Below are 139,072 nucleotides of genomic sequence, written 5' to 3' on the forward strand. Positions count from 1 at the left end.
GAAGTGGAGGAAGTGGACGGAGTGGAAGAAGTGGAAGAAGAAATGGACGAATCGGACGAGGTGGACGAAGTTGACGAAGTCGAGGAAGTGGAGGAAGTCCAGGAAGTGCAGGAAGTATAGGAAGTTGGGGAAGTTGAGGAAGTTGACGAAAAGTTGATGAACTGGAGGAAGTGGAGGAAGTGGAGAAAGTGGGGAAGGGGAAGAAGTGGAGGAAGTGGAGGATGTGGAGGAAGTCGTGGAAGTTGACGAAGTGGACGAAGTGGAGGAAGTGGACGAAATGGAAGAAGTGGAGGAAGTGGACGAAGTGGAGGAAATGGATGAATGGATGAAGTGGACAAAGTCGACGAAGTGGCAAAGTGGAGGATGTAGAGGAAGTGGACGATGTGGAGGAAGTGGACGATGTGGAAGAAGAAGTGGAGGAAGTGGAGGAAGTTGACGAATGGACGAAGTTTACAAAGTGGACAAAGTCGACGAAGTGGAAGAAGGGGTAGAAGCGGAAGAAGAAGTGGACGAAGTGAACGAAGTGGACAAAGTCGACGAAGTGGACGAAATGGAGGAAGTCAAGGAAGTGCAGGAAGGGGAGGAAGTGGAGGAAGTGAAGGAAGTGGAGGAAGTGGAGGAAGTTGACGAAGTGGAGGAAGTTAACGAAGTTGACGAAGTGGAGGAAGTTGACGAAGTGGATGAAGTTGACGAAGTGGACGAAGTGGACGAAATGGACGAAGTGGAGGAAGTGGAGGAAGTGGAGGAAGTGGAGGCAGTGGACGAAGTGGAGGAAGCGGACGAATTGGAGGAAGTGGAGGAAGTGGATGAAGTGGACTAAGTGGAGGAAGTGGACGAAGTTGAGGAAGTTGACAAAGAGGACGAAGTAGACGAAGTTGACGAAGTGGACGAAGTGGACGAAGTAGAGAAAGTGGAGGAAGTTGAGGAAGTGGATGAAGTGGACGAAGTGGATGAAGTTGACGAAGTGGACGAAGTGGACGAAATGGACGAAGTGGAGGAAGTGGAGGAAGTGGAGGAAGTGGAGGCAGTGGACGAAGTGGAGGAAGCGGACGAATTGGAGGAAGTGGAGGAAGTGGATGAAGTGGACTAAGTGGAGGAAGTGGACGAAGTTGAGGAAGTTGACAAAGAGGACGAAGTAGACGAAGTTGACGAAGTGGACGAAGTGGACGAAGTAGAGAAAGTGGAGGAAGTTGAGGAAGTGGATGAAGTGGACGAAGTTGACGAAGAGGACGAAATGTAAGAAATGGACGAAGTGGAGGAAGTGGACGAAGTGGAAGAAGTGGAGGAAGTGGAGGAAGTAGAAGAAGTGGAGGAAGTGGAGCAAGGGGAGGAAGTAAAGGAAGTTGGGGAAGTGGAGGAAGTGGACGAAGTTGAGGAACATGACGATGTGGACGAAGTGGACGAAGCGGACGAAGTGGACGAAGCGGACGAAGCGGACGAAGTGGAGGAACTGGATGAAGTGGAGGAAGTGGTGGAAGTGGAGGAAGTGGAGGAAGAGGAGGAAGTGGACCATGTGGACGAAGAGGAAGAAGAAGTGGACGAAATAGGCGAAGTGGAGGAAGTGGAGGAAGTCGACGAAGTAGACGAAGTGGAGGAAGTTGGAAGTGAAGGATGTTGACTAAGTGGATGAAGCTGACAAAGTGGACGAAGTTGACGAACTTGACAAAGTGGATGAAGTTGACAAAGTCGAGGAAGTGGAGGAAGTGGAGCAAGTAAAGGAAATGGACGAGCTGGACGAAGCGGAGGAAGTGGACGAAGTGGAGGAAGTAGAGGAAGTGGAGGAAGTGGAGGATGTGGCCGAAGACCAAGAAGTTGACGATGTCGACGAAGTGGACGAAGTGGATGAAGTGGACGAAGTGGACGAGGTTGACAATTTGGACGAAGTTGACGAAGAGGACGAAGTGGAAGAAGTGTACGAAGTGGACTAAGTGGACGAAATGGACGAAGTGGAGGAAGTGGACGGAGTGGAAGAAGTGGAAGAAGAAATGGACGAGGTGGACTAAGTTGACGAAGTGGAGGAAGTGGAGGAAGTGGTGGAAGTTGGGGAAGTGGACGAAGTGGACGAAGTTGACGAATTTGACGAAGTGGACTAAGTTGACGAAGTTGACGTAGTGGACGAAGTGGGCTAAGTAGAGGAAGTGGATGAAGTGGACGAATTGGAGGAAGAGGACGAAGTGGAGTAAGTCGAGGAAGTGGAGGAGGAAGTGGAGGAAGTTGACGAAGTGGAAGAAGTGGAAGAAGAAGTGGATGAAATGGACGAAGTGGACGAAGTTGACGATGTGGAGGAAGTGGATGAAGGAGAGGAAGTGGAGGAAGTGGTGGAAGTGGAGAAAGTGGAGGAAGTGGACGCTATGGACGAAGTGGACGAAGGGGAAGAATAACGGAAGGAAGTGGAAGAAGTGGAGGAAGTGGAGGAAGTGGACGAAGTGGAAGAAGTTGACGAACTTAATGAAGTTGAGGATGTGGACGAAGGTTTCGAAGTCTACGAAGTGGAGGAAGTGGTCGAAGTGCACGAGGTGGACGAAACGGACGAACTGGAGGAAGTGGACGAACTGGAGGAAGTAGAGGAGGAAGTGGAGGAGATTGACGAAGTGGAAGAAGTGGAAGAAGAAGTGGAGGAAATGGACTAAGTGGACGAACTTTACGAAGTTGACGATGTGGACGAAGTGGACGAAGTGGAGGAGGTGGAGAAAGTGGAGGAAGTGGTGGAAGTGGAGGAAGTATGGGAAGTGGACGAAGAGGAAGAAGAAGTGGAGGAAGTGGAGGAAGTTGGGGAAGTTGAGGAAGTTGACGAAGTGGACGTAGTTGACGAATTTGACGAAGTGGATGAAGTGGACGAAGTTGGCGAAGTGGACGAAGTGGAGTAAGTGGACGAAGGGGAGGAAGTGGAGGAAGTGGACGAAGTTGGCAAAGTGGACAAACTGGACGAAGGGGGCGAAGTTGACGAAGTGGAGGAAGTGGAGGAAGTGGAGGAAGTGGACGAAGTGAAGGAAGTAGAGGAAGTGGAGGAAGTGGAGGAAGTGGAGGAAGTCGAGGAAGTGGGTGAAGTGGACGATGTGGACGAAGAGGAAGTGGAGGAAGTTTGGGAAGTGGAGGAAGTTGACCAAGTGGACGAAGTTGAGGAAGTTGACGAAGTTGAGGAATTTGACTAAGAGGACGAAGTGGACGGAGTGGACGAAATGGACGAAGTGGAGGAAGTGGACGAAGTTGACGAGGTGGACGAAGTGGACTAAGTGGACGAAGTGGAGGAAGTGGATGAACTGGACGAAGTGGACGAAGTGGACGAAGTTGGCGAAGTTGACAAAGTGGACGAAGTTGTCGAACTGGAGGAAGTGGAGGAAGTGGAGGAAGTGGAGGAAGTGGAGGAAGTAGAGGATGTCGACGAAGTGGAAGAATAACTGGAGGAAGTGGAATACGGGGAGGAAGTGGACCAAGTGGAGGAAGTTGACGAAGTGGAAGAAGTTGACGAACTTGACGAAGTGTACAAAATGGACGAAGTTGACGATGTGGACGAAGTTGACGAAGTGGACAAAGTGTACGAAGCAGACGAAGTGGAGGAAGTGGACGAAGTGGAAGAAGTAGAGGAGGAAGTGGACGAAGTTGACAATATGGAAGAAGTGGAAGAAGAAGTGGACGAAATGGACGAAGTTGACGAAGTGGACGAAGGGGGAGAATAAGAGAAGGAAGTGGAAGAAGTGGAGGAAGTAGAGGAAGTTGACGAAGTGGAAGAAGTTGACGAACTTGACGAAGTTGAGGATGTGGACGAAGGTTACGAAGTCGACGACGTGGAGGAAGTGGTCGAAGTGCACGAAGTGGACAAAGTGGACGAAACAGACAAAGTGGAGGAGGTGGACGAACTGGAGGAAGTCGAGGAGGAAATGGAGGAGGTTGGCGAAGTGTAAGAAGTGGAAGAAGAAGTGGACGAAATGGACGAAGTGGACGAAGTGGACGAAGTGGACGAAGTGGACGAAGTGGACGAAGTGGACGAACTTGACGAAGTTGACGATGTGGACGAAGTGGAGAAGGTGGAGGAAGTTGAGGAAGTTGTGGAAGTGGAGGAAGTATGGCAAGTGGATGAAGAGGAAGAAGAAGTGGAGGAAGTGGAGGAAGTTGGGGAAGTGGAGGAAGTTGACGAAGTGGACGAAGTTGACGAATTTGACAAAGTGGACGAAGTGGACGAAGTGGACGAAGTGGAGTAAGTGGACGAATGGGAGGAAGTGGATGAAGTGGACGAAGTGGACGAAGTTGGCAAAGTTGACAAACTGGACGAAGTGGGCGAAGTTGACGAAGTGGAGGAAGTGGAGGAAGTGGACGATGTGGACGAAATGGACGAAGTGGACGAAGTTGGCGAAGTTGACAAAGTGGACGAAGTTGTCGAACTGGAGGAAGTGGAGGAAGTGGAGAAAGTGGAGGAAGTGGAGGAAGTGGAGGAAGTGGAGGAAGTGGAGGAAGTGGAGGAAGTGGAGGATGTCGACGAAGTGGAGGAAGTGGACGAAGTGGATGAAGTGGACGAAGTGGACGAAGTTGGCGAAGTTGACAAAGTGGACGAAGTTGTCGAACTAGAGGAAGTGGAGGAAGTGGAGAAAGTGGAAGAAGTGGACGAGGTGGACGAAGTGGAGGAAGTGGACGACGTGGAGGAAGTAGAGGAAGTGGAGGAAGTGGAGGAAGTGGAGGAAGTGGAGGATGTCGACGAAGTGGACGGAGTGGAAGAATAACTGGAGGAAGTGGAATACGGGGAGGAAGTGGAGCAAGTGGAGGAACTTGACGAAGTGTACGAAATGGACGAAGTTGACGATGTGGACGAAGTTGACGAAGTGGACGAAGTTGACGAAGTGGAAAAAGTGTACAAAGTGGAGGAAGTGGAGGAAGTAGAGGAGGAAGTGGAGGAAGTGGAGGAAGTTGACGAAGTTGACAATTTGGAGGAAGTGGAGGAAGTGGAGGAAGTGGAGGAAGTGAAGGAAGTGGAGGAAGTGGAGGAAGTGGACGATATGGACGAAGTGGACGAAGTGCAAGAATAATTGGAGGAAGTAGAAGAAGTGGAGGAAGTGGAGGAAGTTGACGAAGTGGAAGAAGTTGACGAACTTAACGAAGTGGACGACGTGGATTATGTCGACGAGGTGGACGAAGGTTACGAAGTGGACGAAGTGGAGGAAGCGGACGAAGTGGAGGAGGTAGAGGAGGAAGTCCTGGACGAAATCGACGAAGTGGACGAAGTTGAAAAAAGGTTGACGAAGTGGACGAAGTGGACGAATTGGAGGAAGTGGAGAAAGTGGAGGAAGTGGACGAAGTGGAGGAAGTGGACGAAGTGGAGGAAGTAGAGGAAGTGGAGGAAGTGGAGGAAGTGGAGGATGTGGACGAAGTGGAAGAATAACTGGAGGAAGTGGAATACGGGGAGGAAGTGGAGGAAGTTGACGAAGTTGAAGAAGTTGACGAACTTGATAAAGTGTACGAAATGGACGAAGTTGACGACGTGGACGAAGTTGACGAAGTGGACGAAGTTGACAAAGTGGACAAAGTGTACGTAGTGGACGAAGTTGAGGAAGTGGACGAAGTGGAGGAAGTGGACGAAATGGAGGAAGTGGAGGAAGTAGAGGAGGAAGTGGAGGAAGTGGAGGAAGTGGAGGAAGTGGAGGAAGTTGACAAAGAGGACGAAGTAGACGAAGTTGACGAAGTGGACGAAGTGGACGAAGTAGAGAAAGTGGAGGAAGTTGAGGAAGTGGATGACGTGGACGAAGTGGAGGAAGCGGACGAATTGGAGGAAGTGGAGGAAGTGGATGAAGTGGACTAAGTGGAGGAAGTGGACGAAGTTGAGGAAGTTGACAAAGAGGACGAAGTAGACGAAGTTGACGAAGTGGACGAAGTAGAGAAAGTGGAGGAAGTTGAGGAAGTGGATGAAGTGGACGAAGTTGACGAAGAGGACGAAATGTAAGAAATGGACGAAGTGGAGGAAGTGGAGGAAGTGGAAGAAGTGGAGGAAGTGGAGGAAGTAGAAGAAGTGGAGGAAGTGGAGCAAGGGGAGGAAGTAAAGGAAGTTGGGGAAGTGGAGGAAGTGGACGAAGTTGAGGAACATGACGATGTGGACGAAGTGGACGAAGCGGACGAAGTGGACGAAGCGGACGAAGCGGACGAAGTGGAGGAACTGGATGAAGTGGAGGAAGTGGTGGAAGTGGAGGAAGTGGAGGAAGAGGAGGAAGTGGACCATGTGGACGAAGAGGAAGAAGAAGTGGACGAAATAGGCGAAGTGGAGGAAGTGGAGGAAGTCGACGAAGTAGACGAAGTAGACGAAGTGGAGGAAGTTGGAAGTGAAGGATGTTGACTAAGTGGATGAAGCTGACGAAGTGGACGAAGTTGACGAACTTGACAAAGTGGATGAAGTTGACAAAGTCGAGGAAGTGGAGGAAGTGGAGCAAGTAAAGGAAATGGACGAGCTGGACGAAGCGGAGGAAGTGGACGAAGTGGAGGAAGTAGAGGAAGTGGAGGAAGTGGAGGATGTGGCCGAAGACCAAGAAGTTGACGATGTCGACGAAGTGGACGAAGTGGATGAAGTGGACGAAGTGGACGAGGTTGACAATTTGGACGAAGTTGACGAAGAGGACGAAGTGGAAGAAGTGTACGAAGTGGACTAAGTGGACGAAATGGACGAAGTGGAGGAAGTGGACGGAGTGGAAGAAGTGGAAGAAGAAATGGACGAGGTGGACTAAGTTGACGAAGTGGAGGAAGTGGAGGAAGTGGTGGAAGTTGGGGAAGTGGACGAAGTGGACGAAGTTGACGAATTTGACGAAGTGGACTAAGTTGACGAAGTTGACGTAGTGGACGAAGTGGACGAAGTGGGCTAAGTAGAGGAAGTGGATGAAGTGGACGAATTGGAGGAAGAGGACGAAGTGGAGTAAGTCGAGGAAGTGGAGGAGGAAGTGGAGGAAGTTGACGAAGTGGAAGAAGTGGAAGAAGAAGTGGATGAAATGGACGAAGTGGACGAAGTTGACGATGTGGAGGAAGTGGATGAAGGAGAGGAAGTGGAGGAAGTGGTGGAAGTGGAGAAAGTGGAGGAAGTGGACGCTATGGACGAAGTGGACGAAGGGGAAGAATAACTGAAGGAAATGGAAGAAGTGGAGGAAGTGGAGGAAGTGGACGAAGTGGAAGAAGTTGACGAACTTGATGAAGTTGAGGATGTGGACGAAGGTTTCGAAGTCTACGAAGTGGAGGAAGTGGTCGAAGTGCACGAGGTGGACGAAACGGACGAACTGGAGGAAGTGGACGAACTGGAGGAAGTAGAGGAGGAAGTGGAGGAGATTGACGAAGTGGAAGAAGTGGAAGAAGAAGTGGAGGAAATGGACGAAGTGGACGAACTTTACGAAGTGGACGATGTGGACGAAGTGGACGAAGTGGAGGAGGTGGAGAAAGTGGAGGAAGTGGTGGAAGTGGAGGAAGTATGGGAAGTGGACGAAGAGGAAGAAGAAGTGGAGGAAGTGGAGGAAGTTGGGGAAGTTGAGGAAGTTGACGAAGTGGACGTAGTTGACGAATTTGACGAAGTGGATGAAGTGGACGAAGTGAACGAAGTGGACGAAGTTGGCGAAGTGGACGAAGTGGAGTAAGTGGACGAAGGGGAGGAAGTGGATGAAGTGGACGAAGTTGGCAAAGTGGACAAACTGGACGAAGGGGGCGAAGTTGACGAAGTGGAGGAAGTGGAGGAAGTGGACGAAGTGGACGAAGTGAAGGAAGTAGAGGAAGTGGAGGAAGTGGAGGAAGTGGAGGAAGTGGAGGAAGTGGGTGAAGTGGACGATGTGGACGAAGAGGAAGTGGAGGAAGTTTGGGAAGTGGAGGAAGTTGACCAAGTGGACGAAGTTGAGGAAGTTGACGAAGTTGATGAATTTGACTAAGAGGACGAAGTGGACGGAGTGGACGAAATGGACGAAGTGGAGGAAGTGGACGAAGTTGACGAGGTGGACGAAGTGGACTAAGTGGACGAAGTGGAGGAAGTGGATGAACTGGACGAAGTGGACGAAGTTGGCGAAGTTGACAAAGTGGACGAAGTTGTCGAACTGGAGGAAGTGGAGGAAGTGGAGGAAGTGGAGGAAGTGGAGGAAGTAGAGGATGTCGACGAAGTGGAAGAATAACTGGAGGAAGTGGAATACGGGGAGGAAGTGGACCAAGTGGAGGAAGTTGACGAAGTGGAAGAAGTTGACGAACTTGACGAAGTGTACAAAATGGACGAAGTTGACGATGTGGACGAAGTTGACGAAGTGGACAAAGTGTACGAAGCAGACGAAGTGGAGGAAGTGGACGAAGTGGAAGAAGTAGAGGAGGAAGTGGACGAAGTTGACAATATGGAAGAAGTGGAAGAAGAAGTGGACGAAATGGACGAAGTTGACGAAGTGGATGAAGGGGGAGAATAAGAGAAGGAAGTGGAAGAAGTGGAGGAAGTAGAGGAAGTTGACGAAGTGGAAGAAGTTGACGAACTTGACGAAGTTGAGGATGTGGACGAAGGTTACGAAGTCGACGACGTGGAGGAAGTGGTCGAAGTGCACGAAGTGGACAAAGTGGACGAAACAGACAAAGTGGAGGAGGTGGACGAACTGGAGGAAGTCGAGGAGGAAATGGAGGAGGTTGGCGAAGTGTAAGAAGTGGAAGAAGAAGTGGACGAAATGGACGAAGTGGACGAAGTGGACGAACTTGACGAAGTTGACGATGTGGACGAAGTGGAGAAGGTGGAGGAAGTTGAGGAAGTTGTGGAAGTGGAGGAAGTATGGCAAGTGGATGAAGAGGAAGAAGAAGTGGAGGAAGTGGAGGAAGTTGGGGAAGTGGAGGAAGTTGACGAAGTGGACGAAGTTGACGAATTTGACAAAGTGGACGAAGTGGACGAAGTGGAGTAAGTGGACGAATGGAAGGAAGTGGATGAAGTGGACGAAGTGGACGAAGTTGGCAAAGTTGACAAACTGGACGAAGTGGGCGAAGTTGACGAAGTGGAGGAAGTGGACGATGTGGACGAAATGGACGAAGTGGACGAAGTTGGCGAAGTTGACAAAGTGGACGAAGTGGTCGAACTGGAGGAAGTGGAGGAAGTGGAGAAAGTGGAGGAAGTGGAGGAGGTGGAGGAAGTAGAGGAAGTGGAGGAAGTGGAGGAAGTGGAGGAAGTGGAGGATGTCGACGAAGTGGAGGAAGTGGACGAAGTGGATGAAGTGGACGAAGTGGACGAAGTTGGCGAAGTTGACAAAGTGGACGAAGTTGTCGAACTAGAGGAAGTGGAGGAAGTGGAGAAAGTGGAAGAAGTGGACGAGGTGGACGAAGTGGAGGAAGTGGACGACGTGGAGGAAGTAGACGAAGTGGAGGAAGTGGAGGAAGTGGAGGAAGTGGAGGATGTCGACGAAGTGGACGGAGTGGAAGAATAACTGGAGGAAGTGGAATACGGGGAGGAAGTGGAGCAAGTGGAGGAACTTGACGAAGTGTACGAAATGGACGAAGTTGACGATGTGGACGAAGTTGACGAAGTGGACGAAGTTGACGAAGTGGAAAAAGTGTACAAAGTGGAGGAAGTGGAGGAAGTAGAGGAGGAAGTGGAGGAAGTGGACGAAGTTGACGAAGTTGACAATTTGGAGGAAGTGGAGGAAGTGGAGGAAGTGGAGGAAGTGAAGGAAGTGGAGGAAGTGGAGGAAGTGGACGATATGGACGAAGTGGACGAAGTGCAAGAATAATTGGAGGAAGTAGAAGAAGTGGAGGAAGTGGAGGAAGTTGACGAAGTGGAAGAAGTTGACGAACTTAACGAAGTGGACGACGTGGATTATGTCGACGAGGTGGACGAAGGTTACGAAGTGGACGAAGTGGAGGAAGCGGACGAAGTGGAGGAGGTAGAGGAGGAAGTCCTGGACGAAATCGACGAAGTGGACGAAGTGGACGAATTGGAGGAAGTGGAGAAAGTGGAGGAAGTGGACGAGGTGGACGGAGTGGAGGAAGTGGACGAAGTGGAGGAAGTAGAGGAAGTGGAGGAAGTGGAGGAAGTGGAGGATGTGGACGAAGTGGACGAAGTGGAAGAATAACTGGAGGAAGTGGAATACGGGGAGGAAGTGGAGGAAGTTGACGAAGTTGAAGAAGTTGACGAACTTGATAAAGTGTACGAAATGGACGAAGTTGACGACGTGGACGAAGTTGACGAAGTGGACGAAGTTGACAAAGTGGACAAAGTGTACGTAGTGGACGAAGTTGAGGAAGTGGACGAAGTGGAGGAAGTGGACGAAATGGAGGAAGTGGAGGAAGTAGAGGAGGAAGTGGAGGAAGTGGAGGAAGTTGACAAAGAGGACGAAGTTGACGAAGTGGACGAAGTTGACGAAGTAGAGAAAGTGGAGGAAGTTGAGGAAGTGGATGAAGTGGACGAAGTGGAGGAAGCGGACGAATTGGAGGAAGTGGAGGAAGTGGATGAAGTGGACTAAGTGGAGGAAGTGGACGAAGTTGAGGAAGTTGACAAAGAGGACGAAGTAGACGAAGTTGACGAAGTGGACGAAGTGGACGAAGTAGAGAAAGTGGAGGAAGTTGAGGAAGTGGATGAAGTGGACGAAGTTGACGAAGAGGACGAAATGTAAGAAATGGACGAAGTGGAGGAAGTGGAGGAAGTGGAAGAAGTGGAGGAAGTGGAGGAAGTAGAAGAAGTGGAGGAAGTGGAGCAAGGGGAGGAAGTAAAGGAAGTTGGGGAAGTGGAGGAAGTGGACGAAGTTGAGGAACATGACGATGTGGACGAAGTGGACGAAGCGGACGAAGTGGACGAAGCGGACGAAGCGGACGAAGTGGAGGAACTGGATGAAGTGGAGGAAGTGGTGGAAGTGGAGGAAGTGGAGGAAGAGGAGGAAGTGGACCATGTGGACGAAGAGGAAGAAGAAGTGGACGAAATAGGCGAAGTGGAGGAAGTGGAGGAAGTCGACGAAGTAGACGAAGTGGAGGAAGTTGGAAGTGAAGGATGTTGACTAAGTGGATGAAGCTGACGAAGTGGACGAAGTTGACGAACTTGACAAAGTGGATGAAGTTGACAAAGTCGAGGAAGTGGAGGAAGTGGAGCAAGTAAAGGAAATGGACGAGCTGGACGAAGCGGAGGAAGTGGAGGAAGTAGAGGAAGTGGAGGAAGTGGAGGATGTGGCCGAAGACCAAGAAGTTGACGATGTCGACGAAGTGGACGAAGTGGATGAAGTGGACGAAGTGGACGAGGTTGACAATTTGGACGAAGTTGACGAAGAGGACGAAGTGGAAGAAGTGTACGAAGTGGACTAAGTGGACGAAATGGACGAAGTGGAGGAAGTGGACGGAGTGGAAGAAGTGGAAGAAGAAATGGACGAGGTGGACTAAGTTGACGAAGTGGAGGAAGTGGAGGAAGTGGTGGAAGTTGGGGAAGTGGACGAAGTTGACGAATTTGACGAAGTGGACTAAGTTGACGAAGTTGACGTAGTGGACGAAGTGGACGAAGTGGGCTAAGTAGAGGAAGTGGATGAAGTGGACGAATTGGAGGAAGAGGACGAAGTGGAGTAAGTCGAGGAAGTGGAGGAGGAAGTGGAGGAAGTTGACGAAGTGGAAGAAGTGGAAGAAGAAGTGGATGAAATGGACGAAGTGGACGAAGTTGACGATGTGGAGGAAGTGGATGAAGGAGAGGAAGTGGAGGAAGTGGTGGAAGTGGAGAAAGTGGAGGAAGTGGACGCTATGGACGAAGTGGACGAAGGGGAAGAATAACTGAAGGAAGTGGAAGAAGTGGAGGAAGTGGAGGAAGTGGACGAAGTGGAAGAAGTTGACGAACTTGATGAAGTTGAGGATGTGGACGAAGGTTTCGAAGTCTACGAAGTGGAGGAAGTGGTCGAAGTGCACGAGGTGGACGAACTGGAGGAAGTAGAGGAGGAAGTGGAGGAGATTGACGAAGTGGAAGAAGTGGAAGAAGAAGTGGACGAAATGGACGAAGTGGACGAACTTTACGAAGTTGACGATGTGGACGAAGTGGACGAAGAGGAAGAAGAAGTGGAGGAAGTGGAGGAAGTTGGGGAAGTTGAGGAAGTTGACGAAGTGGACGTAGTTGACGAATTTGACGAAGTGGATGAAGTGGACGAAGTGAACGAAGTGGACGAAGTTGGCGAAGTGGACGAAGTGGAGTAAGTGGACGAAGGGGAGGAAGTGGATGAAGTGGACGAAGTTGGCAAAGTGGACAAACTGGACGAAGGGGGCGAAGTTGACGAAGTGGAGGAAGTGGAGGAAGTGGACGAAGTGGACGAAGTGAAGTAAGTAGAGGAAGTGGAGGAAGTGGAGGAAGTGGAGGAAGTGGAGGAAGTGGGTGAAGTGGACGATGTGGACGAAGAGGAAGTGGAGGAAGTTTGGGAAGTGGAGGAAGTTGACCAAGTGGACGAAGTTGAGGAAGTTGACGAAGTTGAGGAATTTGACTAAGAGGACGAAGTGGACGGAGTGGACGAAATGGACGAAGTGGAGGAAGTGGACGAAGTTGACGAGGTGGACGAAGTGGACTAAGTGGACGAAGTGGAGGAAGTGGATGAACTGGACGAAGTGGACGAAGTTGGCGAAGTTGACAAAGTGGACGAAGTTGTCGAACTGGAGGAAGTGGAGGAAGTGGAGGAAGTGGAGGAAGTAGAGGATGTCGACGAAGTGGAAGAATAACTGGAGGAAGTGGAATACGGGGAGGAAGTGGACCAAGTGGAGGAAGTTGACGAAGTGGAAGAAGTTGACGAACTTGACGAAGTGTACAAAATGGACGAAGTTGACGATGTGGACGAAGTTGACGAAGTGGACAAAGTGTACGAAGCAGACGAAGTGGAGGAAGTGGACGAAGTGGAAGAAGTAGAGGAGGAAGTGGACGAAGTTGACAATATGGAAGAAGTGGAAGAAGAAGTGGACGAAATGGACGAAGTTGACGAAGTGGACGAAGGGAAAGAATAAGAGAAGGAAGTGGAAGAAGTGGAGGAAGTAGAGGAAGTTGACGAAGTGGAAGAAGTTGACGAACTTGACGAAGTTGAGGATGTGGACGAAGGTTACGAAGTCGACGACGTGGAGGAAGTGGTCGAAGTGCACGAAGTGGACAAAGTGGACGAAACAGACAAAGTGGAGGAGGTGGACGAACTGGAGGAAGTCGAGGAGGAAATGGAGGAGGTTGGCGAAGTGTAAGAAGTGGAAGAAGAAGTGGACGAAATGGACGAAGTGGACGAACTTGACGAAGTTGACGATGTGGACGAAGTGGAGAAGGTGGAGGAAGTTGAGGAAGTTGTGGAAGTGGAGGAAGTATGGCAAGTGGATGAAGAGGAAGAAGAAGTGGAGGAAGTGGAGGAAGTTGGGGAAGTGGAGGAAGTTGACGAAGTGGACGAAGTTGACGAATTTGACAAAGTGGACGAAGTGGACGAAGTGGACGAAGTGGAGTAAGTGGACGAATGGGAGGAAGTGGATGAAGTGGACGAAGTGGACGAAGTTGGCAAAGTTGACAAACTGGACGAAGTGGGCGAAGTTGACGAAGTGGAGGAAGTGGAGGAAGTGGACGATGTGGACGAAATGGACGAAGTGGACGAAGTTGGCGAAGTTGACAAAGTGGACGAAGTTGTCGAACTGGAGGAAGTGGAGGAAGTGGAGAAAGTGGAGGAAGTGGAGGAAGTGGAGGAAGTAGAGGAAGTGGAGGAAGTGGAGGAAGTGGAGGAAGTGGAGGATGTCGACGAAGTGGAGGAAGTGGACGAAGTGGATGAAGTGGACGAAGTTGGCGAAGTTGACAAAGTGGACGAAGTTGTCGAACTAGAGGAAGTGGAGGAAGTGGAGAAAGTGGAAGAAGTGGACGAGGTGGACGAAGTGGAGGAAGTGGACGACGTGGAGGAAGTAGAGGAAGTGGAGGAAGTGGAGGAAGTGGAGGATGTCGACGAAGTGGACGGAGTGGAAGAATAACTGGAGGAAGTGGAATACGGGGAGGAAGTGGAGCAAGTGGAGGAACTTGACGAAGTGTACGAAATGGACGAAGTTGACGATGTGGACGAAGTTGACGAAGTGGACGAAGTTGACGAAGTGGAAAAAGTGTACAAAGTGGAGGAAGTGGAGGAAGTGGAGGAAGTAGAGGAGGAAGTGGAGGAAGTGGAGGAAGTTGACGAAGTTGACAATTTGGAGGAAGTGGAGGAAGTGGAGGAAGTGGAGGAAGTGAAGGAAGTGGAGGAAGTGGAGGAAGTGGACGATATGGACGAAGTGGACGAAGTGCAAGAATAATTGGAGGAAGTAGAAGAAGTGGAGGAAGTGGAGGAAGTTGACGAAGTGGAAGAAGTTGACGAACTTAACGAAGTGGACGACGTGGATTATGTCGACGAGGTGGACGAAGGTTACGAAGTGGACGAAGTGGAGGAAGCGGACAAAGTGGAGGAGGTAGAGGAGGAAGTCCTGGACGAAATCGACGAAGTGGACGAAGTTGAAAAAAAGTTGACGAAGTGGACGAAGTGAACGAATTGGAGGAAGTGGAGAAAGTGGAGGAAGTGGACGAGGTGGACGAAGTGGAGGAAGTGGACGAAGTGGAGGAAGTAGAGGAAGTGGAGGAAGTGGAGGAAGTGGAGGATGTGGACGAAGTGGACGAAGTGGAAGAATAACTGGAGGAAGTGGAATACGGGGAGGAAGTGGAGGAAGTTGACGAAGTTGAAGAAGTTGACGAACTTGATAAAGTGTACGAAATGGACGAAGTTGACGACGTGGACGAAGTTGACGAAGTGGACGAAGTTGACAAAGTGGACAAAGTGTACGTAGTGGACGAAGTTGAGGAAGTGGACGAAGTGGAGGAAGTGGACGAAATGGAGGAAGTGGAGGAAGTAGAGGAGGAAGTGGAGGAAGTTGACAAAGAGGACGAAGTAGACGAAGTTGACGAAGTGGACGAAGTGGACGAAGTAGAGAAAGTGGAGGAAGTTGAGGAAGTGGATGAAGTGGACGAAGTGGAGGAAGCGGACGAATTGGAGGAAGTGGAGGAAGTGGATGAAGTGGACTAAGTGGAGGAAGTGGACGAAGTTGAGGAAGTTGACAAAGAGGACGAAGTAGACGAAGTTGACGAAGTGGACGAAGTGGACGAAGTAGAGAAAGTGGAGGAAGTTGAGGAAGTGGATGAAGTGGACGAAGTTGACGAAGAGGACGAAATGTAAGAAATGGACGAAGTGGAGGAAGTGGAGGAAGTGGAAGAAGTGGAGGAAGTGGAGGAAGTAGAAGAAGTGGAGGAAGTGGAGCAAGGGGAGGAAGTAAAGGAAGTTGGGGAAGTGGAGGAAGTGGACGAAGTTGAGGAACATGACGATGTGGACGAAGTGGACGAAGCGGACGAAGTGGACGAAGCGGACGAAGCGGACGAAGTGGAGGAACTGGATGAAGTGGAGGAAGTGGTGGAAGTGGAGGAAGTGGAGGAAGAGGAGGAAGTGGACCATGTGGACGAAGAGGAAGAAGAAGTGGACGAAATAGGCGAAGTGGAGGAAGTGGAGGAAGTCGACGAAGTAGACGAAGTGGAGGAAGTTGGAAGTGAAGGATGTTGACTAAGTGGATGAAGCTGACGAAGTGGACGAAGTTGACGAACTTGACAAAGTGGATGAAGTTGACAAAGTCGAGGAAGTGGAGGAAGTGGAGCAAGTAAAGGAAATGGACGAGCTGGACGAAGCGGAGGAAGTGGACGAAGTGGAGGAAGTAGAGGAAGTGGAGGAAGTGGAGGATGTGGCCGAAGACCAAGAAGTTGACGATGTCGACGAAGTGGACGAAGTGGATGAAGTGGACGAAGTGGACGAGGTTGACAATTTGGACGAAGTTGACGAAGAGGACGAAGTGGAAGAAGTGTACGAAGTGGACTAAGTGGACGAAATGGACGAAGTGGAGGAAGTGGACGGAGTGGAAGAAGTGGAAGAAGAAATGGACGAGGTGGACTAAGTTGACGAAGTGGAGGAAGTGGAGGAAGTGGTGGAAGTTGGGGAAGTGGACGAAGTGGACGAAGTTGACGAATTTGACGAAGTGGACTAAGTTGACGAAGTTGACGTAGTGGACGAAGTGGACGAAGTGGGCTAAGTAGAGGAAGTGGATGAAGTGGACGAATTGGAGGAAGAGGACGAAGTGGAGTAAGTCGAGGAAGTGGAGGAGGAAGTGGAGGAAGTTGACGAAGTGGAAGAAGTGGAAGAAGAAGTGGATGAAATGGACGAAGTGGACGAAGTTGACGATGTGGAGGAAGTGGATGAAGGAGAGGAAGTGGAGGAAGTGGTGGAAGTGGAGAAAGTGGAGGAAGTGGACGCTATGGACGAAGTGGACGAAGGGGAAGAATAACTGAAGGAAGTGGAAGAAGTGGAGGAAGTGGAGGAAGTGGACGAAGTGGAAGAAGTTGACGAACTTGATGAAGTTGAGGATGTGGACGAAGGTTTCGAAGTCTACGAAGTGGAGGAAGTGGTCGAAGTGCACGAGGTGGACGAACTGGAGGAAGTAGAGGAGGAAGTGGAGGAGATTGACGAAGTGGAAGAAGTGGAAGAAGAAGTGGACGAAGTGGACGAACTTTACGAAGTTGACGATGTGGACGAAGTGGACGAAGTGGAGGAGGTGGAGAAAGTGGAGGAAGTGGTGGAAGTGGAGGAAGTATGGGAAGTGGACGAAGAGGAAGAAGAAGTGGAGGAAGTGGAGGAAGTTGGGGAAGTTGAGGAAGTTGACGAAGTGGACGTAGTTGACGAATTTGACGAAGTGGATGAAGTGGACGAAGTGAACGAAGTGGACGAAGTTGGCGAAGTGGACGAAGTGGAGTAAGTGGACGAAGGGGAGGAAGTGGATGAAGTGGACGAAGTTGGCAAAGTGGACAAACTGGACGAAGGGGGCGAAGTTGACGAAGTGGAGGAAGTGGAGGAAGTGGACGAAGTGGACGAAGTGAAGGAAGTAGAGGAAGTGGAGGAAGTGGAGGAAGTGGAGGAAGTGGAGGAAGTGGGTGAAGTGGACGATGTGGACGAAGAGGAAGTGGAGGAAGTTTGGGAAGTGGAGGAAGTTGACCAAGTGGACGAAGTTGAGGAAGTTGACGAAGTTGAGGAATTTGACTAAGAGGACGAAGTGGACGGAGTGGACGAAATGGACGAAGTGGAGGAAGTGGACGAAGTTGACGAGGTGGACGAAGTGGACTAAGTGGACGAAGTGGAGGAAGTGGATGAACTGGACGAAGTGGACGAAGTGGACGAAGTTGGCGAAGTTGACAAAGTGGACGAAGTTGTCGAACTGGAGGAAGTGGAGGAAGTGGAGGAAGTGGAGGAAGTAGAGGATGTCGACGAAGTGGAAGAATAACTGGAGGAAGTGGAATACGGGGAGGAAGTGGACCAAGTGGAGGAAGTTGACGAAGTGGAAGAAGTTGACGAACTTGACGAAGTGTACAAAATGGACGAAGTTGACGATGTGGACGAAGTTGACGAAGTGGACAAAGTGTACGAAGCAGACGAAGTGGAGGAAGTGGACGAAGTGGAAGAAGTAGAGGAGGAAGTGGACGAAGTTGACAATGTGGAAGAAGTGGAAGAAGAGTGGACGAAATGGACGAAGTTGACGAAGTGGACGAAGGGAAAGAATAAGAGAAGGAAGTGGAAGAAGTGGAGGAAGTAGAGGAAGTTGACGAAGTGGAAGAAGTTGACGAACTTGACGAAGTTGAGGATGTGGACGAAGGTTACGAAGTCGACGACGTGGAGGAAGTGGTCGAAGTGCACGAAGTGGACAAAGTGGACGAAACAGACAAAGTGGAGGAGGTGGACGAACTGGAGGAAGTCGAGGAGGAAATGGAGGAGGTTGGCGAAGTGTAAGAAGTGGAAGAAGAAGTGGACGAAATGGACGAAGTGGACGAAGTGGACGAACTTGACGAAGTTGACGATGTGGACGAAGTGGAGAAGGTGGAGGAAGTTGAGGAAGTTGTGGAAGTGGAGGAAGTATGGCAAGTGGATGAAGAGGAAGAAGAAGTGGAGGAAGTGGAGGAAGTTGGGGAAGTGGAGGAAGTTGACGAAGTGGACGAAGTTGACGAATTTGACAAAGTGGACGAAGTGGACGAAGTGGACAAGTGGAGTAAGTGGACGAATGGGAGGAAGTGGATGAAGTGGACGAAGTGGACGAAGTTGGCAAAGTTGACAAACTGGACGAAGTGGGCGAAGTTGACGAAGTGGAGGAAGTGGAGGAAGTGGACGATGTGGACGAAATGGACGAAGTGGACGAAGTTGGCGAAGTTGACAAAGTGGACGAAGTTGTCGAACTGGAGGAAGTGGAGGAAGTGGAGAAAGTGGAGGAAGTGGAGGAAGTGGAGGAAGTAGAGGAAGTGGAGGAAGTGGAGGAAGTGGAGGAAGTGGAGGATGTCGACGAAGTGGAGGAAGTGGACGAAGTGGATGAAGTGGACGAAGTGGACGAAGTTGGCGAAGTTGACAAAGTGGACGAAGTTGTCGAACTAGAGGAAGTGGAGGAAGTGGAGAAAGTGGAAGAAGTGGACGAGGTGGACGAAGTGGAGGAAGTGGACGACGTGGAGGAAGTAGAGGAAGTGGAGGAAGTGGAGGAAGTGGAGGATGTCGACGAAGTGGACGGAGTGGAAGAATAACTGGAGGAAGTGGAATACGGGGAGGAAGTGGAGCAAGTGGAGGAACTTGACGAAGTGTACGAAATGGACGAAGTTGACGATGTGGACGAAGTTGACGAAGTGGACGAAGTTGACGAAGTGGAAAAAGTGTACAAAGTGGAGGAAGTGGAGGAAGTGGAGGAAGTAGAGGAGGAAGTGGAGGAAGTGGAGGAAGTTGACGAAGTTGACAATTTGGAGGAAGTGGAGGAAGTGGAGGAAGTGGAGGAAGTGAAGGAAGTGGAGGAAGTGGAGGAAGTGGACGATATGGACGAAGTGGACGAAGTGCAAGAATAATTGGAGGAAGTAGAAGAAGTGGAGGAAGTGGAGGAAGTTGACGAAGTGGAAGAAGTTGACGAACTTAACGACGTGGATTATGTCGACGAGGTGGACGAAGGTTACGAAGTGGACGAAGTGGAGGAAGCGGACGAAGTGGAGGAGGTAGAGGAGGAAGTCCTGGACGAAATCGACGAAGTGGACGAAGTTGAAAAAAAGTTGACGAAGTGGACGAAGTGAACGAATTGGAGGAAGTGGAGAAAGTGGAGGAAGTGGACGAGGTGGACGAAGTGGAGGAAGTGGACGAAGTGGAGGAAGTAGAGGAAGTGGAGGAAGTGGAGGAAGTGGAGGATGTGGACGAAGTGGACGAAGTGGAAGAATAACTGGAGGAAGTGGAATACGGGGAGGAAGTGGAGGAAGTTGACGAAGTTGAAGAAGTTGACGAACTTGATAAAGTGTACGAAATGGACGAAGTTGACGACGTGGACGAAGTTGACGAAGTGGACGAAGTTGACAAAGTGGACAAAGTGTACGTAGTGGACGAAGTTGAGGAAGTGGACGAAGTGGAGGAAGTGGACGAAATGGAGGAAGTGGAGGAAGTAGAGGAGGAAGTGGAGGAAGTTGACAAAGAGACGAAGTAGACGAAGTTGACGAAGTGGACGAAGTGGACGAAGTAGAGAAAGTGGAGGAAGTTGAGGAAGTGGATGAAGTGGACGAAGTGGAGGAAGCGGACGAATTGGAGGAAGTGGAGGAAGTGGATGAAGTGGACTAAGTGGAGGAAGTGGACGAAGTTGAGGAAGTTGACAAAGAGGACGAAGTAGACGAAGTTGACGAAGTGGACGAAGTGGACGAAGTAGAGAAAGTGGAGGAAGTTGAGGAAGTGGATGAAGTGGACGAAGTTGACGAAGAGGACGAAATGTAAGAAATGGACGAAGTGGAGGAAGTGGAGGAAGTGGAAGAAGTGGAGGAAGTGGAGGAAGTAGAAGAAGTGGAGGAAGTGGAGCAAGGGGAGGAAGTAAAGGAAGTTGGGGAAGTGGAGGAAGTGGACGAAGTTGAGGAACATGACGATGTGGACGAAGTGGACGAAGCGGACGAAGTGGACGAAGCGGACGAAGCGGACGAAGTGGAGGAACTGGATGAAGTGGAGGAAGTGGTGGAAGTGGAGGAAGTGGAGGAAGAGGAGGAAGTGGACCATGTGGACGAAGAGGAAGAAGAAGTGGACGAAATAGGCGAAGTGGAGGAAGTGGAGGAAGTCGACGAAGTAGACGAAGTGGAGGAAGTTGGAAGTGAAGGATGTTGACTAAGTGGATGAAGCTGACGAAGTGGACGAAGTTGACGAACTTGACAAAGTGGATGAAGTTGACAAAGTCGAGGAAGTGGAGGAAGTGGAGCAAGTAAAGGAAATGGACGAGCTGGACGAAGCGGAGGAAGTGGACGAAGTGGAGGAAGTAGAGGAAGTGGAGGAAGTGGGGATGTGGCCGAAGACCAAGAAGTTGACGATGTCGACGAAGTGGACGAAGTGGATGAAGTGGACGAAGTGGACGAGGTTGACAATTTGGACGAAGTTGACGAAGAGGACGAAGTGGAAGAAGTGTACGAAGTGGACTAAGTGGACGAAATGGACGAAGTGGAGGAAGTGGACGGAGTGGAAGAAGTGGAAGAAGAAATGGACGAGGTGGACTAAGTTGACGAAGTGGAGGAAGTGGAGGAAGTGGTGGAAGTTGGGGAAGTGGACGAAGTGGACGAAGTTGACGAATTTGACGAAGTGGACTAAGTTGACGAAGTTGACGTAGTGGACGAATGGACGAAGTGGGCTAAGTAGAGGAAGTGGATGAAGTGGACGAATTGGAGGAAGAGGACGAAGTGGAGTAAGTCGAGGAAGTGGAGGAGGAAGTGGAGGAAGTTGACGAAGTGGAAGAAGTGGAAGAAGAAGTGGATGAAATGGACGAAGTGGACGAAGTTGACGATGTGGAGGAAGTGGATGAAGGAGAGGAAGTGGAGGAAGTGGTGGAAGTGGAGAAAGTGGAGGAAGTGGACGCTATGGACGAAGTGGACGAAGGGGAAGAATAACTGAAGGAAGTGGAAGAAGTGGAGGAAGTGGAGGAAGTGGACGAAGTGGAAGAAGTTGACGAACTTGATGAAGTTGAGGATGTGGACGAAGGTTTCGAAGTCTACGAAGTGGAGGAAGTGGTCGAAGTGCACGAGGTGGACGAACTGGAGGAAGTAGAGGAGGAAGTGGAGGAGATTGACGAAGTGGAAGAAGTGGAAGAAGAAGTGGACGAAATGGACGAAGTGGACGAACTTTACGAAGTTGACGATGTGGACGAAGTGGACGAAAGTGGAGGAGGTGGAGAAAGTGGAGGAAGTGGTGGAAGTGGAGGAAGTATGGGAAGTGGACGAAGAGGAAGAAGAAGTGGAGGAAGTGGAGGAAGTTGGGGAAGTTGAGGAAGTTGACGAAGTGGACGTAGTTGACGAATTTGACGAAGTGGATGAAGTGGACGAAGTGAACGAAGTGGACGAAGTTGGCGAAGTGGACGAAGTGGAGTAAGTGGACGAAGGGGAGGAAGTGGATGAAGTGGACGAAGTTGGCAAAGTGGACAAACTGGACGAAGGGGGCGAAGTTGACGAAGTGGAGGAAGTGGAGGAAGTGGACGAAGTGGACGAAGTGAAGGAAGTAGAGGAAGTGGAGGAAGTGGAGGAAGTGGAGGAAGTGGAGGAAGTGGGTGAAGTGGACGATGTGGACGAAGAGGAAGTGGAGGAAGTTTGGGAAGTGGAGGAAGTTGACCAAGTGGACGAAGTTGAGGAAGTTGACGAAGTTGAGGAATTTGACTAAGAGGACGAAGTGGACGGAGTGGACGAAATGGACGAAGTGGAGGAAGTGGACGAAGTTGACGAGGTGGACGAAGTGGACTAAGTGGACGAAGTGGAGGAAGTGGATGAACTGGACGAAGTGGACGAAGTGGACGAAGTTGGCGAAGTTGACAAAGTGGACGAAGTTGTCGAAGTGGAGGAAGTGGAGGAAGTGGAGGAAGTGGAGGAAGTAGAGGATGTCGACGAAGTGGAAGAATAACTGGAGGAAGTGGAATACGGGGAGGAAGTGGACCAAGTGGAGGAAGTTGACGAAGTGGAAGAAGTTGACGAACTTGACGAAGTGTACAAAATGGACGAAGTTGACGATGTGGACGAAGTTGACGAAGTGGACAAAGTGTACGAAGCAGACGAAGTGGAGGAAGTGGACGAAGTGGAAGAAGTAGAGGAGGAAGTGGACGAAGTTGACAATATGGAAGAAGTGGAAGAAGAAGTGGACGAAATGGACGAAGTTGACGAAGTGGACGAAGGGAAAGAATAAGAGAAGGAAGTGGAAGAAGTGGAGGAAGTAGAGGAAGTTGACGAAGTGGAAGAAGTTGACGAACTTGACGAAGTTGAGGATGTGGACGAAGGTTACGAAGTCGACGACGTGGAGGAAGTGGTCGAAGTGCACGAAGTGGACAAAGTGGACGAAACAGACAAAGTGGAGGAGGTGGACGAACTGGAGGAAGTCGAGGAGGAAATGGAGGAGGTTGGCGAAGTGTAAGAAGTGGAAGAAGAAGTGGCCGAAATGGACGAAGTGGACGAAGTGGACGAACTTGACGAAGTTGACGATATGGACGAAGTGGAGAAGGTGGAGGAAGTTGAGGAAGTTGTGGAAGTGGAGGAAGTATGGCAAGTGGATGAAGAGGAAGAAGAAGTGGAGGAAGTGGAGGAAGTTGGGGAAGTGGAGGAAGTTGACGAAGTGGACGAAGTTGACGAATTTGACAAAGTGGACGAAGTGGACGAAGTGGACAAAGTGGAGTAAGTGGACGAATGGGAGGAAGTGGATGAAGTGGACGAAGTGGACGAAGTTGGCAAAGTTGACAAACTGGACGAAGTGGGCGAAGTTGACGAAGTGGAGGAAGTGGAGGAAGTGGACGATGTGGACGAAATGGACGAAGTGGACGAAGTTGGCGAAGTTGACAAAGTGGACGAAGTTGGTCGAACTGGAGGAAGTGGAGGAAGTGGAGAAGTGAGGAAGTGGAGGAAGTGGAGGAAGTAGAAGTGGAGGAAGTGGAGGGGGAAAGTGGAGGATGTCGACGAAGTGGAGGAAGTGGACGAAGTGGATGAAGTGGACGAAGTGGACGAAGTTGGCGAAGTTGACAAAGTGGACGAAGTTGTCGAACTAGAGGAATGTGGAGGAAGTGGAGAAAGTGGAAGAAGTGGACGAGGTGGACGAAGTGAGGAAGTGGACGACGTGGAGGAAGTAGAGGAAGTGGAGGAAGTGGAGGAAGTGGAGGATGTCGACGAAGTGGACGGTGGAAGAATAACTGGAGGAAGTGGAATACGGGGAGGAAGTGGAGCAAGTGGAGGAACTTGACGAAGTGTACGAATGGACGAAGTTGACGATGTGGACGAAGTTGACGAAGTGGACGAAGTTGACGAAGTGGAAAAAGTGTACAAAGTGGAGGAAGTGGAGGAAGTGGAGAAGTAGAGGAGGAAGTGGAGGAAGTGGAGGAAGTTGACGAAGTTGACAATTTGGAGGAAGTGGAGGAAGTGGAGGAAGTGGAGGAAGTGAAGGAAGTGGAGGAAGTGGGGAAGTGGACGATATGGACGAAGTGGACGAAGTGCAAGAATAATTGGAGGAAGTAGAAGAAGTGGAGGAAGTGGAGGAAGTTGACGAAGTGGAAGATTGACGAACTTAACGACGTGGATTATGTCGACGAGGTGGACGAAGGTTACGAAGTGGACGAAGTGGAGGAAGCGGACGAAGTGGAGGAGGTAGAGGAGGAAGTCCTGGACGAAATCGACGAAGTGGACGAAGTTGAAAAAAATTGACGAAGTGGACGAAGTGAACGAATTGGAGGAAGTGGAGAAAGTGGAGGAAGTGACGAGGTGGACGAAGTGGAGGAAGTGGACGAAGTGGAGGAAGTAGAGGAAGTGGAGGAAGTGGAGGAAGTGGAGGATGTGGACGAAGTGGACGAAGTGGAAGAATAACTGGAGGAAGTGGAATACGGGGAGGAAGTGGAGGAAGTTGACGAAGTTGAAGAAGTTGACGAACTTGATAAAGTGTACGAAATGGACGAAGTTGACGACGTGGACGAAGTTGACGAAGTGGACGAAGTTGACAAAGTGGACAAAGTGTACGTAGTGGACGAAGTTGAGGAAGTGGACGAAGTGGAGGAAGTGGACGAAATGGAGGAAGTGGAGGAAGTAGAGGAGGAAGTGGAGGAAGTTGACAAAGAGGACGAAGTAGACGAAGTTGACGAAGTGGACGAAGTGGACGAAGTAAGAAAGTGGAGGAAGTTGAGGAAGTGGATGAAGTGGACGAAGTGGAGGAAGCGGACGAATTGGAGGAAGTGGAGGAAGTGGATGAAGTGGACTAAGTGGAGGAAGTGACGAAGTTGAGGAAGTTGACAAAGAGGACGAAGTTAGACGAAGTTGACGAAGTGGACGAAGTGGACGAAGTAGAGAAAGTGGAGGAAGTTGAGGAAGTGGAGAAGTGGACGAAGTTGACGAAGAGGACGAAATGTAAGAAATGGACGAAGTGGAGGAAGTGGAGGAAGTGGAAGAAGTGGAGGAAGTGAGGAAGTAGAAGAAGTGGAGGAAGTGGAGCAAGGGAGGAAGTAAAGGAAGTTGGGGAAGTGGAGGAAGTGGACGAAGTTGAGGACATGACGATGTGGACGAAGTGGACGAAGCGGACGAAGTGGACGAAGCGGACGAAGCGGACGAAGTGGAGGAACTGGATGAAGTGGAGGAAGTGGTGGAAGTGGAGGAAGTGGAGGAAGAGGAGGAAGTGGACCATGTGGACGAAGAGGAAGAAGAAGTGGACGAAATAGGCGAAGTGGAGGAAGTCGACGAAGTAGACGAAGTGGAGGAAGTTGGAAGTGAAGGATGTTGACTAAGTGGATGAAGCTGACGAAGTGGACGAAGTTGACGAACTTGACAAAGTGGATGAAGTTGACAAAGTCGAGGAAGTGGAGGAAGTGGAGCAAGTAAAGGAAATGGACGAGCTGGACGAAGCGGAGGAAGTGGACGAAGTGGAGGAAGTAGAGGAAGTGGAGGAAGTGGAGGATGTGGCCGAAGACCAAGAAGTTGACGATGTCGACGAAGTGGACGAAGTGGATGAAGTGGACGAAGTGGACGAGGTTGACAATTTGGACGAAGTTGACGAAGAGGACGAAGTGGAAGAAGTGTACGAAGTGGACTAAGTGGACGAAATGGACGAAGTGGAGGAAGTGGACGGAGTGGAAGAAGTGGAAGAAGAAATGGACGAGGTGGACTAAGTTGACGAAGTGGAGGAAGTGGAGGAAGTGGTGGAAGTTGGGGAAGTGGACGAAGTTGACGAATTTGACGAAGTGGACTAAGTTGACGAAGTTGACGTAGTGGACGAAGTGGACGAAGTGGCTAAGTAGAGGAAGTGGATGAAGTGGACGAATTGGAGGAAGAGGACGAAGTGGAGTAAGTCGAGGAAGTGGAGGAGGAAGTGGAGGAAGTTGACGAAGTGGAAGAAGTGGAAGAAGAAGTGATGAAATGGACGAAGTGGACGAAGTTGACGATGTGGAGGAAGTGGATGAAGGAGAGGAAGTGGGAAGTGGTGGAAGTGGAGAAAGTGGAGGAAGTGGACGCTATGGACGAAGTGGACGAAGGGGAAGAATAACTGAAGGAAGTGGAAGAAGTGGAGGAAGTGGACGAAGTGGAAGAAGTTGACGAACTTGATGAAGTTGAGGATGTGGACGAAGGTTTCGAAGTCTACGAAGTGGAGGAAGTGGTCGAAGTGCACGAGGTGGACGAACTGGAGGAAGTAGAGGAGGAAGTGGAGGAGATTGACGAAGTGGAAGAAGTGGAAGAAGAGTGGACGAAATGGACGAAGTGGACGAACTTTACGAAGTTGACGATGTGGACGAAGTGGACGAAGTGGAGGAGGTGGAGAAGTGGAGGAAGTGGTGGAAGTGGAGGAAGTATGGGAAGTGGACGAAGAGGAAGAAGAAGTCGAGGAAGTGGAGGAAGTTGGGGAAGTTGAGGAAGTTGACGAAGTGGACGTAGTTGACAAATTTGACGAAGTAGATGAAGTGGACGAAGTGAACGAAGTGGACGAAGTTGGCGAAGTGGACGAAGTGGAGTAAGTGGACGAAGGGGAGGAAGTGGATGAAGTGGACGAAGTTGGCAAAGTGGACAAACTGGACGAAGGGGGCGAAGTTGACGAAGTGGAGGAAGTGGAGGAAGTGGACGAAGTGGACGAGTGAAGGAAGTAGAGGAAGTGGAGGAAGTGGAGGAAGTGGAGGAAGTGGAGGAAGTGGGTGAAGTGGACGATGTGGACGAAGAGGAAGTGGAGGAAGTTTGGGAAGTGGAGGAAGTTGACCAAGTGGACGAAGTTGAGGAAGTTGACGAAGTTGAGGAATTTGACTAAGAGGACGAAGTGGACGGAGTGGACGAAATGGACGAAGTGGAGGAAGTGGACGAAGTTGACGAGGTGGACGAAGTGGACTAAGTGGACGAAGTGGAGGAAGTGATGAACTGACTGGACGAAGTGGACGAAGTTGGCGAAGTTGACAAAGTGGACGAAGTTGTCGAACTGGAGGAAGTGGAGGAAGTGGAGGAAGTAGAGGATGTCGACGAAGTGGAAGAATAACTGGAGGAAGTGGAATACGGGGAGGAAGTGGACCAAGTGGAGGAAGTTGACGAAGTGGAAGAAGTTGACGAACTTGACGAAGTGTACAAAATGGACGAAGTTGACGATGTGGACGAAGTTGACGAAGTGGACAAAGTGTACGAAGCAGACGAAGTGGAGGAAGTGGACGAAGTGGAAGAAGTAGAGGAGGAAGTGGACGAAGTTGACAATGTGGAAGAAGTGGAAGAAGAAGTGGACGAAATGGACGAAGTTGACGAAGTGGACGAAGGGAAAGAATAAGAGAAGGAAGTGGAAGAAGTGGAGGAAGTAGAGGAAGTTGACGAAGTGGAAGAAGTTGACGAACTTGACGAAGTTGAGGATGTGGACGAAGGTTACGAAGTCGACGACGTGGAGGAAGTGGTCGAAGTGCACGAAGTGGACAAAGTGGACGAAACAGACAAAGTGGAGGAGGTGGACGAACTGGAGGAAGTCGAGGAGGAAATGGAGGAGGTTGGCGAAGTGTAAGAAGTGGAAGAAGAAGTGGACGAAATGGACGAAGTGGACGAAGTGGACGAACTTGACGAAGTTGACGATGTGGACGAAGTGGAGAAGGTGGAGGAAGTTGAGGAAGTTGTGGAAGTGGAGGAAGTATGGCAAGTGGATGAAGAGGAAGAAGAAGTGGAGGAAGTGGAGGAAGTTGGGGAAGTGGAGGAAGTTGACGAAGTGGACGAATTTGACAAAGTGGACGAAGTGGACGAAGTGGACAAAGTGGAGTAAGTGGACGAATGGGAGGAAGTGGATGAAGTGGACGAAGTGGACGAAGTTGGCAAAGTTGACAAACTGGACGAAGTGGGCGAAGTTGACGAAGTGGAGGAAGTGGAGGAAGTGGACGATGTGGACGAAATGGACGAAGTGGACGAAGTTGGCGAAGTTGACAAAGTGGACGAAGTTGTCGAACTGGAGGAAGTGGAGGAAGTGGAGAAAGTGGAGGAAGTGGAGGAAGTGGAGGAAGTAGAGGAAGTGGAGGAAGTGGAGGAAGTGGAGGAAGTGGAGGATGTCGACGAAGTGGAGGAAGTGGACGAAGTGGATGAAGTGGACGAAGTGGACGAAGTTGGCGAAGTTGACAAAGTGGACGAAGTTGTCGAACTAGAGGAAGTGGAGGAAGTGGAGAAAGTGGAAGAAGTGGACGAGGTGGACGAAGTGGAGGAAGTGGACGACGTGGAGGAAGTAGAGGAAGTGGAGGAAGTGGAGGAAGTGGAGGAAGTGGAGGAAGTGGAGGATGTCGACGAAGTGGACGGAGTGGAAGAATAACTGGAGGAAGTGGAATACGGGGAGGAAGTGGAGCAAGTGGAGGAACTTGACGAAGTGTACGAAATGGACGAAGTTGACGATGTGGACGAAGTTGACGAAGTGGACGAAGTTGACCAAGTGGAAAAAGTGTACAAAGTGGAGGAAGTGGAGGAAGTGGAGGAAGTAGAGGAGGAAGTGGAGGAGGAAGTGGAGGAAGTGGACGAAGTTGACGAAGTGGAGGAAGTGGAGGAAGTGGAGGAAGTGAAGGAAGTGGAGGAAGTGGAGGAAGTGAACGATATGGACGAAGTGGACGAAGTGCAAGAATAATTGGAGGAAGTAGAAGAAGTGGAGGAAGTGGAGGAAGTGGAGGAAGTTGACGAAGTGGAAGAAGTTGACGAACTTAACGAAGTGGACGACGTGGATTATGTCGACGAGGTGGACGAAGGTTACGAAGTGGACGAAGTGGAGGAAGCGGACGAAGTGGAGGAGGTAGAGGAGGAAGTCCTGGACGAAATCGACGAAGTGGACGAAGTTGAAAAAAAGTTGACGAAGTGGACGAAGTGGACGAAGTGTACGAAGTGGACGAATTGGAGGAAGTAGAAAAAGTGGAGGAAGTGGACGAGGTGGACGAAGTGGAGGAAGTGGACGAAGTGGAGGAAGTAGAGGAAGTGGAGGAAGTGGAGGAAGTGGAGGATGTGGACGAAGTGGACGAAGTGGAAGAATAACTGGAGGAAGTGGAATACGGGGAGGAAGTGGAGGAAGTTGACGAAGTTGAAGAAGTTGACGAACTTGATAAAGTGTACGAAATGGACGAAGTTGACGACGTGGACGAAGTTGACGAAGTGGACGAAGTTGACAAAGTGGACAAAGTGTACGTAGTGGACGAAGTTGAGGAAGTGGACGAAGTGGAGGAAGTGGACGAAATGGAGGAAGTGGAGGAAGTAGAGGAGGAAGTGGAGGAAGTTGACAAAGAGGACGAAGTAGACGAAGTTGACGAAGTGGACGAAGTGGACGAAGTAGAGAAAGTGGAGGAAGTTGAGGAAGTGGATGAAGTGGACGAAGTGGAGGAAGCGGACGAATTGGAGGAAGTGGAGGAAGTGGATGAAGTGGACTAAGTGGAGGAAGTGGACGAAGTTGAGGAAGTTGACAAAGAGGACGAAGTAGACGAAGTTGACGAAGTGGACGAAGTGGACGAAGTAGAGAAAGTGGAGGAAGTTGAGGAAGTGGATGAAGTGGACGAAGTTGACGAAGAGGACGAAATGTAAGAAATGGACGAAGTGGAGGAAGTGGAGGAAGTGGAAGAAGTGGAGGAAGTGGAGGAAGTAGAAGAAGTGGAGGAAGTGGAGCAAGGGGAGGAAGTAAAGGAAGTTGGGGAAGTGGAGGAAGTGGACGAAGTTGAGGAACATGACGATGTGGACGAAGTGGACGAAGCGGACGAAGTGGACGAAGCGGACGAAGCGGACGAAGTGGAGGAACTGGATGAAGTGGAGGAAGTGGTGGAAGTGGAGGAAGTGGAGGAAGAGGAGGAAGTGGACCATGTGGACGAAGAGGAAGAAGAAGTGGACGAAATAGGCGAAGTGGAGGAAGTGGAGGAAGTCGACGAAGTAGACGAAGTGGAGGAAGTTGGAAGTGAAGGATGTTGACTAAGTGGATGAAGCTGACGAAGTGGACGAAGTTGACGAACTTGACAAAGTGGATGAAGTTGACAAAGTCGAGGAAGTGGAGGAAGTGGAGCAAGTAAAGGAAATGGACGAGATGGACGAAGCGGAGGAAGTGGACGAAGTGGAGGAAGTAGAGGAAGTGGAGGAAGTGGAGGATGTGGCCGAAGACCAAGAAGTTGACGATGTCGACGAAGTGGACGAAGTGGATGAAGTGGACGAAGTGGACGAGGTTGACAATTTGGACGAAGTTGACGAAGAGGACGAAGTGGAAGAAGTGTACGAAGTGGACTAAGTGGACGAAATGGACGAAGTGGAGGAAGTGGACGGAGTGGAAGAAGTGGAAGAAGAAATGGACGAGGTGGACTAAGTTGACGAAGTGGAGGAAGTGGAGGAAGTGGTGGAAGTTGGGGAAGTGGACGAAGTGGACGAAGTTGACGAATTTGACGAAGTGGACTAAGTTGACGAAGTTGACGTAGTGGACAAAGTGGACGAAGTGGGCTAAGTAGAGGAAGTGGATGAAGTGGACGAATTGGAGGAAGAGGACGAAGTGGAGTAAGTCGAGGAAGTGGAGGAGGAAGTGGAGGAAGTTGACGAAGTGGAAGAAGTGGAAGAAGAAGTGGATGAAATGGACGAAGTGGACGAAGTTGACGATGTGGAGGAAGTGGATGAAGGAGAGGAAGTGGAGGAAGTGGTGGAAGTGGAGAAAGTGGAGGAAGTGGACGCTATGGACGAAGTGGACGAAGGGGAAGAATAACTGAAGGAAGTGGAAGAAGTGGAGGAAGTGGAGGAAGTGGAGGAAGTGGAAGAAGTTGACGAACTTGATGAAGTTGAGGATGTGGACGAAGGTTTCGAAGTCTACGAAGTGGAGGAAGTGGTCGAAGTGCACGAGGTGGACGAAACGGACGAACTGGAGGAAGTGGACGAACTGGAGGAAGTAGAGGAGGAAGTGGAGGAGATTGACGAAGTGGAAGAAGTGGAAGAAGAAGTGGACGAAATGGACGAAGTGGACGAACTTTACGAAGTTGACGATGTGGACGAAGTGGACGAAGTGGAGGAGGTGGAGAAAGTGGAGGAAGTGGTGGAAGTGGAGGAAGTATGGGAAGTGGACGAAGAGGAAGAAGAAGTGGAGGAAGTGGAGGAAGTTGGGGAAGTTGAGGAAGTTGACGAAGTGGACGTAGTTGACGAATTTGACGAAGTGGATGAAGTGGACGAAGTTGGCGAAGTGGACGAAGTGGAGTAAGTGGACGAAGGGGAGGAAGTGGATGAAGTGGACGAAGTTGGCAAAGTGGACAAACTGGACGAAGGGGGCGAAGTTGACGAAGTGGAGGAAGTGGAGGCAGTGGACGAAGTGGACGAAGTGAAGGAAGTAGAGGAAGTGGAGGAAGTGGAGGAAGTGGAGGAAGTGGAGGAAGTGGGTGAAGTGGACGATGTGGACGAAGAGGAAGTGGAGGAAGTTTGGGAAGTGGAGGAAGTTGACCAAGTGGACGAAGTTGAGGAAGTTGACGAAGTTGAGGAATTTGACTAAGAGGACGAAGTGGACGGAGTGGACGAAATGGACGAAGTGGAGGAAGTGGACGAAGTTGACGAGGTGGACGAAGTGGACTAAGTGGACGAAGTGGAGGAAGTGGATGAACTGGACGAAGTGGACGAAGTTGGCGAAGTTGACAAAGTGGACGAAGTTGTCGAACTGAGGAAGTGGAGGAAGTGGAGGAAGTGGAGGAAGTAGAGGATGTCGACGAAGTGGAAGAATAACTGGAGGAAGTGGAATACGGGGAGGAAGTGGACCAAGTGGAGGAAGTTGACGAAGTGGAAGAAGTTGACGAACTTTACGAAGTGTACAAAATGGACGAAGTTGACGATGTGGACGAAGTTGACGAAGTGGACAAAGTGTACGAAGCAGACGAAGTGGAGGAAGTGGACGAAGTGGAAGAAGTAGAGGAGGAAGTGGACGAAGTTGACAATGTGGAAGAAGTGGAAGAAGAAGTGGACGAAATGGACGAAGTTGACGAAGTGGACGAAGGGGGAGAATAAGAGAAGGAAGTGGAAGAAGTGGAGGAAGTAGAGGAAGTTGACGAAGTGGAAGAAGTTGACGAACTTGACGAAGTTGAGGATGTGGACGAAGGTTACGAAGTCGACGACGTGGAGGAAGTGGTCGAAGTGCACGAAGTGGACAAAGTGGACGAAACAGACGAAGTGGAGGAGGTGGACGAACTGGAGGAAGTCGAGGAGGAAATGGAGGAGGTTGGCGAAGTGTAAGAAGTGGAAGAAGAAGTGGACGAAATGGACGAAGTGGACGAAGTGGACGAACTTGACGAAGTTGACGATGTGGACGAAGTGGAGAAGGTGGAGGAAGTTGAGGAAGTTGTGGAAGTGGAGGAAGTATGGCAAGTGGATGAAGAGGAAGAAGAAGTGGAGGAAGTGGAGGAAGTTGGGGAAGTGGAGGAAGTTGACGAAGTGGACGAAGTTGACGAATTTGACGAAGTGGACGAAGTGGACGAAGTGGACGAAGTGGAGTAAGTGGACGAATGGGAGGAAGTGGATGAAGTGGACGAAGTGGACGAAGTTGGCAAAGTTGACAAACTGGACGAAGTGGGCGAAGTTGACGAAGTGGAGGAAGTGGAGGAAGTGGACGATGTGGACGAAATGGACGAAGTGGACGAAGTTGGCGAAGTTGACAAAGTGGACGAAGTTGTCGAACTGGAGGAAGTGGAGGAAGTGGAGAAAGTGGAGGAAGTGGAGGAAGTGGAGGAAGTAGAGGAAGTGGAGGAAGTGGAGGAAGTGGAGGAAGTGGAGGATGTCGACGAAGTGGAGGAAGTGGACGAAGTGGATGAAGTGGACGAAGTGGACGAAGTTGGCGAAGTTGACAAAGTGGACGAAGTTGTCGAACTAGAGGAAGTGGAGGAAGTGGAGAAAGTGGAAGAAGTGGACGAGGTGGACGAAGTGGAGGAAGTGGACGACGTGGAGGAAGTAGAGGAAGTGGAGGAAGTGGAGGAAGTGGAGGAAGTGGAGGAAGTGGAGGATGTCGACGAAGTGGACGGAGTGGAAGAATAACTGGAGGAAGTGGAATACGGGGAGGAAGTGGAGCAAGTGGAGGAACTTGACGAAGTGTACGAAATGGACGAAGTTGACGATGTGGACGAAGTTGACGAAGTGGACGAAGTTGACCAAGTGGAAAAAGTGTACAAAGTGGAGGAAGTGGAGGAAGTGGAGGAAGTAGAGGAGGAAGTGGAGGAGGAAGTGGAGGAAGTGGACGAAGTTGACGAAGTGGAGGAAGTGGAGGAAGTGGAGGAAGTGAAGGAAGTGGAGGAAGTGGAGGAAGTGAACGATATGGACGAAGTGGACGAAGTGCAAGAATAATTGGAGGAAGTAGAAGAAGTGGAGGAAGTGGAGGAAGTGGAGGAAGTTGACGAAGTGGAAGAAGTTGACGAACTTAACGAAGTGGACGACGTGGATTATGTCGACGAGGTGGACGAAGGTTACGAAGTGGACGAAGTGGAGGAAGCGGACGAAGTGGAGGAGGTAGAGGAGGAAGTCCTGGACGAAATCGACGAAGTGGACGAAGTTGAAAAAAAGTTGACGAAGTGGACGAAGTGGACGAAGTGTACGAAGTGGACGAATTGGAGGAAGTGGAGAAAGTGGAGGAAGTGGACGAGGTGGACGAAGTGGAGGAAGTGGAGGAAGTGGAGGAAGTGGAGGAAGTGGAGGATGTGGACGAAGTGGACGAAGTGGAAGAATAACTGGAGGAAGTGGAATACGGGGAGGAAGTGGAGGAAGTTGACGAAGTTGAAGAAGTTGACGAACTTGATAAAGTGTACGAAATGGACGAAGTTGAAGATGTGGACGAAGTTGACGAAGTGGACGAAGTTGACAAAGTGGACAAAGTGTACGTAGTGGACGAAGTTGAGGAAGTGGAGGAAGTGGAGGAAGTGGACGAAATGGAGGAAGTGGAGGAAGTAGAGGAGGAAGTGGAGGAAGTGGAGGAAGTGGAGGAAGTTGACAAAGAGGACGAAGTAGACGAAGTTGACGAAGTGGACGAAGTGGACGAAGTAGAGAAAGTGGAGGAAGTTGAGGAAGTGGATGAAGTGGACGAAGTGGAGGAAGCGGACGAATTGGAGGAAGTGGAGGAAGTGGATGAAGTGGACTAAGTGGAGGAAGTGGACGAAGTTGAGGAAGTTGACAAAGAGGACGAAGTAGACGAAGTTGACGAAGTGGACGAAGTGGACGAAGTAGAGAAAGTGGAGGAAGTTGAGGAAGTGGATGAAGTGGACGAAGTTGACGAAGAGGACGAAATGTAAGAAATGGACGAAGTGGAGGAAGTGGAGGAAGTGGAAGAAGTGGAGGAAGTGGAGGAAGTAGAAGAAGTGGAGCAAGTGGAGCAAGGGGAGGAAGTAAAGGAAGTTGGGGAAGTGGAGGAAGTGGACGAAGTTGAGGAACATGACGATGTGGACGAAGTGGACGAAGCGGACGAAGTGGACGTAGCGGACGAAGCGGACGAAGTGGAGGAACTGGATGAAGTGGAGGAAGTGGTGGAAGTGGAGGAAGTGGAGGAAGACGAGGAAGTGGACCATGTGGACGAAGAGGAAGAAGAAGTGGACGAAATAGGCGAAGTGGAGGAAGTGGAGGAAGTCGACGAAGTAGACGAAGTGGAGGAAGTTGGAAGTGAAGGATGTTGACTAAGTGGATGAAGCTGACGAAGTGGACGAAGTTGACGAACTTGACAAAGTGGATGAAGTTGACAAAGTCGAGGAAGTGGAGGAAGTGGAGCAAGTAAAGGAAATGGACGAGCTGGACGAAGCGGAGGAAGTGGACGAAGTGGAGGAAGTAGAGGAAGTGGAGGAAGTGGAGGATGTGGCCGAAGACCAAGAAGTTGACGAAGTTGACGATGTCGACGAAGTGGACGAAGTGGATGAAGTGGACGAAGTGGACGAGGTTGACAATTTGGACGAAGTTGACGAAGAGGACGAAGTGGAAGAAGTGTACGAAGTGGACTAAGTGGACGAAATGGACGAAGTGGAGGAAGTGGACGGAGTGGAAGAAGTGGAAGAAGAAATGGACGAGGTGGACTAAGTTGACGAAGTGGAGGAAGTGGAGGAAGTGGTGGAAGTTGGGGAAGTGGACAAAGTGGACGAAGTTGACGAATTTGACGAAGTGGACTAAGTTGACGAAGTTGACGTAGTGGACGAAGTGGGCTAAGTAGAGGAAGTGGATGAAGTGGACGAATTGGAGGAAGAGGACGAAGTGGAGTAAGTCGAGGAAGTGGAGGAGGAAGTGGAGGAAGTTGACGAAGTGGAAGAAGTGGAAGAAGAAGTGGATGAAATGGACGAAGTGGACGAAGTTGACGATGTGGAGGAAGTGGATGAAGGAGAGGAAGTGGAGGAAGTGGTGGAAGTGGAGAAAGTGGAGGAAGTGGACGCTATGGACGAAGTGGACGAAGGGGAAGAATAACTGAAGGAAGTGGAAGAAGTGGAGGAAGTGGAGGAAGTGGAGGAAGTGGAAGAAGTTGACGAACATGATGAAGTTGAGGATGTGGACGAAGGTTTCGAAGTCTACGAAGTGGAGGAAGTGGTCGAAGTGCACGAGGTGGACGAAACGGACGAACTGGAGGAAGTGGACGAACTGGAGGAAGTAGAGGAGGAAGTGGAGGAGATTGACGAAGTGGAAGAAGTGGAAGAAGAAGTGGACGAAATGGACGAAGTGGACGAACTTTACGAAGTTGACGATGTGGACGAAGTGGAGGAGGTGGAGAAAGTGGAGGAAGTGGTGGAAGTGGAGGAAGTATGGGAAGTGGACGAAGAGGAAGAAGAAGTGGAGGAAGTGGAGGAAGTTGGGGAAGTTGAGGAAGTTGACGAAGTGGACGTAGTTGACGAATTTGACGAAGTGGATGAAGTGGACGAAGTGAACGAAGTGGACGAAGTTGGCGAAGTGGACGAAGTGGAGTAAGTGGACGAAGGGGAGGAAGTGGATGAAGTGGACGAAGTTGGCAAAGTGGACAAACTGGACGAAGGGGGCGAAGTTGACGAAGTGGAGGAAGTGGAGGAAGTGGACGAAGTGGACGAAGTGAAGGAAGTAGAGGAAGTGGAGGAAGTGGAGGAAGTGGAGGAAGTGGAGGAAGTGGGTGAAGTGGACGATGTGGACGAAGAGGAAGTGGAGGAAGTTTGGGAAGTGGAGGAAGTTGACCAAGTGGACGAAGTTGAGGAAGTTGACGAAGTTGAGGAATTTGACTAAGAGGACGAAGTGGACGAAATGGACGAAGTGGAGGAAGTGGACGAAGTTGACGAGGTGGACGAAGTGGACTAAGAGGAAGAAGTGGAGGAAGTGGATGAACTGGACGAAGTGGACGAAGTGGACGAAGTTGGCGAAGTTGACAAAGTGGACGAAGTTGTCGAACTGGAGGAAGTGGAGGAAGTGGAGGAAGTGGAGGAAGTGGAGGAAGTAGAGGATGTGGACGAAGTGGAAGAATAACTGGAAGAAGTGGAATACGGGGAGGAAGTGGACCAAGTGGAGGAAGTTGACGAAGTGGAAGAAGTTGACGAACTTGACGAAGTGTACAAAATGGACGAAGTTGACGATGTGGACGAAGTTGACGAAGTGGACAAAGTGTACGAAGCAGACGAAGTGGAGGAAGTGGACGAAGTGGAAGAAGTAGAGGAGGAAGTGGACGAAGTTGACAATGTGGAAGAAGTGGAAGAAGAAGTGGACGAAATGGACGAAGTTGACGAAGTGGACGAAGGGGGAGAATAAGAGAAGGAAGTGGAAGAAGTGGAGGAAGTAGAGGAAGTTGACGAAGTGGAAGAAGTTGACGAACTTGACGAAGTTGAGGATGTGGACGAAGGTTACGAAGTCGACGACGTGGAGGAAGTGGTCGAAGTGCACGAAGTGGACAAAGTGGACGAAACAGACGAAGTGGAGGAGGTGGACGAACTGGAGGAAGTCGATGAGGAAATGGAGGAGGTTGGCGAAGTGTAAGAAGTGGAAGAAGAAGTGGACGAAATGGACGAAGTGGACGAAGTGGACGAACTTGACGAAGTTGACGATGTGGACGAAGCGGAGAAGGTGGAGGAAGTTGAGGAAGTTGTGGAAGTGGAGGAAGTATGGCAAGTGGATGAAGAGGAAGAAGAAGTGGAGGAAGTGGAGGAAGTTGGGGAAGTGGAGGAAGTTGACGAAGTGGACGAAGTTGACGAATTTGACGAAGTGGACGAAGTGGACGAAGTGGAGTAAGTGGACGAATGGGAGGAAGTGGATGAAGTGGACGAAGTGGACGAAGTTGGCAAAGTTGACAAACTGGACGAAGTGGGCGAAGTTGACGAAGTGGAGGAAGTGGAGGAAGTGGACGATGTGGACGAAATGGACGAAGTGGACGAAGTTGGCGAAGTTGACAAAGTGGACGAAGTTGTCGAACTAGAGGAAGTGGAGGAAGTGGAGAAAGTGGAGGAAGTGGAGGAAGTGGAGGAAGTAGAGGAAGTGGAGGAAGTGGAGGAAGTGGAGGATGTCGACGAAGTGGAGGAAGTGGACGAAGTGGATGAAGTGGACGAAGTGGACGAAGTTGGCGAAGTTGACAAAGTGGACGAAGTTGTCGAACTAGAGGAAGTGGAGGAAGTGGAGAAAGTGGAAGAAGTGAACGAGGTGGACGAAGTGGAGGAAGTGGACGACGTGGAGGAAGTAGAGGAAGTGGAGGAAGTGGAGGAAGTGGAGGAAGTGGAGGATGTCGACGAAGTGGACGGAGTGGAAGAATAACTGGAGGAAGTGGAATACGGGGAGGAAGTGGAGCAAGTGGAGGAACTTGACGAAGTGTACGAAATGGACGAAGTTGACGATGTGGACGAAGTTGACGATGTGGACGAAGTGGACGAAGTTGACGAAGTGGAAAAAGTGTACAAAGTGGAGGAAGTGGAGGAAGTGGAGGAAGTAGAGGAGGAAGTGGAGGAAGTGGACGAAGTTGACGAAGTTGACAATTTGGAGGAAGTGGAGGAAGTGGAGGAAGTGAAGGAAGTGGAGGAAGTGGAGGAAGTGGACGATATGGACGAAGTGGACGAAGTGCAAGAATAATTGGAGGAAGTAGAAGAAGTGGAGGAAGTGGAGGAAGTTGACGAAGTGGAAGAAGTTGACGAACTTAACGAAGTGGACGACGTGGATTATGTCGACGAGGTGGACGAAGGTTACGAAGTGGACGAAGTGGAGGAAGCGGACGAAGTGGAGGAGGTAGAGGAGGAAGTCCTGGACGAAATCGACGAAGTGGACGAAGTTGAAAAAAAGTTGACGAAGTGGACGAAGTGTACGAAGTGGACGAATTGGAGGAAGTGGAGAAAGTGGAGGAAGTGGACGAGGTGGACGAAGTGGAGGAAGTGGACGAAGTGGAGGAAGTAGAGGAAGTGGAGGAAGTGGAGGAAGTGGAGGATGTGGACGAAGTGGACGAAGTGGAAGAATAACTGGAGGAAGTGGAATACGGGGAGGAAGTGGAGGAAGTTGACGAAGTTGAAGAAGTTGACGAACTTGATAAAGTGTACGAAATGGACGAAGTTGACGATGTGGACGAAGTTGACGAAGTGGACGAAGTTGACAAAGTGGACAAAGTGTACGTAGTGGACGAAGTTGAGGAAGTGGACGAAGTGGAGGAAGTGGACGAAATGGAGGAAGTAGAGGAGGAAGTGGAGGAAGTAGAGGAGGAAGTGGAGGAAGTTGACAAAATGGAAGAAGTGGACGAAATGGACGAAGTGGACGAAGTGGACGAAGTTGACGATATGGACGAAGTGAACGAAGTTGAGGAAGTGGAGGAAGGGGAGGAAGCGGAGGAACTGAAGGAAGTGGAGGAAGTGGATGATATGGACGAAGTGGACGAAGTGCAAGAATAAGTGGAGTAAGTGGAAGAAGTGGAGGAAGTGGAGGAAGTTGACGAAGTGGAAGAAGTTGATGAACTTGACGAAGTGGAGAACGTGGATGAAGTCGACGATGTGGACGAAGGTTACGAAGGGGACGAAGTGGAGGAAGTGGACGAAGTGTACGAAGTGGAGGAAGTGGACGAAACGGACGAAGTGGAGGAAGTGGACGAAGTGGAGGAAGTAGAGGAGGACGTCGTGGACGAAATCGGCGAAGTTGGCGAAGTTGGCGAAGTGGACGAAGTTGACGAAGTGGAGGAAGAGGAGGAAGTGGACGAGGTGGAGGAAGTGGAGGAAGTGCAGGAAACCGAGGAAGGGGGCAAGAGGAGGATGTGGAGGAAGTAGAGGACGTTGACGAATTGGACGAAGTGGACGAAGTGGACGATGTGGACGAAGTTGACCAAGTGGACGAAGTCGACGATGTGGACGAAGTTGACGAAGTGGACGAAGGTAACGACGTGGACGAAGTGGACGAAGGTAACGATGTGGACGATGTGGAGGAAGTGGGCGAAGTGTACGAAGTGGACGAAGTGGACGAAGTGGACGAAGTGGAGGAAGTGGAGGAAGTGGAGGAAGTGGAGGAAGTGGAGGAAGCGGAGGAGGAAGTGGAGGATGTCGAGGAAGTGGACGGAGTGGAAGAACGGGAAGAAGAAATCGACGAAATGGACGAGGTGGACGAAGTTGAGGAAGTGGAGGAAGTGGAGGAAGTGGTGGAAGGGGAGGAAGTGGATGATGTGGACGAAGAGGAAGAGGAAGAGGACGAAGTGGAGGAAGTGGAGGAAGTGGAGGAAGTGGAGGAAGTGGTGGAAGTGGAGGACGTGGACGATGTGGACGAAGAGGAAGAAGAACAGGACGAAATGAAGGAAGTGGAGGAAGCGGAGGACGTTGGGGAAGTGGACGAAGTTTACGAAGTGGAGGAAGTGGACGAAGATGACGAAGTGGAAGAAGTGGACGAAGTGGACGAAGTGGACGAAGTTAGCGAAGTGGACCAAGTGGACGAAGTGGACGAAGTTGACTAAGTTGACGAAGTGGAGGAAGTGGAGGAAGTGGAGGAAGTACAGGAAGTGGACGAAGTGGAGGAAGAGGAGGAAGAGGGGGATGTGGAGGAAGAGGGGAAGTGGATGATGTGGACGAAGAGGAAGTGGAGGAAGTTGACGAAGTGGACGAGGTTGGGGAAGTTGGCTAAGTTGACAAAGTGGACGAAGTTGACGAAGTGGAGGAAGTGGACGAGGTGGAGGAAGTGGAGGAAACCGAGGAAGGGGGGAAGAGGAGGATGTCGAGGAAGTAGACGACGTGGACGAAGTCGACGATGTGGACGAAGTTGACCAAGTGGACGAAGTTGACCAAGTGGACGAAGTTGACGATGTGGACGAAGTTGACGAATTGGACGAAGTTGACGATGTGGACGAAGTGGACGAAGTTGACGATGTCGACGAAGTGGGCGAAGTGTACGAAGTGGAGGAAGTGGACAAAATGGACGAAGTGGAGGAAGTGGAGGAAGTTGAGGAAGCGGAGGAGGAAGCAGAGGATGTCGAGGAAGTGGACGGAGTGGAAGAACGGGAAGAAGAAACCGACGAAATGGACGAGGTAGACGAAGTTGACGAAGTGGAGGTAGTGGTGGAAGGGGAGGAAGTGGACGATGTGGACGAAGAGGAAGAGGAAGAGGACGAAGTGGACGAAGTGGACGAAGTTGAGGAAGTGGTGGAAGTGGAGGAAGTGGACGATGTGGTCGAAGAGGAAGAAGAACAGGACGAAGTGGAGGAAGTCGAGCAAGTGGAGGAAGTGGAGGAAGTAGACTAAGTCGAGTAAATCGAGGAAGTGGAGGAAGTGGACGAAGTGGAAGAAGTGGAGGAAGTGGAGGAAGTGGACGAAGTTGATGAAGTGGACGAGGTGGACGAAGTGGTGGAAGTGGAGGAAGTGGAGGATGTGGTTGAAATGGAGGAAGTGGAGGAAGTGCTGGAAGTGGTTGACGAAATGGAGGCAGTGGAGGAAGGGGAGGAAAGGGAGGAAGTGGAGGAAGTGGAGGAAATGGAGGATGTGGACGAAGAGGACGAAGTGGAAGAAGAAGTGGAGGAAGTCGAAGAAGGGGAGGAAGTGGAGGAAGTGGAGGAAGTGGAGGATGTCGACGAAGTGGACGGAGTGGAAGAATAATTGGAGGAAGTGGAGCAAGTGGAGGAAGTTGACGAAGTGGAAGAAGTTGACGAAGTGTACGAAATGGACGAAGTTGACGATGTGGACGAAGTTGACGAAGTGGACAAAGTGTACAAAGTGGACGAAGTGGAGGAAGTGGACGAAGTGGAGGAAGTAGGGGAGAAAGTGGAGGAAGTGGAGGAAGTGGAGGAAGAGGAGGTAGTGGAGGAAGTGAAGGAAGTGGAGGAAGTGGAGGAAGTGGACGATATGGACAAAGTGGACGAAGTGCAAGAATAATTGGACGAAGTGGAGCAAGTGGAGCAAGTGGAGGAAGTGGAGGAAGTGGACGACGTTGGTGAAGTGGACGAAGTTGACGAAGTGGAGGAAGTGGACGAAGATGACGAAGTGGAAGAAGTGGACGAAGTGGACGAAGTTAGCGAAGTGGACCAAGTGGACGAAGTTGACGAAGTTGACGAAGTGGAGGAAGTGGAGGAAGTGGAGGAAGTGGAGGAAGTACAGGAAGTGGACGAAGTGGAGGAAGAGGAGGAAGTGGGGGATGTGGAGGAAGAGGGGGAAGTGGACGATGTGGACGAAGAGGAAGTGGAGGAAGTTGACGAAGTGGACGAAGTTGACAAAGTGGACGAAGTGGAGGAAGTGGAGGAAGTGGACAAGGTGGAGGAAGTGGAGGAAGTGGAGGAGGGGGAGGAAGTGGAGGAAACCGAGGAAGGGGGGAAGAGGAGGATATCGAGGAAGTAGACGACGTGGACGAAGTGGACGAAGTCGACGATGTGGACGAAGTTGACCAAGTGGACGAAGTTGACCAAGTGGACGAAGTTGACGATGTGGACGAAGTTGACGAAGTGGACGAAGTTGACGAAGTGGACGAAGTTGACGAAGTGGACGAAGTTGACGATGTCGACGAAGTGGGCGAAGTGTACGAAGTGGACGAAGTGGACGAAATGGACGAAGTGGAGCAAGTGGAGCAAGTGGAGGAAGCGGAGGAGGAAGCGGAGGATGTCGAGGAAGTGGACGAAGTGGAAGAACGGGAAGAAGAAACCGACGAAATGGACTAGGTAGACGAAGTTGACGAAGTGGAGGAAGTGGAGGAAGTGGCGGAAGGGGAGGAAGTGGACGAAGAGGAAGAGGAAGAGGACGAAGTGGACGAAGTGGAGGATGTGGTGGAAGTGAAGGAAGTGGACGAAGAGGAAGAAGAACAGGACGAAGTGGAGGAAGTCGAGCAAGTGGAGGAAGTGGAGGAAGTAGAAGAAGTGGAGGAAGTAGAAGAAGTGGAGGAAGTGGACGATGTTGACGAATTTGACGAAGTGGACTAAGTTGACAAAGTGGACGAAGTTGACGTAGTGGATGAAGTGGACGGACTGGAGGGAAATGAGGAAGTGGACGAAGTGGACGAAGTGGACGAATTGGACGAAGTAGGGGAAGTGGAGGAAGTAGACTAAGTCGAGTAAATCGAGGAAGTGGAGGAAGTGGACGAAGTGGAGGAAGTGGAGGAAGTGGATGAAGTTGATGAAGTGGACGAGGTGGACGAAGTGGAGGAAGTGGAGGAAGTGGAGGATGTGGTTGAAATGGAGGAAGTGGAGGAAGTGCTGGAAGTGGTTGACGAAATGGAGGTTGTGGAGGAAGGGGAGGAAGGGGAGGAAGTGGCGGAAGTGGAGGAAATGGAGGATGTGGACGAAGAGAACGAAGTGGAAGAAGAAGTGGAGGAAGTTGAAGAAGGGGAGGAAGTGGAGGAAGTGGAGGAAGTGGAGGAGGTTGACGAAGTGGACGAAGTGGATGAATTTTACGATGTGGACGAAGTTGACGAGGTGGACGAAGTTGACGATGTGGACGAAGTTGACCAAGTGGACGAAGTAGACAAAGTGGACGAAATGGACTAAGTGGAGGAAGTAGAGGAGGAAGTGGAGGAAGTGGAGGGAGTGGAGGAAGTGGGGGAAGTGGGGGAAGTGGACGATGTAGACGAAGAGGAAATGGAGGAAGTTGACGAAGTGGAGGAAGTTGATGAATTTCACGAAGTTGACGAATTTGACGAAGTTGACGAACTTGACGAAGGGGATGAAGTGGACGAAGTGGACAAAATGGACGAAGTGGAGGAAGTCGAGGAATTTGGGAAAGTGGAGGAAGTTGACGAAGTAGACGAAGTTGAAGAATTGCACGAAGTTGACGAATCTGACCAAGTGGACGAAGTGGACGAAATGGACGAAGTAGAGAAAGTGGACGAAGTTGACGAGGTGGTCGAAGTGGAGGAAGTGGAGGAAGTGGAGGAAGTAGAAGAAATTGAGAAAGTGGAGGAAGTGGAGGAAGTGCAGGAAGTGCAGGAAGTTGGGGAAGTGGAGGAAGTGGACGAAGTGGACGAAGTTGGCGAAGTTGACAAAGTGGACGAAGTTGACGAAGTGGAGGAAGTGGAGGAAGTGGGCGACGTGGAGGAAGTGGACGAGGTGGACGAAGTGGAGGAAGTAGAGCAAGTGGTGGAAGTGGCGGAAGTGGAGGAGGTGGAGGAATTGGAGGAAGTGGAGGAAGAGGAGGAACTCGAGGAAATGGACGAAGTGGAGGAAGTAGAGGAAGTGGAGGAAGTTGACGAAGTGGACGAAGTTGACGAAGAGGACGAAGTTGACGAAGTGGACGAAGGGGAGGAAGTGGAGGAAGCGGAGGAAGTGGAGGAATTGGAGGAAGTGGACAATGTGGACGAAGTGGAGGAAGTGGAACAAGGGTAGGAAGTGGAGGAAATTGAGGAAGTGGTTGACGAAGTGGACGAAGTGGAGGAAGTCGAGGAAGTCGAGGAAGTTGACGAAGTGGACGAAGTGGAGGAAGCGGAGGAAGTGGAGGAAGTGGTTGACGAAGTGGAGAAATGGAGGAAGTGGACGATGTGGACGAAGTGGACGAAGTGGAAGAAGAAGTGGAGGAAGTGGAAGAAGTGGAGGAAGTGGAGGAAGTGGAGGAAGTGGAGGAAGTGGGGGAAGTGGACGATGTGGATGAAGAGGAAGTGGAGGAAGTGGAGGAAGTTGGGGAAGTGGAGGAAGTGGACGAAGTGGATGCAGTCGACGAAGTGGACGAAGTTGACGAATTGGACGAAGTTGATGAATTTGACGAAGTGGACGGATTGGAGGGAAATGAGGAAGTGGAGGAAGTGGACGAAGTTGTCGAAGTGGACGATGTGGACGAATTGGACCGTGTGGACGAAGTGTTTGAAGTGGACGAGGTGGACGAAGTGGAGGAAGTAGAGGAGGAAGCGGAAGAAGTTAACGAAGTGGAAGAAGTGGAAGAAGAAGTGGACGAAATGGACGAAGTGGACGAAGTAGACGAAGTGGATGATGTGAACGAAGTGGAGGAGGTGGAGGAAGTGCTGGAAGTGGAGGAAGTGGAGGAAGTGGGGGAAGTGGAGGAAGTGGAGGAAGTGGAGGAAGTCGAAGAAGTGGAGGAAGTGGAGGAAGTTGGAGAAGTGGAGGAAGTTGATGAAGTGGACGAAGCTGACGAATTTGACGAAGTGGACGAAGTGGACGAAATGGATGAAGTGGAGGAAGAGGAGGAAGTGGACGAAGTTGGCGAAGTTGACAAAGTTGACGAAGGGGAGGAAGTGGGGGAAGTGGACGATGTGGACAAAGAGGAAGTGGAGGAAGTGGAGGAAGGAGAGGAAGTAGAAGAAGTGGAGCAAGTGGAGCAAGTGGAGAAAGTGGAGGAAGTTGAGGAAGTGGAGGAAGTTGACGAAGTGGACGAAATGGACGAAGTGGAGGAAGTGGACGAAGTGGAGGAAGTCGATGAAGTGGACGAAGAGGAGGAAGTGGACGAAGTTGGCAAAGTGGAGGAAGTGGAGGAAGTGGAGGAAGTGGAGGAAGTGGAGGAAGTAGAGTAAGTGGAGGAAGTGGAGGAAGGGGCGGAGGTGGAGGAAGTGGACGAAGTGGACGAAGTGGACGAAGTGGAGGAAGTTCACGAAGAGGACGAAGTGGACGAAGTGGAAGGAGAAGTGGAGGAAGTGGTTGACGAAGTGGACGAAGTGGAGGAAGTGGGGAGAGTGGAGGAAGTCGACGAAGTGGCCGAAGTGGAGGAAGGGGAGGAAGTGGAGGAAGTGGTTGAGGAAGTGGAGGAAGTGGACGAAGTGGAGAAAGTGGAGGAAGTGGACGAAGTGGACGAAGTGCACGTAGTGGATGAAGTGAACGGACTGGAACGAAATGAGGAAGTGGACGAAGTTGAGGAAGTGGACGAATTGGACGAAGTGGAGGAAGTGAAGGAAGTGGACTAAGTCGAGTAAATCGAGGAAGTGGACGAAGTGGAAGAGGTGGAGGAAGTGGAGGAAGTGGATGAAGTTGATGAACTGGACGAGGTGGAGGAAGTGGAGGCAGTGGAGGAGGTGGTTGAAGGGGAGGAAGTGGAGGAAGTGGTTGACAAAGTGGAGGAAGTGGACGAAGTTGAGGAGGTGGACGAAGTGGAGGCAGTGTAGAAGGGGAGGAAGTGGAGGAAGTGGAGGAAATGGACGATGTGGACGAAGAGGACGAAGTGTAAGAAGAAGTGGAGGAAGTCGAAGAAGGGGAGGAAGTGGAGGAAGTGGAGGAAGTTGAAGAAGAGCAAGAAGTTGACGAAGTGGACGAAGTGGATGAAGTTTACGATGTGGACGAAGTGGACCAAGTGGATGAAGTGGACGAAGTTGGTGATGAGGACGAAGTTGACGAAGTTGACCAAGTGGACGAAGTAGACAAAGTGGACGAAATGGACAAAGTGGAGGAAGTGGAGGAAGTAGAGGAGGAAGTGGAGGAAGTGGAGGGAGTGGAGGAAGTGGGGGAAGTGGACGATGTGGACGAAGAGGAAATGGAGGAAGTTGACGAAGTTGAGGAATTTGATGAGTTTGCGAAGTTGACGAATTTGACGAAGTTGACGAATTTGACGAAGTGGATGAAGTGGACAAAATGGACGAAATGGAGGAAGTCGAGGAATTTGGGAAAGTGGAGGAAGTGGACGAAGTGCACGAAGTGGACGAATTTGACGAGGTGGTCGAAGTGGAGGAAGTGGAGGAAGTGGGGGTAGTGGACAATGTGGACGAAGAGGAAGAAGAAGTGGAGGAAGTGGAGGAAGTAGAAGAAATTGAGGAAGTGGAGGAAGTGGAGGAAGTTGGGGAAGTGGAGGAAGTTGACGAAGTGGACGAAGTTGTCGAATTTGACGAAGTGGACGAAGTTGGCGAAGTTGACAAAGTGGCCGAAGTTGACGAAGTGGAGGAAGTGGAGGAAGTTGACGAAGTGGACAAAGCTGACGAAGAGGACGAAGTGGACGAAGTGGAGGAAGTGGAGGAAGCGGAGGAAGTGGAGGATTTGGAGGAAGTGGACGATGTGGATGAAGTGGAGGAAGTGGAACAAGGGGAGGAAGTGGAGGAAGTGGAGGAAGTTGAGGAAGTGGTTGACGAAGTGGAGGGAGTGGAGGAAGTCGACGAAGTTGACGAAGTGGAGGAAGTGGACGAAGTGGAGGAAGGAAAGGAAGTGGAGGAAGTGGTTGACGAAGTGGAGGAAGTGGACGATCTGGACGCAGTGGAAGAAGAAGTGGAGGAAGTGGAAGAAGTGGAGGAAGTGGAGGAAGTGGAGGAAGTGGAGGAAGTTGACGAAGAGGAAGAAGTTGACGAAGTTGATGAAGTGGATGAAGTTGACGATGTGGACGAAGGTTACGAAGTGGACGAAATGGACGAAGTGGAGAAAGTGGAGGAAGTGGAGGAGGTCGACGAAGTGGAGGAAGTGGAGGAAGTGGGTGAAGTGGACGATGTGGACGAAGAGGAAGTGGAGGATGTGGATGAAGTGGGGGAAGTTGACGAAGTGGACGAAGTCAACGAATTTGACAAAGTGGATGAAGTGGAGGAAGTGGACGAAATGGACGAAGTGGAGGAAGTGGAGGAAGTGAAGGAAGTGGACGAAATGGACTAAATGGAGGAAGTGGACGAAGTTGACGAAGTGGAGGAAGTAGACGAAGTGGAGGAAGTGGAGGAAGTAGAGGAAGTGGAGGAAGTGGAGGAAGTGGGGGAAGTGGACAATGTGGACGAAGAGGAAGAAGAAGTGGAGGAAGTGGAGGAAGTGGAAGAAGTGAAGGAAGTCGAAGAGGTGGAGGAAGTTGAGGAAGTGGAGGAAGTTGGGGAAGTGGAGGAAGTTGACGAAGTGGACGAAGTTGACGAATTTGACGAAGTGGACGAAGTGGAGGAAATGGACGAAGTGGAGGAAGAGGAGGAAGTGGACGAAGTGGAGCAAGTGATAGAAGTGGAGGAAGTGGAGGAGGTGGAGGAAGTGGACGAAGATGGCGAAGTTGACAAAGTTGACGAAGTGGAGGAAGTGGAGGAAGTGGGGGAAGTGGACGATGTGGACGAAGAGGAAGTGGAGGAAGTGGAGGAAGTAGAGGAAGTAGAAGAAGTGGAGGAAGTGGAGGAAGTGGAGGAAGTGGAGGAAGTGGAGGAAGTGGAGGAAGTGGAGGAAATTGAGGAAGTAGAGGAGGAAGTAGAGGAAGTCGAGGAAATGGAGGAAGTAGAAGAAATTGAGGAAGTGGAGGAAGTGGAGCAAGTGCAGGAAGTGGAGGAAGTTGGGGAAGGTGGGGAAGTGGAGCAAGTGGGGGAAGTGGACGATGTGGACGAAGAGGAAATGGAGGAAGTGGATGAAGTTGGGGAAGTTGACGAAGTGGACGAAGTCAACGAATTTGACAAAGTGGAGGAAGTGGACGAAATGGACGAAGTGGAGGAAGTGGACGAAGTTGACGAAGTGGAGGAAGTGGAGGAAGTGGAGGAAGTGAAGGAAGTAGAGGAAGTGGAGGAAGTGGAGTAAGTGGGGGAAGTGGACGATGTGGACGAAGAGGATGAAGAAGTGGAGGAAGTGGAGGAAGTGGAAGAAGTGGAGGAAGTCGAAGAAGTGGAGGAAGTGGAGGAAGTTGGGGAAGTGGAGGAAGTGGAGGAAGTGGACGAAGTGGAGGAAGAGGAGGAAGTGGACGAAGTGGAGCAAGTGGATGAAGTGGAGGAAGTGGAGGAGGTGGAGGAAGTGGAGGAAGTTGGCGAAGTTGACAAAGTTGACGAAGTGGAGGAAGTGGTCGAAGTGGGGGAAGGGGACGATGTGGACGAAGAGGAAGTGGAGGAACTGGAGGAAGTAGAGGAAGTAGAGGAAGTAGAAGAAGTGGAGGAAGTGGAGGAAGTGGAGGAAGTGGAGGAAGTTGAGGAAGTGGAGGAAGTTGACGAAGTGGACGAAGTTGACGAATTTGACGAAGTGGACGAAGTGGACGAAATGGACGAAGTGGAGGAAGTGGACGAAGTGGAGGAAGTGGAGGAAGTGCACGAAGAGGAAGAAGTGGACGAAGTTGGCAAAGTGGAGGAAGTGGAGGAAGTAGAGGAAGTGGAGGAAGTGGAGGAAGGGGAGGAAGGGGAGGAGGTGGAGGAAGTGGAGGAAGTGGAGGAAGTGGAGGAAGTAGACGAAGTGGAGGAAGTGGACGAAGTGGAGGAAGTCGACGAAGTTCACGAAGAGGACGAAGTGGACGAAATGGAAGAAGAAGTGGAGGAAGTGGTTGACGAAGTGGACGAAGTGGAGGAAGTGGAGGAAGAGGAGGAAGTCGACGAAGTGGCCGAAGTGGAGGAATGGGAGGAGGTGGAGAAAGTGGTTGATGAAGTGGACGAAGTGGAGAAAGTGGAGGAAGTGGACGAAGTTGACGAAGTGGAGGAAGTGGAGGAAGTGCAGAAAGTGGAGGAAGTGGAGGAAGTGGAGGAAGTAGACGAAGTGCAGGAAGTAGACGAAGTGGAGGAAGTGGACGAAGTGGAGGAAGTCGACGAAGTTCACGAAGAGGACGAAGTGGACGAAATGGAAGAAGAAGTGGAGGAAGTGGTTGACGAAGTGGACGAAGTGGAGGAAGTGGAGGAAGAGGAGGAAGTCGACGAAGTGGCCGAAGTGGAGGAATGGGAGGAGGTGGAGAAAGTGGAGGAAGTGGACGAAGTGGAGAAAGTGGAGGAAGTGGACGAAGTTGACGAAGTGGAGGAAGTGGAGGAAGTGCGGAAAGTGGAGGAAGTGGAGGAAGTGGAGGAAGTGGACGATGTGGAGGAAGTGGACGATGTGGACGAAGTGGTAGAAGAAGTGGAGGAAGGCGAGGAAGTGGAGGAAGCGCAGGAAGTTGACGAAGTGGATGAAGTTGACGAAGTGGACGAAGTGGACGAAGTGGACGTGGTGGACGGAGCGGACGAAGTGGACGAAGCGGACGAAGCGGACGAAGTGGACGAAGCGGACAAAGTGGACGAAGTGGAGGAAGTGGATGAAGTGGAGGAAGTGGTGGAAGTGGGGGAAGTGGAGGAAGAGGAGGAAGTGGACCATGTGGACGAAGAGGAAGAAGAAGTGGACGAAATAGACGAAGTGGACGAAGTGGAGTAAGTGGAGGATGTGGAAGAAGTGGAGGAAGTGGAGGAAGTAGAAGAAGTGGAGGAAGTGAAGGAAGTGGAGGAAGTGGAGGAAGTTGGGGAAGTTGAGCAAGTTGACGAAGTGGAAGAAGTTGACAAATTTGACGAAGTGGACGAAGTGGAAGAAGTGGACGAAGTGGAGGAAGTGGAGGAAGTGGTGGAAGTGGAGGAAGTGGTAGAAGCAGAGGAAGTGGAGGAAGTGGAGGAAATGGACGAAGTGGACAAAGTGGATGAATAAGTGGAGGAAGTGGAAGAAGTGGAGGAAGTTGACGAAGTGGAAGAAGTTGACGAAGTTGACGAAGTGGACGAAGTTGACGATGTGGACGAAGTTGACGATGTGGACGAAGTTGACGAAGTGGACGAAGTGTACGAAGTGGACGAAGTGCACGAAACGGACGAAGTGGAGGAAGTGAAAAAGTGGAGGAAGTGGAGGAAGTTGACGAAGTGGAAGAAGTGGAAGAAGAAGTGGAGGAAATGTGGACTAAGTGGAGGAATTGGTGGAAGTGGACGATGTGGACTAAGTGGAGGAATTGGTGGAAAGGGAGGAAGTGGAAGAAGTAAAAGAAGTGAAGGAAGTTGACGATGTAGAGGAAGTGGAAGAAGTTGACGATGTAGAGGAAGTGGAAGAAGTTGGCGAAGTCGACAAAGTGGACAAAGTTGATTAAGTTGACGAAGTGGAGGAAGTGGACGAAGTGGAGGAAGTGGACGAAGTAGAGGAAGTGGAGGAAGCGGAGGAAGTGGGTGAAGTGGACGATATGGACGAAGAGGAAGTGGAGGAAGTTGGAAGTGGAGGAAGTTGACTAAGTGGACGAAGTTGACGAAGTTGACAAAGTGGATGAAGTTGACAAAGTGAAGGAAGTGGAGGAAGTGGAGCAAGTAAAGGAAGTGGACGAGGTGGACAAAGCGGAGGAAGTGGACGAAGTGGAGGAAGTAGAGGAAGTGGAGGAAGTGGAGGAAGTGGAGGATGTGGACGAAGACGACGAAGTGGAGGAAGTGGACGAAGTTCACGAAGTGGACGAAGTGGAGGAATTGGAGGAAGTGCAGGAAGTGGAGGAAGTGGAGGAAGCGGAGGAAGTGGAGGAAGTGGAGGAAGTGGAAGAAGAAGTGGAGGAAGTGGAAGAAGGGGAGGAAGTGGAGGAAGTTGACGAAGAGGAAGAAGTTGACGAAGTTGACGAAGTGGATGAAGTTGACGATGTGGACGAAGTTGATGAAGTGGACGAAGTGGACGAAGTTGACGATGTGGACGAAGGTGACGAAGTGGAGGAAGTGGACGAAATGGAGGAAGTGGAGGAAGTAGAGGAGGAAGTGGAGGAAGTCGAGGAAGTGGACGGAGTGGAAGAAGTGGAAGAAGTAATGGACGAAATGGACGAAGTGGACGAAGTTGACGAAGTGGACGAAGTGGACGAAGTGGACGAAGTGGACGATGTGGACGAAGAGGAAGAAGAAGAGGACGAAGAGGACAAAGTGGAGGAACTGGAGGAAGTGGACGAAGTTGACGAAGAGGACGAACTGGAGGAAGTGGAGGAAGTGGACGAAGGGGAGGAAGTGGAGGAAGGGGAGGAAGGGGAGGAAATGGAGGAAGTGGACGATGTGGACGAAGTGGAAGAAGAAGTAGAGGAATTGGAGGAAGGCAAGGAAGTGGAGGAAGTGGACGATGTGGACGAAATGGACGAAGTGGAAGACGAAGTGGAGGAAGTGGAAGAAGGGGAGGAAGTTGACAAAGTGGAAGAAGTGGACGAAATGGACGAAGTGGACGAAGTTGACGATATGGACGAAGTGGAGGAAGTGGAGGAAGGGGAGGAAGCGGAGGAACTGAAGGAAGTGGAGGAAGTGGAGGAAGTGGACGATATGGACGAAGTGCAAGAATAAGTGGAGTAAGTGGAAGAAGTGGAGGAAGTGGAGGAAGTTGACGAAGTGGAAGAAGTTGATGAACTTGACGAAGTGGAGAACGTGGATGGAGTCGACGATGTGGACGAAGGTTACGAAGGGGACGAAGTGGAGGAAGTGGACGAAGTGTACGAAGTGGACGAAGTGGACGAAACGGACGAAGTGGAGGAAGTGGAGGAAGTAGAGGAGGACGTCGTGGACGAAATCGGCGAAGTTGGCGAAGTTGGCGAAGTGGACGAAGTTGACGAAGTGGAGGAAGAGGAGGAAGTGGACGAGGTGGAGGAAGTGGAGGAAGTGCAGGAAACCGAGGAAGGGGGGAAGAGGAGGATGTGGAGGAAGTAGAGGACGTTGACGAATTGGACGAAGTGGACGATGTGGACGAAGTTGACCAAGTGGACGAAGTCGACGATGTGGACGAAGTTGACGAAGTGGACGAAGGTAACGATGTGGATGAAGTGGACGAAGGTAACGATGTGGACGAAGTGGACGAAGTGGGCGAAGTGTACGAAGTGGACGAAGTGGACGAAATGGACGAAGTGGAGGAGGTGGAGGAAGTGGATGAAGCGGAGGAGGAAGTGGAGGATGTCGAGGAAGTGGACGGAGTGGAAGAACGGGAAGAAGAAATCGACGAAATGGACGAGGTGGACGAAGTTGACGAAGTGGAGGAAGTGGAGGAAGTGGTGGAAGGGGAGGAAGTGGATGATGTGGACGAAGAGGAAGAGGAAGTGGAGGAAGTGGTGGAAGGGGAGGAAGTGGATGATGTGGACGAAGAGGAAGAGGAAGAGGACGAAGTGGAGGAAGTGGAGGAAGTGGAGGAAGTGGAGGAAGTGGAGGAAGTGGTGGAAGTGGAGGAAGTGGACGATGTGGACGAAGAGGAAGAAGAACAGGACGAAATGGAGGAAGTGGAGGACGTTGGGGAAGTGGACGAAGTTGACGAAGTGGAGGAAGTGGACGAAGATGACGAAGTGGAAGAAGTGGACGAAGTGGACGAAGTTAGCGAAGTGGACCAAGTGGACGAAGTGGACGAAGTTGACGAAGTTGACGAAGTGGAGGAAGTGGAGGAAGTGGAGGAAGAGGAGGAAGAGGGGGATGTGGAGGAAGAGGGGGAAGTGGATGATGTGGACGAAGAGGAAGTGGAGGAAGTTGACAAAGTGGACGAGGTTGGCGAAGTTGGCTAAGTTGACAAAGTGGACGAAGTTGACGAAGTGGAGGAAGTGGAGGAAGTGGACGAGGTGGAGGAAGTGGAGGAAACCGAGGAAGGGGGGAAGAGGAGGATGTCGAGGAAGTAGACGACGTGGACGAAGTCGACGATGTGGACGAAGTTGACCAAGTGGACGAAGTTGACGATGTGGACGAAGTTGACGAATTGGACGAAGTTGACGATGTGGACGAAGTGGACGAAGTTGACGATGTCGACGAAGTGGGCGAAGTGTACGAAGTGGAGGAAGTGGACAAAATGGACGAAGTGGAGGAAGTGGAGGAAGTGGAGGAAGCGGAGGAGGAAGCAGAGGATGTCGAGGAAGTGGACGGAGTGGAAGAACGGGAAGAAGAAACCGACGAAATGGACGAGGTAGACGAAGTTGACGAAGTGGAGAAAGTGGTGGAAGGGGAGGAAGTGGACGATGTGGACGAAGAGGAAGAGGAAGAGGACGAAGTGGACGAAGTTGAGGAAGTGGTGGAAGTTGAGGAAGTGGACGATGTGGTCGAAGAGGAAGAAGAACAGGACGAAGTGGAGGAAGTCGAGCAAGTGGAGGAAGTGGAGGAAGTAGAAGAAGTGGAGGAAGTGGACGATGTTGACGAATTTGACGAAGTGGACTAAGTTGACGAAGTGGACGAAGTTGACGTAGTGGATGAAGTGGACGGACTGGAGGGAAATGAGGAAGTGGACGAAGTTGGCGAAGTGGACGAAGTGGACGAATTGGACGAAGTAGGGGAAGTGGAGGAAGTAGACTAAGTCGAGTAAATCGAGGAAGTGGAGGAAGTGGACGAAGTGGAAGAAGTGGAGGAAGTGGAGGAAGTGGATGAAGTTGATGAAGTGGACGAGGTGGACGAAGTGGTGGAAGTGGAGGATGTGGTTGAAATGGAGGAAGTGGAGGAAGTGGTTGACGAAATGGAGGCAGTGGAGGAACGGGAGGAAGGGGAGGAAGTGGAGGAAGTGGAGGAAATGGAGGATGTGGACGAAGAGGACGAAGTGGAAGAGGAAGTGGAGGAAGTCGAAGAAGGGGAGGAAGTGGAGGAAGTGGAGGAAGTGGAGGAAGTGGAAGAAGTAGAGGAAGTGGAGGAAGTGGAGGAAGTGGAGGAAGTAGAGGATGTCGACGAAGTGGACGGAGTGGAAGAATAACTGGAGGAAGTGGAATACGGGGAGGAAGTGGAGCAAGTGGAGGAAGTTGACGAAGTGGAAGAAGTTGACGAAGTGTACGAAAGGGACGAAGTTGACGATGTGGACGAAGTTGACGAAGTGGACAAAGTGTACAAAGTGGACGAAGTGGAGGAAGTGGACGAAGTGGAGGAAGTAGAGGGGGAAGTGGAGGAAGTGGAGGAAGTGGAGGAAGAGGAGGTAGTGGAGGAAGTGAAGGAAGTGGACGATATGGACGAAGTGGACGAAGTGCAAGAATAATTCGACGAAGTGGAGGAAGTGGAGGAAGTGGACGACGTTGGTGAAGTGGACGAAGTTGACGAAGTGGAGGAAGTGGACGAAGATGACGAAGTGGAAGAAGTGGACGAAGTGGACGAAGTTAGCGAAGTGGACCAAGTGGACGAAGTTCACGAAGTGGAGGAAGTGGAGGAAGTGGAGGAAGTGGAGGAAGTACAGGAAGTGGACGAAGTGGAGCAAGAGGAGGAAGTGGGGGATGTGGAGGAAGAGGGGGAAGTGGACGATGTGGACGAAGAGGAAGTGGAGGAAGTTGACAAAGTGGACGAAGTGGAGGAAGTGGAGGAAGTGGACAAGGTGGAGGAAGTGGAGGAAATGGAGGAGGGGGAGGAAATGGAGGAAACCGAGGAAGGGGGGAAGAGGAGGATATCGAGGAAGTAGACGACGTGGACGAAGTGGACGAAGTCGACGATGTGGACGAAGTTGACGAAGTGGACGAAGTTGACGATGTGGACGAAGTTGACGAAGTGGACGAAGTTGACGAAGTGGACGAAGTTGACGAAGTGGACGAAGTTCACGATGTGGACGAAGTGGACGAAGTTGACGATGTCGACGAAGTGGGCGAAGTGTACGAAGTGGACGAAGTGGACGAAATGGACGAAGTGGACGAAGTGGAGGAAGTGGAGGAAGCGGAGGAGGAAGCGGAGGATGTCGAGGAAGTGGACGAAGTGGAAGAACGGGAAGAAGAAACCGACGAAATGGACTAGGTAGACGAAGTTGACGAAGTGGAGGAAGTGGAGGAAGTGGCGGAAGGGGAGGAAGTTGACGATGTGGACGAAGAGGAAGAGGAAGAGGACGAAGTGGACGAAGTGGACGAAGTGGAGGAAGTGGTGGAAGTGAAGGAAGTGGACGATGTGGACGAAGAGGAAGAAGAACAGGACGAAGTGGAGGAAGTCGAGCAAGTGGAGGAAGTGGAGGAAGTAGAAGAAGTGGAGGAAGTGGACGATGTTGACGAATTTGACGAAGTGGACTAAGTTGACAAAGTGGACGAAGTTGACGAAGTGGACGAAGTTGACGTAGTGGATGAAGTGGACGGACTGGAGGGAAATGAGGAAGTGGACGAAGTTGACGAAGTGGACGAAGTGGACGAATTGGACGAAGTAGGGGAAGTGGAGGAAGTAGACTAAGTCGAGTAAATCGAGGAAGTGGAGGAAGTGGAGGAAGTGGAGGAAGTGGATGAAGTTGATGAAGTGGACGAGGTGGACGAAGTGGAGGAAGTGGAGGAAGTGGAGGATGTGGTTGAAATGGAGGAAGTGGAGGAAGTGCTGGAAGTGGTTGACGAAATGGAGGCTGTGGAGGAAGGGGAGGAAGGGGAGGAAGTGGAGGAAATGGAGGATGTGGACGAAGAGAACGAAGTGGAAGAAGAAGTGGAGGAAATCGAAGAAGGGGAGGAAGTGGAGGAAGTGGAGGAAGTGGAGGAGGTTGACGAAGTGGATGAAGTGGATGAATTTTACGATGTGGACGAAGTTGACGAGGTGGACGAAGTTGACGATGTGGACGAAGTTGACCAAGTGGACGAAGTAGACAAAGTGGACGAAATGGACTAAGTGGAGGAAGTAGAGGAGGAAGTGGAGGAAGTGGAGGGAGTGGAGGAAGTGGGGGAAGTGGACGATGTAGACGAAGAGGAAATGGAGGAAGTTGACGAAGTGGAGGAAGTTGATGAATTTGACGAAGTTGACGAATTTGACGAAGTTGACGAACTTGACGAAGGGGATGAAGTGGACGAAGTGGACAAAATGGACGAAGTGGAGGAAGTCGAGGAATTTGGGAAAGTGGAGGAAGTTGACGAATCTGACCAAGTGGACGAAGTGGACAAAATGGACGAAGTAGAGAAAGTGGACGAAGTTGACGAGGTGGTCGAAGTGGAGGAAGTGGAGGAAGTGGAGGAAGTAGAAGAAATTGAGAAAGTGGAGCAAGTGGAGGAAGTGCAGGTAGTGCAGGAAGTTGGGGAAGTGGAGGAAGTGGACGAAGTGGACGAAGTTGGCGAAGTTGACAAAGTGGACGAAGTTGACGAAGTGGAGGAAGTGGAGGAAGTGGGCGACGTGGAGGAAGTGGACGAGGTGGACGAAGTGGAGGAAGTAGAGCAAGTGGTGGAAGTGGCGGAAGTGGAGGAGGTGGAGGAATTGGAGGAAGTGGAGGAAGAGGAGGAACGGGAGGAAATGGACGAAGTGGAGGAAGTAGAGGAAGTGGAGGAAGTTGACGAAGTGGACGAAGTTGACGAAGAGGACGAAGTTGACGAAGTGGACGAAGGGGAGGAAGTGGAGGAAGCGGAGGAAGTGGAGGAAGTGGAGGAAGTGGACAATGTGGACGAAGTGGAGGAAGTGGAACAAGGGGAGGAAGTGGAGGAAATTGAGGAAGTGGTTGACGAAGTGGACGAAGTGGAGGAAGTCGAGGAAGTCGAGGAAGTTGACGAAGTGGACGAAGTGGAGGAAGCGGAGGAAGTGGAGGAAGTGGTTGACGAAGTGGAGAAATGGAGGAAGTGGACGATGTGGACGAAGTGGAAGAAGAAGTGGAGGAAGTGGAAGAAGTGGAGGAAGTGGAGGAAGTGGAGGAAGTGGAGGAAGTGGGGGAAGTGGACGATGTGGATGAAGAGGAAGTGGAGGAAGTGGAGGAAGTTGGGGAAGTGGAGGAAGTTGACGAAGTGGATGAAGTGGACGAAGTGGACGAATTGGACGAAGTTGATGAATTTGACGAAGTGGACGGATTGGAGGGAAATGAGGAAGTGGAGGAAGTGGACGAAGTTGTCGAAGTGGACGATGTGGACGAATTGGACCGTGTGGACGAAGTGTTTGAAGTGGACGAGGTGGACGAAGTGGAGGAAGTAGAGGAGGTAGCGGAAGAAGTTGATGAAGTGGAAGAAGTGGAAGAAGAAGTGGACGAAATGGACGAAGTGGACGAAGTAGACGAAGTGGATGATGTGAACGATGTGGACGAAGAGGACGCAGTGGACGAAGAGGAGGAGGTGGAGGAAGTGCTGGAAGTGGAGGAAGTGGAGGAAGTGGGGGAAGTGGAGGAAGTGGAGGAAGTGGAGGAAGTCGAAGAAGTGGAGGAAGTGGAGGAAGTGGAGGAAGTTGGGGAAGTGGAGGAAGTTGACGAAGTGGACGAAGTTGACGAATTTGACGAAGTGGACGAAGTGGACGAAATGGACGAAGTGGAGGAAGAGGATGAAGTGGACGAAGTTGACAAAGTTGACGAAGGGGAGGAAGTGGGGGAAGTGGACGATGTGGACAAAGAGGAAGTGGAGGAAGTGGAGGAAGTAGAGGAAGTAGAAGAAGTGGAGCAAGTGGAGAAAGTGGAGGAAGTTGAGGAAGTGGAGGAACTTGACGAAGTGGACGAAGTTGACGAAGTGGACGAAGTGGATGAAGTGGACGAAATGGACGAAGTGGAGGAAGTGGACGAAGTGGAGGAAGTCGATGAAGTGGACGAAGAGGAGGAGGAAGTGGACGAAGTTGGCAAAGTGGAGGAAGTGGAGGAAGTGGAGGAAGTAGAGTAAGTGGAGGAAGTGGAGGAAGGGGCGGAAGTGGAGGAAGTGGACGAAGTGGAGGAAGTTCACGAAGAGGACGAAGTGGAAGGAGAAGTGGAGGAAGTGGTTGACGAAGTGGACGAAGTGGAGGAAGTGGGGGAAGTGGAGGAAGTCGACGAAGTGGCCGAAATGGAGGAAGGGGAGGAAGTGGTTGAGGAAGTGGAGGAAGTGGACGAAGTGGAGAAAGTGGAGGAAGTGGACGAAGTGCACATAGTGGATGAAGTGAACGGACTGGAAGGAAATGAGGAAGTGGACGAATTGGACGAAGTGGAGGAAGTGAAGGAAGTGGACTAAGTCGAGTAAATCGAGGAAGTGGACGAAGTGGAAGAGGTGGAGGAAGTGGAGGAAGTGGATGAAGTTGATGAACTGGACGAGGTCGAGGAAGTGGAGGAAGTGGAGGAGGTGGTTGAAGGGGAGGAAGTGGAGGAAGTGCAGGAAGTGGTTGACAAAGTGGAGGAAGTGGACGAAGTTGAGGAGGTGGACGAAGTGGAGGCAGTGTAGAAGGGGAGGAAGTGGAGGAAGTGGAGGAAATGGAGGATGTGGACGAAGAGGACGAAGTGGAAGAAGAAGTGGAGGAAGTCGAAGAAGGGGAGGAAGTGGAGGAAGTGGAGGAAGTTGACGAAGAGCAAGAAGTTGACGAAGTGGACGAAGTGGATGAAGTTTACGATGTGGACGAAGTGGACCATGTGGACGAAGTGGACGAAGTTGATGATGAGGACGAAGTTGACGAAGTTGACCAAGTGGACGAAGTAGACAAAGTGGACGAAATGGACAAAGTGGAGGAAGTGGAGGAAGTAGAGGAGGAAGTGGAGGAAGTGGAGGGAGTGGAGGAAGTGGGGGAAGTGGACGATGTGGACGAAGAGGAAATGGAGGAAGTTGACGAAGTGGAGGAATTTGATGAGTTTGCGAAGTTGACGAATTTGACGAAGTGGACGAAGTTGACGAAGTTGACGAAGTGGATGAAGTGGACAAAATGGACGAAATGGAGGAAGTCGAGGAATTTGGGAAAGTGGAGGAAGTGGACGAAGTGGAGGAAGTGGACGAATTTGACGAGGTGGTCGAAGTGGAGGAAGTAGAGGAAGTGGGGGTAGTGGACAATGTGGACGAAGAGGAAGAAGAAGTGGAGGAAGTGGAGGAAGTAGAAGAAATTGAGCAAGTGGAGGAAGTGGAGGAAGTGGAGGAAGTTGGGGAAGTGGAGGAAGTTGACGAAGTGGACGAAGTTGTCGAATTTGACGAAGTGGACGAAGTTGGCGAAGTTGACAAAGTGGCCGAAGTTGACGAAGTGGAGGAAGTGGAGGAAGTTGACGAAGTGGACAAAGCTGATGAAGAGGACGAAGTGGACGAAGTGGAGGAAGTGGAGGAAGCAGAGGAAGTGGAGGAATTGGAGGAAGTGGACGATGTGGATGAAGTGGAGGAAGTGGAACAAGGGGAGGAAGTGGAGGAAGTTGAGGAAGTGGTTGACGAAGTGGAGGAAGTGGAGGAAGTCGACGAAGTTGACGAATTGGAGGAAGTGGAGGAAGTCGACGAAGTTGACGAAGTGGAGGAAGTGGACGAAGTGGAGGAAGGAAAGGAAGTGGAGGAAGTGGTTGACGAAGTGGAGGAAGTGGACGATGTGGACGATGTGGAAGAAGTGGAGGAAGTGGAGGAAGTGGAGGAAGTTGACGAAGAGGAAGAAGTTGACGAAGTTGATGAAGTGGATGAAGTTGACGATGTGGACGAAGGTTACGAAGTGGACGAAGTGGACGAAATGGACGAAGTGGAGAAAGTGGAGGAAGTGGAGGAAGTCGACGAAGTGGAGGAAGTGGAGGAAGTGGGTGAAGTGGACGATGTGGACGAAGAGGAAGTGGAGGATGTGGATGAAGTGGGGGAAGTTGACGAAGTGGACGAAGTCAACGAATTTGACAAAGTGGATGAAGTGGAGGAAGTGGACGAAATGGACGAAGTGGAGGAAGTGGAGGAAGTGGACGAAGTTGACGAAGTGGAGGAAGTGGACGAAGTGGAGGAAGTGGAGGAAGTAGAGGAAGTGGAGGAAGTGGAGGAAGTGGGGGAAGTGGACAATGTGGACGAAGAGGAAGAAGAAGTGGAGGAAGTGGAAGAAGTGGAGGAAGTCGAAGAAGTGGAGGAAGTGGAGGAAGTTGAGGAAGTGGAGGAAGTTGGGGAAGTGAAGGAAGTTGACGAAGTGGACGAAGTTGACGAATTTGACGATGTGGACGAAGTGGAGGAAATGGACGAAGTGGAGGAAGAGGAGGAAGTGGAGGAAGTGGAGCAAGTGATAGAAGTGGAGGAAGTGGAGGAGATGGACGAAGTGGACGAAGTTGGCGAAGTTGACAAAGTTGATGAAGTGGAGGAAGTGGAGGAAGTGGGGGAAGTGGACGATGTGGACGAAGAGGAAGTGGAGGAAGTGGAGGAAGTAGAGGAAGTAGAAGAAGTGGAGGAAGTGGAGGAAGTGGAGGAAGTGGAGGAAGTTGAGGAAGTAGAGGAGGAAGTAGAGGAAGTCGAGGAAATGGAGGAAGTAGAAGAAATTGAGGAAGTGGAGGAAGTGGAGCAAGTGCAGGAAGTGGAGGAAGTTGGGGAAGGTGGGGAAGTGGAGCAAGTGGGGGAAGTGGACGATGTGGACGAAGAGGAAATGGAGGAAGTGGATGAAGTTGGGGAAGTTGACGAAGTGGACGAAGTCAACGAATTTAACAAAGTGGAGGAAGTGGACGAAATGGACGAAGTGGAGGAAGTGGACGAAGTGGACGAAGTTGACGAAGTGGAGGAAGTGGAGGAAGTGGAGGAAGTGAAGGAAGTAGAGGAAATGGAGGAAGTGGAGTAAGTGGGGGAAGTGGACGATGTGAACGAAGAGGAAGAAGAAGTGGAGGAAGTGGAGGAAGTGGAAGAAGTGGAGGAAGTCGAAGAAGTGGAGGAAGTGGAGGAAGTTGGGGAAGTGGAGGAAGTTGACGAAGTGGACGAAAAATTGACGAAGTGGACGAAAAATTGACGAAGTGGAGGAAGAGGAGGAAGTGAGAGAAGTGGAGGAAGTGGATGAAGTGGAGGAAGTGGAGGAGGTGGAGGAAGTGGAGGAAGTTGGCGAAGTTGACAAAGTTGACGAAGTGGAGGAAGTGGTCGAAGTGGGGGAAGGGGACGATGTGGACGAAGAGGAAGTGGAGGAACTGGAGGAAGTAGAGGAAGTAGAAGAAGTGGAGGAAGTGGAGGAAGTGGAGGAAGTGGAGGAAGTTGAGGAAGTGGAGGAAGTTGACGAAGTGGACGAATTTGACGAAGTGGACGAAGTGGACGAAATGGACGAAGTGGAGGAAGTGGACGAAGTGGAGGAAGTGGGCGAAGTGGACGAAGTTGGCGAAGTTGGCGAAGTTGACAAAGTGGACGAAGTTGACGAAGTGGAGGAAGTGGAGGAAGTGGGCGACGTGGAGGAAGTGGACGAGGTGGACGAAGTGGAGGAAGTAGAGCAAGTGGTGGAAGTGGCGGAAGTGGAGGAGGTGGAGGAATTGGAGGAAGTGGAGGAAGAGGAGGAACGGGAGGAAATGGACGAAGTGGAGGAAGTAGAGGAAGTGGAGGAAGTTGACGAAGTGGACGAAGTTGACGAAGAGGACGAAGTTGACGAAGTGGACGAAGGGGAGGAAGTGGAGGAAGCGGAGGAAGTGGAGGAAGTGGAGGAAGTGGACAATGTGGACGAAGTGGAGGAAGTGGAACAAGGGGAGGAAGTGGAGGAAATTGAGGAAGTGGTTGACGAAGTGGACGAAGTGGAGGAAGTCGAGGAAGTCGAGGAAGTTGACGAAGTGGACGAAGTGGAGGAAGCGGAGGAAGTGGAGGAAGTGGTTGACGAAGTGGAGAAATGGAGGAAGTGGACGATGTGGACGAAGTGGAAGAAGAAGTGGAGGAAGTGGAAGAAGTGGAGGAAGTGGAGGAAGTGGAGGAAGTGGAGGAAGTGGGGGAAGTGGACGATGTGGATGAAGAGGAAGTGGAGGAAGTGGAGGAAGTTGGGGAAGTGGAGGAAGTTGACGAAGTGGATGAAGTGGACGAAGTGGACGAATTGGACGAAGTTGATGAATTTGACGAAGTGGACGGATTGGAGGGAAATGAGGAAGTGGAGGAAGTGGACGAAGTTGTCGAAGTGGACGATGTGGACGAATTGGACCGTGTGGACGAAGTGTTTGAAGTGGACGAGGTGGACGAAGTGGAGGAAGTAGAGGAGGTAGCGGAAGAAGTTGATGAAGTGGAAGAAGTGGAAGAAGAAGTGGACGAAATGGACGAAGTGGACGAAGTAGACGAAGTGGATGATGTGAACGATGTGGACGAAGAGGACGCAGTGGACGAAGAGGAGGAGGTGGAGGAAGTGCTGGAAGTGGAGGAAGTGGAGGAAGTGGGGGAAGTGGAGGAAGTGGAGGAAGTGGAGGAAGTCGAAGAAGTGGAGGAAGTGGAGGAAGTGGAGGAAGTTGGGGAAGTGGAGGAAGTTGACGAAGTGGACGAAGTTGACGAATTTGACGAAGTGGACGAAGTGGACGAAATGGACGAAGTGGAGGAAGAGGATGAAGTGGACGAAGTTGACAAAGTTGACGAAGGGGAGGAAGTGGGGGAAGTGGACGATGTGGACAAAGAGGAAGTGGAGGAAGTGGAGGAAGTAGAGGAAGTAGAAGAAGTGGAGCAAGTGGAGAAAGTGGAGGAAGTTGAGGAAGTGGAGGAACTTGACGAAGTGGACGAAGTTGACGAAGTGGACGAAGTGGATGAAGTGGACGAAATGGACGAAGTGGAGGAAGTGGACGAAGTGGAGGAAGTCGATGAAGTGGACGAAGAGGAGGAGGAAGTGGACGAAGTTGGCAAAGTGGAGGAAGTGGAGGAAGTGGAGGAAGTAGAGTAAGTGGAGGAAGTGGAGGAAGGGGCGGAAGTGGAGGAAGTGGACGAAGTGGAGGAAGTTCACGAAGAGGACGAAGTGGAAGGAGAAGTGGAGGAAGTGGTTGACGAAGTGGACGAAGTGGAGGAAGTGGGGGAAGTGGAGGAAGTCGACGAAGTGGCCGAAATGGAGGAAGGGGAGGAAGTGGTTGAGGAAGTGGAGGAAGTGGACGAAGTGGAGAAAGTGGAGGAAGTGGACGAAGTGCACATAGTGGATGAAGTGAACGGACTGGAAGGAAATGAGGAAGTGGACTAAGTCGAGTAAATGGAGGAAGTGGAGGAAGTGGAGGAAGTGGAGGAAGTGAAGGAAGTAGAGGAAATGGAGGAAGTGGAGTAAGTGGGGGAAGTGGACGATGTGAACGAAGAGGAAGAAGAAGTGGAGGAAGTGGAGGAAGTGGAAGAAGTGGAGGAAGTCGAAGAAGTGGAGGAAGTGGAGGAAGTTGGGGAAGTGGAGGAAGTTGACGAAGTGGACGAAAAATTGACGAAGTGGACGAAAAATTGACGAAGTGGAGGAAGAGGAGGAAGTGAGAGAAGTGGAGGAAGTGGATGAAGTGGAGGAAGTGGAGGAGGTGGAGGAAGTGGAGGAAGTTGGCGAAGTTGACAAAGTTGACGAAGTGGAGGAAGTGGTCGAAGTGGGGGAAGGGGACGATGTGGACGAAGAGGAAGTGGAGGAACTGGAGGAAGTAGAGGAAGTAGAAGAAGTGGAGGAAGTGGAGGAAGTGGAGGAAGTGGAGGAAGTTGAGGAAGTGGAGGAAGTTGACGAAGTGGACGAATTTGACGAAGTGGACGAAGTGGACGAAATGGACGAAGTGGAGGAAGTGGACGAAGTGGAGGAAGTGGGCGAAGTGGACGAAGTTGGCGAAGTTGGCGAAGTTGACAAAGTGGACGAAGTTGACGAAGTGGAGGAAGTGGAGGAAGTGGGCGACGTGGAGGAAGTGGACGAGGTGGACGAAGTGGAGGAAGTAGAGCAAGTGGTGGAAGTGGCGGAAGTGGAGGAGGTGGAGGAATTGGAGGAAGTGGAGGAAGAGGAGGAACGGGAGGAAATGGACGAAGTGGAGGAAGTAGAGGAAGTGGAGGAAGTTGACGAAGTGGACGAAGTTGACGAAGAGGACGAAGTTGACGAAGTGGACGAAGGGGAGGAAGTGGAGGAAGCGGAGGAAGTGGAGGAAGTGGAGGAAGTGGACAATGTGGACGAAGTGGAGGAAGTGGAACAAGGGGAGGAAGTGGAGGAAATTGAGGAAGTGGTTGACGAAGTGGACGAAGTGGAGGAAGTCGAGGAAGTCGAGGAAGTTGACGAAGTGGACGAAGTGGAGGAAGCGGAGGAAGTGGAGGAAGTGGTTGACGAAGTGGAGAAATGGAGGAAGTGGACGATGTGGACGAAGTGGAAGAAGAAGTGGAGGAAGTGGAAGAAGTGGAGGAAGTGGAGGAAGTGGAGGAAGTGGAGGAAGTTGGCGAAGTTGACAAAGTTGACGAAGTGGAGGAAGTGGTCGAAGTGGGGGAAGGGGACGATGTGGACGAAGAGGAAGTGGAGGAACTGGAGGAAGTAGAGGAAGTAGAAGAAGTGGAGGAAGTGGAGGAAGTGGAGGAAGTGGAGGAAGTTGAGGAAGTGGAGGAAGTTGACGAAGTGGACGAATTTGACGAAGTGGACGAAGTGGACGAAATGGACGAAGTGGAGGAAGTGGACGAAGTGGAGGAAGTGGAGGAAGTGCACGAAGAGGAAAAATTGACGAAGTGGACGAAAAATTGACGAAGTGGACGAAAAATTGACGAAGTGGAGGAAGAGGAGGAAGTGAGAGAAGTGGAGGAAGTGGATGAAGTGGAGGAAGTGGAGGAGGTGGAGGAAGTGGAGGAAGTTGGCGAAGTTGACAAAGTTGACGAAGTGGAGGAAGTGGTCGAAGTGGGGGAAGGGGACGATGTGGACGAAGAGGAAGTGGAGGAACTGGAGGAAGTAGAGGAAGTAGAAGAAGTGGAGGAAGTGGAGGAAGTGGAGGAAGTGGAGGAAGTTGAGGAAGTGGAGGAAGTTGACGAAGTGGACGAATTTGACGAAGTGGACGAAGTGGACGAAATGGACGAAGTGGAGGAAGTGGACGAAGTGGAGGAAGTGGAGGAAGTGCACGAAGAGGAAAAAGTGGACGAAGTTGGCAAAGTGGAGGAAGTGGAGGAAGTGGAGGAAGTAGAGGAAGTGGAGGAAGTGGAGGAAGGGGAGGAAGGGGAGGAGGTGGAGGAAGTGGAGGAAGTGGAGGAAGTAGAGGAAGTAGACGAAGTGGAGGAAGTGGACGAAGTGGAGGAAGTCGACGAAGTTCACGAAGAAGACGAAGTGGACGAAATGGAAGAAGAAGTGGAGCAAGTGGTTGACGAAGTGGACGAAGTGGAGGAAGTGGAGGAAGAGGAGGAAGTCGACGAAGTGGCCGAAGTGGAGGAATGGGAGGAGGTGGAGAAAGTGGTTGATGAAGTGGACGAAGTGGAGAAAGTGGAGGAAGTGGACGAAGTTGACGAAGTGGAGGAAGTGGAGGAAGTGCAGAAAGTGGAGGAAGTGGAGGAAGTGGACGATGTGGAGGAAGTGGACGATGTGGACGAAGTGGAAGAAGAAGTGGAGGAAGGGGAGGAAGTGGAGGAAGCGCAGGAAGTTGACGAAGTGGACGAAGTGGACGAAGCGGACGAAGCGGACGTAGTGGACGGAGCGGATGAAGTGGACGAAGCGGACGAAGTGGACGAAGCGGACAAAGTGGACGAAGTGGAGGACGTGGATGAAGTGGAGGAAGTGGTGGAAGTGGTGGAAGTGGAGGAAGAGGAGGAAGTGGACCATGTGGACGAAGAGGAAGAAGAAGTGGACGAAATAGGCGAAGTGGACGAAGTGGAGTAAGTGGAGGATGTGGAAGAAGTGGAGGAAGTGGAGGAAGTAGAAGAAGTGGAGGAAGTGAAGGAAGTGGAGGAAGTGGAGGAAGTTGGGGAAGTTGAGCAAGTTGACGAAGTGGACGAAGTTGACAAATTTGACGAAGTGGACGAAGTGGAAGAAGTGGACGAAGTGGAGGAAGTGGAGGAAGTGGTGGAAGTGCAGGAAGTGGTAGAAGCAGAGGAAGTGGAGGAAGTTGGGGAAGTTGAGGAAGTTGACGAAGTGGACGAAGTTGACAAATTTCACGAAGTGGACAAAGTGGAAGAAGTGGAGGAAGTGGAGGAAGTGGAGGAAGTGGACGAAGTTGACGAATTTGACGAAGTGGACGAAGTGGACGAAATGGACGAAGTGGAGGAAGTGGAGGAAGTGGACGAAGTGGACGAAGTGGACGAAGAGGTGGACGTGGACGAAGTTGGCAAAGTGGAGGAAGTGGAGGAAGTGGAGGAAGTGGACGAAATGGAGGAAGTAAAGAAAGTGGAAGAAGTGGAGGAAGTGGAGGAGGTGATGGAAGTGGAGGAAGTGGAGGAAGTGGAGGAAGTGCAGGAAGTAGAGAAAGTGGAAGAAGTGGAGGAAGTGGAGGAGGTGGAGGAAGTGGAGGAAGTGGAGGAAGTGGAGGAAGTTGGGGAAGTGGAGGAAGCGGACGAAGTGGACGAAGTTGACGAAGTGGAAGAAGTGGAATAAGAAGTGGACGAAGTTGACAAACTTGACGAAGTTGACAAAGAGGACGAAGTTGACAAAGAGGACGAAGTGGAAGAAGAAATGGAGGAAGTGGAAGAAGGGGAGGAAGTGGAGGAAGTGGAGGAAGTGGTTGACAAAGTGGACGAAGTGGAGGAAGTTGACGAAGTGGCCGAAGTGGCCGAAGTGGTGGAAGGGGAGGAAGTGGAGGAAGTGGTTGACAACATGGACGAAGTGGAGAAAGTGGAGGAAGTGGACGAAGTTGACGAAATGGACGAAGTGGAGGAAGTGGAGAAAGTGGAGGAAGTGGAGGAAGTGGACGATGTCGAGGAAGTGGACGACGTGGACGAAGTGGAGGAAGGGGAGGAGGTGGAGGAAGTGGAGGAAGTGGAGGAAGTGGACGAAGTAGACGAAGTGGACGAAGTGGACGAAGTGGACGAAGTTGTTGACGAAGTGGCCGAAGTGGCCGAAGTGGAGGAAGGGGAGGAAGAGGAGGAAGTTGAGGAAATTGAGGAAGTGGAGGAAGTTGACGAAGTGGAAGAGGTGGACGAGGTTGACGAAGTGGACGAAATTGATGATGTGGACGAAGTTGACGAAGTCGACGAAGTGGACGAAGTGTACGAAGTGGACGGAATGGAAGAAGTGGAGGAAGTGGAGGAATTGGACGAAGTGGAGGAATTGGACGAAGTGGAGGAAGAGGAGGAAGTGGACGAACTTGACGAAGTGGAAGAAGTGGAAGAAGAAGTGGACGAACTTGACGAAGTGGAAGAAGTGGAAGAAGAAGTGGACGAAAGGGACGAAGTTGACGAAGTGGACGAAGTGCACTAAGTGGACGAAGTGGAGGAAGTGGACAATGTGGACGAAGAGGAAATGGAGGAAGTGGAGGAAGTGGAGGAAGTTGGGGAAGTGGAGGAAGTTGACGAAGTTGACGAATTTGTCGAAAAGGACGAAGTGGAGGAAGTGGACGAAGCTGGCGAAGTTGACAAAGTGGACGGAGTGGAGGAAATTCACGAAGTGGACGAAGTTGACGAAGTGGAGGAAGTGGAGGAAGTGGACAAAGTGGGTAAGGGGAAGAAGTGAATGAAGTGGAGGATGTGGAGGAAGTGGAGGAAGTTGACGAAGTGGACGAAGTTGACGAAGTGGACAAAGTGGACGAAATGGAGGAAGTGGAGGAAGTGGAAGAAGTAGAGGAAATGGATGATGTGGAGGAAGTGGACAAAGTCGACGAAGTGGACGAAGTTGACGAAGTGGAGGATGTACAGGAAGTGGACGATGTGGAGGAAGTGGACGAAGTGGAAGAAGAAGTGGAGGAAGTGGAGGAAGTTGACGAAGTGGACGAAGTGGATGAATTTTACGATGTGGACGAAGTTGACGAGGTGGACGAAGTTGACGATGTGGACGAAGTTGACCAAGTGGACGAAGTAGACAAAGTGGACGAAATGGACTAAGTGGAGGAAGTAGAGGAGGAAGTGGAGGAAGTGGAGGGAGTGGAGGAAGTGGGGGAAGTGGACGATGTAGACGAAGAGGAAATGGAGGAAGTTGACGAAGTGGAGGAAGTTGATGAATTTGACGAAGTTGACGAATTTGACGAAGTTGACGAACTTGACGAAGGGGATGAAGTGGACGAAGTGGACAAAATGGACGAAGTGGAGGAAGTTGACGAATCTGACCAAGTGGACGAAGTGGACAAAATGGACGAAGTAGAGAAAGTGGACGAAGTTGACGAGGTGGTCGAAGTGGAGGAAGTGGAGGAAGTAGAAGAAATTGAGAAAGTGGAGCAAGTGGAGGAAGTGCAGGTAGTGCAGGAAGTTGGGGAAGTGGAGGAAGTGGACGAAGTGGACGAAGTTGGCGAAGTTGACAAAGTGGACGAAGTTGACGAAGTGCAGGAAGTGGAGGAAGTGGGCGACGTGGAGGAAGTGGACGAGGTGGACGAAGTGGAGGAAGTAGAGCAAGTGGTGGAAGTGGCGGAAGTGGAGGAGGTGGAGGAATTGGAGGAAGTGGAGGAAGAGGAGGAACGGGAGGAAATGGACGAAGTGGAGGAAGTAGAGGAAGTGGAGGAAGTTGACGAAGTGGACGAAGTTGACGAAGAGGACGAAGTTGACGAAGTGGACGAAGGGGAGGAAGTGGAGGAAGCGGAGGAAGTGGAGGAAGTGGAGGAAGTGGACAATGTGGACGAAGTGGAGGAAGTGGAACAAGGGGAGGAAGTGGAGGAAATTGAGGAAGTGGTTGACGAAGTGGACGAAGTGGAGGAAGTCGAGGAAGTCGAGGAAGTTGACGAAGTGGACGAAGTGGAGGAAGCGGAGGAAGTGGAGGAAGTGGTTGACGAAGTGGAGAAATGGAGGAAGTGGACGATGTGGACGAAGTGGAAGAAGAAGTGGAGGAAGTGGAAGAAGTGGAGGAAGTGGAGGAAGTGGAGGAAGTGGGGGAAGTGGACGATGTGGATGAAGAGGAAGTGGAGGAAGTGGAGGAAGTTGGGGAAGTGGAGGAAGTTGACGAAGTGGATGAAGTGGACGAAGTGGACGAATTGGACGAAGTTGATGAATTTGACGAAGTGGACGGATTGGAGGGAAATGAGGAAGTGGAGGAAGTGGACGAAGTTGTCGAAGTGGACGATGTGGACGAATTGGACCGTGTGGACGAAGTGTTTGAAGTGGACGAGGTGGACGAAGTGGAGGAAGTAGAGGAGGTAGCGGAAGAAGTTGATGAAGTGGAAGAAGTGGAAGAAGAAGTGGACGAAATGGACGAAGTGGACGAAGTAGACGAAGTGGATGATGTGAACGATGTGGACGAAGAGGACGCAGTGGACGAAGAGGAGGAGGTGGAGGAAGTGCTGGAAGTGGAGGAAGTGGAGGAAGTGGGGGAAGTGGAGGAAGTGGAGGAAGTGGAGGAAGTCGAAGAAGTGGAGGAAGTGGAGGAAGTGGAGGAAGTTGGGGAAGTGGAGGAAGTTGACGAAGTGGACGAAGTTGACGAATTTGACGAAGTGGACGAAGTGGACGAAATGGACGAAGTGGAGGAAGAGGATGAAGTGGACGAAGTTGACAAAGTTGACGAAGGGGAGGAAGTGGGGGAAGTGGACGATGTGGACAAAGAGGAAGTGGAGGAAGTGGAGGAAGTAGAGGAAGTAGAAGAAGTGGAGCAAGTGGAGAAAGTGGAGGAAGTTGAGGAAGTGGAGGAACTTGACGAAGTGGACGAAGTTGACGAAGTGGACGAAGTGGATGAAGTGGACGAAATGGACGAAGTGGAGGAAGTGGACGAAGTGGAGGAAGTCGATGAAGTGGACGAAGAGGAGGAGGAAGTGGACGAAGTTGGCAAAGTGGAGGAAGTGGAGGAAGTGGAGGAAGTAGAGTAAGTGGAGGAAGTGGAGGAAGGGGCGGAAGTGGAGGAAGTGGAGGAAGTGGAGGAAGTTCACGAAGAGGACGAAGTGGACGAAGTGGAAGGAGAAGTGGAGGAAGTGGTTGACGAAGTGGACGAAGTGGAGGAAGTGGGGGAAGTGGAGGAAGTCGACGAAGTGGCCGAAATGGAGGAAGGGGAGGAAGTGGTTGAGGAAGTGGAGGAAGTGGACGAAGTGGAGAAAGTGGAGGAAGTGGACGAAGTGCACCTAGTGGATGAAGTGAACGGACTGGAAGGAAATGAGGAAGTGGACGAAGTTGAGGAAGTGGACGAATTGGACGAAGTGGAGGAAGTGAAGGAAGTGGACTAAGTCGAGTAAATCGAGGAAGTGGACGAAGTGGAAGAGGTGGAGGAAGTGGAGGAAGTGGATGAAGTTGATGAACTGGACGAGGTCGAGGAAGTGGAGGAAGTGGAGGAGGTGGTTGAAGGGGAGGAAGTGGAGGAAGTGCAGGAAGTGGTTGACAAAGTGGAGGAAGTGGACGAAGTTGAGGAGGTGGACGAAGTGGAGGCAGTGTAGAAGGGGAGGAAGTGGAGGAAGTGGAGGAAATGGAGGATGTGGACGAAGAGGACGAAGTGGAAGAAGAAGTGGAGGAAGTCGAAGAAGGGGAGGAAGTGGAGGAAGTGGAGGAAGTTGACGAAGAGCAAGAAGTTGACGAAGTGGACGAAGTGGATGAAGTTTACGATGTGGACGAAGTGGACCATGTGGACGAAGTGGACGAAGTTGATGATGAGGACGAAGTTGACGAAGTTGACCAAGTGGACGAAGTAGACAAAGTGGACGAAATGGACAAAGTGGAGGAAGTGGAGGAAGTAGAGGAGGAAGTGGAGGAAGTGGAGGGAGTGGAGGAAGTGGGGGAAGTGGACGATGTGGACGAAGAGGAAATGGAGGAAGTTGACGAAGTGGAGGAATTTGATGAGTTTGCGAAGTTGACGAATTTGACGAAGTGGACGAAGTTGACGAAGTTGACGAAGTGGATGAAGTGGACAAAATGGACGAAATGGAGGAAGTCGAGGAATTTGGGAAAGTGGAGGAAGTGGACGAAGTGGAGGAAGTGGACGAATTTGACGAGGTGGTCGAAGTGGAGGAAGTAGAGGAAGTGGGGGTAGTGGACAATGTGGACGAAGAGGAAGAAGAAGTGGAGGAAGTGGAGGAAGTAGAAGAAATTGAGCAAGTGGAGGAAGTGGAGGAAGTGGAGGAAGTTGGGGAAGTGGAGGAAGTTGACGAAGTGGACGAAGTTGTCGAATTTGACGAAGTGGACGAAGTTGGCGAAGTTGACAAAGTGGCCGAAGTTGACGAAGTGGAGGAAGTGGAGGAAGTTGACGAAGTGGACAAAGCTGACGAAGAGGACGAAGTGGACGAAGTGGAGGAAGTGGAGGAAGCGGAGGAAGTGGAGGAATTGGAGGAAGTGGACGATGTGGATGAAGTGGAGGAAGTGGAACAAGGGGAGGAAGTGGAGGAAGTTGAGGAAGTGGTTGACGAAGTGGAGGAAGTGGAGGAAGTCGACGAAGTTGACGAATTGGAGGAAGTGGAGGAAGTCGACGAAGTTGACGAAGTGGAGGAAGTGGACGAAGTGGAGGAAGGAAAGGAAGTGGAGGAAGTGGTTGACGAAGTGGAGGAAGTGGACGATGTGGACGATGTGGAAGAAGTGGAGGAAGTGGAGGAAGTGGAGGAAGTTGACGAAGAGGAAGAAGTTGACGAAGTTGATGAAGTGGATGAAGTTGACGATGTGGACGAAGGTTACGAAGTGGACGAAGTGGACGAAATGGACGAAGTGGAGAAAGTGGAGGAAGTGGAGGAAGTCGACGAAGTGGAGGAAGTGGAGGAAGTGGGTGAAGTGGACGATGTGGACGAAGAGGAAGTGGAGGATGTGGATGAAGTGGGGGAAGTTGACGAAGTGGACGAAGTCAACGAATTTGACAAAGTGGATGAAGTGGAGGAAGTGGACGAAATGGACGAAGTGGAGGAAGTGGAGGAAGTGGACGAAGTTGACGAAGTGGAGGAAGTGGACGAAGTGGAGGAAGTGGAGGAAGTAGAGGAAGTGGAGGAAGTGGAGGAAGTGGGGGAAGTGGACAATGTGGACGAAGAGGAAGAAGAAGTGGAGGAAGTGGAAGAAGTGGAGGAAGTCGAAGAAGTGGAGGAAGTGGAGGAAGTTGAGGAAGTGGAGGAAGTTGGGGAAGTGAAGGAAGTTGACGAAGTGGACGAAGTTGACGAATTTGACGATGTGGACGAAGTGGAGGAAATGGACGAAGTGGAGGAAGAGCAGGAAGTGGAGGAAGTGGAGCAAGTGATAGAAGTGGAGGAAGTGGAGGAGATGGACGAAGTGGACGAAGTTGGCGAAGTTGACAAAGTTGATGAAGTGGAGGAAGTGGAGGAAGTGGGGGAAGTGGACGATGTGGACGAAGAGGAAGTGGAGGAAGTGGAGGAAGTAGAGGAAGTAGAAGAAGTGGAGGAAGTGGAGGAAGTGGAGGAAGTGGAGGAAGTTGAGGAAGTAGAGGAGGAAGTAGAGGAAGTCGAGGAAATGGAGGAAGTAGAAGAAATTGAGGAAGTGGAGGAAGTGGAGCAAGTGCAGGAAGTGGAGGAAGTTGGGGAAGGTGGGGAAGTGGAGCAAGTGGGGGAAGTGGACGATGTGGACGAAGAGGAAATGGAGGAAGTGGATGAAGTTGGGGAAGTTGACGAAGTGGACGAAGTCAACGAATTTAACAAAGTGGAGGAAGTGGACGAAATGGACGAAGTGGAGGAAGTGGACGAAGTGGACGAAGTTGACGAAGTGGAGGAAGTGGAGGAAGTGGAGGAAGTGAAGGAAGTAGAGGAAATGGAGGAAGTGGAGTAAGTGGGGGAAGTGGACGATGTGAACGAAGAGGAAGAAGAAGTGGAGGAAGTGGAGGAAGTGGAAGAAGTGGAGGAAGTCGAAGAAGTGGAGGAAGTGGAGGAAGTTGAGGAAGTGGAGGAAGTTGACGAAGTGGACGAAAAATTGACGAAGTGGACGAAAAATTGACGAAGTGGAGGAAGAGGAGGAAGTGAGAGAAGTGGAGCAAGTGGATGAAGTGGAGGAAGTGGAGGAGGTGGAGGAAGTGGAGGAAGTTGGCGAAGTTGACAAAGTTGACGAAGTGGAGGAAGTGGTCGAAGTGGGGGAAGGGGACGATGTGGACGAAGAGGAAGTGGAGGAACTGGAGGAAGTAGAGGAAGTAGAAGAAGTGGAGGAAGTGGAGGAAGTGGAGGAAGTGGAGGAAGTTGAGGAAGTGGAGGAAGTTGACGAAGTGGACGAATTTGACGAAGTGGACGAAGTGGACGAAATGGACGAAGTGGAGGAAGTGGACGAAGTGGAGGAAGTGGAGGAAGTGCACGAAGAGGAAGAAGTGGACGAAGTTGGCAAAGTGGAGGAAGTGGAGGAAGTGGAGGAAGTAGAGGAAGTGGAGGAAGTGGAGGAAGGGGAGGAAGGGGAGGAGGTGGAGGAAGTGGAGGAAGTGGAGGAAGTAGAGGAAGTAGACGAAGTGGAGGAAGTGGACGAAGTGGAGGAAGTCGACGAAGTTCACGAAGAAGACGAAGTGGACGAAATGGAAGAAGAAGTGGAGGAAGTGGTTGACGAAGTGGACGAAGTGGAGGAAGTGGAGGAAGAGGAGGAAGTCGACGAAGTGGCCGAAGTGGAGGAATGGGAGGAGGTGGAGAAAGTGGTTGATGAAGTGGACGAAGTGGAGAAAGTGGAGGAAGTGGACGAAGTTGACGAAGTGGAGGAAGTGCAGAAAGTGGAGGAAGTGGAGGAAGTGGACGATGTGGAGGAAGTGGACGATGTGGACGAAGTGGAAGAAGAAGTGGAGGAAGGGGAGGAAGTGGAGGAAGCGCAGGAAGTTGACGAAGTGGACGAAGTGGATGAAGTTGACGAAGTGGACGAAGTGGACGAAGCGGACGTAGTGGACGGAGCGGATGAAGTGGACGAAGCGGACGAAGTGGACGAAGCGGACAAAGTGGACGAAGTGGAGGACGTGGATGAAGTGGAGGAAGTGGTGGAAGTGGGGGAAGTGGAGGAAGAGGAGGAAGTGGACCATGTGGACGAAGAGGAAGAAGAAGTGGACGAAATAGGCGAAGTGGACGAAGTGGAGTAAGTGGAGGATGTGGAAGAAGTGGAGGAAGTGGAGGAAGTAGAAGAAGTGGAGGAAGTGAAGGAAGTGGAGGAAGTGGAGGAAGTTGGGGAAGTTGAGCAAGTTGACGAAGTGGACGAAGTTGACAAATTTGACGAAGTGGACGAAGTGGAAGAAGTGGACGAAGTGGAGGAAGTGGAGGAAGTGGTGGAAGTGCAGGAAGTGGTAGAAGCAGAGGAAGTGGAGGAAGTTGGGGAAGTTGAGGAAGTTGACGAAGTGGACGAAGTTGACAAATTTCACGAAGTGGACAAAGTGGAAGAAGTGGAGGAAGTGGACGAAGTTGACGAATTTGACGAAGTGGACGAAGTGGACGAAATGGACGAAGTGGAGGAAGTGGAGGAAGTGGACGAAGTGGACGAAGTGGACGAAGTGGACGAAGTGGACGAAGAGGTGGACGTGGACGAAGTTGGCAAAGTGGAGGAAGTGGAGGAAGTGGAGGAAGTGGACGAAATGGAGGAAGTAAAGAAAGTGGAAGAAGTGGAGGAAGTGGAGGAGGTGATGGAAGTGGAGGAAGTGGAGGAAGTGGAGGAAGTGCAGGAAGTAGAGAAAGTGGAAGAAGTGGAGGAAGTGGAGGAGGTGGAGGAAGTGGAGGAAATGGAGGAAGTGGAGGAAGTTGGGGAAGTGGAGGAAGCGGACGAAGTGGACGAAGTTGACGAAGTGGAAGAAGTGGAATAAGAAGTGGACGAAGTTGACAAAGAGGACGAAGTTGACAAAGAGGACGAAGTTGACAAAGAGGACGAAGTGGAAGAAGAAATGGAGGAAGTGGAAGAAGGGGAGGAAGTGGAGGAAGTGGAGGAAGTGGTTGACAAAGTGGACGAAGTGGAGGAAGTTGACGAAGTGGCCGAAGTGGCCGAAGTGGTGGAAGGGGAGGAAGTGGAGGAAGTGGTTGACAACATGGACGAAGTGGAGAAAGTGGAGGAAGTGGACGAAGTTGACGAAATGGACGAAGTGGAGGAAGTGGAGAAAGTGGAGGAAGTGGACGATGTCGAGGAAGTGGACGACGTGGACGAAGTGGAGGAAGGGGAGGAGGTGGAGGAAGTGGAGGAAGTGGAGGAAGTGGACGAAGTAGACGAAGTGGACGAAGTGGACGAAGTGGACGAAGTGGACGAAGTGGACGAAGTGGACGAAGTGGACGAAGTGGACGAAGTGGACGAAGTGGATGACGGGGAAGAAGGGGAGGAAGGGGAGGAAGTGGAGGAAGTGGAGGAAGTTGTTGACGAAGTGGCCGAAGTGGCCGAAGTGGAGGAAGGGGAGGAAGAGGAGGAAGTTGAGGAAATTGAGGAAGTGGAGGAAGTTGACGAAGTGGAAGAGGTGGACGAGGTTGACGAAGTGGACGAAATTGATGATGTGGACGAAGTTGACGAAGTCGACGAAGTGGACGAAGTGTACGAAGTGGACGGAATGGAAGAAGTGGAGGAAGTGGAGGAATTGGACGAAGTGGAGGAATTGGACGAAGTGGAGGAAGAGGAGGAAGTGGACGAACTTGACGAAGTGGAAGAAGTGGAAGAAGAAGTGGACGAACTTGACGAAGTGGAAGAAGTGGAAGAAGAAGTGGACGAAAGGGACGAAGTTGACGAAGTGGACGAAGTTGACGAAGTGGACGAAGTGCACTAAGTGGACGAAGTGGAGGAAGTGGACAATGTGGACGAAGAGGAAATGGAGGAAGTGGAGGAAGTGGAGGAAGTTGGGGAAGTGGAGGAAGTTGACGAAGTTGACGAATTTGTCGAAAAGGACGAAGTGGAGGAAGTGGACGAAGCTGGCGAAGTTGACAAAGTGGACGGAGTGGAGGAAATTCACGAAGTGGACGAAGTTGACGAAGTGGAGGAAGTGGAGGAAGTGGACAAAGTGGGTAAGGGGAAGAAGTGAATGAAGTGGAGGATGTGGAGGAAGTGGAGGAAGTTGACGAAGTGGACGAAGTTGACGAAGTGGACAAAGTGGACGAAATGGAGGAAGTGGAGGAAGTGGAAGAAGTAGAGGAAATGGATGATGTGGAGGAAGAGGACAAAGTCGACGAAGTGGACGAAGTTGACGAAGTGGAGGATGTACAGGAAGTGGACGATGTGGAGGAAGTGGACGAAGTGGAAGAAGAAGTGGAGGAAGTGGAGGAAGTTGACGAAGTGGACGAAGTTCACAAAGTGGACAAGTGGAAGAAGGGGTAGAAGCGGAAGAAGAAGTGGACGAAGTGAACGAAATGGACAAAGTCGACGAAGTGGAGGAAGTGGAGGAAGTGGAGGAAGTGAAGGAAGTGGAGGAAGGGGAGGAAGTGGAGGAAGTGGACGAAATGGACGAAGTGGAAGAAGTGGGGGAAGTGGAGGAAGTGGAGGAAGTAGAGGAAGTGGACGAAATTGACGAAGTGGACGAAGTTGACGAAATGGACGAAGTGGACGAAGTGGACTAAGTGGACTAAGTGGACGAAATGGACGAAGTGGAGGAAGTGGAGGAAGTGGAGGCAGTGGAGTAAGTAGAGGAGGAAGTGGAGGAAGTGGAGGAAGTGGACGGAGTGGAAGAAGTGGAAGAAGAAATGGACGAAATGGACGAGGTGGACGACGTTGACGAAGAGGAGGAAGTGGAGGAAGTAGAGGAAGTTGAGGAAGTGGAGGAAGTTGACGAAAGTGGACGAAGTTGACGAAGTGGAGGAAGTGGAGAAAGTGGGGAAGGGGAAGAAGTGGAGGAAATGGAGGATGTGGAGGAAGTCGAGGAAATTGACGAAGTGGACGAAGTTGACGAAGTGGAGGAAGTGAACGAAGTGGAAGAAGTGGAGGAAGTGGAGGAAGTGGAGGAAATGGATGAAGTGGACAAAGTCGACGAAGTGGACGAAGTTGACGAAGTGGAGGATGGAGAAGAAGTGGACGATGTGGAGGAAGTGGAGGAAGTGGAAGAAGAAGTTGAGGAAGTGGACGAAGTTGGCGAAGTTGACAAAGTGGACGGAGTGGAGGAAACTGACGAAGTGGACGAAGTGGAGGAAGTGGAGGAAGGGGAGAAAGTGGGGAAGGGGAAGAAGAGGAGGAAGTGGAGGATGTGGAGGAAGTGGAGGAAGTTGACGAAGTGGACGACATGGAGGAAGTGGACGAAGTGGATGAAGTGGAGGAAGTGGATGAAGTGGAGGAAGTGGACAAAGTCGACGATGTGGCTGAAGTTGAAGAAGTGGAGGATGTACAGGAAGTGGACGATGTGGAGGAAGTCGACGAAGTGGAAGAAGAAGTGGAGGAAGTGGAGGAAGTTGACGAAGTGGACGAAGTTTACAAAGTGGACGAAGTGGAAGAAGGGGTAGAAGGGGAAGAAGAACTGGACGAAGTCGACAAAGTCGATGAAGTGGACGAAGTGGAGGAAGTGAAGGAGGTGGACGAAGTTGACGAACGGGACAAAGTGGAAGAAGTGGAAGAAGCGGAACAACAAGCGGACGCAGAAGCGGAAGAAGAAGTGGGGGAAGTCGAGGAAGTGGAGGAAGTGGAGGAAAGGGAGGAAGTTCAGGAAGTGGAGAAAGTGGAGGAAGGGGAGAAAGTGGAGGAAGTGGAGAAAGTGGAGGAAGTTGACGAAGTGGACGAAATTGATGAAGTGGACGAAGTTCACGAAGTGGACGAAGTGGACGAAGTGGACGAAGTGGACGAAATGGACGAAGTGGACAAAGTGGATGAATAAGTGGAGGAAGTGGAAGAAGTGGAGGAAGTTGACGAAGTGGAAGAAGTTGACGAAGTTGACGAAGTGGACCAAGTGGACGAAGTTGACGATGTGGACGAAGTTGACGATGTGGACGAAGTTGACGAAGTGGACGAAGTGTACCAAGTGGACGAAGTGGACGAAACGGACGAAGTGGAGGAAGTGGAGGAAGTTGACGAAGTGGAAGAAGTGGAAGAAGAAGTGGAAGAAATGTGGACTAAGTGGAGGAATTGGTGGAAGTGGACGATGTGGACTAAGTGGAGGAATTGGTGGAAATGGAGGAAGTGGAAGAAGTGAAGGAAGTTGACGATGTAGAGGAAGTGGAAGAAGTTGGCGAAGTCGACAAAGTGGACGAAGTTGATTAAGTTGACGAAGTGGAGGAAGTGGAGGAAGTGGACGAAGTAGAGGAAGTGGAGGAAGTGGAGGAAGTGGGTGAAGTGGACGATGTGGACGAAGAGGAAGTGGAGGAAGTTGACTAAGTGGACGAAGTTGACGAACTTGACAAAGTGGATGAAGTTGACAAAGTGAAGGAAATGGAGGAAGTGGAGCAAGTAAAGGAAGTGGACGAGGTGGACAAAGCGGAGGAAGTGGACGAAGTGGAGGAAGTGGAGGAAGTGGAGGAAGTGGAGGATGTGGACGAAGACGACGAAGTGGAGGAAGTGGACGAAGTTCACGAAGTGGACGAAGTGGAGGAATTGGAGGAAGTGCAGGAAGTGGAGGAAGTGGAGGAAGCGGAGGAAGTGGACGAAGTGGAGGAAGTGGAAGAAGAAGTGGAGGAAGTGGAAGAAGGGAAGGAAGTGGAGGAAGTTGACGAAGAGGAAGAAGTTGACGAAGTGGATGAAGTTGACGATGTGGACGAAGTTGACGAAGTGGACGAAGTTGACGATGTGGACGAAGGTGACGAAGTGGAGGAAGTGGAGGAAGTGGATGAAATGGAGGAAGTGGAGGAAGTGGAGGAAATAGAGGAGGAAGTGGAGGAAGTGGACGGAGTGGAAGAAGTGGAAGAAGTAATGGACGAAATGGACGAAGTGGACGAAGTTGACGAAATGGACGAAGTGGACGAAGTGGACGAAGTGGACGAAGTGGACGAAGTGGACGAAGTGGACGATGTGGACGATGTGGACGAAGAGGAAGAAGAAGAGGACGAAGAGGACAAAGTGGAGGAACTGGAGGAAGTGGACGAAGTTGACGAAGAGGACGAACTGGACGAAGTGGAGGAAGTGGAGGAAGTGGACGAAGGGGAGGAAGTGGAGGAAGGGGAGGAAGGGGAGGGATTGGAGGAAGTGGACGATGTGGACGAAGTGGAAGAAGAAGTAGAGGAATTGGAGGAAGGCAAGGAAGTGGAGGAAGTGGACGATGTGGACGAAATGGACGAAGTGGAAGACGAAGTGGAGGAAGTGGAAGAAGGGGAGGAAGTTGAGGAAGTGGAGGAAGTTGACGAAGAGGAAGAAGTTGACAAAGTGGAAGAAGAAGTGGCGGAAGTGGAAGAAGGGGAGGAAGTAGAGGAAGTGGAGGAAGTTGAGGAAGTGGTTGACGAAGTGGACGGAGTGGAGAAAGTTGAGGAAGTCGACGAAGTGGACGAAGTGGAGGAAGTGGACGAAGTTTACGAAGTGGAGGAAGTGGACGAAGTGGAGGAAGTGGAGGAAGGGGAGGAAGTGGACGAAGTTGACGAAGTGGAGGAAGTGGACGATGTGGAGGAAGTGGAGGAAGGGGAGGAAGTGGACGAAGTGAAGGAAGTGGAGGAAGTTGACGAAGAGGAAGAAGTTGACGAAGTTGACGAAGTGGATGAAGTTGACGATGTGGACGAAGTTGATGAAGTTGACGGAGTGGACGAAGTTGACGATGTGGACGAAATTGACGAAGTGGAGGAAGTGAACGAAATGGAGGGAAGTGGAGGAAGTAGAGGAGGAAGTGGAGGAAGTCGAGCAAGTGGACGGAGTGGAAGAAGCGGAAGAAGAAATGGACAAAGTGCACGAAGTTGATGAAGTTGACGAAGTTGACGAAGTGGACGAAGTGGACGAAGTGGACGGAGTGGACGGAGTGGACAAAGTGGAGGAAGTGGAGGAAGTAGAGGAAGTGAAAGAAGTGGAGGAAGTGGAGGAAGTGGGCGATGTGGACGAGGAGGAAGAAGAAGTGGACCAAGTGGACGAAGTGGAGGAAGTAGAAGAAGTGGAGGAAGTGGAGGAAGTGGAGGAAGTTGGGAAAGTGGAGGAAGTTGACAAAGTGGACGAAGTTCACAAATTTGACGAAGTGGACGAAGTCGACGTATGGGACGAAGTGGTAGAAGTGGACGGACTGGAGAGAAATCAGGAAGTGGACGAAGTGGACAAAGTGCAGCAAGTGGTTGAAGTGGACGAAGTGGCCGAAGTGGACAAAGTTGACGAAGTGGACGACGTGGAGGAAGTGGACGAAGTAGACGAAGTGGACGAAAGTGACGAAGTGGACGAAGTGGACGAAGTGGAGGAAGTGGACGAAGTGGATGAAGTGGATGAAGTGGATGAAGTGGAGTAAGTGGAGGAAGTGGAGCAAGTTGACGAAGTGGAAGAAGTGGAAGAAGAAGTAGACGAAATGGACGAAGTTGACTAGTTGACGAAGTGGAGGAAGTGGAGGAAGTGGATGAAGTTTACGCACTGGACGAAGTTAACGAAGTGGACGAAGTGGGGGAAGTGGAGGAAGTGGAGGAAGTACAGGAAGTGGAGGAAGTGGTGGAATTGGACGAGGTGGAGGAAGTAGAGGAAGGGGAGGACGTGGAGGAAGTGGAGGAAGGGGAGGAAGTGGAGGAAGATGAGGAAGTGGAGGAAGTGGACGAATTTTACGAAGCGGACAAAGTTGACGAAGTGGACGAAGTGCAAGAAGTGGAGGAAGTGGATGAAGTTGACGAGGTGGATGAAGTGGAGGAAGTGGAGGAAGTAGAGGAAGTGGAGGAAGTGGAGGAAGTGGAGGAAGTGGAGGAAGTGGAGGAAGTTGACGTAGTGGACGAAGTTGACGAATTTGATGAAGTGGAGGAAGTGGAGGAAGTGAAGGAAGTCGAGGAAGTGGAGGAAGTGGAGGAATTGGTCGACGATGTGGACGATGTGGACGAAGTGGAGGAAGTGGAGGAAGTGGTTGACGAAGTGGAGGAAGTGGACAAAGTGGACGAAGTTGAGGAAGTGGACGAAGTGGAGGTAGTGGAGGAAATGGAGCAAGTGGAGGAAATAAGGGAAGTGGGGGAAGTGGACGATGTGGACGAAGAGGAAGAAGAAGTGGAGGAACTTGGGAAAGTGGACGAAGTTCATGAAGTGGACGAAGTGGACAAATTTGACGAAGTAGATGAAGTTGACGATGTGCACGAAGTGGACGTTGTGGACGAAGTGCACGGACTGGAGAGAAATGAGGAAGTGGACGAAGTTGACGAAGTGGACGAAATGGAGGAAGTGGATGAAGTTGACGAAGCGGCAGAAGTGGACAAAGTTGACGTAGTGGACGAAGTGGAGGAAGTGGACGATGTGGACGAAGTGGAAGAAGAAGTGGAGGAAGTGGAAGAGGGGGAGGAAGTGGAGGAAGTTGACGAAGAGGAAGAAGTTGACGAAGTGGAAGAAGAAGTGGAGGAAGTGGAAGAAGGGGAGCAAGTGGAAGAAGTGAAGGAAGTTGAGGAAGTGGTTGACGAAGTGGAGAAAGTGGAGGAAGTCGACGAAGTGGACGAAGTGGAGGAAGTGGAGTAAGCGAAGGAAGTGGACGATGTGGACGAAGAGGAAGAAGAAGTGGACGAAATGGACGAAATGGACGAAGTGGTGGAAGTGGAGGAAGTGGAAGAAGTGGAGGAAGTGGAGGAAGTAGAAGAAGTGGAGGAAGTGAAGGAAGTGGAGGAAGTTGGGGAAGTGGAGGAAGCGGATGAAGTGGACGAAGTTGACGAAGTGGAGGAAGTTGACGAAGTGGACGAAGTGGACGGACTGGTAGCAAATGGTGAAGTGGAAGAAGTTGACGAAGTGGAACAAGAAGTGGACGAAGTTGACAAACGTGACGAAGTTGACGAAGTGGACGAAGTGGACGAAGTAGAAGAAGTGGACGAACTGGAGGAAGTAAAGGAAGTGGAGGAAGTGGAGGAAGTGGAGGAAATGGAGGAAATGGAGGAAGTGGAGGAAGTGGTGGAAGTGGAGGAAGTGGAGTAAGCGATTGAAGTGGACGATGTGGACGAAGAGGAAGAAAAAGTGGACGAAGTGGACGAAGTGGTGGAAGTGGATGAATTGGAAGAAGTGGAGGAAGTGGAGGAAGTAGAAGAACTGGAGAAAGTGAAGGAAGTGGAGGAAGTGTAGGAAGTTCGGGAAATGGAGGAAGTTGAGAAAGTCGACGAAGTTGACAAATTTGATGAAGTGGACGAAGTGGATGAAGTGGACATAGTGGACGACGTGGATGAAGTGGACATAGTGGACGAAGTGGACAAAGTGGACGGACTGGAGAGAAATGAGGAAGTGGACGAAGTTGACGAAGTGGACGAAGTGGAGGAAGTGGATGAAGTTGACGAAGTGGACAAAGTTGATGTAGTGGACGAATTTGACGAAGTAGGAAGTGGACGAAGTTGACGAAGTGGACAAAGTGGAGCAAGTGGAGGAAGTGGAGGATGTGGAGGAGGTGGAGAAAGTGGTGGAAGTGGAGAAAGTGGAGGAAGCGGAGGAAGTGAACGATGTGGACGAAGAGGAAGAAGAAGTGGACGAAATGTAAGAAGTGGACGAAGTGGAGGAACTGGAAGAAGTGGAGGAAGTGGAGGAAGTAGAGAAAGTGGAGGAAGTGGAGGAAGTTGGGGAAGTGGAGGAAGCGGACGAAGTGGACGAAGTTGACGAAGTGGAAGAAGTTGACGAAGTGGACGGACTCGAAGGAGATGAGGAAGTGGAAGAAGTTGACGAAGTGGAAGAAGTGGAATAAGAAGTGGACGAAGTTGACAAACTTGACGAAGTTGACGAAGTGGAAGAAATGGACGAAGTGGAGGAAGTGGAGGAAGTGGAGGAAGTGGAGGAAGTGGAGGAAGTGGAGGAAGTGGTGGAAGTGGAGGAAGTGGAGTAAGCGGAGGAAGTGGACGATGTGGACGAAGAGGAAGAAGAAGTGGACGAACTGGACGAAGTGGACGAAGTGGTGGAAGTGGAGGAAGTGGAGGAAGTGGTGGAAGTGGAGGAAGTGGAGTAAGCGGAGGAAGTGGACGATGTGGACGAAGAGGAAGAAGAAGTGGACGAACTGGACGAAGTGGACGAAGTGGTGGAAGTGGAGGAAGTGGAAGAAGTGGAGGAAGTGGACCAAGTAGAAGAAGTGGAGGAAGTGAAGGTAGTGGAGGAAGTGGCGGAAGTTGGGGAAGTTGACGAAGTGGACAAAGTTGACAAATTTGACGAAGTGGATGACGTGGACATAGTGGACGAAGTGGACGGACTAGAGAGAAATGAGGAAGTGGACGAAGTTGACGAAGTGGACGAAGTGGAGGAAGTGGATGAAGTTGACGAAGTGGCCGAAGTGGACAAAGTTGACGTAGTGGACGAATTTGACGAAGTGGGGGAAGTGGAGTAAGTCGAGGAAGTGGAGGAAGTGGACGAACTGGAAGAAGTGGAAGAAGAAGTGGACGAAATGGACGAAGTTCACGAAGTGGACGAAGTTGACGAATTGGACGAAGTGGAAGAAGTGGAGGAAGTGGAGGATGTGGAGGAGGTGGAAGAAGTGGTGTAAGTGGAGGAAGAGGAGGAAGCGGAGGAAGTGGACGATGTGGACGAAGAGGAAGAAGAAGTGGGCGAAATGTAAGAAATGGACGAAGTGGAGGAAGTGGAAGAAGTGGAGGAAGTGGAAGAAGTAGAAGAAGTAGAGAAAGTGGAGGAAGTTGGGGAAGTTGGGGAAGCGGACGAAGCGGACGAAGTGGACGAAGTTGACGAAGTTGAGGAAGTTGACGAAGTGGACCAAGTGGACGGACTGGAAGGAGATGAGGAAGTGGAAGAAGTTGACGAAGTTGACAAACTTGACGAAGTGGATGAAGTGGATGAAGTGGAAGAAGTGGACGAAGCGCACGAAGTGGAGGAAGTAAAGGAAGTGGAGGAAGTGGAGGAAGTGGAGGATGTGGAGGAAGTGGTGGAAGTTGAGGAAGTGGATTAAGCGGGGGAAGTGGACGATGTGGACGAAGAGGAAGAAGAGGTGGACGAAATGGACGAAGTGGAGTAAGTGGATGAAGTGGAGGAAGTGGATGAAGTTGACGAACTGGCAGAAGTGGACAAATTTGACGCATTGGACGAAGTGGAGGAAGTGGACGAAGTGGATTAAGTCGAGGAAGTGGAGGAAGTGGAAGAAGTGGAAGAAGAAGTGGACGAAATGGACGAAGTTGATGAAGTTGACGAAGTTGACGAAGTGGACGAAGTGGAGAAAGGGGACGAAGTGGACGAAGTTGACGAAGTGGACGAAGTGGATGAAGTGGAGGAAGTGGAGGAAGTGGTGGAAGTGGAGGAAGTGGAGTAAGCGGAGGAAGTGGACGATGTGGACGAAGAGGAAGAAGAAGTGAACGAAATGGACGAAGTGGACGAAGTGGTGGAAGTGGAGGAAGTGGAAGAAGTGGAGGAAGTAGAAGAAGTGGAGGAAGTGGAGGAAGTAGAAGAAGTGGAGGAAGTGAAGGAAGTGGAGGAAGTTGGGGAAGTGGAGGAAGCGGACGAAGTGGAGGAAGTTGACGAAGTGGACGAAGTGGACGGACTGTAAGGAGATGGGGAAGTGGAAGAAGTTGACGAAATGGAAGAAGTGGAACAAGAAGTGGACGAACTTGACAAACTTGACGAAGTTGACGAAGTGGACGAAGTGGAAGAAGTGGAGGAAGTGGAGGAAGTAAAAGAAGTGGAGGAAGTGGAGGAAGTGGAGGAAGTGAAGGAAGTGGAGAAAGTGGTGGAAGTGGAGGAAGTGGAGTAAGCGGAGGAAGTGGACGATGTGGACGATGTGGACGAAGAGGACGAAGAAGTGGACGAAATGGACGAAGTGGACGGACTGGAAGGAGATGAGGAAGTGGAAGAAGTTGACGAAGTGGAACAAGAAGTGGACGAAGTAGACAAAGTAAAGGAGGTGGAGGAAGTGGAGGAAGCGGAGGAAGTAGACGATGTGGACGAAGGGGAAGAAGAAGTGGACGAAATGGACGAAGTGGACGAAGTGGAGTAGGTGGAGGAAGTGGAAGAAGTGGAGGAAGTGGAAGAAGTGGAGGAAGTGGAGGAAGTAGAAGAAGTGGAGGAAGTGAAGGAAGTGGAGGAAGTTGGGGAAGTGGAGGAAGCGGACGAAGTGCAGGAAGTTGACGAAGTTGACAAAGTTGACAAAGTGGAGGAAGTTGACGAAGTGGACGAAGTGGACGGACTGGAAGGAGATGGGGAAGTGGAAGAAGTTGATGAAATGGAAGAAGTGGAACAAGAAGTGGACAAACTTGACAAACTTGACGAAGTTGACGAAGTGGATGAAGTGGAAGAAGTGGAGGAAGTGGAGGAAGTAAAAGAAGTGGAGGAAGTGGAGGAAGTGGAGGAAGTGGAGGAAGTGAAGGAAGTGGAGAAAGTGGTGGAAGTGGAGGAAGTGGAGTAAGCGGAGGAAGTGGACGATGTGGACGAAGAGGACGAAGAAGTGGACGAAATGGACGAAGTGGACGGACTGGAAGGAGATGAGGAAGTGGAAGAAGTTGACGAAGTGGAACAAGAAGTGGACGAAGTAGACAAAGTAAAGGAGGTGGAGGATGTGGAGGAAGTGGAGGAAGTGAAGGAAGTGGAGGAAGTGGTGGAAGTGGAGGAAGTGGAGGAAGTGGAGGAAGTAGACGATGTGGACGAAGGGGAAAAAGAAGTGGACGAAATGGACGAAGTGGACGAAGTAGAGGAAGTGGATGAAGTTGACGAAGTGGCCGAAGTGGACAAATTTGACGTAGTGGACCAATTTGACGAAGTGGAGGAAGTGGAGTAAGTTGAGGAAGTGGAGGAAGTTGACGAACTTGAAGAAGTGGAAGAAGAAGTGGACGAAATGGACGAAGTTCACGAAGTGGACGAAATGGACGAAGTTCACGAAGTGGACGAAGTTGACGAAGTGGACGAAGTGGAGGAAGTGGAGGAAGTGGAGGATGTGGAGGAGGTGGAGGAAGTGGTGGAAGTAGAGGAAGTGGAGGAAGCGGAGGAAGTGGACGATGTGGACGAAGAGGAAGAAGAAGTGGACGAAATGTAAGAAATGGAGGAAGTGGAAGAAGTGGAAGAAGAGGAGGAAGTGGAGGAAGTAGAGAAAGTGGAGGAAGTTGGGGAAGTGGAGGAAGCGGACGAGGTGGACGAAGTTGGCGAAGTTGACGAAGTGGAGGAAGTTGACGAAGTGGAGGAAGTGGACGGACTGGAAGGAGATAAGGATGTGGAAGAAGTTGACGAAGTGGAAGAAGTGGACGAAGTTGACAAATTTGACGAAGTGGATGAAGTGGAAGAAGTGGACGAACTGGACGAAGTGGAGGAAGTAAAGGAAGTGGAGGAAGTTGAGGAAGTGGAGGAAGTGAAGGAAGTGGAGGAAGTGGAGGAAGTGGAGGAAGTGGTGGAATTGGAGGAAGTGGAGTAAGTGGAGGAAAATGGGGAAGTGGAGGTAGTTGACGAAGTGGACGAAGTTGACAAATTTCACGAAGTGGACGAAATGGATGACGTGGACATAGTGGACGAAGTGGACAAAGTGGACGGACTGGAGAGAAATGAGGAAGTGGACGAAGTGGACGAAGTGGACGAAGTTGACGAAGTGGACGAAGTTGACGAAGTGGACGAAGTGGAGGAAGTGGATGAAGTTGACGATGTGGCCGAAGTGGACAAAGTCGACATAGTGGGCGAAGTGGACGAATTTCACGAAGTGGGGGAAGTGGAGTAAGTCGAGGAAGTGGAGGAAGTGGACGAACTGGAAGAAGTGGAAGAAGAAGTGGACGAAATGGACAAAGTTCACGAAGTGCACGATGTTGACGAACTGGACGAAGTGGAGGAAGTGGAGGAAGTGGAGGATGTGGAGGAGGTGGAGGAAGTGGTGGAAGTGGAGGAAGAGGAGGTTGCGGAGGAAGTGGACGATGTGGACGAAGAGGAAGAAGAAGTGGACGAAATGTAAGAAATGGACGAAGTGGAGGAAGTGGAGCAAGTGGAGGAAGTAGAAGAAGAAGAGAAAGTGGAGGAAGTGGAGGCAGTTGGGGAAGTGGAGGAAGCGGACGAAGTGGACAAAGTTAACGAAGTGGAGGAATTTGACGAAGTGGACGAAGTGGACGGACTGGAAGGAGATGAGGAAGTGGAAGAAGTTGACGAAGTGGAAGAAGTGGAACAAGAAGTGGACGAAGTGGACGAAGTAAAGGAGGTGGAGGATGTGGACGAAGTGGAGGAAGTGGAGGAAGTGGTAGAAGTGGAGGAAGTGGAGGAAGCAGAGGAAGTAGACGATGTGGACGAAGAGGAAGAAGAAGTGGACGAAATGGAGGAAGTGGAGGAAGTGGAGGAAGTCGACGAGGTAGACGAGGTGCAGGAAGTAGACGAAGTGGACGAAGTGGAGGAAGGGGAGGAAGAGGAGGAAGTGGAGGAAGTGAAGGGAGTGGAGGAAGTGGAGGAAGTGGTGGAAGTGGAGGATGTGGAGGAAGCAGTGGACGATGTGGACGAAGAGGAAGAAGAAGTGGACAAAATGGACGAAGTGGAGGAAGTGGAGGAAGTTGACGAGATGGAGAGGTGGAGGAACTAGACGAAGTGGACGAAGTGGAGGAAGGGGAGGAAGTGGTGGAAGTGGAGGAAGTTGACGAAGTGAAAGAGGTGAACGAAGTTGACGATGTGGACGAAGTTGACGAAGTGGAGGAAGTGGAGGATGTGGACGAAATGGACGAAGTGGAGGAAGTGGAGGAATTGGACGAAGTGGAGGAAGTGGAGGAAGTGGACGAACTTGACGAAGTGGAAGAAGTGGAAGCAGAAGTGGACGAAATGGTGGAAGTGGGTGAAGTGGCTGAAGTTGACGAAGTTGAAGTAGTGGACGAAGTGGACGAAGTGGACGAAGTAGACGAAGTAGACGAAGTTGACCAAGTTGACAAAGTGGACGAAGTAGATGAAGTTGACGAAGTGGACGAAGTGGAGGAAGTGGACGAAGATGGCGAAGTTGACAAAGTGCAGGAAGTGGACGAAGTTGACGAAGTGGAGGAAGTGGAGGAAGTGGAGAAGTGGACGAAGTGGGGGAGGTGGACAATGTGGACGAAGAGGAAGTGGAGGCAGTGGAGGAAGTGGAGGAAGTTGGGGAAGTGGAGGAAGTTGACGAAGTGGTCGAAGTTGACAAATTTGACTAAGTGGAGGAAGTAGAGGAAGTGGATGAAGTGTTGGAAGGGGAGGAAGAGGAGGAAGTGGACGAAGTGGAGGAAGTTGAGGAAGTGGAAGAGGTGGACGAAGTTGACGATGTGGACGAAGTTGACGAAGTGGATGAAGTGGACGAAGTGTACGAAGTGGACGAAATGGACAAAGTGGAGGAAGTGGAGGAATTGGACGAAGCGGAGGAAGTGGAGGAAGTGGACGAAGTGGACGAACTTGACGAAGTGGAAGAAGTGGAAGCAGAAGTGGACGAAATGGTGGAAGTGGGTGAAGTGGCTGAAGTTGACGAAGTGGAGGAAGTTGACGAAGTGGAGGAAGTGGACTAAGTGGACGAAGTGGAGGAAGTGGATGAAGTGGACGAAGTGCAGGAAGTGGACGAAGTTGGCGAACTTGACAAAGTGGAGGAAGTGGACGAAGTTGACGAAGTGGAGGAAGTGGAGGTAGTGGAGGAGTGGAGGAAGTGGAGGAAGTGGAGGAAGTGGGGGAAGTGGAGGAAGTGGGGGAAGTGGACATTATGGAAGTTGACGAAGTGGAGGAAGTTGACGAAGTGGAGGAAGTGGAGCAAGTGGAGGAAGTGGACGAAGTTGACGAAGTGGAATAAGTGAACGAAGTGGAGGAAGTGGAAGAAGTGGACGAAGTTGGCGATGTTGACGAAGTGGACGAAGTTCAGGAAGTGGACGAAGTGGAGGAAATGGGGGAAGTAGAGTATGTGGACGAAGTGGACGAAGTGGACGAAGTGGACGAAGTGGGCGATGTGGACAAAGTGGACGAAGTGGACGCAGGTGACGAAGTGGACTAAGTGGAGGAAGTGGAGGAAATGGAGGAAATGGAGGAAATAGACGAAGTGGACGAAGTGGATGAAGTAGACGAAGTTGACGACGTTGGCGAAGATGACAAAGTGGACGAAATGGGGGAAGTGGAAGAGGTGGACGAGGTGCAGGTAGTAGAGGAAGTGGAGGAAGTTGAGCAAGTGGAGGAAGGGGAGGAAGTGGAAGAAGTGGAAGAAGCGGAAAAAGAAGTGCACGTAGTGCGCGAAGTTGACAAAGTTGACAAAGTGGACGAAGTTGAAGAAGAAGTGGACGAAGTTGGCGAAGTGGACGAACTAGAGGAAGTGGAAGAAGGGGATGAAGTTAACGAAGTTAACAAAGTGGAGGAAGAGGAGGAAGTGGAGGAAGTGGAGGAAGTGAAGAAAGTGGAGGAGGTGGAGGAAGTTGACGAAGTGGACGAAGTTGAGGAATTGGACGAAGTGGAAGAAGTGGACGAAGTGGACAAATTTGACGAAGCAGACTAAGTGGACGAAGTGCAGGAAATGGAGGAAGTGGACGAAATGGAGGAAGTGGAGGAAGTGGAGAAAGTGGGGGAAGTGGAGCAAGTTGACGAAGTGGACGAAGTTGACGAAGTTCACGAAGTTGACGAAGTAGACGATGTTGACGAAGTGGAGGAAGTGGACGAAGTGGACGGACTTGAGGGAGATGAGGAAGTGGACGAAGTTGACGAAGTGGAGGAAGTGGAGGAACTGGACGAGGTGGACGAGGTGGAGGAAGTAGAGGAAGTAGAGGACGTGGAGGAAGTGCAGGAAGGGGAGGAAGTGGAAGAAGTGGAGGAAGTGGAAGAAGGGGAAGAAGCGGAAGAAGAAGTGGACGAAGTGGACAAAGTTGACGAGGTGGACGAAGTTGACGAAATGGACGAAATGGACGAAGTCGACGAAGTGGAGTAAGTGGATGAAGTGGACGCAGTGGACAACGTGGACGAAGTGGACCACGTAGACGAAGTTGACGAAGTGGTAGAAGTGGACGAAGTTGACGAAGTGGACCACGTAGACGAAGTTGACGAAGTGGACGAAGTTGACGAAGTGGACGGAGTTGACGAAGTGGACAGAGTTGACGAAGTGGACGAAGTTGACAAAGTGCACGAAGTTCAGGAAGTGGACGAAGTGGACGAAGTGGACTAAGTGGAGGAAGTGGAGGAAGTGGAAGAAGTGGAGGAAGTAGAGGAAGTGGACGAAGTTGATGAAGTGAACGAAGTTGACGAAGTGGAGGAAGTGGTGGAAGTTGACGAAGTGGACGAAGTTGAGGAAGTGGACGAAGTAGACAAAGTGGACAAAGTGGACAAAGTAGACGAAGTAGACTAAGTGGACGAAGTGGAGGAAATGGAGGAAGTGGATGAAGTAGATGAAGTTGACAAAGTTGGCGAAGAAGACAAAGTGGACGAAGTTGATGAAGTGGAGGATGTGGAGGAACTGGAGGAACTAGACAAGGTGGACGATGTGGAGGAAGTAGAGGAAGTGGAGGAACTTTAACGAAGTGGACTAATTGGACGAAGTGGAGGAAGTGGAGGAAGTGGAGGAAGCGGACAAAGTGGACGAAATTGACGAAGTGGAGGAAGTGGAGGAAGTGGACGAAGTGGACGAAGTAGACGAAGTGGAGGAAGTTGACGAAGTGGACGAAGTGGACGAAGTGGACGAAGTTGACAAATTTGACGAAGTGGACAAAGTGGAAGAAGTGGACGAAGAGGAGGAAGTGGAGGAAGTGGACGAAGTGGACGAAGTGGACGAAGGGGAGGAAGAGGAGGAAGTGGACGAAGTGGACGAAGTAGACGAAGTGGAGGAAGTGGATGAAGTGGAGGAAGTGGAGGAAGTGGAGGAAGTGGAGGAAGTGGAGGAAGTGGAGGAAGTGGAGGAGTGGAGGAAGTGGGGGAAGTGGACAATGCGGACGAAGTGGAGGAAGTTGACGAAGTGGACGAAGTGGAGGAAGTGGAGGAAGTGGAGGAAGTGGACGAAATTGACGAAGTTGACGAATTTGACGAAGTGGACGAAATTGATGATGTGGACGAAGTTGACGAAGTGGACGAAGTGGACGAAGGGTACGAAGTGGACGAAATGGAAGAAGTGGAGGAACCGGAGGAATTGCACGAAGTGGAGGAAGAGGAGGAAGTGGACGAACTTGACGAAGTGGAAGAAGTGGAAGAACTTGACGAAGTGGAAGAAGAAGTGGACGAAGTTGATGAAGTGGACGAAGTTGACGAAGTGGACGAAGTTGACGAAGTGGACGAAGTGGACTAAGTGGAGGAAGTGGAGGAAGTGGATGAAGTGGACAAAGTTGACGAAGTGGACGAAATGGACGAAGTGGACGAAGTGGAGGAACTGGAGGAAGTGGAGGAAGTGGAGGAAGTGGAGGCAGTGGACGAAGTGGAGGAACCAGACGAAGTGGAGGAAGTGGACGGAGTCGAGGGAGTGGAAGAAGAACTGGACGAAGTGCACGAAGTGGACGAAGTTGACGAAGTGGAGGAAGTAGACGAAGTTGAGGATGTTGACAAAGTGGACGAAGTTGACGAAGTGAAAGAAGTGGAGAAAGTGGACGATGTAGAGAAAGTGGAGGAAGTCGAGGAAGTGGACGAAGTTGACGAAGTGGACGAAATGGAGGAAGTGGAGGAAGTGGAAGAAGTGGAGGAAGTGGAGGAAGTAGAAGAAGTGGAGGAAGTGGAGGAAAGGGAAGAAGTGGAGGAAGTTGGGGAAGTGGAGGATGGGGACGAAGTGGACGAAGTTGACGAACTTGACGAAGTGGACGAAGCGGACGAAGTGGACGAAGTGGAGGAAGTACATGAAGTGGAGGAAGTGGTGGAAGTGGAGGATGTGGAGGAAGAGGAGGAAGTGGACCATGTGGACGAAGAGGAAGAAGAAGTGGACGAAATAGGCGAAGTGGACGATGTGGAGTAAGTGGAGGAAATGGAAGAAGTGGAGGAAGTGGAGGAAGTAGAAGAAGTGGAGGAAGTGAAGGAAGTGGAGGAAGTGGAGGAAGTGGAGGAAGTTGGGGAAGTTGAGGAAGTTGACGAAGTGGACGAAGTTGACAAATTTGACGAAGTGGACGAAGTGGAAGAAGTGGACGAAGTGGAGGAAGTGGAGGAATTGGAGGAAGAGGAGGAAGTCGTGGAAGTGGAGGAAGTGGTAGAAGCGGAGGAAGTGGAGGAAGTTGGGGAAGTTGAGGAAGTTGACGAAGTGGACTAAGTTGACAAATTTGACGAAGTGGACAAAGTGGAAGAAGTGGAGGAAGTGGACGAAGTGGAGGATGGGGACGAACTTGACGTAGTGGACTAATTGGACGAAGTGGACTAATTGGACGAAGTGGAGGAAGTGGAGGAAGCGGACAAAGTGGACGAAATTGACGAATTGGAGGAAGTGGAGGAAGTGGACGAAGTGGACGAAGTAGACGAAGTGGACGAAGTTGACGAAGTGTACGAAGTGGACGAAGTTGACAAATTTGACGAAGTGGACAAAGTGGAAGAAGTGGACGAAGAGGAGGAAGTGGACGAAGTGGACGAAGTGGAGGAAGGGGAGGAAGAGGAGGAAGTGGACGAAGTGGACGAAGTGGACGACGTAGACGAAGTGGAGGAAGTTGACGAAGTTGACAAATTTGACGAAGTGGACAAAGTGGAAGAAGTGGACGAAGAGGAGGAAGTGGAGGAAGTGGAGGAAGTGGAGGAAAGGGAGGAAGAGGAGGAAGTGGAGGAAATTGAGGAAGTGGAGGAAGTGGAGGAAGAGGACGAAGTGGAGGAAGAGGAGGAACTGGACGAACTTGACCAAGTGGAAGCAGTGGAAGAAGAAGTGGACGAACCTGACGAAGTGGAAGATGTGGAAGAAGAAGTGGACGAAATGGACAAAGTTGACGAAGTTGATGAAGTGGACGAAGTGGACGAAGTTGACGAAGTGGACTAATTGGACGAAGTGGAGGAAGTGGAGGAAGCAGACAAAGTGGACGAAATTGACGAAGAGGAGGAAGTGGAGGAAGTGGAGGAAGTGGACGAAGTAGACGAAGTGGAGGAAGTGGACGAAGGTGACAAATTTGACGAAGTGGACAAAGTGGAAGAAGTGGACGAAGAGGAGGAAGTGGACGAAGTGGACGAAGGGAAGGAAGAGGAGGAAGTGGACGAAGTAGACGAAGTGGAGGAAGTTGACGAAGTGAACGAAGTGGACGAAGTGGACGAAGTTGACGAATTTGACGAAATGGACAAAGTGGAAGATGTGGACGAAGTGGAGGAAGTGGAGGAAGTGGAAGAAGTGGAGGAAGGGGAGGAAGAGGAGGAAGTGGAGGAAATTGAGGAAGTGGAGGAACTGGAGGAAGAGCACGAAGTGGAGGAAGAGGAGGAACTGGACGAACTTGACCAAGTGGAAGAAGTGGAGGAAGAAGTGGACGAACCTGACGAAGTGGAAGAAGTGGAAGAAGAAGTGGACGAAATGGACGAAGTTGATGAAGTTGATGAAGTGGACGAAGTGGAGGAAGTGGATGAAGTGGAGGAAGTGGAGGAAGTGCAGGAGTGGAGGAAGTGGGGGAAGTGGACAATGTGGACGAAGAGGAAATGGAGGAAGTGGAGAAAGTGGAGGAAGTTGGGGAAGTGGAGGAAGTTGACGAAGTGGACGAAGTTGACGAATTTGACGAAGTGGACGAAGTTGACAAATTTGACGAAGTGGACAAAGTGGAAGAAGTGGACGAAGTGGAGGAACTGGAGGAAGTGGACGAAGTGGTGGAAGGGGAGGAAGAGGAGGAAGTGGAGGAAATTGAGAAAGTGGAGGAAGTGGAGGAAGAGGACGAAGTGGAGGAAGAGGAGGAACTGGACGAACTTGACCAAGTGGAAGAAGTGGAAGAAGAAGGGGACGAACCTGACGAAGTGGAAGAAGTGGAAGAAGAAGTGGACGAAATGGACGAAGTTGACGAAGTTGATGAAGTGGACGAAGTGGACTAAGTGGACGAAGTGGAGGAAGTCGATGAAGTGGAGGAAGTGCAGGAAGTGGAGGAAGTGGAGGAAGTGGAGGAAGTGGAGGAGTGGAGGAAGTGGGGGAAGTGGACAATGTGGACGAAGTGGACGAAGTGGAGGAAGTTGACGAAGTGGACGAAGTTGACGAAGTGGACGAAATGGACGAAGTGGACGAAGTGGAGGAAGTGGAGGAAGTGGAGGAAGTGGAGGAAGTGGAGGAAGTAGAGGCAGTGGACGAAGTGGAGGAAGCGGACGAATTAGAGGAAGTGGAGGAAGTGGAGGTAGTGGAGGAAGTGGACGGAGTGGACGGAGTGGAAGAAGAACTGGACCAAGTGCATGAAGTGGACGAAGTTGACGAAGTGGACGATTGGCACGAAGTGGACGAAGTGGAGGAAGTAGACGAAGTGGACTAGGTGGAGGAAGTGGAGGAAGTGGACGAAGTTGAGGAAGTTGACAAAGTGGACGAAGTTTATGAAGTTGACGAAGTGGACGAAGTGGAGCAAGTGGACGAAGTAGAGAGAAAGTAGAGGAAGTCGAGGAAGTGGACGAAGTTGACGAAATGTAAGAAATGGACGAAGTGGAGGAAGTGGAGGAAGTGGAAGAAGTGGAGGAAGTGGAGGAAGTAGAAGAAGTGGAGGAAGTGGAGGAAGGGGTGGAAGTGGAGGAAGTTGGGGAAGTGGAGGAAGCGGCAAAGTGGACGAAGTTGACGAAGTGGACGAAGTTGACGAACTTGACGAAGTGGACGAAGGGGACGAAGTGGACGAAGCGGACGAAGTGGACGAAGCGGACGAAGCGGACGAAGTGGAGGAAGTACATGAAGTGGAGGAAGTGGTGGAAGTGGAGAAAGTGGAGGAAGAGGAGGAAGTGGACCATGTGGACGAAGAGGAAGAACAAGTGGACGAAATAGGCAAAGTGGACGATGTGGAGTAAGTGGAGGAAGTGGAAGAAGTGGAGGAAGTGGAGGAAGTAGAAGACGTTGAGGAAGTGAAGCAAGTGGAGGAAGTGGAGGAAGTTGGGGAAGTCGAGGAAGTTGAAAAAGTGGACGAAGTTGACAAATTTGACGAAGTGGACAAAGTGGAAGAAGTGGACGAAGTGGAGGAAGTGGAGGAAGAGGAGGAAGGAGAGGAAGAGGAGGAAATTGAGGAAGTGGAGGAAGTTGACGAAGTTGACGAATTTGACGAAGTGGACGAAATTGATGATGTGGACGAAGTTGACGAAGTCGACGAAGTGGACGAAGTGGACGAATTGGAAGAAGTGGAGGAACCGGAGGAATTGCACGAAGTGGAGGAAGAGGAGGAAGTGGACGAACTTGACGAAGTGGAAGAAGTGGAAGAACATGACGAAGTGGAAGAAGAAGTGGACGAAGTTGATGAAGTGGACGAAGTGGACGAAGTTGAGGAAGTGGACGAAGTGGACTAAGTGGAGGAAGTGGAGGAAGTGGATGAAGTGGACAAAGTGGAGGAAGTGGAGGAAGTGGAGGAAGTAGAGGAGTGGTGGAAGTGGAGGAGTGGAGGAACTGGAGGAAGTCGGGGAAGTGGACAATGTGGACGAAGAGGAAATGGAGGAAGTGGAGGAAGTGGAGGAAGTTGGGGAAGTAGAGGAAGTTGACGAAGTGCACGAAGTTGACGAATTTGACGAAATGGACGAAGTGGATGAAGTGGACGAAGTGGACGAAGCTGCCGAAGTTGACAAAGTGGACGGAGTGGAGGAAGTTGACGAAGTGGACGAAGTTGACGAAGTGGAGGAAGTGGTGAAAGTGTGGAAGGTGAAGAAGTGGAGGAAGTGGAGGATGTGGAGGAAGTGGAGGAAGTTGACGAAGTGGACGAAATGGAGGAAGTGGAGGAAGTGGAGGAAGTGGACGATGTGGAGGAAGTGCACAAAGTGGACGAAGTGCACGAAGTTGACGAAGTGGAGGATGTAGAGGAAGTGGACGATGTGGAGGAAGTGGAGGAAGTGGAAGAAGAAGTGGAGGAGGTGGAGGAAGTTGACGAAGTGGACGAAGTTCACAAAGTGGACGAAGTGGACGAAGTGGAAGAAGGGGTAGAAGCGGAAGAAGAAGTGGAGGAAGTGGAGGAAGTGGACGAAGTGGACGAAGTGGGGGAAGTGGACGAAGTGGATGAAGTTGACGAAGTGGACGAAGTGGACGAAATGGAGGAAGTGGAGGAAGTGGACGATGTGGAGGAAGTGGACAAAGTCGACGAAGTGCACGAAGTTGACGAAGTGAAGGATGTAGACGAAGTGGACGATGTGGAGGAAATGGACGAAGTGGAAGAAGATGTGGAGGAAGTGGAGGAAGTTGACGAAGTGGACGAAGTTCACAAAGTGCACGAAGTGGACGAAGTTCACAAAGTGGACGGAGTGGACGAACTGGAAGAAGGGGTGGATGCAAAAGAAGAAGTGGAAGAAGTGGACGAAGTGAACGAAGTGGAGGAAGTGGAGGAAGTGGAGGAAGTGGAGGAAGTGAAGGAAGTGGAGGAAGGGGGAGGAAGTCGAGGAAGTGGAGGAAGTGGACGATGTGGATGAAATGAATGAAGTGGAAAAAGAAGTGGGGTAAGTGGAGGAAGTGGAGGAAGTAGAGGAAGTGGACGAAATTGACGAAGTGGACGAAGTGGAAGAAATGGACTAGGTGGACGAAATGGACGAAGTGGAGGAAGTGGAGGAAGTCGACGGAGTGGAAGAAGTGGAAGAAGAAATGGACGAAATGGACGAGGTGGACGAAGTTGACGAAGTGGAGGAAGTGGAGGAAGTGGAGGAAGTGGAGGAAGTAGAGGAAATTGGGGAAGTGGAGGAAGTTGAGGAAGTGGACGAAGTTGATGAAGTGGAGGAAGGGGAGGAAGTGGAGGATGTGGAGAAAGTGGGGAAGGGGAAGAATTGGAGGAAGTAGAGGATGTGGAGGAAGTCGAGGAAGTTGACGAAGTGGACGAAATGGAAGAAGTGGAGGAAGTGGAGGAAATGGATGAATGGATGAAGTGGACAAAGTCGACGAAGTGGACGAAGTGGAGGATGTAGAGGAAGTGGACGATGTGGAGGAAATGGACGAAGTGGAAGAAGAAGTGGAGGAAGTGGAGGAAGTTGAGGAAGTGGACGAAGTTTACAAAGTGGACGAAGTGGACGAAGTGGAAGAAGGGGTAGAAGCAGAAGAAGAAATGGACGAAGTGGACGAAGTGAACGAAGTGGACAAAGTCGACGAAGTGGAGGAAGTGGAGGAAGTGAAGGAAGTGGAGGAAGGGGAGGAAGTGGAGGAAGTGCAGGAAGTGGAGGAAGTTGACGAAGTGGACGAAGTGAACGAAGTTGACGAAGTGGAGGAAGTTGACGAAGTGGATGAAGTTGACGAAGTGGAGGAAGTGGACGAAATGGACGAAGTGGAGGAAGTGGAGGAAGTGGAGGCAGTGGACGAAGTGGAGGAAGCGGACGAATTGGAGGAAGTGGACGAAGTAGTGGAAGTGGAGGAAGTGGACGAAGTGGAGGGAGTGGAAGAAGAACTGGACGGAGTGCACGAAGTGGACGAAGTTGACGATTGGCACGAAGTGGACGAAGTGGAGGAAGTAGACGAAGTGGACTAAGTCGACGAAGTGGACGAAGTTGAGGAAGTTGAGGAAGTTGACAAAGTGGACGAAGTTGACGAAGTGGACGAAGTGGAGCAAGTGGACGAAGTAGAGAAAGTAGAGGAAGAAGTGGACGAAGTGGAGGAAGTGGAGGAAGTGGAAGAAGTGGAGGAAGTGGAGGAAGTAGAAGAAGTGGAGGAAGTGGAGGAAGGGGAGGAAGTGGAGGAAGTTGGGGTAGTGGAGGAAGCGGACGAAGTTGACGAAGTTGACGAACTTGACGAAGTGGACGAAGGGGACGAAGCGGACGAAGCGGACGAAGCGGTTGAAGTGGAGGAAGTAGATGAAGTGGAGGAAGTGGTGGAAGTGGAGAAAGTGGAGGAAGAGGAGGAAGTGGACCATGTGGACGAAGAGGAAGAAGAAGTGGACGAAATAGGCGAAGTGGACGATGTGGAGTAAGTGGAGGAAGTGGAGGAATTAGAAGACGTTGAGGAAGTGAAGCAAGTGGAGGAAGTGGAGGAAGTTGGGGAAGTTGAGGAAGTTGAAAAAGTGGACGAAGTTGACAAATTCGACGAAGTGGACGAAGTGGAAGAAGTGGAGGATGTGGAGGAATTGGAGGAACTGGAGGAAGTCCTGGAAGTGGAGGAAGTAGTAGAAGTGGAGGAAGTGGAGGAAGTTGGGGAAGTTGAGGAAGTGACGAAGTGGACGAAGTGGACAAAGTGGAAGAAGGGGTAGAAGCGGAAGAAGAAGTGGACGAAGTGAACGAAGTGGACAAAGTCGACGAAGTGGACGAAGTGGAGGAAGTGGAGGAAGTGAAGGAAGTGGAGGAAGGGGAGGAAGTGGAGGAAGTGGAGGAAGTGGAGGAAGTTGACGAAGTGGAGGAAGTTAACGAAGTTGACGAAGTGGAGGAAGTTGACGAAGTGGAGGAAGTTGACGAAGTTGACGAAGTGGAGGAAGTTGACGAAGTGGATGAAGTGGACGAAATGGACAAAGTGGTGGAAGTGGAGGAAGTGGAGGCAGTGGAGGAAGTGGAGGTAGCGGACGAATTGGAGGAAGTGGAGGAAGTGGACGAAGTGGAGGGAGTGGAAGAAGAACTGGACGAAGTGCACGAAGTGGACGAAGTTGACGATTGGCACGAAGTGGAGGAAGTGGAGGAAGTAGACGAAGTGGACTAAGTTGACGAAGTGGAGGAAGTGGAGAAAGTGGGGAAGGGGAAGAAGTGGAGGAAGTGGAGGATGTGGAGGAAGTCGAGGAAGTTGACGAAGTGGACGAAGTGGACGAAGTGGAGGATGTAGAGGAAGTGGACGATGTGGAGGAAGTGGACGAAGTGGAAGAAGAAGTGGAGGAAGTGGAGGAAGTTGACGAAGTGGACGAGGTTCACAAAGTGGACGAAGTGGAAGAAGGGGTAGAAGTGGAGGAAGTGGAAGAAGTGGAGGAAGTGGAGGAAGTTGACGAAGTGGACGAAATGGAAGAAGTGGAGGAAGTGGACGAAGTTGAGGAAATGGATGAATGGATGAAGTGGACAAAGTCGACGAAGTGGAGGAAGTGGAGGATGTAGAGGAAGTGGAGGATGTGGAGGAAGTGGACGAAGTGGATGAAGAAGTGGAGGAAGTGGAGGAAGTTGACGAAGTGGACGAAGTTTACAAAGTGGACGAAGTGAAAGAAGGGGTAGAAGCGGAAAAAGAAGTGGACGAAGTGGACGAAGTGAACGAAGTGGACAAACTCGACGAAGTGGAGGAAGTGGAGGAAGTGAAGGAAGTGGAGGAAGGGGAGGAAGTGGAGGAAGTGGAGGAAGTGGAGGAAGTGGAGGAAGTTGACGAAGTGGAGAAAGTTAACGAAGTTGACGAAGTGGAGGAAGTTGACAAAGTGGATGAAGTTGACGAAGTGGATGAAATGGACGAAGTGGTGGAAGTGGAGGCAGTGGACGAAGTGGAGGAAGTGGAGGGAGTGGAAGAAGAACTGGGGAAGTGCACGAAGTGGACGAAGTTGACGATTGGCACGAAGTGGACGAAGTGGAGGAAGTTGACGATTGGCACGAAGTGGACGAAGTGGAGGAAGTAGACGAAGAGGACTAAGTTGACGAAGTGGAGGAAGTGGAGGAAGTGGAGAAAGTGGGGAAGGGGATGAAGTGGAGGAAGTGGAGGATGTGGAGGAAGTCGAGGAAGTTGACGAAGTGGACGAAGTGGACGAAGTGGAGGATGTAGAGGAAGTGGACGATGTGGAGGAAGTGGACGAAGTGGAAGAAGAAGTGGAGGAAGTGAAGGAAGTTGACGAAGTGGACGAGGTTCACAAAGTGGACGAAGTGGACGAAGTGGAAGAAGGGGTAGAAGTGGAAGAAGAAGTGGAGGAAGTGGAGGAAGTGGAGGAAGTGGACGCAGTGGAGGAAGCTGACGAAGTGGACGAAATGGAAGAAGTGGAGGAAGTGGACGAAGTGGAGGAAATGGATGAATGGATGCAGTGGACAAAGTCGACGAAGTGGACGGAGTGGAGGATGTAGAGGAAGTGGAGGATGTGGAGGAAGTGGACGAAGTGGAAGAAGAAGTGGAGGAAGTGGAGGAAGTTGACGAAGTGGACGAAGTTTACAAAGTCGACGAAGTGGAGGAAGTGGAGCCAGTGAAGGAAGTGGAGCAAGGGGAGGAAGTGGTGGAAGTGGAGGAAGTGGAGGAAGTGGAGGAAGTTGACGAAGTGGAGGAAGTTAACGAAGTTGACGAAGTGGAGGAAGTGGACGAAGTGGATGAAGTGGACGAAGTGGGCGAAATGGACGAAGTGGAGGAAGTGGAGGAAGTGGAGGCAGTGGACGAAGTGGAGGGAGTGGAAGAAGAATTGGACGAAGTGCATGAAGTGGACGAAGTTGACGATTGGCACGAAGTGGACGAAGTGGACGAAGTGGAGGAAGTAGACGAAGTGGACTAAGTTGACGAAGTGGAGGAAGTGGAGGAAGTGGAGAAAGTGGGGAAGGGGAGAAAGTGGGGAAGGGGAGGAAGTGGAGGAAGTGGAGGATGTGGAGGAAGTCGAGGAGTTGACGAAGTGGACGAAGTGGAGGATGTAGAGGAAGTGGAGGATGTGGAGGAAGTGGACGAAGTCGAAGAAGAAGTGGAGGAAGTGGAGGAAGTTGACGAAGTGGACGAAGTTCACAAAGTGGACAAAGTGGACGAAGTGGAAGAAGGGGTAGAAGCGGAAGAAGAAGTGGAGGAAGTGGACGAAGTGGAGGAAGTGGAAGAAGTGGAGGAAGTTGACGAAGTGGACGAAATGGAAGAAGTGGAGGAAGTGGACGAAGTGGAGGAAATGGATGAATGGATGAAGTGGACAAAGTCGACGAAGTGGAGGATGTAGAGGAAGTGGACGATGTGGAGGAAGTGGACGAAGTGGAAAAAGAAGTGGAGGAAGTGGAGGAAGTGGACGAATTGGAGGAAGTGGAGGCAGTGGACGAAGTGGAGGAAGCGGACGAATTGGAGGAAGTGGAGGAAGTAGTGGAAGTGGAGGAAGTGGACGAAGTGGAGGGAGTGGAAGAAGAACTGGACAAAGTGCACGAAGTGGACGAAGTTGACGATTGGCACGAAGTGGACGAAGTGGAGGAAGTAGACCAAGTGGACTAAGTTGACGAAGTGGAGGAAGTGGAGAAAGTGGGGAAGGGGAAGAAGTGGAGGAAGTGGAGGATGTGGAGGAAGTCGAGGAAGTTGACGAAGTGGACGAAGTGGACGAAGTGCAGGATGTTGACGAAGTGGACGAAGTTGACGAAGTGGACGAAATGGACGAAGTGGACGAAGTGGAGGAAGTGGATGAAGTGGAGGAAGTGGAGGAAGTGGAGGAAGTGGAGGAAGTGGAGGAAGTGGAGGAAGTGGAGGAAGTGGAGGCAGTGGACGAAGTGGAGGAAGCGGACGAATTGGAGGAAGTGGAGGAAGTAGTGGAAGTGGAGGAAGTGGAGGAAGTGGACGGACTGGACGAAGTGGACGAAGTGGACGAAGTGGACGAAGTGGACGAAGTGGAGGAAGTGGAGGAAGTGGATGAAGTGGAGGAAGTGGAGGAAGTGGAGGAAGTGGAGGAAGTGGAGGAAGTGGAGGAAGTGGAGGAAGTGGAGGCAGTGGACGAAGTGGAGGAAGCGGACGAATTGGAGGAAGTGGAGGAAGTAGTGGAAGTGGAGGAAGTGGAGGAAGTGGACGGACTGGACGAAGTGGACGAAGTGGAGGAAGTAGACGAAGTGGACTAAGTGGAGGAAGTGGACGAAGTTGAGGAAGTTGACAAAGTGGACGAAGTTGACGAAGTTGACGAAGTTGACGAAGTGGACGAAGTGGACGAAGTGGACGAAGTGGAGGAAGTGGAGGAAGTGGATGAAGTGGAGGAAGTGGAGGAAGTGGAGGAAGTGGAGGAAGTGGAGGAAGTGGAGGAAGTGGAGGAAGTGGAGGCAGTGGACGAAGTGGAGGAAGCGGACGAATTGGAGGAAGTGGAGGAAGTGGAGGAAGTAGTGGAAGTGGAGGAAGTGGACGAAGTGGAGGGAGTGGAAGAAGAACTGGACAAAGTGCACGAAGTGGACGAAGTTGACGATTGGCACGAAGTGGACGAAGTGGAGGAAGTAGACCAAGTGGACTAAGTTGACGAAGTGGAGGAAGTGGAGAAAGTGGGGAAGGGGAAGAAGTGGAGGAAGTGGAGGATGTGGAGGAAGTCGAGGAAGTTGACGAAGTGGACGAAGTGGACGAAGTGCAGGATGTTGACGAAGTGGACGAAGTTGACGAAGTGGACGAAATGGACGAAGTGGACGAAGTGGAGGAAGTGGATGAAGTGGAGGAAGTGGAGGAAGTGGAGGAAGTGGAGGAAGTGGAGGAAGTGGAGGAAGTGGAGGAAGTGGAGGAAGTGGAGGCAGTGGACGAAGTGGAGGAAGCGGACGAATTGGAGGAAGTGGAGGAAGTAGTGGAAGTGGAGGAAGTGGAGGAAGTGGACGGACTGGACGAAGTGGACGAAGTGGACGAAGTGGAGGAAGTGGAGGAAGTGGATGAAGTGGAGGAAGTGGAGGAAGTGGAGGAAGTGGAGGAAGTGGAGGAAGTGGAGGAAGTGGAGGAAGTGGAGGCAGTGGACGAAGTGGAGGAAGCGGACGAATTGGAGGAAGTGGAGGAAGTAGTGGAAGTGGAGGAAGTGGAGGAAGTGGACGGACTGGACGAAGTGGACGAAGTGGAGGAAGTAGACGAAGTTGAGGAAGTTGACAAAGTGGACGAAGTTGACGAAGTTGACGAAGTTGACGAAGTGGACGAAGTGGAGCAAGTGGATGAGGTAGAGAAAGTAGAGGAAGTCGAGGAAGTGGACGAAGTGAAGTGGATGAAATGTAAGAAATGGACGAAGTGGAGGAAGTGGAAGAAGTGGAGGATGTAGAGGAAGTGGACGATGTGGAGGAAGTGGAGGAAGTGGAAGAAGAAGTGGAGGAAGTGGAGGAAGTTGACGAAGTGGACGAAGTTCACAAAGTGGACGAAGTGGACGAAGTGGAAGAAGGGGTAGAAGCGGAAGAAGAAGTGGAGGAAGTGGACGAAGTGGACGAAGTGGAGGAAGTGGATGAAGTGGAGGAAGTTGACGAAGTGGACGAAATGGAAGAAGTGGAGGAAGTGGACGAAGTGGAGGAAATGGATGAATGCATGAAGTGGACAAAGTCGAAGAAGTGGACGAAGTGGAGGATGTATAGGAAGTGGACGATGTGGAGGAAGTGGACGAAGAGGAAGAAGAAGTGGACGAAGTGGAGGAAGTTGACAAAGTGGGCGAAGTGGAAGAAGGGGTAGAAGCGGAAGAAGAAGTGGACGAAGTGGACGAAATGAATGAAGTGGACAAAGTCGACGAAGTGGAGGAAGTGGAGGAAGTGAAGGAGGTGGAGGAAGGGGAGGAAGTGGAGGAAGTGGAGGAAGGGGAGGAAGTTGAGGAAGTTGACGAAGTGGAGGAAGTGGAGGAAGTTGACGAAGTGGATGAAGTTGACGAAGTGGACGAAGTGGACGAAGTGGACGAAGTAGACGAAATGGACGAAGTGGAGGAAGTGGAGGCATTGGACGAAGTGGTGGAAGAGGACGAATTGGAGGAAGTGGAGGAAGTAGTGGAAGTGGAGGAAGTGGACGGAGTGGAGGGAGTGGAAGAAGAACTGGACGAAGTGCACGAAGTGCACGAAGTTGACGATTGGCACGAAGTGGACGAAGTGGAGGAAGTAGACGAAGTGGACTAAGTTGACGAAGAGGAGGAAGTGGAGGAAGTGGAGGAAGTGGAGAAAGTGGGGAAGGGGAAGAAGTGGAGGATGTGGGGGAAGTCGAGGAAGTTGACGAAGTGGAGGATGTAGAGGAAGTGGACGATGTGGAGGAAGTGGACGAAGTCGAAGAAGAAGTGGAGGAAGTGGAGGAATTTGACGAAGTGGACGAAGTTCACAAAGTGGACGAAGTGGAAGAAGGGGTAGAAGCGGAAGAAGAAGTGGAGGAAGTGGAGGAAGTGGCGGAAGTGGAGGAAGTTGACGAAGTGGACGAAATGGAAGAAGTGGAGGAAGTGGACGAAGTGGAGGAAATGGATGAATGGATGAAGTGGACAAAGTCGACGAAGTGGAGGATGTAGAGGAAGTGGACGATGTGGAGGAAGTGGAAGAAGTGGAAGAAGAAGTGGAGGAAGCGGACGGTATGGAGGAAGTGGAGGCAGTGGACGAAGTGGAGGAAGCGGACGAATTGGAGGAAGTGGAGGAAGTAGTGGAAGTGGAGGAAGTGGACGAAGTGGAGGGAGTGGAAGAAGAACTGGACGAAGTGCACGAAGTGGACGAAGTTGACGATTGGCACGAAGTGGACGAAGTGGAGGAAGTAGACGAAGTGGACTAAGTGGAGGAAGTGGACGAAGTTGAGGAAGTGGACAAAGTGGACGAAGTTGACGAAGTTGACGAAGTTGACGAAGTTGACGAAGTGGACGAAGTGGACGAAATGGAGGAAGTAGAGGAAGTGGAGGAAATGGACGGTGTGGAGGAAGTGGACAAACTGGACAAGGTGGACGAAGTTGACGAAGTGGACGAAGTGGAGGAAGTGGAGGAAGTTGACGAAGTGGACGAAGTTCACAAAGTGGACGAAGTGGACGAAGTGGAAGAAGGGGTAGAAGCGGAAGAAGAAGTGGAGGAAGTGGACGAACTGGACAAAGTCGACGAAGTGGACGAAGTGGAGGAAGTGGAGGAAGTGAAGGAAGTGCAGGAAGGGGAGGAAGTGGACGATGTAAACGAAATGGACGAAGTGGAAGAAGAAGTGGGGGGAAGTGGAGGAAGTGGAGGAAGTAGAGGAAGTGGACGAAATTGACGAAGTGGACGAAGTTCACGAAGTGGACGAAGTGGACTAGGTGGATGAAATGGACGAAGTGGAGGAAGTGGACGGAGTGGACGGAGTGGAAGAAGAAATGGACGAAATGGACGAGGTGGACGAAGTTGACGAAGTCGAGGAAGTGGAGGAAATGCAGGAAGTGCAGGAAGTAGAGGAAGTTGGGGAAGTGGAGGAAGTTGACGAAAAGTTGATTAAGTGGAGGAAGTGGAGGAAGTGGAGAAAGTGGGGAAGGGGAAGAAGTGGAGGAAGTGGAGGATGTGAAGGAAGTCGTGGAAGTTGACGAAGTGGACGAAGTGGACGAAATGGAAGAAGTGGAGGAAGTGGAGGAAGTAGAGGAAATGGATGAATGGATGAAGTGGACAAAGTCGACGAAGTGGCAAAGTGGAGGATGTAGAGGTAGTGGACGATGTGGAGGAAGTGGACGAAGTGGAAGAAGAAGTGGAGGAAGTGGAGGAAGTTGACGAATGGACGAAGTTTACAAAGTGGACGAAGTGGACGAAGTGGAAGAAGGGGTAGAAGCGGAAGAAGAAGTGGACGAAGTGAACGAAGTGGACAAAGTCGACGAAGTGGACGAAGTGGAGGAAGTGAAGGAAGTGCAGGAAGGGGAGGAAGTGGAGGAAGTGAAGGAAGTGGAGGAAGTGGAGGAAGTGGAGGAAGTTGACGAAGTGGAGGAAGTTAACGAAGTTGACGAAGTGGAGGAAGTTGACGAAGTGGATGAAGTTGACGAAGTGGATGAGGTGGATGAAATGGACGAAGTGGAGGAAGTGGAGGAAGTGGACGAAGTGGAGGCAGTGGACGAAGTGGAGGAAGCGGACGAATTGGAGGAAGTGGAGGAAGTGGACGAAGTGGACTAAGTGGAGGAAGTGGACGAAGTTGAGGAAGTTGACAAAGAGGACGAAGTAGACGAAGTTGACGAATTGGACGAAGTGGACGAAGTAGAGAAAGTGGAGGAAGTTGAGGAAGTGGATGAAGTGGACGAAGTTGACGAAGAGGACAAAATGTAAGAAATGGACGAAGTGGAGGAAGTGGACGAAGTGCAAGAAGTGGAGGAAGTGGACGAAGTGGAGGAAGTAGAAGAAGTGGAGGAAGTAGAAGAAGATGACTAAGTGGAGGAAGTGGACGAAGTTGAGGAAGTTGACAAAGAGGACGAAGTTGACGAAGTGGACGAAGTGGACGAAGTAGAGAAAGTGGAGGAAGTTGAGGAAGTGGATGAAGTGGACGAAGTTGACGAAGAGGACGAAATGTAAGAAATGGACGAAGTGGAGGAAGTGGAGGAAGTGGAAGAAGTGGAGGAAGTGGAGGAAGTAGAAGAAGTGGAGGAAGTGGAGCAAGGGGAGGAAGTAAAGGAAGTTGGGGAAGTGGAGGAAGTGGACGAAGTTGGCGAACATGACGATGTGGACGAAGCGGACGAAGTGAACTAAGCGGACGAAGTGGAGGAACTGGATGAACTGGAGGAAGTGGTGGAAGTGGAGGAAGTGGAGGAAGAGGAGATAGTGGACCATGTGGACGAAGAGGAAGAAGAAGTGGACGAAATAGGCGAAGCGGAGGAAGTGGAGGAAGTCGACGAAGTAGACGAAGTGGAGGAAGTTGGAAGTGAAGGAAGTTGACTAAGTGGATGAAGCTGACGAAGTGGACGAAGTTGACGAACTTGACAAAGTGGAAGAAGTTGACAAAGTGGAGGAAGTGGAGGAAGTAAAGGAAGTGGACGAGCTGGACGAAGCGGAGGAAGTGGAGGAAGTGGAGGAAGTGGAGGATGTGGCCGAAGACCAAGAAGTTGACAAAGTTGACGATGTCGACGAAGTTGACGAAGTGGACGAGGTTGACCATTTGGACGAAGTTGACGAAGAGGACGAAGTGGAAGAAGTGTACGAAGTGGACTAAATGGACGAAATGGACAAAGTGGAGGAAGTGGAGGAAGTGGACGGAGTGGAAGAAGTGGAAGAAGAAATGGACGAGCTGAACGAAGTTGACGAAGTGGAGGAAGTGGAAGTGGAGGAAGTTAACGAAGTTGACGAAGTGGAGGAAGTTGACGAAGTGGATTAAGTTGACGAAGTGGATGAAATGGACGAAGTGGAGGAAGTGGAGGCAGTGGACGAAGTGGAGGAAGTGGAGGGAGTGGAAGAAGAACTGGACGAAGTGCATGAAGTGGACGAAGTTGACGATTGGCACGAAGTGGACGAAGTGGAGGAAGTAGACGAAGTGGACTAAGTTGACGAAGAGGAGGAAGTGGAGGAAGTGGAGGAAGTGGAGAAAGTGGGGAAGGGGAAGAAGTGGAGGATGTGGAGGAAGTCGAGGAGGTTGACGAAGTGGAGGATGTAGAGGAAGTGGACGATGTGGAGGAAGTGGACGAAGTCGAAGAAGAAGTGGAGGAAGTGGAGGAAGTTGACGAAGTGGACGAAGTTCACAAAGTGGACGAAGTGGAAGAAGGGGTAGAAGCGGAAGAAGAAGTGGAGGAAGTGGAGGAACTGGACGAAGTGGAGGAAGTTGACGAAGTGGACGAAGTGGAGGAAGTTGACGAAGTGGACGAAATGGAAGAAGTGGAGGAAGTGGACGAAGTGGAGGAAATGGATGAATGGATGAAGTGGACAAAGTCGACGAAGTGGAGGATGTAGAGGAAGTGGACGATGTGGAGGAAGTGGAAGAAGTGGAAGAAGAAGTGGAGGAAGCGGACGGTATGGAGGAAGTGGAGGCAGTGGACGAAGTGGAGGAAGCGGACGAATTGGAGGAAGCGGAGGAAGTAGTGGAAGTGGAGGAAGTGGACGAAGTGGAGGGAGTGGAAGAAGAACTGAACGAAGTGCACGAAGTGCACGAAGTTGACGATTGGCACGAAGTGGACGAAGTGGAGGAAGTAGACGAAGTGGACTAAGTGGAGGAAGTGGACGAAGTTGAGGAAGTGGACGAAGTTGACGAAGTTGACGAAGTTGACGAAGTGGACGAAGTGGAGCAAGTGGACGAAGTAGAGAAAGTAGAGGAAGTCGAGGAAGTTGACGAAGTTGACGAAGTGGACAAAATGTAAGAAATGGACGAAGTGGAGGAAGTGGAGGAAGTGGAAGAAGTGGAGGAAGTGGAGGAAGTGGAGGAAGTAGAAGAAGTGGTGGAAGTGGAGGAAGGGGAGGAAGTGGAGGAAGTTGGGGAAGTGGAGGAAGCGGACGAAGTGGACGAAGTTGACGAAGTGGACGAAGCGGACGAAGTGGACGAAGCGGACGATGTGGACCAAGTGGAGGAAGTACATGAAGTGGAGGAAGTAGTGGAAGTGGAGACAGTGGAGGAAGAGGAGGAAGTGGACCAAGTGGACGAAGAGGAAGAAGAAGTGGACGAAATAGGCGAAGTGGACGATGTGGAGTATGTGGAGGAAGTGGAGGAAGTGAAGGAAGTAGAATACGTTGAGGAAGTGAAGCAAGTGGAGGAAGTGGAGGAAGTTGGGGAAGTTGAGGAAGTTTAAAAAGTGGACGAAGTTGACAAATTTGACGAAGTGGACGAAGTGGAAGAAGTGGAGGAAGTGGAGGAAGTGGAGGAAGTGGAGGAATTGGAAGAAGTGGAGGAAGTCGTGGAAGTGGAGCAAGTGGTAGAAGTGGAGGAATTGGAGGAAGTTGGGGAAGTTGAGGAAGTTGACGTAGTGGACGAAGTTGACAAATTTGACGAAGTGGACAAAGTGGAAGAAGTGGACGAAGTGGAGGAGGTGGACGAAGTGGACGAAGTGGAGGAAGGGGAGGAAGAGGAGAAAGTGGAGGAAATTGAGGAAGTGGAAGAAGTTGACGAAGTGGACGAAGTTGACGAATTTGACGAAGTGGACGAAATTGATGATGTGGACGAAGTTGACGAAGTCGACGAAGTGGACGAAGTGTACGAAGAGGACGAAGTGTACGAAGTGGACAAAATGGAAGAAGTAGAGGAAGTGGAGGAATTGCACGAAGTGGAGGAAGAGGAGGAAGTGGGCGAACTTGATGAAGTGGAAGAAGTGGAAGAAGAAGTGGACGAACTTGACGAAGTGGAAGAAGAAGTGGACGAAATGGACGAAGTTGATGAAGTGGACGAAGTGGACGAAGTTGATGAAGTGGACGAAGTGGACTAAGTGGAGGAAGTGGAGGAAGTGGATGAAGTGGACAAAGTGGAGGAAGTGGAAGAAGTGGAGGAAGTGGAGGAGTGGAGGAAGTGGAGAAGTGGAGGAAGTGGAGGAAGTCGGGGAAGTGGAAAATGTGGACGAAGAGGAAGTGGAGGAAGTGGAGGAAGTGGAGGAAGTGGAGGAAGTTGGGGAAGTGGAGGAAGTTGACGAAGTGGACGAAGTTGACGAATTTCACGAAATGGACGAAGTGGAGGAAGTGGACGAAGTGGACGAAGCTGGCGAAGTTGACAAAGTGGACGGAGTGGAGGAAGTTGACGAAGTGGACGAAGTTGACGAAGTGGAGGAAGTGGTGAAAGTGGGGAAGGGGAAGAAGTGGAGGAAGTGGAGGATGTGGAGAAAGTGGAGGAAGTTGACGAAGTGGACGAAGTGGACGAAGTGGACGAAGTGGACGAAGTGGACGAAGTGGAAGAAGGGGTAGAAGCGGAAGAAGAAGTGGAGGAAGTGGACGAAGTGGAGGAAGTGGAGGAAGTGGAAGAAGTGGAGGAAGTTGACGAAGTGGACGAAATGGAGGAAGTGGAGGAAGTGGACGAAGTGGAGGAAATGGATGAATGGATGAAGTGGACAAAGTCGACGAAGTGGACGAAGTGGAGGATGTAGAGGAAGTGGACGATGTGGAGGAAGTGGACGAAGTGGAAGAAGAAGTGGAGGAAGTGGAGGAAGCGGACGAATTGGAGGAAGTGGAGGCAGTGGACGAAGTGGAGGAAGCGGACGAATTGGAGGAAGTGGAGGAAGTAGTGGAGGTGGAGGAAGTGGACGAAGTGGAGGGAGTGGAAGAAGAACTGGACGAAGTGCACGAAGTGGACGAAGTTGACAATTGGCACGAAGTGGACGAAGTGGAGGAAGTAGACGAAGTGGACTAAGTTGACGAAGTGGAGGAAGTGGAGAAAGTGGGGAAGGGGAAGAAGTGGAGGAAGTGGAGGATGTGGAGGAAGTCGAGGAAGTTGACGAAGTGGACGAAGTGGACGAAGTGCAGGATGTTGACGAAGTGGACGAAGTTGACGAAGTGGACGAAATGGACGAAGTGGACGAAGTGGACGAAGTGGAGGAAGTGGATGAAGTGGAGGAAGTGGAGGAAGTGGAGGAAGTGGAGGAAGTGGAGGAAGTGGAGGCAGTGGACGAAGTGGAGGAAGCGGACGAATTGGAGGAAGTGGAGGAAGTAGTGGAAGTGGAGGAAGTGGAGGAAGTGGACGGACTGGACGAAGTGGACGAAGTGGACGAAGTGGACGAAGTGGACGAAGTGGACGAAGTGGAGGAAGTAGACGAAGTGGACTAAGTGGAGGAAATGGACGAAGTTGAGGAAGTTGACAAAGTGGACGAAGTTGACGAAGTTGACGAAGTTGACGAAGTTGACGAAGTGGACGAAGTGGAGCAAGTGGATGAGGTAGAGAAAGTAGAGGAAGTCGAGGAAGTGGACGAAGTGAAGTGGATGAAATGTAAGAAATGGACGAAGTGGAGGAAGTGGAAGAAGTGGAGGATGTAGAGGAAGTGGACGATGTGGAGGAAGTGGAGGAAGTGGAAGAAGAAGTGGAGGAAGTGGAGGAAGTTGACGAAGTGGACGAAGTTCACAAAGTGGACGAAGTGGACGAAGTGGAAGAAGGGGTAGAAGCGGAAGAAGAAGTGGAGGAAGTGGAGGAAGTGGACGAAGTGGAGGAAGTGGATGAAGTGGAGGAAGTTGACGAAGTGGACGAAATGAAAGAAGTGGAGGAAGTGGACGAAGTGGAGGAAATGGATGAATGCATGAAGTGGACAAAGTCGAAGAAGTGGACGAAGTGGAGGATGTATAGGAAGTGGACGATGTGGAGGAAGTGGACGAAGAGGAAGAAGAAGTGGACGAAGTGGAGGAAGTTGACAAAGTGGGCGAAGTGGAAGAAGGGGTAGAAGCGGAAGAAGAAGTGGACGAAGTGGACGAAATGAACAAAGTGGACAAAGTCGACGAAGTGGAGGAAGTGGAGGAAGTGAAGGAGGTGGAGGAAGGGGAGGAAGCGGAGGAAGTGGAGGAAGTGGAGGAAGTGGAGGAAGTTGAGGAAGTTGACGAAGTGGAGGAAGTTAACGAAGTGGACGAAGTGGAGGAAGTTGACGAAGTGGATGAAGTTGACGAAGTGGACGAAGTGGACGAAGTAGACGAAATGGACGAAGTGGAGGAAGTGGAGGAAGTGGAGGCATTGGACGAAGTGGTGGAAGAGGACGAATTGGAGGAAGTGGAGGAAGTAGTGGAAGTGGAGGAAGTGGACGGAGTGGAGGGAGTGGAAGAAGAACTGGACGAAGTGCACGAAGTGGACGAAGTTGACGATTGGCACGAAGTGGACGAAGTGGAGGAAGTAGACGAAGTGGACTAAGTTGACGAAGAGGAGGAAGTGGAGGAAGTGGAGGAAGTGGAGAAAGTGGGGAAGGGGAAGAAGTGGAGGATGTGGGGGAAGTCGAGGAAGTTGACGAAGTGGAGGATGTAGAGGAAGTGGACGATGTGGAGGAAGTGGACGAAGTCGAAGAAGAAGTGGAGGAAGTGGAGGAATTTGACGAAGTGGACGAAGTTCACAAAGTGGACGAAGTGGAAGAAGGGGTAGAAGCGGAAGAAGAAGTGGAGGAAGTGGAGGAAGTGGAGGAAGTGGAGGAAGTTGACGAAGTGGACGAAATGGAAGAAGTGGAGGAAGTGGACGAAGTGGAGGAAATGGATGAATGGATGAAGTGGACAAAGTCGACGAAGTGGAGGATGTAGAGGAAGTCGACGATGTGGAGGAAGTGGAAGAAGTGGAAGAAGAAGTGGAGGAAGCGGACGGTATGGAGGAAGTGGAGGCAGTGGAGGCAGTGGACGAAGTGGAGGAAGCGGACGAATTGGAGGAAGTGGAGGAAGTAGTGGAAGTGGAGGAAGTGGACGAAGTGGAGGGAGTGGAAGAAGAACTGGACGAAGTGCACGAAGTGGACGAAGTTGACGATTGGCACGAAGTGGAGGAAGTAGACGAAGTGGACTAAGTGGAGGAAGTGGACGAAGTTTAGGAAGTGGACAAAGTGGACGAAGTTGACGAAGTTGACGAAGTGGACGAAGTGGACGAAATGGAGGAAGTAGAGGAAGTGGAGGAAATGGACGGTGTGGAGGAAGTGAACAAACTGGACAAAGTGGACGAAGTTGACGAAGTGGAGGAAGTGGAGGAAGTTGACGAAGTGGACGAAGTTCACAAAGTGGACGAAGTGGACGAAGTGGAAGAAGGGGTAGAAGCGGAAGAAGAAGTGGAGGAAGTGGACGAACTGGACAAAGTCGACGAAGTGGACGAAGTGGAGGAAGTGGAGGAAGTGAAGGAAGTGCAGGAAGGGGAGGAAGTGGACGATGTAAACGAAATGGACGAAGTGGAAGAAGAAGTGGGGGGAAGTGGAGGAAGTGGAGGAAGTAGAGGAAGTGGACGAAATTGACGAAGTGGACGAAGTTCACGAAGTGGACGAAGTGGACTAGGTGGATGAAATGGACGAAGTGGAGGAAGTGGACGAAGTGGACGGAGTTGACGAAGTCGAGGAAGTGGAGGAAATGCAGGAAGTGCAGGAAGTAGAGGAAGTTGGGGAAGTGGAGGAAGTTGACGAAAAGTTGATGAAGTGGAGGAAGTGGAGGAAGTGGAGAAAGTGGGGAAGGGGAAGAAGTGGAGGAAGTGGAGGATGTGAAGGAAGTCGTGGAAGTTGACGAAGTGGACGAAGTGGACGAAATGGAAGAAGTGGAGGAAGTGGACGAAGTGGAGGAAATGGATGAATGGATGAAGTGGACAAAGTCGACGAAGTGGCAAAGTGGAGGATGTAGAGGTAGTGGACGATGTGGAGGAAGTGGGCGAAGTGGAAGAAGAAGTGGAGGAAGTGGAGGAAGTTGACGAATGGACGAAGTTTACAAAGTGGACGAAGTGGACGAAGTGGAAGAAGGGGTAGAAGCGGAAGAAGAAGTGGACGAAGTGAACGAAGTGGACAAAGTCGACGAAGTGGACAAAGTGGAGGAAGTGAGGGAAGTGCAGGAAGGGGAGGAAGTGGAGGAAGTGAAGGAAGTGGAGGAAGTGGAGGAAGTGGAGGAAGTTGACGAAGTGGAGGAAGTTAACGAAGTTGACGAAGTGGAGGAAGTTGACGAAGTGGATGAAGTTGACGAAGTGGATGAGGTGGATGAAATGGACGAAGTGGAGGAAGTGGAGGAAGTGGACGAAGTGGAGGCAGTGGACGAAGTGGAGGAAGCGGACGAATTGGAGGAAGTGGAGGAAGTGGACGAAGTGGACTAAGTGGAGGAAGTGGACGAAGTTGAGGAAGTTGACAAAGAGGACGAAGTAGACGAAGTTGACGAATTGGACGAAGTGGACGAAGTAGAGAAAGTGGAGGAAGTTGAGGAAGTGGATGAAGTGGACGAAGTTGACGAAGAGGACAAAATGTAAGAAATGGACGAAGTGGAGGAAGTGGACGAAGTGCAAGAAGTGGAGGAAGTGGACGAAGTGGAGGAAGTAGAAGAAGTGGAGGAAGTAGAAGAAGATGACTAAGTGGAGGAAGTGGACGAAGTTGAGGAAGTTGACAAAGAGGACGAAGTTGACGAAGTGGACGAAGTGGACGAAGTAGAGAAAGTGGAGGAAGTTGAGGAAGTGGATGAAGTGGACGAAGTTGACGAAGAGGACGAAATGTAAGAAATGGACGAAGTGGAGGAAGTGGAGGAAGTGGAAGAAGTGGAGGAAGTGGAGGAAGTAGAAGAAGTGGAGGAAGTGGAGCAAGGGGAGGAAGTAAAGGAAGTTGGGGAAGTGGAGGAAGTGGACGAAGTTGGCGAACATGACGATGTGGACGAAGCGGACGAAGTGGACGAAGCGGACGAAGTGGACTAAGCGGACGAAGTGGAGGAACTGGATGAACTGGAGGAAGTGGTGGAAGTGGAGGAAGTGGAGGAAGAGGAGATAGTGGACCATGTGGACGAAGAGGAAGAAGAAGTGGACGAAATAGGCGAAGCGGAGGAAGTGGAGGAAGTCGACGAAGTAGACGAAGTGGAGGAAGTTGGAAGTGAAGGAAGTTGACTAAGTGGATGAAGCTGACGAAGTGGACGAAGTTGACGAACTTGACAAAGTGGAAGAAGTTGACAAAGTCGAGGAAGTGGAGGAAGTGGAGCAAGTAAAGGAAGTGGACGAGCTGGACGAAGCGGAGGAAGTGGAGGAAGTGGAGGAAGTGGAGGATGTGGCCGAAGACCAAGAAGTTGACGAAGTTGACGATGTCGACGAAGTTGACGAAGTGGACGAAGTGGACGAGGTTGACCATTTGGACGAAGTTGACGAAGAGGACGAAGTGGAAGAAGTGTACGAAGTGGACTAAATGGACGAAATGGACAAAGTGGAGGAAGTGGAGGAAGTGGACGGAGTGGAAGAAGTGGAAGAAGAAATGGACGAGGTGAACGAAGTTGACGAAGTGGAGGAAGTGGAAGTGGAGGAAGTTAACGAAGTTGACGAAGTGGAGGAAGTTGACGAAGTGGATTAAGTTGACGAAGTGGATGAAATGGACGAAGTGGAGGAAGTGGAGGCAGTGGACGAAGTGGAGGAAGTGGAGGGAGTGGAAGAAGAACTGGACGAAGTGCATGAAGTGGACGAAGTTGACGATTGGCACGAAGTGGACGAAGTGGAGGAAGTAGACGAAGTGGACTAAGTTGACGAAGAGGAGGAAGTGGAGGAAGTGGAGAAAGTGGGGAAGGGGAAGAAGTGGAGGATGTGGAGGAAGTCGAGGAAGTTGACGAAGTGGAGGATGTAGAGGAAGTGGACGATGTGGAGGAAGTGGACGAAGTCGAAGAAGAAGTGGAGGAAGTGGAGGAAGTTGACGAAGTGGACGAAGTTCACAAAGTGGACGAAGTGGAAGAAGGGGTAGAAGCGGAAGAAGAAGTGGAGGAAGTGGAGGAAGTGGACGAAGTGGAGGAAGTTGACGAAGTGGACGAAGTGGAGGAAGTTGACGAAGTGGACGAAATGGAAGAAGTGGAGGAAGTGGACGAAGTGGAGGAAATGGATGAATGGATGAAGTGGACAAAGTCGACGAAGTGGAGGATGTAGAGGAAGTGGACGATGTGGAGGAAGTGGAAGAAGTGGAAGAAGAAGTGGAGGAAGCGGACGGTATGGAGGAAGTGGAGGCAGTGGACGAAGTGGAGGAAGCGGACGAATTGGAGGAAGCGGAGGAAGTAGTGGAAGTGGAGGAAGTGGACGAAGTGGAGGGAGTGGAAGAAGAACTGAACGAAGTGCACGAAGTGGACGAAGTTGACGATTGGCACGAAGTGGACGAAGTGGAGGAAGTAGACGAAGTGGACTAAGTGGAGGAAGTGGACGAAGTTGAGGAAGTGGACGAAGTTTACGAAGTTGACGAAGTGGACGAAGTGGAGCAAGTGGACGAAGTAGAGAAAGTAGAGGAAGTCGAGGAAGTTGACGAAGTTGACGAAGTGGACAAAATGTAAGAAATGGACGAAGTGGAGGAAGTGGAGGAAGTGGAAGAAGTGGAGGAAGTGGAGGAAGTGGAGGAAGTAGAAGAAGTGGTGGAAGTGGAGGAAGGGGAGGAAGTGGAGGAAGTTGGGGAAGTGGAGGAAGCGGACGAAGTGGACGAAGTTGACGAAGTGGACGAAGCGGACGAAGTGGACGAAGCGGACGATGTGGACCAAGTGGAGGAAGTACATGAAGTGGAGGAAGTAGTGGAAGTGGAGACAGTGGAGGAAGAGGAGGAAGTGGACCAAGTGGACGAAGAGGAAGAAGAAGTGGACGAAATAGGCGAAGTGGACGATGTGGAGTATGTGGAGGAAGTGGAGGAAGTGAAGGAAGTAGAATACGTTGAGGAAGTGAAGCAAGTGGAGGAAGTGGAGGAAGTTGGGGAAGTTGAGGAAGTTTAAAAAGTGGACGAAGTTGACAAATTTGACGAAGTGGACGAAGTGGAAGAAGTGGAGGAAGTGGAGGAAGTGGAGGAAGTGGAGGAAGTGGAGGAATTGGAAGAAGTGGAGGAAGTCGTGGAAGTGGAGCAAGTGGTAGAAGTGGAGGAATTGGAGGAAGTTGGGGAAGTTGAGGAAGTTGACGTAGTGGACGAAGTTGACAAATTTGACGAAGTGGACAAAGTGGAAGAAGTGGACGAAGTGGAGGAGGTGGACGAAGTGGACGAAGTGGAGGAAGGGGAGGAAGAGGAGAAAGTGGAGGAAATTGAGGAAGTGGAAGAAGTTGACGAAGTGGACGAAGTTGACGAATTTGACGAAGTGGACGAAATTGATGATGTGGACGAAGTTGACGAAGTGGACGAAGTGTACGAAGAGGACGAAGTGTACGAAGTGGACAAAATGGAAGAAGTAGAGGAAGTGGAGGAATTGCACGAAGTGGAGGAAGAGGAGGAAGTGGGCGAACTTGATGAAGTGGAAGAAGTGGAAGAAGAAGTGGACGAACTTGACGAAGTGGAAGAAGAAGTGGACGAAATGGACGAAGTTGATGAAGTGGACGAAGTGGACGAAGTTGATGAAGTGGACGAAGTGGACTAAGTGGAGGAAGTGGAGGAAGTGGATGAAGAGGACAAAGTGGAGGAAGTGGAAGAAGTGGAGGAAGTGGAGGAGTGGAGGAAGTGGAGAAGTGGAGGAAGTGGAGGAAGTCGGGGAAGTGGAAAATGTGGACGAAGAGGAAATGGAGGAAGTGGAGGAAGTGGAGGAAGTGGAGGAAGTTGGGGAAGTGGAGGAAGTTGACGAAGTGGACGAAGTTGACGAATTTCACGAAATGGACGAAGTGGACGAAGTGGACGAAGTGGACGAAGCTGGCGAAGTTGACAAAGTGGACGGAGTGGAGGAAGTTGACGAAGTGGACGAAGTTGACGAAGTGGAGGAAGTGGTGAAAGTGGGGAAGGGGAAGAAGTGGAGGAAGTGGAGGATGTGGAGAAAGTGGAGGAAGTTGACGAAGTGGACGAAGTGGACGAAGTGGACGAAGTGGACGAAGTGGACGAAGTGGACGAAGTGGACGAAGTGGACGAAGTGGACGAAGTGGACGAAGTGGATGAAGTGGACGAAATGGAGGAAGTAGAGGAAGTGGAGGAAATTGACGGTGTGGAGGAAGTGGACAAAGTCGACGAAGTGCACGAAGTTGACGAAGTGGACGATGTGGAGGAAGTGGACGAAGTGGAAAAAGAAGTGGAGGAAGTGGAGGAAGTTGACGAAGTGGACGAAGTTCACAAAGTGGACGAAGTGGAGGAAGTGGACGAAGTGGAGGAAATGGATGAAATGGAAGAAGTGGAGGAAGTGGACGAAGTGGAGGAAATGGATGAATGGATGAAGTGGACAAAGTCGACGAAGTGGCAAAGTGGAGGATGTAGAGGTAGTGGACGATGTGGAGGAAGTGGACGAAGTGGAAGAAGAAGTGGAGGAAGTGGAGGAAGTTGACGAATGGACGAAGTTTACAAAGTGGACGAAGTGGACGAAGTGGAAGAAGGGGTAGAAGCGGAAGAAGAAGTGGACGAAGTGAACAAAGTGGACAAAGTCGACGAAGTGGACGAAGTGGAGGAAGTGAAGGAAGTGCAGGAAGGGGAGGAAGTGGAGGAAGTGAAGGAAGTGGAGGAAGTGGAGGAAGTTGATGAAGTGGAGGAAGTTAACGAAGTTGACGAAGTGGAGGAAGTTGACGAAGTGGATGAAGTTGACGAAGTAGATGAGGTGGACGGACGAAGTGGAGGAAGTGGAGGAAGTGGAGGAAGTGGAGGCAGTGGACGAAGTGGAGGAAGCGGACGAATTGGAGGAAGTGGAGGAAGTGGACGAAGTGGACTAAGTGGAGGAAGTGGACGAAGTTGAGGAAGTTGACAAAGAGGACGAAGTAGACGAAGTTGACGAATTGGACGAAGTGGACGAAGTAGAGAAAGTGGAGGAAGTTGAGGAAGTGGATGAAGTGGACGAAGTTGACGAAGAGGACAAAATGTAAGAAATGGACGAAGTTGACGAAGAGGACAAAATGTAAGAAATGGACGAAGTGGAGGAAGTGGAAGAAGTGGAGGAAGTGGAGGAAGTGGAGGAAGTAGAAGAAGTGGAGGAAGTTGAAGAAGTGGACTAAGTGGATGAAGTGGACGAAGTTGAGGAAGTTGACAAAGAGGACGAAGTAGACGAAGTTGACGAAGTGGACGAAGTGGACGAAGTAGAGAAAGTGGAGGAAGTTGAGGAAGTGGATGAAGTGGACGAAGTGGACGAAGAGGACGAAATGTAAGAAATGGACGAAGTGGAGGAAGTGGAGGAAGTGGAAGAAGTGGAGGAAGTGGAGGAAGTAGAAGAAGTGGAGGAAGTGGAGCAAGGGGAGGAAGTAAAGGAAGTTGGGGAAGTGGAGGAAGTGGACGAAGTTGGCGAACATGACGATGTGGACGAAGTGGACAAAGCGGACGAAGTGGACGAAGCGGACGAAGTGGAGGAACTGGATGAACTGGAGGAAGTGGTGGAAGTGGAGGAAGTGGAGGAAGAGGAGATAGTGGACCATGTGGACGAAGAGGAAGAAGAAGTGGACGAAATAGGCGAAGTGGAGGAAGTGGAGGAAGTCGACGAAGTAGACGAAGTGGAGGAAGTTGGAAGTGAAGGAAGTTGACTAAGTGGATGAAGCTGACGAAGTGGACGAAGTTGACGAACTTGATAAAGTGGATGAAGTTGACAAAGTCGAGGAAGTGGAGGAAGTGGAGCAAGTAAAGGAAGTGGACGAGCTGGACGAACCGGAGGAAGTGGAGGAAGTGGAGGAAGTGGAGGAAGTGGAGGATGTGGCCGAAGACCAAGAAGTTGACGAAGTTGACGATGTCGACGAAGTTGACGAAGTGGATGAAGTGGACGAAGTGGACGAGGTTGGCCATTTGGACGAAGTTGACGAAGAGGACGAAGTGGAAGAACTGTACGAAGTGGACTAAATGCACGAAATGGACGAAGTGGAGGAAGTGGACGAAGTGCACGGAGTGGAAGAAGTGGAAGAAGAAATGGACGAGGTGAACGAAGTTGACGAAGTGGAGGAAGTGGAGGAAGTGGAGGAAGTTGGGGAAGTGGACGTAGTTGACGAATTTGACGAAGTGGACGAAGTTGACGTAGTGGACGAAGTAGAGGAAGTGGATGAAGTGGAAGAATTGGAGGAAGAGGACGAAGTGGAGTAAGTCGAGGAAGTGGAGGAAGTGGAGCAAGTAAAGGAAGTGGACGAGCTGGACGAAGCGGAGGAAGTGGAGGAAGTGGAGGAAGTGGAGGATGTGGCCGAAGACCAAGAAGTTGACGAAGTTGACGATGTCGACGAAGTTGACGAAGTGGACGAAGTGGACGAGGTTGACCATTTGGACGAAGTTGACGAAGAGGACGAAGTGGAAGAAGTGTACGAAGTGGACTAAATGGACGAAATGGACAAAGTGGAGGAAGTGGAGGAAGTGGACGGAGTGGAAGAAGTGGAAGAAGAAATGGACGAGGTGAACGAAGTTAACGAAGTGGAGGAAGTGGAAGTGGAGGAAGTTAACGAAGTTGACGAAGTGGAGGAAGTTGACGAAGTGGATTAAGTTGACGAAGTGGATGAAATGGACGAAGTGGAGGAAGTGGAGGCAGTGGACGAAGTGGAGGAAGTGGAGGGAGTGGAAGAAGAACTGGACGAAGTGCATGAAGTGGACGAAGTTGACGATTGGCACGAAGTGGACGAAGTGGAGGAAGTAGACGAAGTGGACTAAGTTGACGAAGAGGAGGAAGTGGAGGAAGTGGAGGAAGTGGAGAAAGTGGGGAAGGGGAAGAAGTGGAGGATGTGGAGGAAGTCGAGGAAGTTGACGAAGTGGAGGATGTAGAGGAAGTGGACGATGTGGAGGAAGTGGACGAAGTCGAAGAAGAAGTGGAGGAAGTGGAGGAAGTTGACGAAGTGGACGAAGTTCACAAAGTGGACGAAGTGGAAGAAGGGGTAGAAGCGGAAGAAGAAGTGGAGGAAGTGGAGGAAGTGGACGAAGTGGAGGAAGTTGACGAAGTGGACGAAGTGGAGGAAGTTGACGAAGTGGACGAAATGGAAGAAGTGGAGGAAGTGGACGAAGTGGAGGAAATGGATGAATGGATGAAGTGGACAAAGTCGACGAAGTGGAGGATGTAGAGGAAGTGGACGATGTGGAGGAAGTGGAAGAAGTGGAAGAAGAAGTGGAGGAAGCGGACGGTATGGAGGAAGTGGAGGCAGTGGACGAAGTGGAGGAAGCGGACGAATTGGAGGAAGCGGAGGAAGTGGACGAAGTGGAGGGAGTGGAAGAAGAACTGAACGAAGTGCACGAAGTGGACGAAGTTGACGATTGGCACGAAGTGGACGAAGTGGAGGAAGTAGACGAAGTGGACTAAGTGGAGGAAGTGGACGAAGTTGAGGAAGTGGACGAAGTTGACGAAGTTGACGAAGTGGACGAAGTGGAGCAAGTGGACGAAGTAGAGAAAGTAGAGGAAGTCGAGGAAGTTGACGAAGTTGACGAAGTGGACAAAATGTAAGAAATGGACGAAGTGGAGGAAGTGGAGGAAGTGGAAGAAGTGGAGGAAGTGGAGGAAGTGGAGGAAGTAGAAGAAGTGGTGGAAGTGGAGGAAGGGGAGGAAGTGGAGGAAGTTGGGGAAGTGGAGGAAGCGGACGAAGTGGACGAAGTTGACGAAGTGGACGAAGCGGACGAAGTGGACGAAGCGGACGATGTGGACCAAGTGGAGGAAGTACATGAAGTGGAGGAAGTAGTGGAAGTGGAGACAGTGGAGGAAGAGGAGGAAGTGGACCAAGTGGACGAAGAGGAAGAAGAAGTGGACGAAATAGGCGAAGTGGACGATGTGGAGTATGTGGAGGAAGTGGAGGAAGTGAAGGAAGTAGAATACGTTGAGGAAGTGAAGCAAGTGGAGGAAGTGGAGGAAGTTGGGGAAGTTGAGGAAGTTTAAAAAGTGGACGAAGTTGACAAATTTGACGAAGTGGACGAAGTGGAAGAAGTGGAGGAAGTGGAGGAAGTGGAGGAAGTGGAGGAAGTGGAGGAATTGGAAGAAGTGGAGGAAGTCGTGGAAGTGGAGCAAGTGGTAGAAGTGGAGGAATTGGAGGAAGTTGGGGAAGTTGAGGAAGTTGACGTAGTGGACGAAGTTGACAAATTTGACGAAGTGGACAAAGTGGAAGAAGTGGACGAAGTGGAGGAGGTGGACGAAGTGGACGAAGTGGAGGAAGGGGAGGAAGAGGAGAAAGTGGAGGAAATTGAGGAAGTGGAAGAAGTTGACGAAGTGGACGAAGTTGACGAATTTGACGAAGTGGACGAAATTGATGATGTGGACGAAGTTGACGAAGTCGACGAAGTGGACGAAGTGTACGAAGAGGACGAAGTGTACGAAGTGGACAAAATGGAAGAAGTAGAGGAAGTGGAGGAATTGCACGAAGTGGAGGAAGAGGAGGAAGTGGGCGAACTTGATGAAGTGGAAGAAGTGGAAGAAGAAGTGGACGAACTTGACGAAGTGGAAGAAGAAGTGGACGAAATGGACGAAGTTGATGAAGTGGACGAAGTGGACGAAGTTGATGAAGTGGACGAAGTGGACTAAGTGGAGGAAGTGGAGGAAGTGGATGAAGAGGACAAAGTGGAGGAAGTGGAAGAAGTGGAGGAAGTGGAGGAGTGGAGGAAGTGGAGAAGTGGAGGAAGTGGAGGAAGTCGGGGAAGTGGAAAATGTGGACGAAGAGGAAATGGAGGAAGTGGAGGAAGTGGAGGAAGTGGAGGAAGTTGGGGAAGTGGAGGAAGTTGACGAAGTGGACGAAGTTGACGAATTTCACGAAATGGACGAAGTGGAGGAAGTGGACGAAGTGGACGAAGCTGGCGAAGTTGACAAAGTGGACGGAGTGGAGGAAGTTGACGAAGTGGACGAAGTTGACGAAGTGGAGGAAGTGGTGAAAGTGGGGAAGGGGAAGAAGTGGAGGAAGTGGAGGATGTGGAGAAAGTGGAGGAAGTTGACGAAGTGGACGAAGTGGACGAAGTGGACGAAGTGGACGAAGTGGACGAAGTGGACGAAGTGGACGAAGTGGACGAAGTGGACGAAGTGGATGAAGTGGACGAAATGGAGGAAGTAGAGGAAGTGGAGGAAATTGACGGTGTGGAGGAAGTGGACAAAGTCGACGAAGTGCACGAAGTTGACGAAGTGGACGATGTGGAGGAAGTGGACGAAGTGGAAAAAGAAGTGGAGGAAGTGGAGGAAGTTGACGAAGTGGACGAAGTTCACAAAGTGGACGAAGTGGAGGAAGTGGACGAAGTGGAGGAAATGGATGAAATGGAAGAAGTGGAGGAAGTGGACGAAGTGGAGGAAATGGATGAATGGATGAAGTGGACAAAGTCGACGAAGTGGCAAAGTGGAGGATGTAGAGGTAGTGGACGATGTGGAGGAAGTGGACGAAGTGGAAGAAGAAGTGGAGGAAGTGGAGGAAGTTGACGAATGGACGAAGTTTACAAAGTGGACGAAGTGGACGAAGTGGAAGAAGGGGTAGAAGCGGAAGAAGAAGTGGACGAAGTGAACAAAGTGGACAAAGTCGACGAAGTGGACGAAGTGGAGGAAGTGAAGGAAGTGCAGGAAGGGGAGGAAGTGGAGGAAGTGAAGGAAGTGGAGGAAGTGGAGGAAGTTGATGAAGTGGAGGAAGTTAACGAAGTTGACGAAGTGGAGGAAGTTGACGAAGTGGATGAAGTTGACGAAGTAGATGAGGTGGACGGACGAAGTGGAGGAAGTGGAGGAAGTGGAGGAAGTGGAGGCAGTGGACGAAGTGGAGGAAGCGGACGAATTGGAGGAAGTGGAGGAAGTGGACGAAGTGGACTAAGTGGAGGAAGTGGACGAAGTTGAGGAAGTTGACAAAGAGGACGAAGTAGACGAAGTTGACGAATTGGACGAAGTGGACGAAGTAGAGAAAGTGGAGGAAGTTGAGGAAGTGGATGAAGTGGACGAAGTTGACGAAGAGGACAAAATGTAAGAAATGGACGAAGTTGACGAAGAGGACAAAATGTAAGAAATGGACGAAGTGGAGGAAGTGGAAGAAGTGGAGGAAGTGGAGGAAGTGGAGGAAGTAGAAGAAGTGGAGGAAGTTGAAGAAGTGGACTAAGTGGATGAAGTGGACGAAGTTGAGGAAGTTGACAAAGAGGACGAAGTAGACGAAGTTGACGAAGTGGACGAAGTGGACGAAGTAGAGAAAGTGGAGGAAGTTGAGGAAGTGGATGAAGTGGACGAAGTGGACGAAGAGGACGAAATGTAAGAAATGGACGAAGTGGAGGAAGTGGAGGAAGTGGAAGAAGTGGAGGAAGTGGAGGAAGTAGAAGAAGTGGAGGAAGTGGAGCAAGGGGAGGAAGTAAAGGAAGTTGGGGAAGTGGAGGAAGTGGACGAAGTTGGCGAACATGACGATGTGGACGAAGTGGACGAAGTGGACAAAGCGGACGAAGTGGACGAAGCGGACGAAGTGGAGGAACTGGATGAACTGGAGGAAGTGGTGGAAGTGGAGGAAGTGGAGGAAGAGGAGATAGTGGACCATGTGGACGAAGAGGAAGAAGAAGTGGACGAAATAGGCGAAGTGGAGGAAGTGGAGGAAGTCGACGAAGTAGACGAAGTGGAGGAAGTTGGAAGTGAAGGAAGTTGACTAAGTGGATGAAGCTGACGAAGTGGACGAAGTTGACGAACTTGATAAAGTGGATGAAGTTGACAAAGTCGAGGAAGTGGAGGAAGTGGAGCAAGTAAAGGAAGTGGACGAGCTGGACGAAGCGGAGGAAGTGGAGGAAGTGGAGGAAGTGGAGGAAGTGGAGGATGTGGCCGAAGACCAAGAAGTTGACGAAGTTGACGATGTCGACGAAGTTGACGAAGTGGATGAAGTGGACGAAGTGGACGAGGTTGACCATTTGGACGAAGTTGACGAAGAGGACGAAGTGGAAGAACTGTACGAAGTGGACTAAATGCACGAAATGGACGAAGTGGAGGAAGTGGACGAAGTGCACGGAGTGGAAGAAGTGGAAGAAGAAATGGACGAGGTGAACGAAGTTGACGAAGTGGAGGAAGTGGAGGAAGTGGAGGAAGTTGGGGAAGTGGACGTAGTTGACGAATTTGACGAAGTGGACGAAGTTGACGTAGTGGACGAAGTAGAGGAAGTGGATGAAGTGGAAGAATTGGAGGAAGAGGACGAAGTGGAGTAAGTCGAGGAAGTGGAGGAGGAAGTGGAGGAAGTTGACGAAGTGGAAGAAGTGGAAGAAGAAGTGGATGAAATGGACGAAGTGGACGAAGTTGACGATGTGGAGGAAGTGGATGAAGGAGAAGAATAACTGAAGGAAGTCGTAGAAGTGGAGGAAGTGGAGGAAGTGGACGAAGTGGAAGAAGTTGACGAACTTGATGAAGTTGAGGATGTGGACGAAGGTTTCGAAGTCGACGAAGTGGAGGAAGTAGTCGAAGTGCACGAGGTGGACGAAGTGGACGAAACGGACGAACTGGAGGAAGTGGACGAACTGGAGGAAGTGGAGGAGGTTGATGAAGTGGAACAAGTGGAAGAAGAAGTAGACGAAATGGACGAACTTTACGAAGTTGACGATGTGGACGAAGTGGACGAAGTGGACGAAGTGGACGAAGTGGAGGAGGTGGAGAAAGTGGAGGAAGTGGAGGAAGTGGAGGAAGTTGGGGAAGTTGAGGAAGTTGACGAAGTGGACAAAGTTGACGAATTTGACGAAGTGGATGAAGTGGACGAAGTTGACGAAGTGGAGTAAGTGGACGAAGGGGAGGAAGTGGATGAAGTGGACGAAGTTGGCAAAGTGGACGAAGTGGGCGAAGTTGACGAAGTGGAGGAAGTGGAGGAAGTGGAGGAAGTGGAGGAAGTAGAGGAAGTGGAGGAAGTGGAGGAAGTGGAGGAAGTGGGTGAAGTGGACGATGTGGACGAAGAGGAAGTGGAGGAAGTTGGGGAAGTGGAGGAAGTTGACCAAGTGGACGAAGTTGAGGAAGTTGACGAAGTTGAGGAATTTGACGAAGAGGACGAAGTGGACGGAGTGGACGAAATGGACGAAGTGGAGGAAGTGGACGAAGTTGACGAGGTGAACGAAGTGGACTAAGTGGACGAAGTGGAGGAAGTGGATGAACTGGACGAAGTGGAGGAAGTTGGCAAAGTTGACAAAGTGGACGAAGTTGTCGAACTGGAGGAAGTGGAGGAGGTAGAGGATGTCGACGAAGTGGAAGAATAACTGGAGGAAGTGGAGGAAGTGGAGGAAGTGGTGGAAGTGGAGGAAGTGGACGATGTGGACGAAGAGGAAGAAGAACAGGACGAAGTGGAGGAAGTGGAGGAAGTAGAAGAAGTGGAGGAAGTGCACGATGTTTACGAATTTGACGAAGTGGACTAAGTTGACGAAGTGGACGAAGTGGACGAAGTTGACGTAGTGGATGAAGTGCACGGACTGGAGGGAAATCAGGAAGTGGAGGAAGTGGACGAAGTGGACGAGGGGGAGGAAGTGGAGGAAATCGAGGAAGGAGGGGAAGAGTATGATGTGGAGGAAGTAGACGACGTTGACGAAGTGGATAATGTGGACGAAGTTGATGAAGTGGACGAAGTTGACGATGTGGACGAAGTGGACGAAGTTGACGATTAGGACGAAGTGGGCGAAGTGTACGAAGTGGACGAAGTGGATGAAGTGAACGAAATGGACGAAGTGGAGGAGGTGGTGGAAGTGGAGGAACCGGAGGAGGAAGTGGAGGATGTCGAGGAAGTGGACGGAGTGGAAGAACGGGAAGAAGAAATCGACGAAATGGATGAGGTGGACGAAGTTGACGAAGTGGAGGAAGTGGAGGAAGTGGAGGAAGTGGAGGAAGTGGTGGAAGTGGACGAAGTGGACGAAGTGGAGGAAGTAGAGGAGGAAGTGGAGGAAGTTGACAAAGTGGAAGAAGTGGACCAATGGACGAAGTGGACGAAGTTGACGAAGTGGACGATGTGGACGAAGTGAACGAAGTGGAGGAAGTGGAGGAAGTGGAGGAAGTGGAGGAAGGGGAGGAAGCAGAGGAAGTGAAGGAAGTGGAGGAAGTGGAGGAAGTGGACGATATGGACGAAGTGGAGGAAGTGCAAGAATAAGTGAAGGAAGTGGAAGAAGTGGAGGAAGTGGAGGAAGTTGACGAAGTGGAAGAAGTTGATGAACTTGACGAAGTGGAGAACGTGGATGAAGTCGACGATGCGGACGAAGGTTACGAAGGGGACGAAGTGGAGGAAGTGGACGAAATGTACGAAGAGGACGAAGTGGACGAAACGGACGAAGTGGAGGAAGTGGACGAAGTGGAGGAAGTAGAGGAGGACGTCGTGGACGAAATCGGCGAAGTTGGCGAAGTTGGCGAAGTGGACGAAGTTGACGAAGTGGAGGAAGTGGACGAGGTGGAGGAAGTGGAGGAAGTGCAGGAAACCGAGGAACGGGGGGAAGAGGAGGATGTGGAGGAAGTAGAGGACGTTGACGAAGTGGACGAAGTTGACGAAGTGGACGAAGTGGACGATGTAGACGAAGTTGACCAAGTGGACGAAGTCGACGATGTGGACGAAGTTGGCGAAGTGGACGAAGGTAACGATGTGGACGAAGTGGGCGAAGTGTAAAAAGTGGACGAAGTGGACGAAATGGACGAAGTGCAGGAAGTGGAGGACGTGGGTGAAGCGGAGGAGGAAGTGGAGGATGTCGAGGAAGTGGACAGAGTGGAAGAACGGGAAGAATTAATCGACGAAATGGACGAGGTGAACGAAGTTGACGAAGTGCAGGAAGTGGAGGAAGTAGTGGAAGGGGAGGAAGTGGACGATGTCGACGAAGAGGAAGAGGAAGAGGACGAAGTGGAGGAAGTGGAGGAAGTAGAGGAAGTGCAGGAAGTGGAGGAAGTGGAGGAAGTGGTGGAAGTGGAGGAAGTGGACGATGTAGACGAAGAGGAAGAAGAACAGGACGAAGTGGAGGAAGTGGAGCTAGTGGAGGAAGTGGAGGAAGTGGACGACGTTGGGGAAGTGGACGAAGTTGAGGAAGTGGAGGAAGTGGACGAAGATGACGAAGTGGAAGAAGTGGAGGAAGTTAGGGAAGTGGACAAAGTGGACGAAGTGGACGAAGAAGAGGACGAAGTGGACGAAGTGGACGAAGTGGACGAAGTGGACGAAGTGGAGGAAGTAGAGGAAGTGGAGGAAGTGGAGGAAGTGGTGGAAGTGGAGGAAGTGGACGATGTAGACGAAGAGGAAGAAGAACAGGACGAAGTGGAGGAAGTGGAGCTAGTGGAGGAAGTGAAGGAAGTGGACGACGTTGGGGAAGTGGACGAAGTTGACGAAGTGGAGGAAGTGGACGAAGATGACGAAGTGGAAAAAGTGGACGAAGTGGAGGAAGTTAGCGAAGTGGACCAAGTGGACGAAGTTGACGAAGTTGACGAAGTGGAGGAAGTGGAGGAAGTGGAGGAAGTACAGGAAGTGGAGGAAGTGGAGGAAGAGGAGGAAGTGGGGGATGTGGAGGAAGAGGGGGAAGTGGACGATGTGGACGAAGAAGAAGTGGAGGAAGTTGACGAAGTGGACGAGGTTGGCGAAGTTGACAAAGTGCACGAAGTTGACGAAGTGGAGGAAGTGGAGGAAGTGGACGAGGTGGAGGAAGTGGAGGAAACCGATGAAGTGGGAAGAGGAGGATGTCGAGGAAGTAGACGACGTGGACGAAGTGGACGAAGTCGACGATGTGGACGAAGTTGACGAAGTGGACGAAGTTGACGATGTGGACGAAGTTGACGAAGTGGACGAAGTTGACGATGTGGACGAAGTGGACGAAGTTGACGATGTCGACGAAGTGGGCGAAGTGTACGAAGTGGACGAAGTGGACGAAATGGACGAAGTGGAGGAAGTGGAGGAAGTGGAGGAAGCGGAGGAGGAAGCGGAGGATGTCGAGGAAGTGGACGGAGTGGAAGAACGGGAAGAAGAAACCGACGAAATGGACGAGGTAGACGAAGTTGACGAAGTGGAGGAAGTGGTGGAAGGAGAGGAAGTGGACGATGTGGACGAAGAGGAAGAGGAAGAGGACGAAGTGGACGAAGTGGAGGAAGTGGTGGAAGTGGAGGAAGTGGACGATGTGGACGAAGAGGAAGAAGAACAGGACAAAGTGGAGGAAGTCGAGCAAGTGGAGGAAGTGGAGGAAGTAGAAGAAGTGGAGGAAGTGGACGATGTTGACGAATTTGATGAAGTGGACTAAGTTGACGAAGTGGACGAAGTTGACGTAGTGGATGAAGTGGACGTACTGGAGGGAAATGAGGAAGTGGACGAAGTTGACGAAGTGGACGAATTGGACGAAGTAGGGGAAGTGGAGGAAGTAGACTAAGTCGAGTAAATCGAGGAAGTGGAAGAAGTGGAAGAAGTGGAGGAAGTGGAGGAAGTGGATGAAGTTGATGAAGTGGACGAGGTGGACGAAGTGGAGGAAGTGGAGGAAGTGGTGGATGTGGTTGAAATGGAGGAAGTGGAGGAAGTGCTGGAAGTGGTTGACGAAATGGAGGCAGTGGAGGAAGGGGAGGAAGGGGAGGAAGTCGAGGAAGTGGAGGAAGTGGAGGAAATGGAGGATGTGGACGAAGAGGACGAAGTGGAAGAAGAAGTGGAGGAAGTCGAAGAAGGGGAGGAAGTGGAGGAAGTGGAGGAAGTGGAGGAAGAGGAGGAAGTGGAGGAGGTGGACGATGTGGACGAAGAGGAAGTCGAGGAAGTTGGGGAAGTGGAGGAAGTTGACCAAGTGGACGAAGTTGAGGAAGTTGACGAAGTTGAGGAATTTGGCGAAGTGGATGAAGTGGACGAAATGGACGAAGTGGAGGAAGTGGATGAAATTGACGAGGTGGACGAAGTGGACTAAGTGGACGAAGAGGAGGAAGTGGATGAAGTGGACGAGGTGGATGAAGTGGACGAAGTGGACGAAGTTGGCGAAGTTGACAAAGTGGACGAAGTTGGCAAACTGGAGGAAGTGGAGGAAGTGGAGAAAGTGGAGGAAGTGGAGGTAGTGGAGGAAGTAGAGGAAGTGGAGGAAGTGGAGGATGTCGACGAAGTGGACAGAGTGGAAGAATAACTGGAGGATGTGGAATACGGGGAGGAAGTGGAGCAAGTGGAGGAAGTTGACGAAGTGGAAGAAGTTGACGAACTGTACAAAATGGACGAAGTTGACGATGTGGACGAAGTTGACGAAGTGGACGAAGTGGACGAAGTTGACGAAGTGGACGAAGTGGACGAAGTAGAGGAAGTGGTGGAACTGGAGGAAGTGGACGATGTGGACGAAGAGGAAGAAGAACAGGAGGAAGTGGAGGAAGTCGAGCAAGTGGAGGAAGTGGAGGAAGTAGAAGAAGTGGAGGAAGTGGACGATGTTGACGAATTTGACGAAGTGGACTAAGTTGACGAAGTGGACGAAGTGGACGAAGTTGACGTAGTGGATGAAGTGGACGGACTGGAGGGAAATCAGGAAGTGGAGGAAGTGGACGAAGTGGACGAGGGGGAGGAAGTGGAGGAAATCGAGGAAGGAGGGGAAGAGGATGATGTGGAGGAAGTAGATGACGTTGACGAAGTGGATGATGTGGACGAAGTTGATGAAGTGGACGAAGTGGACGAAGTTGACGATTAGGACGAAGTGGGCGAAGTGTACGAAGAGGACGAAGTGGATGAAGTGAACGAAATGGACGAAGTGGAGGAGGTGGTGGAAGTGGAGGAAGCGGAGGAGGAAGTGGAGGAAGTGGTGGAAGTGGAGGAAGTGGAGGAAGTGGTGGAAGTGGAGGAAGTGGAGGAAGTGGACGAAGTGGACGAAGTGGAGGAAGTAGAGGAGGAAGTGGAGGAAGTTGACAAAGTGGAAGAAGTGGACGAAATGGACGAAGTGGACGAAGTTGACGAAGTGGACGATGTGGACGAAGTGAACGAAGTCGAGGAAGTGGAGGAAGTGGAGGAAGGGGAGGAAGCAGAGGAAGTGGAGGAAGTGGAGGAAGTGGACAATATGGACGAAGTGGACGAAGTGCAAGAATAAGTGGAGGAAGTGGAAGAAGTGGAGGAAGTTGACGAAGTGGAAGAAGTTGATGAACTTGACGAAGTGGAGAACGTGGATGAAGTCGACGATGTGGACGAAGGTTACGAAGGGGACGAAGTGGAGGAAGTGGACGAAATGTACGAAGTGGACGAAGTGGACGAAACGGACGAAGTGGACGAAGTGGACGAAGTAGAGGAGGACGTCGTGGACGAAGTCGGCGAAGTTGGCGAAGTTGGCGAAGTGGACGAAGTTGACGAAGTGGAGGAAGTGGAGGAAGGGGACGAGGTGGAGGAAGTGCAGGAAAGCGAGGAAGGGGGGGAAGAGGAGGATGTGGAGGAAGTAGAGGACGTTGACGAAGTGGACGAAGTTGACGAAGTGGACGAAGTGGACGATGTGGACGAAGTTGACCAAGTGGACGAAGTCGACGATGTGGACGAAGTTGGCGAAGTGGACGAAGGTAACGATGTGGACGAAGTGGGCGAAGTGTAAAAAGTGGACGAAGTGGACGAAATGGACGAAGTGCAGGAAGTGGAGGACGTGGATGAAGCGGAGGAGGAAGTGGAGGATGTCGAGGAAGTGGACGGAGTGGAAGAACGGGAAGAAGAAATCGACGAAATGGACGAGGTGGACGAAGTTGACGAAGTGGAGGAAGTGGAGGAAGTGGTGGAAGGGGAGGAAGTGGATGATGTCGACGAAGAGGAAGAGGAAGAGGACGAAGTGGACGAAGTGGACGAAGTAGAGGAAGTGGAGGAAGTGGAGGAAGTGGAGGAAGTGGTGGAGGTGGAGGAAGTGGTGGAAGTGGAGGAAGAGGAAGAAGAACAGGACGAAGTGGAGGAAGTGGAGCTAGTGGAGGAAGTGGAGGTAGTGGAGGAAGTGGAGAAAATGGACGACATTGGGGAAGTGGACGAAGTTGAGGAAGTGGAGGAAGTGGACGAAGATGACGAAGTGGAAGAAGTGGACGAAGTGGAGGAAGTTAGCGAAGTGGACGAAGTGGACGAGGTGGACGAAGAAGAGGACGAAGTGAAGGAAGTAGAGGAAGTGGAGGAAGTGGAGGAAGTGGAGGAAGTGGAGGAAGTGGTGGAAGTGGAGGAAGTGGAGGAAGTGGAGGAAGTACAGGAAGTGGACGAAGTGGAGGAAGAGGAGGAAGTGGGGCATGTGGAGGAAGAGGGGGAAGTGGACGATGTGGACGAAGAGGAAGTGGAGGAAGTTGACGAAGTGGACGAGGTTGGCGAAGTTGGCGAAGTGGACAAAGTGGACGAAGTTGACGAAGTGGAGGAAGTGGAGGAAGTGGACGAGGTGGAGGAAGTGGAGGAAGTGGAGGAAGTGGAGGAAGCGGAGGAGGAAGCGGAGGATGTCGAGGAAGTGGACGGAGTGGAAGAACGGGAAGAAGAAACCGGCGAAATGGATGAGGTGGACGAAGTTGACGAAGTGGAGGAAGTGGAGGAAGTGGAGGAAGTGGTGGAAGTGGAGGAAGTGGACGAAGTGGAGGAAGTGGACGAAGTGGAGGAAGTAGAGGAGGAAGTGGAGGAAGTTGACAAAGTGGAAGAAGTGGACGAAATGGACGAAGTGGACGAAGTTGACGAAGTGGATGATGTGGACGAAGTGAACGAAGTGGAGGAAGTGGAGGAAGTGGAGGAAGGGGAGGAAGTGGAGGAAGTGGAGGAAGTTGACGATATGGACGAAGTGGACGAAGTGCAAGAATAAGTGGAGGAAGTGGAAGAAGTGGAGGAAGGGGAGGAAGTTGACGAAGTGGAAGAAGTTGATGAACTTGACGAAGTGGAGAACGTGGATGAAGTGGACGATGTGGACGAAGGTTACGAAGGGGACGAAGTGGAGGAAGTGGACGAAATGTACGAAGTAGACGAAACGGACGAAGTGGACGAAGTGGAGGAAGTAGAGGAGGACGTCGTGGACGAAATCGGCGAAGTTGGCGAAGTTGGCGAAGTGGACGAAGTTGACGAAGTGGAGAAAGTGGAGGAAGTGGACGAGGTGGAGGAAGTGCAGGAAACCGAGGAAGGGGGGAAGAGGAGGATGTGGAGGAAGTAGAGGACGTTGACGAAGTGGACGAAGTTGACGAAATGGACGAAGTGGACGATGTGGACGAAGTTGACCAAGTGGACGAAGTCGACGATGTGGACGAAGTTGGCGAAGTGGACGAAGGTAACGATGTGGATGAAGTGGGCGAAGTGTAAAAAGTGGACGAAATGGACGAAGTGCAGGAAGTGGAGGACGTGGATGAAGCGGAGGAGGAAGTGGAGGATGTCGAGGAAGTGGAAGAACGGGAAGAAGAAATCGACGAAATGGACGAGGTGGACGAAGTTGACGAAGTGGAGGAAGTGGAGGAAGTGGTGGAAGGGGAGGAAGTGGACGATGTCGACGAAGAGGAACAGGAAGAGGACGAAGTGGACGAAGTGGACGAAGTGGACGAAGTGGAGGAAGTAGAGGAAGTGGAGGAAGTGGAGGAAGTGGAGGAAGTGGTGGAAGTGGAGGAAGTGGACGATGTAGACGAAGAGGAAGAAGAACAGGATGAAGTGGAGGAAGTGGAGCTAGTGGAGGAAGTGGAGGTAGTGGAGGAAGTGGAGGAAATGGACGACGTTAGGGAAGTGGACGAAGTTGAGGAAGTGGAGGAAGTGGACGAAGATGACGAAGTGGAAGAAGTGGACGAAGTGGAGGAAGCTAGTGAAGTGGACGAAGTGGACGAAGTGGACGAAGAAGAGGACGAAGTGGAGGAAGTAGAGGAAGTGGAGGAAGTGGAGGAAGTGGAGGAAGTGGTGGAAGTGGAGGAAGTGGGCGATGTAGTTGACGAAGTTGGCGAAGTTGACAAAGCGGACGAAGTGGACGAAGTTGACGAAGTGGAGGAAGTGAAGGAAGTGGACGAGGTGGAGGAACTGGAGGAAACCGAGGAAGTGGGAAGAGGAGGATGTCGAGGAAGTAGACGACGTGGACGAAGTGGACGAAGTGGACGAAGTCGACGATGTGGACGAAGTTGACCAAGTGGACGAAGTTGACGATGTGGACGAAGTTGACGAAGTGGACGAAGTTGACGATGTGGACGAAGTGGACGAAGTTGACGATGTCGACGAAGTGGGCGAAGTGTACGAAGTGGACGAAGTGGACGAAATGGACGAAGTGGAGGAAGTGGAGGAAGCGGAGGAGGAAGCGGAGGATATCGAGGAAGTGGACGGAGTGGAAGAATGGGAAGAAGAAACCGACGAAATGGACGAGGTAGACGAAGTTGACGAAGTGGAGGAAGTGGTGGACGGGGAGGAAGTGGACGATGTGGACGAAGAGGAAGAGGAAGAGGACGAAGTGGAGGAAGTGGTGGAAGTGGAGGAAGTGGACGATGTGGACGAAGAGGAAGAAGAACAGGACGAAGTGGAGGAAGTCGAGGAAGTGGAGGAAGTGGAGGAAGTAGAAGAAGTGGAGGAAGTGGACGATGTTGACGAATTTGACGAAGTGGACTAAGTTGACGAAGTGGACGAAGTTGACGTAGTGGATGAAGTGGACGGACTGGAGGGAAATGAGGAAGTGGACGAAGTGGACGAATTGGACGAAGTAGGGGAAGTGGAGGAAGAAGACTAAGTCGAGTAAATCGAGGAAGTGGACGAAGTGGAAGAAGTGGAGGAAGTGGAGGAAGTGGATGAAGTTGATGAAGTGGACGAGGTGGACGAAGTGGAGGAAGTGGAGGAAGTGGAGGATGTGGTTGAAATGGAGGAAGTGGAGGAAGTGGAGGAAGTGCTGGAAGTGGTTGACGAAATGGAGGCAGTGGAGGAAGGGGAGGAAGGGGAGGAAGTGGAGGAAGTGGAGGAAATGGAGGATGTGGACGAAGAGGACGAAGTGGAAGAAGAAGTGGAGGAAGTCGAAGAAGGGGAGGAAGTGGACGAAGTGGACGAAGTGGAGGAAGAGGAGGAAGTGGAGGAGGTGGACGATGTGGACTAAGAGGAAGTGGAGGAAGTTGACCAAGTGGACGAAGTTGACCAAGTGGACGAAGTTGAGGAATTTGACGAAGTGGATGAAGTGGACGAAATGGATGAAGTGGAGGAAGTGGATGAAATTGACGAGGTGGACGAAGTGGACTAAGTGGACGAAGAGGAGGAAGTGGATGAAGTGGACGAAGTGGATGAAGTGGACGAAGTGGACGAAGTTGGCGAAGTTGACAAAGTGGACGAAGTTGTCGAACTGGAGGAAGTGGAGGAAGTGGAGAAAGTGGAGGAACTGGACGAGGTGGAGGAAGTGGAGGAAGTGGAGGAAGTGGAAGAAGTAGAGGAAGTGGAGGAAGTGGAGGATGTCGACGAAGTGGACGGAGTGGAAGAATAACTAGAGGATGTGGAATACGGGGAGGAAGTGGAGCAAGTGGAGGAAGTTGACGAAGTGGAATAAGTTGACGAACTGTACAAAATGGACGAAGTTGACGATGTGGACGAAGTTGACGAAGTGGACGAAGTTGACGAAGTGGACGAAGTGGACGTAGTTGACGAAGTGGACAAAGTGTACAAAGTGGACGAAGTGGAGGAAGTCGACGAAGTGGAGGAAGTAGAGGAGGAAGTGGAGGAAGTGGACGAAGTTGACGATGTGGACGAAGTGGACGAAGTGGAGGAAGTGGAGGAAGTGGAGGAAGTGGAGGAAGAGGAGGAAGTAGAGGAAGTGAAGGAAGTGGAGGAAGTGGAGGAAGTAGACGAAGTGGACTAAGTGGAGGAAGTAGAGGAAGTTGACGAAGTGGACGAAGTGGAGCAAGTGGACGAAGTAGAGAAAGTAGAGGAAGTCGAGGAAGTTGACGAAGTGAAGTGGACGAAGTGTAAGAAATGGACGAAGTGGAGGAAGTGGAAGAAGTGGAGGATGTAGAGGAAGTGGAAGATGTGGAGGAAGTGGACGAAGTGGAAGAAGAAGTGGAGGAAGTGGAGGAAGTTGACGAAGTGGACGAAGTGGACGAAGTGGAAGTAGGGGTAGAAGTGGAAGAGGAAGTGGAGGAAGTGGACGAAGTGGAGGAAGTGGATGAAGTGGACGAAGTGGACGAAGTTGACGACGTGGACGAAATGGAAGAAGTGGAGGAAGTGGACGAAGTGGAGGAAATGGCTGAATGCATGAAGTGGACAAAGTCGAAGAAGTGGACGAAGTGGAGGATGTAGAGGAAGTGGACGATGTGGAGGAAGTGGACAAAGTGGAAGAAGAAGTGGACGAAGTGGAGGAAGTTGACAAAGTGGACGAAGTTTACAAAGTGGACGAAGTGGAAGAAGGGGTAGAAGCGGAAGAAGAAGTGGACGAAATGAACGAAGTGGACAAAGTCGACGAAGTGGACGAAGTGGACGAAGTGGACGAAGTGGAGGAAGTGGAGGAAGTGAAGGTAGTGGAGGAAGTGGAGGAAGTTGACGAAGTGGAGGAAGTTAACGAAGTTGACGAAGTGGAGGAAGTTGACGAAGTGGATGAAGTTGACAAAGTGGACGAAATGGACGAAGTGGAGGAAGAGGAGGAAGTGGAGGCAATGGACGAAGTGGTGGAAGTGGACGAATTGGAGGAAGTGGAGGAAGTAGTGGAAGTGGAGGAAGTGGACGAAATGGAGGGAGTGGAAGAAGAACTGGACGAAGTGCAGGAAGTGGAGGAAGTGAAGGAAGTGGAGGAAGTGGAGGAAGGGGAGGAAGTGGAGGAAGTGGAGGAAGTGGAGGAAGTTGACGAAGTGGAGGAAGTTAACGAAGTTGACGAAGTGGAGGAAGTTGACGAAGTGGATGAAGTTGACGAAGTGGACGAAGTGGACGAAATGGACGAAGTGGAGGAAGTGGAGGACGTGGAGGCAGTGGACGAAGTGGAGGAAGCGGACGATCTGGAGGAAGTGGAGGAAGTAGTGGAAGTGGAGGAAGTGGACGAAGTGGAGGGAGTGGAAGAAGAACTGGACGAAGTGCACGAAGTGGACGAAGATGACGATTGGCACGAAGTGGACGAAGTGGAGGAAGTAGACGAAGTGGACTAAGTTGACGAAGTGGAGGAAGTGGAGGAAGTGGAGAAAGTGGGGAAGGGGAAGAAGTGGAGGAAGTGGAGGATGTGGAGGAAGTCGAGGAAGTTGACGAAGTGGACGAAGTGAAGGATTTAGAGGAAGTGGACGATGTGGAGGAAGTGGAGGAAGTGGACGAAGTGGAAGAAGAAGTGGAGGAAGTGGAGGAAGTTGACGAAGTGGACGAAGTTCACAAGGTGGACGAAGTGGAAGAAGGGGTAGAAGCGGAAGAAGAAGTGGAGGTAGTGGAGGAAGTGGACGAAGTGGAGGAAGTGGAGGAAGTTGACGAAGTGGACGAAATGGAAGAAGTGGAGGAAGTGGACGAAGTGGAGGAAATGGATGAATGGATGAAGTGGACAAAGTCGACGAAGTGGACGGAGTGGAGGATGTAGAGGAAGTGGACGATGTGGAGGAAGTGGAGGAAGTGGAAGAAGAAGTGGAGGAAGTGGAGGAAGTTGACGAAGTGGACGAAGTTTACAAAGTGGACGAAGTGGAAGAAGGGGTAGAAGCGGAAGAAGAAGTGGACGAAGTGGACGAAGTGGACGAAGTGGACGAAGTGGACGAAATGGACGAAGGGGACAAAGTCGACGAAGTGGAGGAAGTGGAGGAAGTGGAGGAAGTGGAGGAAGTTGACGAAGTGGAGGAAGTTAACGAAGTTGACGAAGTGGAGGAAGTTGACGAAGTGGACGAAATGGACGAAGTGGAGGGAGTGGAAGAAGAACTGGACGAAGTGCACGAAGTGGACGAAGTTGACGATTGGCACGAAGTGGACGAAGTGGAGGAAGTAGACCGAGTGGAGGAAGTGGAGGAAGTGGAGGAAGATGAGAAAGTGGGGAAGGGGAAGAAGTGGAGGAAGTGGAGGATGTGGAGGAAGTCGAGGAAGTTGACGAAGTGGACGAAGTGGAGGATGTAGAGGAAGTGGACGATGTGGAGGAAGTGGACGAAGTCGAAGAAGGAGTGGAGGAAGTGGAGGAAGTTGACGAAGTGGACGAAGTTCACAAAGTGGACGAAGTGGAAGAAGTGGAAGAAGGGGTAGAAGCGGAAGAAGAAGTGGACGAAGTGGAGGAAGTGGAGGAAGTGGAGGAAGTGGACGAAGTGGAGGAAGTTGACGAAGTGTACGAAATGGAAGAAGTGGAGGAAGTGGACGAAGTGGAGGAAATGGATGAATGGATGAAGTGCACAAAGTCGACGAAGTGGACGAAGTGGAGAATGTAGAGGAAGTGGACGATGTGGAGGAAGTGGACGAAGTGGAAAAAGAAGTGGAGGAAGTGGAGGAAGCGGACGAATTGGAGGAAGTGGAGGCAGTGGACGAAGTGGAGGAAGCGGACGAATTGGAGGAAGTGGAGGAAGTAGTGGAAGTGGAGGAAGTGGACGAAATGGAGGGAGTGGAAGAAGAACTGGACGAAGTGCAGGAAGTGGAGGAAGTGAAGGAAGTGGAGGAAGTGGAGGAAGGGGAGGAAGTGGAGGAAGTGGAGGAAGGGGAGGAAGTGGAGGAAGTGGAGGAAGTGGAGGAAGTTGACGAAGTGGAGGAAGTTAACGAAGTTGACGAAGTGGAGGAAGTTGACGAAGTGGATGAAGTTGACGAAGTGGACGAAGTGGACGAAATGGACGAAGTGGAGGAAGTGGAGGAAGTGGAGGCAGTGGATGAAGTTGAGGAAGTTGACAAAGTGGACGAAGTTGACGAAGTGGAGCAAGTGGACGAAGTAGAGAAAGTAGAGGAAGTCGAGGAAGTAGACGAAGTGAAGTGGACGAAATGTAAGAAATGGACGAAGTGGAGGAAGTGGAAGAAGTGGAGGATGTAGAGGAAGTGGACGATGTGGAGGAAGTGGACGAAGTGGAAGAAGAAGTGGAGGAAGTGGAGGAAGTTGAAGAAGTGGACGAAGTTCACAAAGTGGACGAAGTGGACGAAGTGGAAGAAGGGGTAGAAGCGGAAGAAGAAGTGGAGGAAGTGGAGGAAGTGGAGGAAGTTGACGAAGTGGACGAAATGGAAAAAGTGGAGGAAGTGGAGGAAATGGATGAATGCATGAAGTGGACAAAGTCGAAGAAGTGGACGAAGTGGAGGATGTAGAGGAAGTGGACGATGTGGAGGAGGTGGACGAAGTGGAGGAAGTGGAGGAAGTGGACGAAGTGGAGGAAGCGGACGAATTGGAGGAAGTGGAGGAAGTAGTGGAAGTGGAGGAAGTGGAGGAAGTGGAGGAAGTGCACGGAGTGGAGGGAGTGGAAGAAAAACTAGACCAAGTGCACGAAGTGGACGAAGTTGACGAAGTGGACGAAGTGGACGAAGTGGAGGAAGTAGACGAAGTGGACTAAGTGGAGGAAGTGGACGAAGTTGAGGAAGTTGACAAAGTGGACGAATTTGACGAAGTGGACGAAGTGGAGCAAGTGGACGAAGTAGAGAAAGTAGAGGAAGTCGAGGAAGTAGACGAAGTGAAGTGGACGAAATGTAAGAAATGGACGAAGTGGAGGAAGAGGAAGAAGTGGAGGATGTAGAGGAAGTGGACGATATGGAGGAAGTGGACGAAGTGGAAGAAGAAGTGGAGGAAGTGGAGGAAGTTGACGAAGTGGACGAAGTTCACAAAGTGGACGAAGTGGAAGAAGGGGTAGAAGCGGAAGAAGAAGTGGAGGAAGTGGAGGAAGTGGAGGAAGTTGACGAAGTGGACGAAATGGAAGAAGTGGAGGAAGTGGAGGAAATGGATGAATGCATGAAGTGGACAAAGTCGAAGAAGTGGACGAAGTGGAGGATGTAGAGGAAGTGGACGATGTGGAGGAGGTGGACGAAGTGGAAGAAGAAGTGGACGAAGTGGAGGAAGTTGACAAAGTGGACGAAGTTTACAAAGTGGACGAAGTGGAAGAAGGGGTAGAAGCGGAAGAAGAAGTGGACGAAGTGGACGAAATGAACGAAGTGGACAAAGTCGACGAAGTGGACGAAGTGGAGGAAGTGAAGGAAGTGAAGGAGGTGGAGGAAGGGGAGGAAATGGAGGAAGTGGACGAAGTGGAGGAATTGGAGGAAGTTGACGAAGTGGAGGAAGTTAACGAAGTTGACGAAGTGAAGGAAGTTGACGGAGTGGATGAAGTTGTCGAAGTGGACGAAATGGACGAAATGGAGGAAGTGGAGGAAGTGGAGGCAATGGACGAAGCGGTGGAAGCGGACGAATTGGAGGAAGTGGAGGAAGTAGTGGAAGTGGAGGGAGTGGAAGAAGAACTGGACGAAGTGCACGAAGTGAACGAAGTTGACGATTGGCACGAAGTGGACGAAGTGGAGGAAGTAGACGAAGTGGACTAAGTTGACGAAGTGGAGGAAGTGGAGGAAGTGGAGGAAGTGGAGAAAGTGGGGAAGTTGAAGAAGTGGAGGAAGTGGAGGATGTGGAGGAAGTCGAGGAAGTTGACGAAGTGGAGGATGTAGAGGAAGTGGACGATGTGGAGGAAGTGGACGAAGTCGAAGAAGAAGTGGATGAAGTGGAGGAAGTTGACGAAGTGGACGAAGTTCACAAAGTGGACAAAGTGGACGAAGTGGAAGAAGGGGTAGAAGCGGAAGAAGAAGTGGAGGAAGTGGACGAAGTGGATTAAGTGGACGAAGTGGACGAAGTGGAGGAAGTTGACGAAGTGGACGAAATGGAAGAAGTGGAGGAAGTGGACGAAGTGGAGGAAATGGATGAATGGATGAAGTGGACAAAGTCGACGAAGTGGAGGATGTAGAGGAAGTGGACGATGTGGAGGAAGTGGACGAAGTGGAAGAAGAAGTGGAGGAAGTGGAGGAAGCGGACGATATGGAGGAAGTGGAGGAAGTGGAGGCAGTGGACGAAGTGGAGGAAGTGGAGGCAGTGGACGAAGTGGAGGAAGCGGACGAATTGGAGGAAGTGGAGGAAGTAGTGGAGGTGGAGGAAGTGGACGAAGTGGAGGGAGTGGAAGAAGAACTGGACGAAGTGCACGAAGTTGATGATTGGCACAAAGTGGACGAAGTGGAGGAAGTAGGCGAAGTGGGACTAAGTGGAGGAAGTGGACGAAGTTGAGGAAGTTGACAAAGTGGACGAAGTGGACGAAGTGGAGCAAGTGGACGAAGTGGAGAAAGTAGAGGAAGTCGAGGAAGTGGACGAAGTTGACGAAGTGGAAAAAATGTAAGAAATGGACGAAGTGGAGGAAGTGGAAGAAGTGGAGGAAGTGGAGGAAGTAGAAGAAGTGGTGCAAGTGGAGGAAGGGGAGGAAGTGGAGGAAGTTGGGGAAGTGGGGGAAGCGGACGAAGTGGACGAAGTTGACGAAGTGGACGAAGTTGACGAAGTTGACGAAGTGGACGAAGGGGACGAAGTGGACGAAGCGGATGAAGTGGACGATGTGGACGAAGTGGAGGAAGTACATGAAGTGGAGGAAGTAGTGGAAGTGGAGAAAGTGGAGGAAGAGGAGGAAGTGGACCATGTGGATGAAGAGGAAAAAGAAGTGGATGAAATAGGCGAAGTAGACGATGTGGAGTATGTGGTGGAAGTGAAGGAAGTGAAGGAAGTAGAATACGTTGAGGAAGTGAAGCAAGTGGAGGAAGTGGAGGAAGTTGGGGAAGTTGAGGAAGTTGAAAATGTGGACGAAGTTGACAAATTTGACGAAGTGGACGAAGTGGAAGAAGTGGAGGAAGTGGAGGAAGTGGAGGAATTGGAAGAAGTGGAGGAAGTCGTGGAAGTGGAGGAAGTGGTAGAAGTGG

The sequence above is a fragment of the Vigna umbellata genome, chromosome 7 (assembly GCF_029865625.1).
Source record: "Vigna umbellata cultivar VRB3 chromosome 7, Vumbellata_1.0, whole genome shotgun sequence".
NCBI classification, from domain to species: Eukaryota; Viridiplantae; Streptophyta; class Magnoliopsida; order Fabales; family Fabaceae; genus Vigna; species Vigna umbellata.